This window comes from Carya illinoinensis, chromosome 11 (genome assembly GCF_018687715.1).
Source record: "Carya illinoinensis cultivar Pawnee chromosome 11, C.illinoinensisPawnee_v1, whole genome shotgun sequence".
Lineage (NCBI taxonomy): Eukaryota > Viridiplantae > Streptophyta > Magnoliopsida > Fagales > Juglandaceae > Carya > Carya illinoinensis.
In genome coordinates this window covers 36912456-37050082 of record NC_056762.1, presented here as the reverse complement: position 1 = coordinate 37050082, position 137627 = coordinate 36912456, and the positions used below count along the sequence as shown (strand labels likewise).

At 35.0% G+C, this 137627-nt stretch overlaps 15 protein-coding genes across 26 annotated transcripts; 7 read left to right on the top strand and 8 right to left on the bottom strand.

Annotated features, from left to right (window-relative positions):
* Positions 1-10736: 10736 nt before the first annotated feature.
* LOC122282456 (protein arginine N-methyltransferase 1.5-like) lies at positions 10737-11454 on the bottom strand. Its single transcript, XM_043094406.1, has 4 exons — positions 11368-11454; positions 11100-11168; positions 10941-10994; positions 10737-10820 (listed from the first exon to the last, which is right to left on the bottom strand). The coding sequence occupies exons 1-4, from the start codon at positions 11440-11442 to the stop codon at positions 10737-10739; spliced, it is 282 nt and encodes a 93-aa protein (XP_042950340.1). The 5' UTR covers positions 11443-11454.
* A 3867-nt stretch (positions 11455-15321) lies between these two features.
* On the bottom strand, positions 15322-16441 carry LOC122282455 (protein LURP-one-related 4-like). Its single transcript, XM_043094404.1, has 3 exons — positions 16205-16441; positions 15703-15939; positions 15322-15537 (listed from the first exon to the last, which is right to left on the bottom strand). Exons 1-3 carry the CDS (start codon positions 16439-16441, stop codon positions 15403-15405), a joined length of 609 nt encoding a protein of 202 aa, XP_042950338.1. The 3' UTR covers positions 15322-15402.
* Positions 16442-34454: 18013 nt separating this feature from the next.
* On the bottom strand, positions 34455-35612 carry LOC122281427 (heavy metal-associated isoprenylated plant protein 39-like). The gene is made up of 3 exons (XM_043092893.1): positions 35515-35612; positions 35297-35375; positions 34455-34813 (listed from the first exon to the last, which is right to left on the bottom strand). The coding sequence occupies exons 1-3, from the start codon at positions 35521-35523 to the stop codon at positions 34620-34622; spliced, it is 282 nt and encodes a 93-aa protein (XP_042948827.1). The 5' UTR covers positions 35524-35612; the 3' UTR covers positions 34455-34619.
* A 2410-nt stretch (positions 35613-38022) lies between these two features.
* Positions 38023-41906, top strand: LOC122281426 (O-glucosyltransferase rumi-like). 2 transcript variants are annotated; one of them, XM_043092892.1, is made up of 7 exons: positions 38023-38174; positions 38389-38585; positions 38695-39257; positions 40589-40781; positions 40876-40940; positions 41020-41230; positions 41325-41906. In XM_043092892.1, the coding sequence occupies exons 2-7, from the start codon at positions 38433-38435 to the stop codon at positions 41676-41678; spliced, it is 1539 nt and encodes a 512-aa protein (XP_042948826.1). In that variant the 5' UTR covers positions 38023-38174; positions 38389-38432; the 3' UTR covers positions 41679-41906. The 2 variants fall into 2 exon arrangements, with proteins under 2 accessions (XP_042948826.1, XP_042948825.1); XM_043092891.1 differs by lacking the exon at positions 38023-38174 and having other exon boundaries at positions 38211-38585.
* A 6246-nt stretch (positions 41907-48152) lies between these two features.
* LOC122281425 (probable LRR receptor-like serine/threonine-protein kinase At1g63430) lies at positions 48153-53346 on the top strand. Its single transcript, XM_043092890.1, has 13 exons — positions 48153-48639; positions 48980-49118; positions 49261-49332; positions 49461-49604; positions 49725-49874; positions 50729-50836; positions 50915-50979; positions 51328-51579; positions 51667-51872; positions 51998-52130; positions 52243-52400; positions 52588-52803; positions 52890-53346. The coding sequence occupies exons 1-13, from the start codon at positions 48555-48557 to the stop codon at positions 53133-53135; spliced, it is 1974 nt and encodes a 657-aa protein (XP_042948824.1). The 5' UTR covers positions 48153-48554; the 3' UTR covers positions 53136-53346.
* Positions 53347-54885: 1539 nt separating this feature from the next.
* Positions 54886-58313, bottom strand: LOC122281847 (RNA-binding NOB1-like protein). 3 transcript variants are annotated; one of them, XM_043093660.1, is made up of 5 exons: positions 57827-58312; positions 56646-57726; positions 56212-56380; positions 55368-55487; positions 54886-55246 (listed from the first exon to the last, which is right to left on the bottom strand). In XM_043093660.1, exons 1-5 carry the CDS (start codon positions 58143-58145, stop codon positions 55100-55102), a joined length of 1836 nt encoding a protein of 611 aa, XP_042949594.1. In that variant the 5' UTR covers positions 58146-58312; the 3' UTR covers positions 54886-55099. The 3 variants fall into 3 exon arrangements, 1 of the variants encoding a protein (XP_042949594.1); XR_006230332.1 differs by having other exon boundaries at positions 55203-55246; positions 56196-56380; positions 57827-58313; XR_006230333.1 differs by having other exon boundaries at positions 55203-55246; positions 56208-56380.
* A 15850-nt stretch (positions 58314-74163) lies between these two features.
* LOC122281800 (tubulin beta-9 chain) lies at positions 74164-77001 on the top strand. Its single transcript, XM_043093600.1, has 3 exons — positions 74164-74662; positions 75017-75286; positions 76124-77001. The coding sequence occupies exons 1-3, from the start codon at positions 74269-74271 to the stop codon at positions 76798-76800; spliced, it is 1341 nt and encodes a 446-aa protein (XP_042949534.1). The 5' UTR covers positions 74164-74268; the 3' UTR covers positions 76801-77001.
* A 739-nt stretch (positions 77002-77740) lies between these two features.
* LOC122280676 (serine racemase) lies at positions 77741-80962 on the bottom strand. Its single transcript, XM_043091652.1, has 7 exons — positions 80805-80962; positions 79762-79944; positions 79543-79629; positions 79239-79469; positions 78604-78677; positions 78300-78486; positions 77741-78127 (listed from the first exon to the last, which is right to left on the bottom strand). The coding sequence occupies exons 2-7, from the start codon at positions 79932-79934 to the stop codon at positions 77881-77883; spliced, it is 999 nt and encodes a 332-aa protein (XP_042947586.1). The 5' UTR covers positions 79935-79944; positions 80805-80962; the 3' UTR covers positions 77741-77880.
* Positions 80963-85362: 4400 nt separating this feature from the next.
* LOC122283003 (probable CoA ligase CCL9) lies at positions 85363-87643 on the bottom strand. The gene is made up of 3 exons (XM_043095122.1): positions 87340-87643; positions 86030-87184; positions 85363-85880 (listed from the first exon to the last, which is right to left on the bottom strand). The coding sequence occupies exons 1-3, from the start codon at positions 87538-87540 to the stop codon at positions 85662-85664; spliced, it is 1575 nt and encodes a 524-aa protein (XP_042951056.1). The 5' UTR covers positions 87541-87643; the 3' UTR covers positions 85363-85661.
* A 6814-nt stretch (positions 87644-94457) lies between these two features.
* LOC122282637 (probable copper-transporting ATPase HMA5) lies at positions 94458-100774 on the top strand. Of its 4 annotated transcripts, XM_043094580.1 has the most exons (7): positions 94465-94858; positions 94963-95394; positions 96883-98274; positions 98394-98648; positions 99276-99398; positions 99568-100047; positions 100175-100774. In XM_043094580.1, the coding sequence occupies exons 2-7, from the start codon at positions 95101-95103 to the stop codon at positions 100589-100591; spliced, it is 2961 nt and encodes a 986-aa protein (XP_042950514.1). In that variant the 5' UTR covers positions 94465-94858; positions 94963-95100; the 3' UTR covers positions 100592-100774. The 4 variants fall into 4 exon arrangements, with proteins under 4 accessions (XP_042950515.1, XP_042950514.1, XP_042950512.1 ...); XM_043094578.1 differs by having other exon boundaries at positions 94465-95394; XM_043094582.1 differs by lacking the exons at positions 94465-94858; positions 94963-95394 and adding an exon at positions 96403-96579.
* Positions 100775-104282: 3508 nt separating this feature from the next.
* Positions 104283-111431, top strand: LOC122280864 (probable copper-transporting ATPase HMA5). Of its 2 annotated transcripts, none has more exons than XM_043091932.1 (6): positions 104283-104809; positions 107972-109378; positions 109508-109762; positions 109920-110042; positions 110179-110658; positions 110777-111431. In XM_043091932.1, exons 1-6 carry the CDS (start codon positions 104534-104536, stop codon positions 111191-111193), a joined length of 2958 nt encoding a protein of 985 aa, XP_042947866.1. In that variant the 5' UTR covers positions 104283-104533; the 3' UTR covers positions 111194-111431. The 2 variants fall into 2 exon arrangements, with proteins under 2 accessions (XP_042947866.1, XP_042947865.1); XM_043091931.1 differs by having other exon boundaries at positions 104284-104836.
* A 3496-nt stretch (positions 111432-114927) lies between these two features.
* On the top strand, positions 114928-121679 carry LOC122281373 (probable copper-transporting ATPase HMA5). 3 transcript variants are annotated; one of them, XM_043092807.1, is made up of 6 exons: positions 114928-115188; positions 117761-119152; positions 119267-119521; positions 119984-120106; positions 120290-120769; positions 120998-121679. In XM_043092807.1, the coding sequence occupies exons 2-6, from the start codon at positions 117869-117871 to the stop codon at positions 121403-121405; spliced, it is 2550 nt and encodes an 849-aa protein (XP_042948741.1). In that variant the 5' UTR covers positions 114928-115188; positions 117761-117868; the 3' UTR covers positions 121406-121679. The 3 variants fall into 3 exon arrangements, with proteins under 3 accessions (XP_042948741.1, XP_042948742.1, XP_042948740.1); XM_043092806.1 differs by lacking the exon at positions 114928-115188 and adding an exon at positions 115219-115777; XM_043092808.1 differs by lacking the exons at positions 114928-115188; positions 119267-119521; positions 119984-120106 and adding an exon at positions 115217-115777.
* On the bottom strand, positions 120068-126584 carry LOC122281374 (glutathione S-transferase T1-like). Of its 3 annotated transcripts, none has more exons than XM_043092811.1 (8): positions 126423-126584; positions 126203-126276; positions 125890-125950; positions 124744-124797; positions 124114-124193; positions 123613-123818; positions 122611-122842; positions 120068-121375 (listed from the first exon to the last, which is right to left on the bottom strand). In XM_043092811.1, the coding sequence occupies exons 1-7, from the start codon at positions 126485-126487 to the stop codon at positions 122630-122632; spliced, it is 753 nt and encodes a 250-aa protein (XP_042948745.1). In that variant the 5' UTR covers positions 126488-126584; the 3' UTR covers positions 120068-121375; positions 122611-122629. The 3 variants fall into 3 exon arrangements, with proteins under 3 accessions (XP_042948745.1, XP_042948744.1, XP_042948743.1); XM_043092810.1 differs by lacking the exon at positions 120068-121375 and adding an exon at positions 122387-122495; XM_043092809.1 differs by lacking the exon at positions 120068-121375 and having other exon boundaries at positions 122387-122842.
* Positions 126585-128934: 2350 nt separating this feature from the next.
* On the top strand, positions 128935-135411 carry LOC122282965 (FT-interacting protein 7). The gene is made up of 2 exons (XM_043095063.1): positions 128935-129160; positions 132047-135411. Exon 2 carries the CDS (start codon positions 132120-132122, stop codon positions 135144-135146), a length of 3027 nt encoding a protein of 1008 aa, XP_042950997.1. The 5' UTR covers positions 128935-129160; positions 132047-132119; the 3' UTR covers positions 135147-135411.
* Positions 135412-136013: 602 nt separating this feature from the next.
* Positions 136014-136866, bottom strand: LOC122280724 (blue copper protein-like). Its single transcript, XM_043091727.1, has 2 exons — positions 136705-136866; positions 136014-136381 (listed from the first exon to the last, which is right to left on the bottom strand). Exons 1-2 carry the CDS (start codon positions 136862-136864, stop codon positions 136089-136091), a joined length of 453 nt encoding a protein of 150 aa, XP_042947661.1. The 5' UTR covers positions 136865-136866; the 3' UTR covers positions 136014-136088.
* Positions 136867-137627: the final 761 nt, after the last annotated feature.

The window sequence follows — 137627 nt, the reverse complement described above, 5'->3', positions numbered from 1 at the left end:
TTGTCACAAAATAGCAATGATGGTTGAGAGTGAATTTGATGAAAATCAGTGAGCAAAGACTTTAACCATGTTAACTCACAAACTGCATAGGCCATAGATCTATATTCAGCTTCTGCAGATGACCTTGAGACAGTGGTTTGTTTCTTTGATTTCCAAGAGATTAATGAATCACCAAGAAATACACAGTAGCCAGATATAGATCTTCTTGTATCAGGGCAGCTTGCCCAATCCGAATCAGCAAAGGCCTTTAAATGAACTTGTGATGAAGCTGGAAGGAATATACCTTGACCTGGTGCCATCTTTACATATCTGAGTATTCTGAGAGCAGCTTGCATATGAGGAACCCGAGGAGACTCCAAAAATTGACTCAAAAGGTGAACTGAATAAGTGATATCAGGCCTTGTGTGAGTAAGGTATAATAACTTGCCTATAAGTCTTCTATAGGCAGTTGTGTCTTCAATCAACTCTCCATCAGATTTTGAAAGTTTACAATGGGAATCCATAGGAAAGTTAACTGGCTTAGAAGCTAACAACCCAACATCAGAAATTAATTCCAGTGCATACTTCCTTTGGCAAATAGAAATTCCCTTTTTTGATATAGCAATTTCCATTCCTAGGAAATATTTGACAGGACCCAAATCCTTCAATTTGAAGTATAGACTCAAAGAATCTTTAATGGTCTGTACAACAGAACTGTCACTACTAGCCAAGAGTATATCATCTACATACACCAAAAGGGCCACAAAACAACCATTTGTATTTCTTGTGAATAATGAATAGTCTGATTTGGATTGTACAAATCCCAAATCAACCAAGGCTGCAGTGAACTTGGAGTTCCACTGCCTAGAAGCCTGTTTTAACCCATATAATGATTTCTGCAGCTTGCAAACTCGAGTGTCCCCCTTTCTAAGATACCCAGGTGGTGGTTTCATATAAACTGTTTCTTCCAAATCACCATAAAGAAATGCATTGTTCACATCCAAATGCACTAAATGCCAATTGTAAATTGCTGCTAAAGACAGTAAGCATCTCACTGTCACCATTTTTGCAACTGGAGAAAAAGTTTCTAAGTAATCAAGCCCTTTCCTTTGAGTATAACCTTTGGCAACTAATCTTGCCTTATGTCTCTCAATTGAACCATCAACATTAAACTTAGTCTTGTAAACCCACTTACAACCAACTGAATTTTTGTCTGGTGGAAGATCAATGAGGGTCCAGGTATTGTTTGATTCTAAGGCAGCTAACTCAGTGGACATAGCATCTCTCCAATGAGGATACTTAACAGCTTGATGATAAAAATCAGGTTCTTTATGAGATGAGATAGCAATGCTGAAGGCTTTATGAGAAGGAGACAAATGTTTATATGATAAAAATTCAGAAATGCTATATTTGTTACCTGAAGGTGTATCAATTGAGCCAAGAGATGATATGGTAGAAGTAGAATCTGCTGGAGAGACTAGATTGCAATGATAATTTTGCAAATAAACAGGGCTTTTGCGCTGTCTAGTGGACTTTCGAAGTGGAGGAAAATGATTAATATCTTGCAATGAAGGAATATTTGGAATCTGGTTTGAATGAGAAGCATTGGGAATATCTGGTATGAGATTGATAGATTCTGATGTGGAATTAGAATCACTTAACAGAGAACTGTTTGAGGGTTGTGATATAATTGATATATCTGATATGGGATTAGGTAATACAAACTCAGATGGTAAAGAAGACTGCTGTGATGAAACTTTATTTTGAAAAGGGAATATATTCTCATGAAATATAACATCTCTAGAGACAAAAAAATTATGAGAGTCTAGATCATATAACTTGTATCCTTTTGTTCCAAAAGGATAACCAACAAATACACATTTTCTAGCTCTAGGTGAAAACTTTGATCTGTTATTGCTTAAGGTGGAAGCATAGCATAAACAACCAAACACTTTAAAATGATTATAAGAAGGAATGTCACCATAAAGAATCTGTTGTGGTGATTGGTTGTTGAGAATATGAGAGGGAATGTGATTAATAATGTGAGTTGCTGTCAAAACACATTCTCCCCAAAAATTTAATGGAACATTTGATTGAAATTTTAAAGATCTTGCCACATTTAAAAGATGTTGATGCTTCCTCTCAACAATTGAATTTTGTTGAGGGGTTTCAACACAAGAGGTTTGATGGATAATTCCTTTTGAATGAAAAAATTCCCTCATTTGGAATTCTAAGCCATTATCTGTTCTTATACACTTTATTTTCTGTTGAAACTGTGTATGGACCAGATTGTAAAAAACTATAACAATATGTTTAACCTCACACTTGGATTTCATCAAGTATACCCAAGTTGATCTAGAATGATCATCCACAATTGTTAAAAAATATTTGAAACCATCATGAGTAGGTATTGAAAAAGGACCCCATATATCACAATGAATTAGATTGAAAGGAGAACTAGGCTTGTAAGAATGAATTGGAAATGATAATCGTTTCTGTTTTGCTAATGGACACACCGTACAATGATGTTCATGTACAAGCTTATTTGAAATGAAATTTGGAACTGACTTTGAAAGAACTAACAATCTTGATGAAGATGGATGGCCTAATCTATTATGCCACAGTTGTGAAGCAGAATCAGATATGGAATTTACAGAGGAAAGAACAGAATTTGTACTGGCTGAAGATTGTTGCAGGAAATATAGACCAGCAGCTTTTCTACCCTTCCCAATCATCTTCCATGGGGTAAGGCCCTGTATATAACAAATCTCAGGCAAGAAAATAAAGCAACAATTCTGATCAGATGTGACTTTAGTCACTGAAAGAAGATTATATGCAAAACTAGGTACACATAATACATCCTTCAAAACTAAGCCATCTGATAAATGGACAGTTCCAAGATGTATTACTGTAACATTTTCTCCATTTGGCAGTTTAACAAATGTATTGAGAGTTTTTGTAATTGTGGTGAAAAAGGTTATAGAATGAATGATATGGTCTGTAGCACCTGTATCTATGATCCAAGTGCTAGAATCAGATTTCGAATTATTATTTTTAATAGAAGAAAAACTTGAATGGCAAATTGTTTTACCTGAAACAGGAGGCAAATTATTTGGCTTGGATATGACATTGGCTGCCTGATGGTTGATTTTTGGTGGTTCAGTTGACTGTGGTCGAATTAATGCAAGTAGTTGTTGATACTCTTCTTGAGAGAAAGACATACAATTCTGATCAAAAGGTGTACTCAAGGGTTGAGCCATGACTTGGTTTGCTGATGAAACTTTTCCCCTTTGTTTGAAAGATGGAGGATATCCATGTAGTTTGTAGCATTTATCTACTGTGTGATTGGTCATTCCACAGTGAGTGCACAAGACCTTCTCTCTTCTGTACTGCTGTTTTCCAGGATTGATCTTTGAGCCTTCAATTCTTTTATTCATAAATGCAACATTAGGTTCAAACCCTACTCTCCCCATGGAACCAACTTCTCTTTGTTTCTCTTCTTGAATGACTAAAGAGAAAACTTTAGTAATTGATGGTAAAGGTTCTAATAATAGAATCTGACCCCTAACATGTGCAAACTCCTCATTCAATCCCATAAGAAACATGATTACATGTTGACGCTGTTGATATTCTAAAAACAAACGTGCAGCATTACAGGTACAAAGTTTAGATGCTCCACATGTACAATTAGGCATCTGGCTATAGTTCATAAGCTCATCCCACAAGCATTTGAACTTTCGATAATAAACACTCACCGAGGTCTGATCTTGAGATAAAGAAGAGAGTTCCTTTTGCAATTGGAAAATTCGTGGTCCATTGCCTTGAGAAAACTGATTCTTCAATTCATCCCACATTTCTTTAGCCGTTCTTGCATAGACAATGGTTTCCCCAATATCTCTGGATACAGAGTTGAGAATCCATGACAACACCATGCTGTTGCAACGATCCCATTTATCATACAATGAATCTGTTTCAATAGGCTGAGTAATTGCACCATTAACAAAACCGATTTTGTTCTTGGCCTTCAATGCCATTATCATTGATCTACACCAGCTATTGTAGTTATCTCCAATAAGAAGATTAGACACCAAAATCGAACCAGGCGAATCTCCATTTTGGAGATTATATGGACTGGAATCTTCTGTAGCTAATGAAACAGAAGGTGTTTCCATTCTTGCAGCGGAAAGAGGAACCCTAAGGTTTCCTCTCTGATACCATGAAACAACTTGAACCAAGAATATAAAGATCGAAGAAGAGATGAAGAATACTTCTGAGTTTTTTTATTCTATATATCCAGTACATCAAGTCACCTCTTATTTATACAAGATGTAGAAAACTAATTCTCAGTTAAAAGACTAAAAACAGAAAGGTAAAATAACTAACTATCTATTTACAGTAAGGACTGAAATGTAAATTTACAATAAACTAGCTGATCTAAGTGTTGCATTACATGCAGGATTTAGCCACTAGTGTTTGAAAGGATCAGCTAGGTAGTTTGCTGCAATTGTTTTCTCATGAAGTACTACCATAAGCAACGTCCCAGGATTCAAAAACTAAGTACGTACGATCCAAGAAACAAGCTGATAACAGACCTATTGTGTGCAGATCTAAAATATTGTAAACACACCTTCCTGATCTACTACTAGTTCATTCGGACCATATTTACTCCAAATGAACTGCCTTTTTTGCTTACAAATTTGATCAGTACTCATGATGAGTACCCTTAATTATATATACGATCTGTCGACGTCTATTCATTTTGTCTATGTTGAAGTAAACCTACCAAATCAAAGGTGTGTATTGTCTACCCTTTTTGTAAAGATATTACACTTATTGCAGCAACAAAAAGGGGCCGGCCCCTCTTTTAATATTGTTCTAACCGTATATATAGAGAGAGAGAGAAGTCCACAGATATATGCATGTATTCGAGAATTTGCCAACAACTTTGAGGAATCTTGTTTATTTTTTAAGTTTTATAAGTAAGGCTGACTAAGCTATGCTGCTGATATGTATTGCGAAAATACTAAAGGGGAGAAAATGACGCAAACATCAGGCATAACTTGTTAATAGCAATATTTATATGTACGTACGTGAACAATCGGCTGAATTCTTAAATAGCTCACCTGCATCTGATGTGTAATCCCATGTACACTAAAGTGTAGTAGTAGTAGTTTATAGTAGATGCAGGTCCACCTATTAAAAAAATTAGAAAAGTGGGAACTTTTTCTTGATGATCTGTAAAAGGAAGCTGATCCTAAAACAGCTTTTATTATTAAGAAGAAAACAAGCTGCCTTCATCCACGGAGGTGGCCGCAGCTACGTACTAAAGGAGAAAGGATATAAATTTATATGGGGTTGCTTTCGTTTCATCAATATCATGTAGCACAAAAAGTAAAAAATTGTTCCACGTTGCTAATGATCATGGGGATTCGAATAAGTGGCATTAATTACAATGCTAAATTAAAAATATTTATATCTATTGGCTAGGAATAATTAGATTAACACCTCGAAAGCCCTTTAAAAAACCCATTATTAATATAACACGTTGGGACGTACACTTCCGGCCTACTTTGAATTAAGAACTTAAACAAAATAAACTTATATATTTAGGTCAGTTCCAACGAACCAAACTTTCAGCTCATAGGAACATGATGCATGTCCTTGGAAGCCAATTGGCCAGTACTTATCATGATGCAACCAAACAAGCACTATTGTATTAAAGTGATGATCATGATCGATCTTATTATAAGCTAGTGGAAATATTGACATGCATGCCTACATTTCTTGTATTGCCAAAATGATCAGGTTCTTAATTAATTAATTAGCCTTCAGCTTGCATCTGATGTGTAATCCCACATACAAAAAAGTGAATTAATCGATCATGCATTTCCACGCTATTTATCGACCCAAAACTAGGAAAGGTACTGGTGGGAACTATTCATTTAGTCTTTTATTGTTTAAAAAAAGAAGGAGAGGAAGAAGAAGCATATATGGATTGATCCACCACGGTAGCTGCAAGATGAAGATAGGATATACATGGGGTTGCTTTCGATCGATTGTAGCACAAAGAGTACATATAAAATTGTTCCAAGTTTCTGCGGATAGGATTTGTATCGGCCGAGTGACAATTTATACAATAGTAAATTAACAATTATTTTTCTCTAGGGAAATAGATTAACATACAGATATACGCGCGAAGTCTTTCAATTATGAGATCATCATGAAATATTACATAATGAGATAAAGCTCAGCCCAAAAACTTAAAACAAATTAATTAATTAAAGAATCGATCAATGAATGGGTTTCAATCTTGCTTTTATCAATATCTCTTAATATATATTACATAATTAAAAATCACTTATTATTTTTCAATTATATATCAATTATGTAATGCATGTCATGTCAAAGAATAATAATTAAAAAGACAAATAATATTTTCGAATGACTAGAAAATTGATTAATTAGCTGCGCGCGCATCTAAATCGCTACGTACGTACTTTCTTTAATCCAAACTTTCTGATCACAGTCACAGCGTGATCATCAATCCATCATATCATAATACCTCCGCGATTGGCAGCCAATTGGCCTGGTAATGTTTTGATCATGCAGCTAGCCAAACAAAACCTCTAGCCAGCCGCTATGTGAGGATGCATGCGTACTTTATTTCTTTGTACACGTACTATTGCGACAAGCCATCTAATTAGGTTTCGATTGGATCCTTAAATGAGTTTAGCTCATTTAAGTTAGATTTAGTTTTAAATCTATCCCAACATTTAAATACACAACTCTCAGATCATTAGACAACTTAACTCAAAACTCTTTTATCCGTGAGACCCATAACTTTTTTCAACTCAATACATCTTTAAATATGAGACCAACAACTTTTTTTAACTTCCTATAAATATATCTAAACTCATCTTAACAATTAAATACATCTTATGTAGGTTCTATAAAACTTACTTTACCATCTTAATTTGTTACTATTTATAAATAACTGAACTCATCTCAATCTAACTCAACACACTACAAGAAATTGTTCCATTTCCGGCGGCAAAATTCGCCGGAAATAATACCTAAGTTAGCCGCTATTAGTTATTAGCCGCTATTTCTAATTGTCAACAGATAGCCGCTATTATAGAGCCAAGTAAAAGTTTTTCCGGCTACTTTGAAAATAGCCAGAAATATACATTATTTCCGACAATAATAATAGCCGCAAATGAATAAAATTTTGTCGCAATAATTTTTGCCAAGATCCATCATCTATGGCCAAAATTATTTCCGGCTATATTTTTTAGCCGGAAATATATATTTGCGGCTACTTTTTTAAAGCCGCAAATAAATGCTGGCTTGGTTGACCTGGCCAATTTTTTTTCCGGCTATATTTTTTTGCTGGAAATAATTATTTGCAGCTACTTTTTATAGCCGAAAATATGTTTTTTTATTCATACGTTGTTTTTTCTCTAAAACGTAAAGGTACTTGTTCTTAATAAACAAAAAAATATTATATTTAAAAAAATTCAGTTTTTGCTTGAAACATCATTTATATAACCTCAAAATACATATTTGAAATTCACCACTGTACTGCTATTGTTTGAAGTTTTACATAAAACCATCCAACATATCACAATGGAATATAAATTTACAAGTGAAATGTTTTCTATATGGGTTTAACTTTGATCCCATCAATCTTTGACAGCTTCTGAAATGTTTTTGCCCTATATTTCTTGATATCTTGGTTCAATCCTGTGAGAAATAAGAACAAAAAATAGATCATAAGATTTTAGAGATGTCATCAAACACAAGCTAGCTAGCATGCACAACCAACCAGATAGAATGCAAAATGCAATAAATCAAAGTATAAGTATTCAACAGTTCATTTTTCTCGTACATGTTTTCTATACCAACTATGCATGCAGATTTTCTAATCATATTTAAATCATAATTTGTAAAGGAAGTAGTTGGGAGTTAAACTGCTCCTTCCAAGTGTGCCAATTGCATGAATTTATATCTAAAACATTGTGCAGTCCGTTAGCTAGCTATTTCTTAGAGAAAACTGACATGAAACAAGCTGCCAGCAACTCTCATCATCACTTCAATCTTCTGCACATTTTATTATTATATTATTATAGATATCTAGGTGCAATGCTACCAAATCCTCTAATGTATAGAATGTGATTTTTCCTCTTCCAGTACTCCAAAGGCCAGCCATAGCTCTTACCAAGGAAGTCTTACCACTCCCGCTAGGTCCTGTTACCTGTTAGTTAAATTACTAACCAGTAAATACTTTTCAGCCCCAACATGCTTGCCATAATAAAAATCCACAAATAAATTAAGGAATACTTCACTAACCAGTAAGTGATCCATCTCATCGACCACCAATTTTAAGTCTCTAACCAGTGTAGCTTTACTTGGTGTCTGTACGGTTAAATTCTCTATATCCAATAATCTTTTATGCTTGTCTTTGGGCATGGATCCATTGGACTCCAGTACATGTGAACTAACACTATGGTACACAAGTTGTATCTCTTCTGCAGGTTCAGAAACTAATTTAGAGCTTCTATCTAAAATGCCATCAAATTCACCTGCATAGAGTTGGGGGAGAGGTAAAGTTGTTATCATAAGGTAAATAAGTGTTCAAACTATAACACATCTACCATCACGGACTCCCTTGGTTTCACTAGTCATGCATATTTCTAACAAAATAAAAAGAATAAAAAGGAGAACCATATGAACATACACAGAATGTCCAATAAGTATATACTACCAACAAAATACTCAAGCAACATTCTTGTTATTTCCAATCTCCTTGATACATGCGACTCGATTGATTATAAAAAGTGTAAAGGAAAAACAGATCTGCAGGTACCTCTTAAACAATGAGATACAATATTTACACCACAGCTGATATCAATGGATCCAGGAAGGCAAATGAATAAGAACAACTACAGAAGAAACATCCTTCTGCTTTCCAGGAATGATAACTCTAAAGAAAAGCAAAAAAAGCATCCAAGTTTCCTCCAATCTTGTATCTTATCCACTTTCATGGAGATTAATGCATGAAGTGTATAGGACAAAGAAGATGTTTTCAAATTTCTGTGAGTGTACAGGACAAAGATGCTAGGAAAATTACAGCAACCTCATAATAAACCTGTTGATTCATGCATGAATACCGTAAAGTCTTCCTCAGACTTGTTGATTTGCCAAGAATACCAGGAATAAGGGTGTCAACTCTTGTTAATTCCAAAGAATAAAAAGTGGTGGAAAGAGAGAATTCTTCCAAAATTATTATTCAAGCTCAAAAACAAAGTTATTTTGGAAGCAATGTGATAAAAAAAAAAAAAAAAACCCTAAAATAAATGAAATTACCAAAAAACAAATAAAGCCATAAACAATATTTTAGTACTACTTTGAATGGAGGTCATCCAAAGAGTTCCAGAGGTATTCAAAGCAAAGTTTGAATAGGGCTCAAACAGAGGCCATCCAAACAGGTCTAGAGAGTCATGTTTGAAATGCATTAGAAAGGAGACGTAAACAGAGGCCATCCATAGAACTTCACAGAGTTTTGATCAAAACTGCATTTGAATGGGAAAATGCAGATTTAATACAGATTAATTATATAAGGAGAGAAAAGGGAAAATGTACAGTACCTAGTCAATCAATGACAGCTGAAAATGCACTAATAGCCTGAAATTGGTAAACAATGAGGGAAAAGTCTCCAAGGATATGATTGAAAGCAGTTTCAAAGTGCACAAGATCTTTATGTGACTTAACCTGCCACATAACCACAAAAGTTTAATTAAATACTTGAATCAGGAAATGGTGGAAATTTTAGACCACAAGGGCAAGCGGCATACATCATTGTACAGCTTTGAAGCCATCACCGGTTGAATGAAACTTGTGTACCTGAAAAGGGCCTATTATAATTTCATAAAAGAAGCATCTGTTCATTAAAATAAAAACATTGCAACAACAAAAATTTGTCTTACCAGCTGTATGGCATAAGTTTATCTATCATCATTCGCACATCAACCATTAAGCAAAGCAAGCACATAGCCCATTCAGATTTTCCTCGGGACAATAAATTCATAAAATAACACACTCATATATTTCTTCATAAGTATGAAAATACTATACTTTAGAGAATATACTTATGAAGATGGTATTGAAATCCCGTCATCCTTTAAAAACCTCTGGGCTCCATCCAGGCACTCAGGAGAAAGCTCATTGTCACCAAAAGAACCTAGGAGTTCACTAACCTAAGAACCAACAAAAGGCAAAGAAAAATAAGCAGGCATCAAAGGAAATAAAAAATAGATTCAAGGTAATATGCCCTTACCAAAATGTCAGCTTTCTCAGAAGCATCCCAGTGACGCATATCGCTAGAAATTATGGTAACAGTGTCTTCCCAGCCCTCTAGTTTGACTAAGCTCTGTTCCACGAAATATAAGATTGCTAGTAAAAAGGGCACCAAGGCATACAGAACGATGCACTCGACCAATACACTAAAAAATGTCGAGCGAAAGCAATTTTCAAAAGATAACTTTAGAAAAAGAAACTGCAATATCCTACATAATCAATATTCATGTATGTGAATATAAGCCCACCTCGTAATTAAATGATTAAACTAACTCAAGAATAACAAAGCATTAGTCTAGATGACTTCAGCAGTTTATAAACCAATATGATAATTGTTCACACATTCCCAGCATGTTATCTACATTGCGGCAAAGTAGCAAAGCTTGCAATACAAAATATAATTAACTCACATGTAGTGTATCAATTGCATTTGGATTTTTCTCCACAGCATAAATTTTAAGCTTGCGGTCAGTTTCTTCAGCAGCCTATGTATGAAGAGGAAAAAAAATAGAATACAACATGAAAAAAGAGATCTCACCATGTAGCATGCAGTCTAAAGACGTGACATAGCCACAATTGAATAAGCGGAAGTTATATGAATGTACCTGCAATGATGCCCTGACAAGAGGTCCTCGCCCTGCTCCTACAACCATCAATACCTAGGAATACAAGGAAAAAAATGATGCAATGGATGCCAGATACCAACTGCATTATATTTGTTTATTAAAATCAATGAAATCATGAAAAGATGGTGGGTTGCTTACAATGGTTAGTGTTGATGCTTTTTCTTCAGGAACTCTATCTTGCAAAGCTTTACAAATTGCCCTTTGGTACTACAAGTAGTAAGCGCACAGCGTATTAATTCAAACAAAAATATCACTAGTTTCCACTGTCATAATCATGGCATACTGCCTTTTAATAATAACCATAATCTGTCCACTTACTACTGACATGAAATATTGCCTAACAGGACTGCCAACAATAGCAACATTTAAAGATAAACTTGTCGAAAATAGAACTCACAAAATATACCTGAATGTATTTCACTACATCTTTCTCAAATGTCTCGTAGGTTTGAGCCTCAAGGTTATCCATGAGAGGCTGCATATAAATAACAGAAAATTATTTTTATTTTTATTGTCAGATTTCAGTTGAAGAGATCATATTTCCATTAAATGAAAAACCAGAAAAATAAACTGAGAAAGAGATTTTCCCAAAATTTCAGGGGGAGGCAACTTAGAGAAAAATCCTAAATAACAATAGCGAGGGTTTGGGTTAGAAACTAGCGAGGGTTAGAAACTAATTTGTTTCAAAAACAGAGAACTATGGTTTGGGTTAGAAACTAGCGAGGGTTATAGAGAGTGAGAAAGAGATTAATGGAACCTAGAAGTTCTAAAGACAAACTCACCGGCGAGAAGACGATGAGAAGACGGCGACGCTGGCTCCTGAATGGAAACCCTCCTGTAGAACCCGAGTGCGAGAGCGAGAGAGAGACAAAGACAGGGACAGAGAGCAAGAAAGAGAGGGAAAATTTCGAGCGTGGGAAAATAATAAGAGGAGGGAGGGAATTAATTCTGCAGAAGTTATTAAGGCGACTTAAAAAGTCGCCGTAACAAGTAAAAACATGTCGCTGTAACAAATACATATAATGGCGAAAATGTTATTAAGTCGACCTTGGAATGGCTGACAGGCTTATTTGCGGCCAGATTATTTCTGGCACACTGAACTCGCCGTAAATAATGATTTTTAGCGGCTATTTTTTTAAGTTGACACAAACATTTTCTTGAAATTGAAAAAATGGCTATTTGCGACCAAAATTGTACCGCCGGAAATAAATTTAGCCGCAAATACTAATTTTTCTTGTAGTGACATCCAGACTTAACCTAGCTAATTGACTATGATTAAGATGACCACGATCGGGGAGTTGATCATGACATGAGCGCGCATTATTATATCATGTATATATATTTCCAACGGTTTGGTGGCTACAATAAAGTTGACCTCGGGCTTTTTGTTTTTCGCCTAAACAATTACTTCATAATAATTATTTGGGTAAAACCAAAACAAATAGTAGATAAAAGAATGAGAGAAAGTTAGGCTGGCTTTAAATTAATGAATCTGATGGCGCATGCTTCACTCATGGGAAATATTAGTTGGTACGTACGTACGTCTCCCAAAAACATTACATAATTTAACTTATAAGATTGAGGGGAGAAAAATTAGGAATTTTGAAAAAATAAAAAGATAGGGAAAAATTAAGAAGCTCATGACCAACCTAGCTATCTAGATTTTATTTGAATCATCAGTATCGATACACAAGATTTGGGAGACGAGATGGCCGCTGGATTAATACTCATGACAAATTTAATTTGGTAAATATTGTAAGTTTAATTTATAAATTAAAGCCGATCAATCGATGGATGTAGCCTTTCAGCTTCTTAATTTCTTTTTTATCTCTCTCTTTTTAGCCTAGCTTGTTATACATGATTAATAAGATCAGCCTAGAGGATCAAAGAATATTTGATATTGTTAATCGATCAGACAGATGTTATAAGCATGGAATATGAAGGGGCCGGATATATATTTGGTACCCACTTCCTAACAGGCCCATCAAGTGTAACGAAAGCCTAACAGCTGAGTGCAGGCCGAAGATGGGTACGCTTATGATATAAATATATATATATATATATATATATAGTGGATAGTAGAAGACACCTCCGACTAATTAGAAAAGTGATAATTCTAATTAATATAAAGAGTTTTCAAGATATAAGTTGAAAGTTTATTTTCATCATCATCACGACGTCTCTATAAATAATATTTAAAAGTAACCTATTTATTCATTCATATACTTATATTGAGATTATTTCTTTAATTTCGGCATCAGATTTCCACTGGGCACTCCGTTCGGCCCTCTTATTTCATTAAAGGCATTTGTACGGTTGACGGTATGAAACACGTCCTAAAGGTAAACTATTTATTTATTCACACACTCATATTGAGATTACTTCTTTAACTTAGGCCCGCATTGGAATTCTAGTGGGCATCCCGTGCGACCCTCTTATTTCGTTACAAGTATCCGTGTAGTTGACGGTATGAAACACATTCTTAACCATATATATATATATAGTATTTATATTTAGGCTAGGTGATATAAGCTAGCTAGCGGTTTGGTGTGGTTTTAATCTATATAGGAGTAGGTTAATTATTGGTAGCGCTTAAATATTTATATTAGTGTTTTAATAGTAGGTGAATTTTGTTTTTGAGCTCCTTAATTCTCATAATTAATTACACTAATTAATGTAAAATTTAACACAAAAAATTACAAAGTATTAATATAATTATAAAAATTGTTACTAATTATATAGTGATTAAGGCTGATCAGCTAGCTGATTGGGCGTTGAGTCTGTTAACATATTTAACATTAATGAGAAGGAATCTAGAGTTTGTTGACTCATGTCTTTGAACAAATGCATAATCAAATATCCAGCAATAATTAGATCTATGCATATTAATGAATTCGTCGATCCAGATATGAATAATCCAGCAAAAGTAATAACAGAAGTGATCGATACAGTTACAAATTTTTTTTATAAAAATAAAGTCACAAATTGACGTAATTTTATGTAATATTTAATTTAGATCTAATTTATAATAAAAATAATTTTATAATCGAACGTATCACATTAAGTCATGTTATTATGGCTGATGTATTTTTCAATAAGTATAATATCGCCAAAATAAATATTATATACATATTAAGCTTATTAAATAATAACAGGGGCTAGGAAAGAAACATGCATGATATTTAAGTAACCATGCATCACGACACAGTACTAGATCATAAGATCGATGACATGATAAAGAATAATTAATACGAGAATTGATTATCCTGCATGTGCTGTTATTGTTGCTACACACAGTTTTGTGTGCATGGTGTGTGCATGGTGTGAATATAATGAGTAGAATTTTTATTATATATAAATATATATTTATATATAGGAGTTAGGCTAGCGCTGGTATATATATAATAGCTAGCTGTAATTATCATAATAATACATTTTATACGATTAATCTCTTCATCAGATCACGGACCTTTTCAATGTGATCATTATGCTCGAGATTTTGGCTCTGGATCGAGACTAGTAGGCGTACGTACGTACGGATCAGAGTGTGACCTTGTAACCCTGCATTTTGAGGTGATCTAGTTCTAATTATTAGTGCTTTTGCTGGTGGTTGGGTTACTTATCTAGTCATTATTCATCTCAAAGATGATGTTTAATTTCCTGAGTCGCAAAAGTCGCGGTAAAAATTAGTGATTTATTTTCGCCACATAAATTCTCGTCACAATAGTCGTTTTATATATGTTGTAGTCGATCGTAATTGGTCATGAGGTTCTTTGGAGGATTGAGGCTCGAAATTAAGTGAAAAATGCATGCACAGTACTCAAGACTAGTACTACTCCACCAGGTCGAACATGGAAATGATCTTGGCGCGCGCCCGTATATATACTTATATGTAGTCTCTCTCTCTCTCTCTCTCTCTCTCTCTCTCTCTCTCTCTCTCTCTCTCTCTCTCTCTCTCTCTCTCTCTCTCTCTCTCTCTCTCTCTCTATATATATATATATGTGGGTACCCAATTAATTAAGGAAAATGTGATCATATACTTTATATGTAGTTTCGTTCATGAACGCAAAATAATGAAGCCTTGTAGTTAATAATTAGGAGCTTTTATATAAATTGCATTGCCAGTTCTGGCCGAAATTCAAAGAATTATGACATCGGTATATATAGTTTAATTTCTAGCCTTCCCTTCTATATATAACTCTACAAACCAAACATCACATTAATTAGTCAAAAATTCTATTGCAATGCAAGTCTATATAAGAAAATAATTAAGAGGAAAATGATCATTGCCAAGTCAATATATATATATATAGATATTTATATATATATATATATATATATATATATATATCTATGCGCGGCCGGCCTAGCTAGCGAGCGGACTCATACTGATCATGAAGACGTACAGCCTTTGCATTTCTGTCAAGATCAAGATTTTTAATTACAGTCTACCTCTAATTAATCCATACACTATCACAAGAGCTAGGATAAGGGAATGATCAATATAAGGCACCACCTCCAAAGTCAATACATCATCTCCCAGCACCACTCCCGAACCAGAATGCTTTGCCTTTGCCTGCATGCCCGAAACCGAATTAAGTGCATGTTAGACTTACGTACTTAATACGTACGTACGTATGCACCCTGAGATCATATAAAATTGCTCTTGTTATGATCTTTAACATAACATGTATATAATTAGTTTCATTTTAGCTAATATATAAGCCAGCTAAAAACTCACCTCAGCAACAACGCCCCCATCCACGTCTACTATCCTAAATGCTGCTTTGCCTGCATCCAATATTCTAACAATCCAATACTTATCATATTTATCATACCCCACAGTAATTTGACAAGCCACATCTCCCCTGAGCATTCCGCAATACCTTTGAACTTTAAACCACGGCTTCTCCAGCTTGTTTGTTAACGTAGAACCGCTACATCTATAACCATCCCAACATCCAAAAGCAAGGAACTTCTGCGCAAGCATTCAAAATTAAGCAGATAGAAAAACCAATTAAGGCCTTGAAAATGTCTCAAATCCCACTTAAGTTGAAGTCGCTCAATTTCCATGCATTCATCATGTAACTAATTGATCTCGCTAATAATTGAAAGCTATATATAGACCGGGAATATTCCTCGATGTTTACTTGGAAAGAAGAGAGAGATAAAGGTGCTAGCTAGCTAGCTGTAATTGAAAGTGGTGGTAATCATTTATATATAGTAAAGATCGAGAGTGTTACCTTCCGACGTCGTATAGTAAAGAGAGTGTTTCCTCGCAGATCCATGAGATGAACTTCATGGCTACACTTCTTGCTGTAGTTATCAACCCGATACACGATCTCGCCCTTGGAGTTAAAGACAGTGCAACCATATGTATGGTATAGAAGCGACTTCATCCATACAGTGAATGTTTCTCCTTCTGAAGTCGTAAAGTACTTGGGAGAAACAGTCGATATGTGAGGATGGATCTTATCCATTAATACAAGCATATTTTGTGAGGTTTGTGGAGATCATAATCTGGAGGTTAAGTTCCGCCGTTCCGGCCGGCAGATCCAGATATTTTGTGGGCGACTTTAACCTATAAAATAATGTAATGTGACAGTTATGAGGGGGCCGGGGATATTTTGCTTTCTTTCTTTAATCTCATTCGTTCATTTAAAGTACCTTTGCTAGCACTACTCCGTTGACTTCGCTAGAGTTCCAACAAAGTACCAGCCACCGCTGGAGCTCCCGCTAAGCTTAGAAATTTTTTAAACTAGTACTGCCCTTCTCAATTTCAATCATAACGGCAAAGCTGGTAGCTGGAAGTCTTTGGGCCGGCCTGTCTTTTTGGACATATATGTCATAGAGGGTACTTTTTCTCAAATCGATCGCAGCCCCTTTCTTTTTCTTTTTCTTTTTCTTTTTCTTTTTAAGCGGCTTTGAATTTTCCCTTATAAACTGTATTAATCATGAGCACACAGAAAATTCTGTTGAATTCAAGGAAGTTGAATTTATATATACATATATATATATATATATATATATATAAACATGTAATTAATGTCATAAATTACATAAACATGCATATAATATATATATATCTTGTCAACCATAAATATTAAACAGTCTCATAATCCAAAGGATGATCCTATTTTCCCATCATTTTTGGGCAAGAATTCACATCATTTTCTGTTCTTTCAAACTAATGATTTCTTGAAGGATGGGACATATTCTGTTCTGTGAAAGCGTTGTGTCAAAGATATAAAATTTAAAAATAATATTAGATATAGTGCAGGTAATTTAGGATTGTGGCGAGTAATATAGTTTTTGATTTTGTCGTAAGTAATAAGTTTTATTATTAAAAAACTACTTATTATTTGATAACTATATATCTAAACCACTTTTAGATATGTTATGTTTATTTGAAAATAATATAAAAAAAGTACTTTTTAATATAGAAATTACATAAAATATTATTTGAGGCAGTATATTAATTGCCTATGATAAGAATAAATGGTCAAGTTGTAATTATTTAAAAGTTGTATAGGAATTTTTGTCTTTTGATAGTCTTCTTCAAACCTAGATCGAACTACGTCCTCCATTATAAAAAAAAAAAAAAAAAAAAAAAGCACATTTGAGGAAAAATATAATTAAAATGATACTCTTTTTAGACATATTTTTTAAATTTTTTAAGATTAAGAAGTATTTTAATATATAATAACCAAATAATTTACTTTTACCATATTTAAAGAGATTTTGAGACTATATATTTAAACACCTTTTATGAAGCTAAACACAATCTTAAATAAGTCTATAATTTTAAGATATGTAAATCTTCTACAATTCTTAATTTTAATTAAATAGATTAATGGAACTACCATGAAAACATCCAAAATATGCTCCACTTTTTAAAATGAACTGCAAGAGATTTACAAATTCTAAAACTATACATATATTTAATTTTCAGAGATTTAAAACTAGGATCTAGAATAGCATTCGTATTTCTAAATCGTAAAAATATTTCCACGTGGATCATACGTAGATCTCGTGTGAGGTATGCGCATGTGTCAATCTGTGCAATGCTTCCAATGACACCTGAACGTATTTTGTCAATCAGTTTCTTTTCAACCCTACGATCTACAAAAGTATGTCAATTTCATACAACGAAATCAGTGAAATTTTGTTATCATTTGATGGCCGTCGAGGCCGGCCAGGGGTCATTGAGACTACGTAGTGGAATATTTTTAACAACGATGGATAAAAGACAAGTCGTACGTTGAGGTTGAGGATGAGCCGTCTCAGTTGAAGATCATTTCGGTTATCATCGATCATGATCATGTGCATGTACGTAGTTTTTGGATGAAGACACAAAAACAACTATACAATTAAACTCTTCACCCGGTTCTGGACGGGATATTCGGATATATCCGACCTAAGATTCGGATTTCACATCTGGGCTAAAACTTAAATCAGGTTGATCAGGACCATGACCAAGGCTAGAATCCGAATAACTTAGGTTTTAGAAAACTAGAACTTTGGATTCTGGATTGTATCCCTTTTTTTAACAAAAGCATTTATGTTGTTAATTTAAAAAAAAAAAAACGTTGAAAAATATAATTTTTTAATCTAAAACCCTATTTATTACAATTTTTTCAAGAAAAAAAATGTTGGAAAGCATAGTTTTATATATATATATATATATATATAAAAGCCTATATTTTATTAAAATTTTCAAGTGAGGTTGAAAACCATATTACTAATGCATTGAATATTCCTTAATAATAAAGACGTGTCAAAATGGAAAACTAAATTTGTCAAAAATAACTAAAGTTATAAACAACTAATTAACTTTTTAACTAAATGCATGTAAAATAAATAAATAAATAAAATTTAATATTCATCATCTAAAATGCATGCAACATACATGATGCAATCCACTATATATTACATTGTTTGGTATTTATATATTACATTACAAAATACAATAGATTGTTTTAATCAAACTCCAATACATAATAACAAACATGAATGTCTATGCTACAAACATTCATGGCACCACGTCTACCCCAAACGACTACAAAAATTGGCATTACTCTTTAGAAGTCTTCTCATCCCTGGTCCAATATAATCAACAAAGAAATTAGCATCCCATACCACAATAAATTATGCAAACTGGTTCACCCTAATATATATGGCTCCAATAAAGTAGCAATGACAAACAAACAGTCGGTGAGTTTGATGCAACTTCAAAATAATTCTTTGATCATATGTTCTTCCCAGGTCACTGACCACAGTATCAAATTTTAAGATCATGCATGGTTAGTGAAAAATGACCAAGGCTTGACTATTGCATTTCACCAATCATTTTCACCATCATCAGTCTTAATTGTTGAGAGAATTGAGACAAACCAGACCAATTTGAGCTCATCCTAACACGTTAAACTATCAAAAAGAAAAAGAAAAGGCATGTGGAGCTAGCGTACTCATCATGCATATTTTGTTTTACAAATAAAAGGCCCATTGAGCGCCCTGATGTAAATTGTAATTATAAAATGTAACAATTCCTTGGTATCCATCCCTTCAATAACCCAACACTAAAAGGAACAGATTGGTGCTGATGTTTAACAACAAAGAAGGGATAGGAGCTACACTTGAAAAAATAGGGGCCACCCAAAATAAGGCGCATCTGCTCTTTTATAGTTCAATTAACTTTGGGATAGAGCAACATTAAAAAGTAAAAAATAAAAGACAAAACTTGTATGTAGCAACCGTGAAGTTAGTCCAAAACCAGTTAGAATACTTTCACCTTTCACAGCCATTATCTTTTTATAATTCTTTTGATAAAACAACAATGACAAACAAATAGTGGCAACATCCTTTTATAAAGAAGTGAAAAGATCTCTACCAATTCTGGTACAAGATCAGAGTTTGAGTCCCAAGCTTTAATTGCAATTTCAATATGGACAATAGTTGGGAAAAAAATAACAAACTTTAGAACTTGAATGCTTCATTACAGAAAACAAAAAATGAAGGAGTAGAGAAATACCAGCAACTCAACGTGAAACTATTGAGAATCTTTGAGGGAAGTTGAAACTGATTCAGCTCCTGATTTGTTGATGCCTCCAACTACAACTACCGAAAGATAGCATTTTTCTTTTTAAGTTTCCATAACACAAATAATAGAAACTTTCTTTTAAAAATACCCACAAATAACAAAACACTCTCAGAAAGGAAAGACTCAAAAGATTTCAATGATCAAAACAAAAAATGAAGGAACCCTAGATCTGGGCATACAACACATAGAAATGAAAATAACACCATTTCTTCCAAATACTAACAAATCTCCCAGCATCAAAACAAAACCCTTTGTTTGAGGACCTAGAGTTTAATGAAACCATAGAGTGCCGATTCTTATCAATACACGATAAAAGCACACAGAGTGAAAACTGAAAAAAGTTATTGAGAAAATACCGATCTGCTTTGAAAACATCTAAGTACCTCAAAAAGATTTTCTTTTTCCAAAAAAGGAAAGAGCAACAGCTTACCCACTATTCACTTGCCAAGTCTTCATGGCTCAAGCCTTTTGATATAGTGTTAGAAACTCCAACAAGAGAGAAACTACCTCAGAAACTCGAAGGCTATGGCTTTGGATATATATATATATATATATAGAGAGAGAGAGAGAGAGAGAGAGAGAGAGAGAGAGAGAGAGAGAGAGAGAGGATAGCGGCAGAAACTCTAAAGGCTAGGGTTTCCGTTTGGGCAAAAGAGAGAGCAGAAGATACAATTTGGGCAAGAGAGAGAGAGCTAGGGTTTCGGTTTGGACTTTGGGCTAGAGAGAGAGAGAGAGAGAGAGCGCGGGCTATGCACATGTGCCTAGTTGATATTTTTTCTACATCTCATAACTCCAACATTCTCAAATTTAACTGTAAACAGGTAGAAATTCATCTATATTTTAAGACTTTATTCCTGATCATAAAAAAATCACATATATTATCTGCAAAATATCCATAACTATAACATAGAAATTTCCATAAACATATCTACAACTACACATAAATACTTTGTACTTATGTATTACAATGTTTGAAAGTTTTGAAGAAAAGTTTTGAAACAGTTATCATATGAATTAGTTGAAGCTGATGTGCTTGGCTTATTGAAATTGTTTCCAATTGTTTCTTATAGTAATACATTGTTTTGTGTTGCCTTGAGGATTTGAATTAATAATTAAAGTAAAACTTTAAAACAAGAGAAATTAAATGTTAGATATATATGGTAGCATATAAAAAAAAAAGCCAATATAAAATTTATATTGCATTTAAATAAGAAATGGAATCAGTTTTTTAAAATAAGATGTTTACCATGTACACAACGCAACAGCGAATGAAGAGCAGGCTCATTAGTGAGAACACTCGTTGGTCTTGATGACAAAGATAAGCCTACATTATAAACATATATGAATAAATATACAAATACAGGATGGAGAATTAATAAGAATGTTAATATTAACAGGAAGTACCATTATCAGAAGAATTGATATTCGAAAACAATCCAATTTCCCTTATAAAAATGATTTTATTCTCATTTGAACGAGAATTGAGAACATGTTGAGACTGTGTTTGCATCTGAATTTTATTATTTGAAGGTTTTTTCAACTCAACATCTCTCTCTCTCTCTCTCTCTCTCTCTCTCTCTCTCTCTCTCTCTCTCTCTCTCTCTCTCTCTCTCTCTCTCTCTCTCTCTCTCTCTCTCTCTCTCCGGCCGATCTCTTCTTTTTTCTCCTCTGATTGAGTGGCATATAAATTTCTTCTTATAGAATATTTTTCACACTCTTCAAGGTTTATTTATAGAAACAGTGAAATAAAAATGAAAAGATTTCATGTCGATGTTTAAATGTATTTAATGATGTGGTCTTACCAGTCGGCATAAAGTTATAGAAGGTTATACATTATGCATTGATTTCAAAATGTAATCTGAAAAACATTTTAGAACATACCAAAGATGTAAGTAGATATGTATATATAGGGAGACATGATACATAACAAATATTACAAGCATTTATAGCTAAAGCAAAATAAGAAAGCAATTAATTCCAAAAAATCTCATACAAATTATATCAAACAAACCAAATGAGATAGTACATCTTAGAATAGAATAAATCTATTAAAAGGAATAAATACCATGAGGAAAGGAAATATTCATAAAAAAAACATATAATGCCAACAATTTATTTTGGCTACAGGTGCATTTATATAAATATAAAAAAATTGAATAACATTTTCTTAGATGAGATAGAAGAGAACGTACCAAAAAGTAGAGGACAAGTAAAAGAACAGTGGAAATAGACGAAATTGACAACAACCGGATTGAATAACAGTAAAATAAGAACAAAAATTGTAAATCTATAAAAAAAAATAGATTAGAAAAAATAAACAAGAATATTGTATAGTTATATTTCTTAAATAAGACTATATTAATATATTAACAACAATAAAAGATTAAATAAATAAATTTGGTATTATCTCATTTGGCGCCGTGAAGATTGAATGCTACGTGGCCCAATGCTACGCCCTAATTTAGTAACAAAGCCCAGCCCACTCACCGGCCCAAAACACCATAACGACACCTTCTTAGTACTATAAAGGCCAAAACACCCTATTCTCTACCACAAAATGGAGCCGTTTTATTTAAAAAAAAAAAAACCCTAATCAAGCCGGCTACTATAAATCCCATCCTTACCATCTATGTAGTACAACAACAAATGAAAGAATTAAACTTGTAGCAAAAAAGTTAGGGATAAAGTCCAATTCCTCACTATCCAATTTTATACCCAAGCCCTAATTATAAATTGTAACAGTTTTCAAACATTGTTACTAACCTTGCTATAATTATTATAATACAAATTAAAAGAAATAAAACAGTGAAAAAAAAGTAGGATTTTATTTTCTTATTACAAATTTATGAGAAATTATCATATTAACTTTTAAAAAAATAACAAACTATACGCTAATAGTTAAGTTTAAAAATTATTTATAAGACTATTTATTTCTCACATGTCAAGCCAAAAAAAAAAAAAAAAGCCCAAAGCCTCATTTCCCAATTTTCCACAAAAGGCTCAGCCCAGCCCAATCCAATACAAATAAAATTTTACAATAATATAATTTTTTTTTTTTTTTTACATTTTAAATTTTTAATACAACCCTATTTACCATTTATATACTAAGTGGAAAAGTTTAAATAAACTATGTGCTAATAGGTAGGCCCACAAACATTTAACAATGTATTTTTTTCTCACTTGAAACCAAAGAGAAAAGAAACAACCCAACCTAATTAATCTAGGCCCGAAACCAACCAGGAGACCCAGCCCACCCACAAACCCAAAAGATCAAAATGGCGCCATTTTCAACATAGAGACGCCCAACCCATCCCATCCCAAACGCAAAATGGTGGTCATTTTTACTTAAAAAAAACCCTAACCCTACACTCAATAGTATAAAGCCGTCCTTACACCTCAGAGTCTCAAACCTCTCTCTCTCTCTCTCTCTCTCTCTCTCTCTCTCTCTCTCTCTCCTCTTCTTGTGTTTTCCCTTTCCATGCACTGAGACCTATGTCTCTCACCTTTCTTCTTCTCCATCTCTCACCTCTTGCCTCTCCGTTTGCACTCTCTTTTTTCTCATTTTGTTCTCAAGAAACAAACAACATTCACTAAGAGCACTCTCATCCAGCACAGCATCACTCCCATATCTCTATATTTTGAGAAAATTTTTAGGGTTTTATGTAAAAACAACACTCCATCTGAATCCCTAAATTGCGGATGAAATTTAGGGATGCTACAGTAAATCCCCATAAACGGGATCCATTATACATCCCATCCCTCCTTGGCTTCAACGATTGTACCCTTCGTCCCGTGTCTTCTTCTTCCTCCCCTTTCTCGCAACACAGCACCTGCACCTCTCCTCGCCTAAATCGAAGGTAATCATCTTGCATATTTCTCTCTCTCTCTCTCTCTCTCTCTCTCTCTCTCTCTCTCTCTCTCTCTCTCTCTCTCTCTGTGCATATGGATGTTTGGTATCCCATTCTTACATGTTTTTGAATTTTTTTTTTCTCTCAGGGTGGTTCCTGTGTTGATTTTGACGTTGCTGTTGATATTTTCTGGTTCTTGTGTTTTTGTCAGCATCTTCTGTGAGTGTTTCTTGGTTCTATTCGGGCATTTCGGCTTCAAAATCATATCTTCCCTTGTATAATTTTTCAAATAATGTTCTCTTTTAGTGAAATTTAAAACAGATTTAAACTGTTATAAGAGGAAATACACAACAAGATTTAATCACCAAAAATTCTAAGGATGAAAGTTATTTGTTCGAACCTAAGCCCTTTTGGTTTCTTTCTCTGCAATCCCTCACGAATCAATTCATCCTCTAAAGATTATGCCTTTATTACTCCCCTTAATCCTCCCTCCTTCATAATATACACTCAATTTTTCATTTTTCCATCTCCATCTCCATCTGTCCGTCTTTGTCTCCGCCTCCATTATTGTGTGTATAAATTTTGTTGTGAGCATTTTCAATGGCCACAAATATTGGAATGATGGATAGCGAGTACTTTGTTGGGAGGAATGAGATACTGAATTGGATTAATAACAGGCTTCAGCTTGATTTCTCTCGCATGGAAGAGGTACAACTCATTCTAATAACAGGAAAGAGATACGCCAGCATTCTAAGTGTTGCGGTTATCTTTTGCATAGAAGATAAATTGAGTCTTCCGTCATCATCTCTTCTCTGGATGAAAAATAGCTCGTAAGATTCTATCTCATTTAAAATACGGAGAAATAGGAGACGGCTCATCCGAAATCTCATTTGAAATAGATTCGAGGGATATACTGAATTTTCTGCGAAATAATCGCAAAATAGGCACTCATGCCCTTGAATATGATTACGTCGAATAAACTTACAACGTTGGTGATTGCCATGATGCCTCGATGACTGTCCATCGGCCTCGTCCTTAAGAACAACATCGCTATCATCTTCAGATGATACATATGTGAGGAATTTGTGAAAGAATGTACAAACCATTTGATGAAAGGAATGGAAGATCAGGAGAGACTATTGAATTTTGGTTCTATAGATCAAATGAGATTTAAGTTTGTGAGAATATGAATGTTAGCAATATGTGCATTTATAGAAAAAAAAATTACCGTTACATATAGGACAAAAAATATTACCGTTTGAGAGAAGACAAAAAATGTTACTGCTAGAGAAATGACAAAAAATATTACCATTACAGAAATAACAAATAATTTAATCATCAATACATGGCTAGGTATTACCATTAGAGAAACTGATAAAGAGTGCTAAATAATAAAAAAATTGGCCATCACGTTAGAAAATGTATATATTAAAAAAAATTACTATTTTTATAATAAGAATTTCGGTTTGAAAAATAATACTGTATTGAATAGTCAACATCGTATAAATATTTAGTAAAAAGTGATATTTGAAAAGAATATAATAAGATAAAAGAGTTAGTAGTTAATATTGTAAATGGAAGTGAGAAAAAAAATAATAAAAAAATAATAAAGAAATATTTTTTAGCAGAGTAGAGATAGGGATGGGGAATAAGATACAGAAGGTTTTTAGAAGATGAATAAAATTTAGAAATAAATTTGAAGGAATGTGATTTTAAATTAAATTATAGAAAATTTTATGGGGATCTGGATGAAAATGCTCTATCTGTTATTTGTTTAATGTATTTGTGTTTATTTTGTTTTCTCGCACAATTTTTTTTTTTAAATCTTACAAATCTAAGGTTCTACGACTCAGTTATGTAGAATTTTTTTTTTTTTTCTTGCGTTATATATTGGCTTCATATATTTCGTTTGCTTCATCGTTTGTCCTTTTTACTATTATTATTTTATGCTGTGTAGACAAATGAAATGTTAAGATCTTATTTATTGTTATCAGTTTTGTACATATATTAAATTCTATTGTTTTTTAGTCATATGTACATGATCTGCTCTTCTGCTTTATTTTACTCGGTATGATTGTTTTATTCTGTCTGGGATTTTTGTGTAAACTTTTATTCATCATTGAAAATTTCTTCAAATATTGGAATAAATTAGTACTGGTATTTTTCTCATTCAAATATCAGCTACTATGGACCGTTTACATATGTGGCAAAGCAAATAGAAAATGGAAGATAGAGGAGTCAGTAACAGCACTACAACCAGAAATATTGGAAAACCTGATCAGATTTAATTAGTCATCTCTTTCTCAACTAAATTTAGTTTTCTAAATTCAAATACTCATGTAACTTTTTTTTGTTGTTCTTTCCTTTTGTGTTTTTTTTTTTTCTAAATTTATTTGTAACAATTAACTATATTGGCATACAAATAAATAACTGAATAAACAGTAAGAAATGTTCAATCCAGAAGAATCAAGATTAAAAAAAATACCTGTTAAAGTTGAGAGCCCAGATGTAGAACCTAAAACCCACAAGCGAAGAAATAGATTTGGAAAAGTTAAAACAACGGGAGGAGTCGATTTTACCAAATAGGAAACAGTAGTAAATGAAGAAAGTGAAATCACTATTTTTTTTTTTTTTTATGGAAATATGCTTCATGTATTCGTTTATAAACAAAGTTATAACTGTAACTTATCAATACAAAAGAACTAGACTATAAGTCAATTAACGTAACTGCTCAGGAGCTTCCCTGTCAACAAATTTCTTTATGACGGACATTGTCTAAACTTCTACACCTTCTCTCTTGACAGCAGTCAAAAGAGAAAACGCTCTGTCAAACCAGAGCTAAAACAACATTCCTTCCGAAGAAGAGAGGTATACACACGCTCCATCCTTCCAAGGAGGAGGAATACAACCACACTCTCTCCTCCTAATGAGAAAGAATACTAACACCTACCTTCCTCTAAAAGTGAAATCACTATTATACTAAGCGCAGCAAGTGGTGGAAGATAAAATTTGAAATCTGATAAGAACACACCACACAAATTCGGGAAAGACCGTAGCTAAAAAGCAAGGGCAAAATCGTAAATACACAATTAAATCCCTAATATGAATGGCAATAGTGGCATAAAAGGAAAATAAATATAAAGTAGGGTTAAAATTGTTAGAAAAGAGACGGACAGAGAAAATAAATACAAAATGGTGGGGGCAAAATGAGCAGAAAGAGTTATACCACTCTTATTGCTGCTTAGTAATATATAGATATATAATCTGGGTACCTTAAACCCGGATCCTTTGTTTCATAACTCAATCCAGATTAAATTGATCTGAGTTTTGTAATGCGAGTTCTGGCCTTAATTTGATCAGGCTAGAACCTAAAACGGAAATTTGATTATCCGAATTCCGGACTGTGTCGAGGAAAAACCCAACCCAGATTTGATCATATAATTGTATGCACGGTTAGAATCATTGGTAAAATTAACGGGCTTTGGCACTTGCTAACACAATAGCGACGACTCCAATGTATTGATGATTGGGCTTGGAATACACATGATGTGATCGACGCTGGTCCGTCTTTAATTATTTGTCTTGTTTTCTAGAATAATATCGTTATTTATCTTGATTTTTATCATATTATCTTTAATTTTATTTGAGTAAGCTAATAATTGACCTATAAAATGATTTAAACTTTGTCACATTAGTCCGATGTAACTAATTATGATAAAATCAAGAAAGAAATTATAATTAGAACTACCCAATACATTTATAATAATCAAGCTATTTGACCAATATATATAAATATATATATATTTGTAATCACTTGCTGAAGTTATTGTTGAATTGATAAAAAAAAAATCATACTGCATATATTATATAATATATAATATATATATGATTAAAATTATTGTTAAAATTCTTATAAGGGTATAATTTCAATAAGAAATCTAAAATATTTTAATTTGATCAACTTTATTATGTTAGTTATAACATGCCGTAATAATAATATTCATTAGGACTCTTCATATGAGTTCTGGATCAGGTACCTAGGTATATCCGGCTTATGACTCGGGTTGAAATTCAGATGAATTCAGGTTCTTTAAAACCTAGAATCTGGGTTCTGCACTGAAACCAAGTTTTTTTTTTTTTTTTTAAGAAAAGCCTATATATTATTAATTTTTTGTCAAAAAATAAAAATTAATCTTGAAAAACTTTTTATTTTTTTTTATTTTAAAAGCCTATATTTCAAAAAATCATGTTAAAAAACATAATACTAATGCATTGAACATTGTCCATAATAATAATAATATATCAAAATGGAAAGCTTTATGTAAAAAATAACTGAAGTTAGAAACTAATTACCATTTTAACTAAATGCATGCAAAAGAAAATATATACAATATTCATCATGTAAAAATGTATGCAACACACAATGCAATTCACTGCATTATTTTGTATGTATATATTACATTATAAAATAAAAAATTACAATATATGAATCATTTTGATTTTGGAGACATTGTTTTGGTCATGGTTCTCTCGGGTTTGGCAGTAGACTTTGGTTTCATCATGTGGAGAGCTGGTGTAACAACCTAAGAAATCTTCAAGTTTTGAGCCCTCTTCATTTGGATTTGTTGCAGCCATGAAATTCTCAAATCTCCAATCTACAAAAAATTCATAATATCTATGCTAAAAATATATATATATATATATATACATCATGTATGTAATTGATAAAGTGACCCATAAGCAAACTTCAAAGCAGAAATTAGCCTTAAATGAGATGGGAAGATATTGCAATCGGTTCACCTAGCAACCAAACTTCGTATCATCTGAGAACTGCAAAAAATACCCTTTGTTCCCTTTGTTACTCACAGCTATTGGATAATGCAAAAAATACCCCAGGCTCATGTATCCACCTGTAGGGTCTCATTTCGATGCCTTCCTCGTCCAAATTGGAGTCTCTGGGAAATCTTTTAACCTCCTGCTCAAGAGGGATGAACCAACTATTTTACAACCCAATTCATGGAAAGCCAATGTGATGGTTTCACTTTATCAATTATAGATATATATATATATATATATATATATGTATATATTGTTTGAATTCAAGCAAGAGTTCAAACTCTGTTTCCTTTTTTTAACAAAGAATTCAAACTTTTAACTTTTCAGCATCATATTTCTGCTAAAAAACCAAACAAACCAAAAAAACCATGAGCAAAACCGACCTATATAAACTACTTAGGCAAAGGTGGAACTAAATAAGAAAATACAATCTTGGAGCTAATATTAAAGCAGATTTCAAGTTTTTTTTTTTTTTTTTTTTCCTTTTTCTTGGACAAAAATTGGTGAACCCTTGAATTTACATATAAGTATCATAAACAAAACAAAACAAAACAAAACAAAAATGAAAATGAATGAACTTTCCATATAAATAGGCTCGTATAAAACAGACTACAAATCATGATTTTTTTTACAAGTTTTTTTGATAGGTAAGGAGGCAATTGAAGTTAAAGGTTGTTTTTACAAGTAAAATTCTGTAAAGGTTGTTTAATGGTTTTACATTCCGAATCATCAGCTTGTAAAGTTGAAATGGGTTGTTTAGAGCAGGGAGATTAAGTCGTTTTGGTAAATGAATAAAAACAAATATCTTATGCACCATTCATGAATACACCCACGACTAAATCAGTATCTAAAAAGTTTAGGTAAATGAGATAAATACATGAAAAATATAAGGACATGATCTAAAACAGAACATAATGGAAACAACAAATAAAGAAAGCTCCTACCCCAATGGGATCAGCAATGAAAACAAAAAATGAACGAACCCTAGATCTGGGCATAAAACACAAAGAAATGAAAACAAAACCTTTTCTTCCAAATACTAACAAATCTCTCGGCATCAAAACAAACCCTTGGTTTGAGGGTCTAGAGCTTAACGATATGCTTTGAAAACATCTAAGTACCTCAAAAAGATTCTCTCTTTCTTAAAAAGAAAAGAGTAGCAACTTACCCACTGAGGAGACGTGGGCGAGAGAAAGAGCTAGGGTTTCAATTTGGACTTTGGACGAGAGAAAGAGACATGGAGAGCCAAGGTTTCGATCACTAAGGAGATTGCAAATTCACATTTTGCCAGGAGACTTAGGAGACGAGATCATAGACGAGAGATTCGCATTTCGTAAGGAGATGAGAGAGGAGATCACGAGAGCTAGGGTTTATATATATATAACCCAAGTACTGGGTTTTAAATCTGAAACTCAGGTTTTATAACTAGACCCTGACAGGATTGGTTCGAGTTTTGTAATGCGGGTTCCAATCCGGATGTGATCGGGGTTGAAAAAGAAATCTGGTCCGGATGAATAGTCTTAATATTCATGATCATGATTCGGCCTATTTCACTTTATTTTTATTTTTTTTTCACTTAATGCAATGTTGGATAGGACGACATATATGCACCAGCAGCAAGCTAACAGTTTATCAACTGGATCGACTTTATTTTGTACCAACCATCACTGCAAATAATAATAATAATAATAAAAATGTAGCAATTGCAGCTAAATTTATTTTCAGAGCCATACTAATATTTGGCAATTTTTACTATAGCCGCATTTTCTCTCTGATGATAGAGAAAATCGTAGCAAATATAACACTTTGCAACGATTTTTTATCGCCGAAAATAACACGGTGCGCCGAGAAAGGGATTAAATTAAATAACCAACTATATACATGTCCAGCGTATTGGGCTGACTTAATTGGAGGTACCTCTGAGAATGTGATGCTAACCCCTTTTAGATGGAAGCTAGCCAGCTAATGTATTGACAATAATAGGAGTTGCATGATCATGATCATGATCATGTGGTGCCAAAAAAATATTTAAGTTGATTCGATACAACTGATATTACGTGGAAATCATATTAATGGACAAGTTACGCGCATTCGATCGAAGTAATGCGTTTCCTAATCACATATGAACTATTGATCTATATTTTAAATTAAAGACTAATCAGTGTTATAATTTAATTAATCTGATGAAATCATTTATAAAGAATTTCTTTTTCTTATATTAAGTAACGTGACCAAATTTTCTACCATTACTTTTATATATACTCCTTCAAAATATTATTAATTAAGCAATGGTTAAGGCTGACCATATAATATTATGAGTAATATTGTTATATATAATCATTTTTATGCATTTAATTAATATGATTAGATGGATTTTTTTTAATATACAATCAATTATATCAATATAATATGTAAAAGAATACATAAAGTAGATAAAATTTTTATAATAATATATAGTTTTCAATGTTAATTTTCCCTATATATGACCATGGATGCATATATAACAGTGGTAGTACCACTACTGATGAGAACATGAATAATTTTTATATTCATCCATCATCTCAAAGCAAGAGACAAAATTCACCTTCTTTTTCCCACGAAACTTTCTTAATAATTAATTAAACAATCTAGAATCAAAGTCACGAGATCACTAGCTAGGACTCCTACCAACTTTAATCCGTAAAGCATGCAGTGCAGGACATGGCCAATGTTACATTTGGCAAAAGAATAAAGCAATTTACATCACCCGGACTAGCTAGCTATCAAATTAATTATATATTTATAGTACAAAAGGGTTTCAATTACCTGAAGATCGAATCTGATCTTTCTTTGTGCATGACAAATGGTTTCTAAGTTTGTCACCACCATCTACATCTTTTACAGTTGGCCGTCACGAAAATTCAATATATATATATATATATAATTCCTAATTGCAAAACGTACGTTATTATATATATATATAATTAATTAATTAATGTATATAGAAACTAGCTTGACGTCACCGCCAAGTATTCATGACATCATTAAACTAGCTAGTTTCTATATATATATAATGATCAGCTTCCTCGTCACGTGTAAAAAATAGTACGAATATTATAATTAGAAGCTCATTAAAGATAATGGGGATCATTTGGCATTATAATCGTCCCCAAATTAACTCCTTTCTTAAAAAATCGTCTCCAAATTCTTTTGGATACATGATTTGAACCTTCCATATATCTAATTTATTCTGTGAAATCACTATTTATTTCAAAAGTTTAAACTAATAGAAAGAAGTAGATTTTATTATTTATTTTATATCTTAATATTTCTCATCACGTGTAGCCAAACTCTCCCTTAATGGATGGTCCATTAACACATGTAATATTTAGTTATCCCTTGTAAGTTTGATTGTGATGTACGGATTTGATAAAGAAGGGAGAAACATGGTTGGTGAGTGTAGAGGTGGATGAGGAAGAGGAAGCCATTTGAGGATCGAAAGATAGACGTGGATAAATTTCTCTTTGATATCATGTGAAATTATCACTTATCTAAAAAATTTAAGCTAATAAAATAAAGTAGATTTTATTAATTATTTTATATCTTAACATACTCCAAGTACTCTTGTAACCATAATTGATAGTAGGTAAAAAAAAAAAAAACAATCACTTACATAAATGATGCAGAGATAATAATTCATTTTAGTCGAATTTTGGATTCCATATATCGGCCTTTATTTTCTCTTCATTTGATCAATATCATGTTAATTGGTCGACAAACCAAGCGTGTGATGATTAATTAATTAGCTATAAATGTTATGTTTTATCCTCACTATAATTTAGATCATGAGTGCAATAAGAGGGAGAAAAAAAAGTTGATAACTAATTAAGTACGTACATGAGTACTAGTACTAGAAAATACATGACTGCAATAATATTAGGACGATACTACTATGCCGCCCAACGTTTATGTTAGGGACCCCAGTCAAGTCCCTAGACAATAAGTCTTTCATGCCAATGGTGGTCTTGTGATGACCGGATTCTTGTTCGTCTCTTGCTTGGATCTCAATCAATGGTGGTCAAGATGATCACTTGGGTATAGTCTGGTTAGGTGTTTGGGCAAAAATGAGTGTATGGAGTGATGAAAATGGGCAAGGGATTGTGGTGGGTTCAATGGTGATGGGCGCACAGCACTAGAGTGGGTTAGGGTTGACGCCACTTGAAAGATGAGATTTAGGGTTTGGAAGATGTATGATGGACGACTAGGATGGAGGTTTAGGGTTTTGCTTTACTTGAGGAATTTTAGAAATTGAGTGATTTTAAGGATAGGGTGGTTCGAGGGATTGAGTGATTTGAGTGGATGGAGGATAGGATTTTGGGAGGATTTCTAAGTGGTAGCAATCCTTGAGAATTTGGTGGGACTAGTTTGATAAGTCAAAGTGGACCTGAGAGATTTAATAGATGAGAGATTTAAGGAATTGAAGATGATTGACAAATGTTGGAAGATTTTCTGGATTGGATAGATTGGAAGAGCAAAAAATTATGAAGAACACTCAAGAACAATGAAGAACACTCAAAAACAAAAGAACAAACTTATGAACTTGAATGAACAAAAACATAAATAATACTAATTCAATACTTGATTCACGAATTGCACAAGAATTGAATAAATCTCATATATTGAAGAACTTAACTTGGATTCACGGATTGCACCAAGTTGCAAATAACAAGATGAATGAATCACATTTATTTACGAATTGCAAAGTGTGATTCACTCTTTGGGATTCACGAATTGCACCCAAAAAGTCCAAGTGTAAGGCACCGGTTTGTGATCTCTCAAACAATAGTCTTCCCTTTAAGAGTTTGCCAAAAGATCTTAAAGCAAATGAAAGATGTCCTATTTATAAGCAAAACAAATTGGAAACTTCCAATAGGTCACTTGAAAATAAATAACTAAATAAAATAAATAACATAATAGTGGTCATGGACCAAGGCTAGCCATGGCATGTATGGCCCATGGTGGGCTAAGTGGGTGCACGGCGATCTTTGGGTTGATCCATGGTCAGGTGGTGCAGCATGACTTACTGATGGTAAGCCATGGTGGTGCACGGCATGGTCTAGGTTGGTGGCCTAGGCGCTGAGTCTGCAAGGTATGGGCTGGAGCCATGCACTGGGTGGCATGCTTGGTGGGCATGCCACTGACCTGCTCTGCAAGGTACAGGCTAGAGCCGTGCACTGGATGACATGCCTGGGGGCATGCCACTAGCCTTACTGAAGTGTGGCTGGGTGGACTGGAAGTGTCGTGCAAGACCTTGGGGTGCATGGGTGCATGTAAGGGCCACGCGGCCCACCATGATGTGCATGGGCCTGCGCATTGAGACTTGCATGGGCGTGCGGCGCCAGGCTGCGCGCGCAATCAAGCTCTCACTAGCCAAGTTAGCCCACATGCTGGGCGCTCCGTGTGTGCCACTGCGCAGGCCAAGGCATGCATGCATGCTGGGCGACCCGTGCGTGTCACCCCACGAGCCAAGGCATGCTTATGGGCTAGCCAAGGTGCCGTCCTTGCCTCCCAAGGGCAGTGTCAAGCCTTATCTCAATGTGACTTTTCTAGAAGTTATAACAGTTTACCACAAGGCGTGCCGCCCTTTGTATTTTTTTTTCTTTTTTCATTTCACATTTTTTTAATATATTTAAACATTTTTAAAAAATAAAAAAAAAATACTAATACACTTAAAATCACTAAATAAAAAAAAAAATTATGACCGGCGGTCACTCTAAGAAGCCAGGCAAATGGTAGGGGCATACAAGCATTTTCCATAATATCAATATAAATAATAATTATTGCTGAACAAGTTAATTACTAGTACTCTAATAATATTTAATTAGTTTCTTGTAATTATTTATTTCCGTCATTCTTTTGATCTTCTGTATTAATCTCTGCAGCTTTCTTCTGATCTTCTTTGGCAGGGCCAACAGATACAATGTCTATTTTTCCTATCTTCTTCAGCTTTTTCGCTATCGCAAGTGTGTCAATTTCTCCTATGACGGTCAGCTTCTGCTCCTTTAGATCAGCTGCAATTGAATCAACTCCTGCATGAAGAACATGCAGACACCCAGTTGCACAAAATAATTATATAATTAGCATGCAACTCAGCAAAAATAATATTAATAATATATATTGATCCTTAATTCATTACGGACATAAATAATATTGTATACACTCATTAGACTTTCATCACTAATATTAGAGATTTGTACGTATCAATAATATATATATATATATATATTGATCATCTACATAGTTGGAAAATTCAATGATCATGCTCACATAATTAATTTCTTAATTTAAACATGATGGATCGAGAATTTTGACGTTTAGTTACGAACTGATCATCAGTGATAAAATAATTAAATTTTATGGGAATTAAATAGGAGACGTACAATAATTAATATGATATATATATAGAAAGCATTAGTATTTATGATCTGAAACTTTCGATCGCCCGAAGCAAAAAAACTAATTAATGTTGCACATATAGATTTCCTTTGACTAGCAAGATGCTAGCTAGCTACCGTAAACATCGGCTACAGCCTCTATAGCTTTCTGTTTTGTCTTCTCTTCATCCATAGTCATGATTTTCAAAACCACCTTCTGCAAAATCTTTCACAACTTTATAAGGAAGGAGATCGAAGACATTCAAACGTTCAGTACTAAAAGATCATAAATCAAAAAGATTATATATGATGTTCGGAAGGAGATCGATCTAAAGACTTTGGTCGACAATATATACCTGAGCCATTAGAGAATCTGTGATATTTAAGAGATGTAAATGGAAAACCAGAGGACCGATCGAGTTGCAAAGCTTGGTGATCGACAGTCGACGGTAGTAGTAATGGTACACACACACACACGCATATATATATATATATATATATAGCATGCAGTCCCGGCCCGGTAGTGGCTTATCATGCAGTCAACTTTGTAGTCTGTAGGCCACTAATTGATCAAAATGGTGGCATTCTTTTTGCTTTCTTTTAGACTTAATTTGTCCTCCACTTGATGTTTAAGGAAAAAATCCCACTTTCTCTTGCCTTTTCCTTTATTCATTGCATTAAAAAAACGTCTAGGTATGAGAAAAGAAAAAAGAACCAACTTTCTCTAGCTTTCCTCCATTGTATTCAAAAAATGTGTAGGAGTGAGAATTAGCACCCTTCATTCGGAACTTTTGCATGCATCATTTCCAACTAATTAATTGATGCTTGGGTCCAAAATATATGCTTGCAATCTTAATTTTTGTCGTTTCGCTCTAATAGGATTGTTTCTTGATCTGTGCGGTACTCCTAAGTTGTGTTTGGTAAGTGAGATTACTTCATTACTATTCACAAACTGTTTACTACTATTTATTACTTTTTTACTATTAATTAATCACATATCATATGAGATTATTTCAGTGTCCAAATGTAGCCTTATCCACCAATTGCTTTCTGATTGGACACACACACACACATATATATAGTTTTGCTACATATAAGTACAATCGCGCACTAATCTGTGTATCAATACTGATTTATTTATACTTAAAATTTAAATTAATACTGTTTTCAATAAAATCTACTTTTTGAACAATCAAATCACATTGGTGTATAGATTAGTGCGCAATTATGCTTGCAACTATATTTTTCCATATATATATATAAATACTTGGATAAGTGTTTTCATTATCTAAGGAAATAGATGAAATGGGACATTATTAATAAAATTATTTTGTCCTAAACCAACTTGATTGTTATGTGAATGACATAATCTTTAAAATGCATCGTTATTCCAAATATATAAGATTAAAAAGTCCATAAAATGATTGAATGTTCTAGCAAAATTTGAGAAAGGCCGAGAAATCTAGGAGACACGCCACCTATGGTTTAGGCCTTTTTGGCGTTTACAATTCCAGTTTTTGTTGGGTTTGTGGAGTCTGATTTGTTGTTATGACAATCTGATTTGATGATTCGACCCACTAAAACTTTGTCACATGAGTTCTTTATTTTTTGGTGTAGTTTTAAATATATTTGGGCCATGGAGCGCAGGCTACTCCTAGGGAAGATTTTTGGCAATATTGTATGTGACTCAATAATCGCTAAGTAGAGAGTTCGCTTAAAGTTCGCACGACAGGTAGTTCGAGCGAAGTTTAGTAAGAAAGTTCGCTTAAGGCTTATTTGATAGCTCGCTCAAACAAATAACTCAAAAATTACAAAATTAGAATTTATGCTGTACAACCCTATAAATATATACTTAATGAACAGTATAAATGTATGAAATAATGTATTTCCACCCTAAAGTGCATTTTATCATTCCTCAACATATTAAATTTCTCTATAACTCTATTGACATAATCATGTTACCGAACTACATTAATTTTATATTATGTAATTTATTTTTTATTTTAACTTTTACCATTTTGTCATCTATTGGTTTTATAACAGTTTCCAATATTCAGGTTTTTAAGATCTGAATTTATAAGAAGTTCGATCATGAAATTAATAATATTTATACAACATCAGTCGTCAACCCTATATATAAATTCGAAATAATGAGCAAATAATAATCAAAAGTTAGTGATAGGGTTATTACCTATGTATATTTTAATTTTTTTATTTTTTTATTTTCTTTTAAAGATTTTTTTAATATTTTTAATTATTAAGAAAAAATTAAAAAAATATATAATTTTATTACTATCTACTTTTTTAATTATTAAGTAAAATAAAAAAATTATTAAAAAAATTAAATAAAAATAATAATAAATAAGCAGTAATGGATTAGTGATGGTATCATTTTTCATAATCAAAAGTCCTGGCCCATGCATGCCTAAGTGGTCCACCTCGGCTCGCTGTTGGGGGATATGCCCCGGCCCTTCCACGCGCTCAGGGACCAGGCTTCCAGCTGGGACCCTTGCTGCCGTACACGCATGCCCTTGAGTCCCCTCCAAGCCCTCTCGCATGGGGATTGAAAAATTCCCACTGTCGCGATAGAGATTAGAGGGTACCCTACACCCAGTATAGGGGAAGGTCTCCTTGGCTCCCCCATGGATCGAGGAGGCGGCCCCTCTTTTTGATCTACTTTTGCTTTGCTTTAATTGCTTTGTTTTTTTCATGTGAGGAGTTGCAGTTGTGACGAGAACGAGAATATATATTATAAAGAAGCAAATATTATCAATTTGATCAAGCGAATGACATAAAATTAGATGGCCACGATTTTTATTTATTTTTTAAAACGTGAAATTGCGGGATTAGTTTTTGAATGAGTACGTTGTCCCTTCCTTAGTCATGTCACCTGGCCAACTCAATTATATAATCAGACTTCAATTTGATCAACACGTCATTGCCCTGTTCAAATTCCATAGCGTACCGACATTATGGTAATTTTCTGGAGAGATCCTGGATCACACAAACAAACCAGGTTGGAAGCTGTTACTTTGACTTTTCTTCTAATTGATATGATTTTTAGAAATTAATGCGAGAGAGAGATCTAAAAAATATAATTGGTACTTTTTCCGAATGATAATTTCTTTTGTTCTAGGCCGCAAGTTTCATTAATAAAAACTAGTACAGTTTTTCCAAGTGGTACTTGATCATGATCAGTACTCATTAATTCTCTCTGCAATACAACACAGAAAGAAAGAAAGTCTAGGAAGAAATTGAGGCAGGCTCCCCGATCATGTTGGGCAGATCTGGATTTGCTGGAATTTTCTCAGAGACAACCACATGGAAGCCCCGGTTGAAGAAGGGACCCGCAGCCGCCGCCACCACCACCCTCTTTTGTATCATTTTCATCACCCTAACCTTTATGGCATCTGTTCGGATTGACACTGTAAGTACTGATCTTTTAGCTCATAATTAAGAGTACTTGAATTGTATATATATCATATTGTTCTTCGCTTTATCACTTTTTTGTTTCTCTGTCTCTCTCTTCCCTGCAGTCTTTATTCTCCGCTTATAATTCTAGGAACGTAACTATAAGAATCTCTGAAAAACATAAAAAACCCACCAAGAAACTTGAGATCCCACTAAACTGTTCCATAAGAAACCAACCACAAAGCTGTCCAACAAATTACCCTACAAGCTTCAGCCCCAATGATCTCGACCCATCATCAACACCCGTATGCCCGGACTATTTCCGGTGGATCCACGAGGATTTACGTCCATGGAAGGCCGATGGAATAACAAGAGACATGGTGGAAAAAGCCAACAGGACGGCACATTTCCGGCTAGTGATATTCAAAGGCAAGGCGTATATTGAGAAGTACAAGAAATCTATACAAACAAGAGACGCTTTTACTATATGGGGGATTCTCCAGCTGCTAAGAAGGTACCCTGGGCAGGTTCCGGACTTGGAGCTGATGTTTGACTGCGATGACCGGCCCGTCATCCGATCAAAGAATTACCGTCGGGCAAACACGACGGGCCCGCCGCCCTTGTTTCGATACTGCGGTGACAAGTGGACGATGGACATTGTTTTCCCTGATTGGTCCTTCTGGGGTTGGTAAGTACTTGTGACGGCTTCTCTTTAATTAATTTATCTTGTTTTATAATTAAATAAGTTTATCCATCATTCTCCGCACCCAACACTAATACATTATTAGTCATTTTAACATTTCTATTTAAATATACGTATTGATACGTAAATATATTATTTAAATAAAAAAATATAAAAAAAAAACAAATTATATGTTAATATATATATACATACAGTGTAACTCATTATAAATACAGAGTTAGTAAGTTCCATACATGTTATATTAACGAGTAATTCTACTTACCACTTTCACGTACTTAACATCACATTTATTTTATTTTATTTTTTTATTTTTCTTATATAAAATACGCAGATTTTGTGTGTGAATAAAAAATACAATATCCCCTTGCGTGGACCGATTCAGCAAAGAGATCACCGCCAAAAGTAGAATGTTAACCCAGTCCTGAAAGTCATGCATGTAGAGGAAATTCAACGAGGATATTTTATACGTACTATATATCATCATGTGATAAAACTTGGAACAATTTTTTATTGTCATTAGGCTAAAGATTATAAAATTTAAAATAAAAATGACGGTAGATATAGTTTTAAGTTGTACTCGTATACTTATTTTGAAAAAAAAAAAAAAAAGAATTTATTATTAAAAAAATATTTTTTTATATGAATCTCAATTTTTTTTTTTTTTTTTTTTTGTCAAAGATCATTTTTTTTTTATCTAAAGATATTACCGGACTATAAATATTATTTTTCTTTGCCAAAAGATTAGCTTATAGATTATGATTCTCTATTGATCAACGTACAAAACATGGTGTACCTAGGGAAGATCTAGTCGTTGTAATTTTGTATCCTCAGATAATTAATCTTCTAATCAAATGCCTTTAAAGTATAGGCCACGTGTTCTTAACAGTGACAAGTAATAAGTCCAACTCATCAATCAATTAATTAATTTTACATAATATTATATATAATTATAAAATATGTAAATATCGTATAGTTATTTTAAAATATAATAAAATATATTATTAAAAAATTAATTTTTTTCATATAAATCGTATATTTAATTTATTTATTTTTTTAATAATTACAAGGACTCAAACTATCATTTCTTTTAATTTTAAGCCATATATGAGCACCCCACCACGCACGTTATAAATTAAAACCTAGCTGTAACATGGGACCACCTTCCAGGTCGACTTCTCGAGTACTAGGACTCACTTATGCAATATTGGACTAGATTCAAACACAGAGTAGAGTATTAACATGATCAGTAGAATTATTCTCTTATATATATATATATATATATATATATGTGTGTGTGTGTGTGTGTGTTTGTGTAGGGCTGAGATAAATATAAAGCCATGGGAAAGTTTGCTGAAAGACCTAAAAGAAGGCAACGATAGAAGCAAATGGATGGAAAGGGAACCATACGCCTATTGGAAAGGAAACCCTTTTGTATCTGAAACCAGGAGAGACCTCCTCCAATGCAATCTTTCTGACACACAGGACTGGAATGCTCGCTTATATATCCAAGTAATTAGAATTAATACTTTCTACTACACTTTCCCAAGAAAATTAATTATTTTTACTGCTAGAAATAATCACATTTCTTGGGCTAATCATGCAGGACTGGATCCTTGAATCTCAGCAAGGATATAAGAAATCAGACTTAGCAAGCCAATGCACCCACAGGTATATACATACATGTTCTTGTTTATTGCATGTAATCTAATCTTAGAATATTATACATTCCCTTTATACGCATTCACAGATACAAGATTTATATCGAAGGATGGGCATGGTCTGTGAGTGAAAAATACATTCTAGCCTGTGATTCTGTCACGCTGCTTGTAAAACCACGTTACTACGATTTCTTCACAAGAAGTCTGAAACCTTTGCATCACTACTGGCCTATAAGGGACGACGACAAGTGCAGATCCATTAAATTTGCTGTAGATTGGGGAAACAAGCACAAGAAAAAAGTGAGACTTTCGAAACTTCATTTCTTCTGATCGGTCTCTTAATAATTCCCAAAATACTTACGTAAAAACCTTCATGCGCGTACGATGCGTTTAGGCACAAGCTATAGGAAAAGCAGCGAGTGGCTTCATTCAAGAAGATCTGAAGATGGAGTATGTATATGATTATATGTTCCACATGTTGAATGAATATGCTGGGCTCTTGAAATTTGAACCTCGAATTCCAGAGGGAGCTGTGGAGCTGTGCTCAGAGATTATGACCTGCAGCTCTGCAAATGGGTTGGAAAAGAAGTTCATGTTGGAGTCCTTGGTGAAGGGGCCCTCTGTGACGAGCCCATGCACCATGCCTCCTCCTTATCAACCCCGGGTTCTTGGAAAGTTTTATAGGAACAACATCAATATAATAAGGCAAGTGGAGAAGTGGGGAAATATATCAGATTCCCAGATCTAGTACATGGTAGTCTTTTGCCAGCTATATATGCAGCTAGCTAGCAGAGGATTTTTCTTTTTCTTCCACTGGGAGTTGGTGACAAAAATTAAAATCTTGACTGTTCAAATTAAATAGGATGCAATTAAATTAGGAAAGAACAATTTTTTTAATTACACGAAAAATTTGAATTTTCTTGTAATCATATTTTACAATATATATTATAAGTAACTCGATCATGAGATTTTTTCAGATTATCGGAACTAATAAATTGCGACAAAAACAGTTAAAAAGTCTTTTGAGTTTGTCATCGATCATTTGCGACTGCCTGCATAATCTCGGATGGCAGGCATGCGCCAAATGGGCCAAGCTGGAGTGATGACAACCTCATATCTGGAGAAATGCGCCAAATCTGCCTGCATAATCGATCACTGGAACCCTAAAGATCATGTGGATGGCTCGCCATATATGAGTACTTTCATGAATGGTCGACCAAGCTGGAGTAATGAGATTTCTTGAATTTTTACTGTACGAACGTGTCGATCATGTGGCCGAGAGACTAGCGCGATCACAATCTCCGTACGCTAATATCAGTAAAATTATGAATTAATAAAGTACCTACTGTCAGAAAATAAATAAATAAATTATAAGAGCTGGTGCTTGAGTGCATGGTTCGGGGCATGCATTTATGTGATTCGTAGATCAGGCCAGATGTTGATAATTTGTACGTTATATATGATTTTAGAATGCTTTTAGATTCTGTCAAAAAGAATATAAAAAATAATAAGAATAATAATAATAGAGAGAGAGAGAGAGAGAGAGAGAGAGAGAGAAGAAGAAGAAGAAGAAGAAGAAGAAGAAGAAGAAGAGAGATATTAGAACGTACTCGTCGTTGTTCTCTCGCTTAATCATGCTCTAACTACAAAATGTTGGAATCATGTTCTAACTACAAAATGTAGGGTTGCATGTGGAGACTCGTCTGTGGGGAGAAAATTGAGAAACATAGAGTTCGCTCGATTTCATGCAACTTGGCCTTCAAGCAAAGTTCAACCCGTGAGTTCGCTCAAGGTGCGAGTGACAACGGGCTTAAGCAAAGCTGAACCTGTGAGTTTACTCGAGTCTCACGCAACAGTAGACTTGAGTGAGACACAAATCTTAATATTTGCTCGAGTTGTACTCGACACACCGCTCAAGCCAATATTCATTGGTTGTTCGCTTGAAGCACGCTCGACACGCCGCTCGAGCAAAAGATATATTTTTTGTATAGTAGAGTTTCCAATGCCATTTATTATAAATATGTAATATTTGACTCATTGTATACGATTATCAGCATATTTTGAGTGAAAACAATTGTCAAGTGAACATATTGTGTGAGAAAGCAAAAAGCCCTAGAATGTGTGAGTTGAGATTAAGGGTTTGTTTGGGGTTGTGTTAAGAGTTCCAAAAAGTGTTTAAATTATCTTAAAAACTTTTTAATAGAAAAACTAGGTCATTTGCGTTTTATTGTTACATATTAAAATATTTTTTAATCTCAAATAAGCCAAAAAGTGTGGATGAGGAAAATCATTATTTTGATACTTTTTCGCAAACGCATTTTTTTAAATAATGTGAAACGTAATTCGAATTTTAAAAAGACTATCAATAGGCAAAAATACCCATATAACTTTCAAATAATCGTAATAATCGTCATTTTAAACTTTAAAAGATATAGTCATAATCTGTAATAAAATAAAATAATCGTCATTTCTATCTTAGAAAATATTTTTTTAATATGTTTCCAAATAAATATTACATGTTTAAAAGTGTTTTAAATATATGATTTCTAAATAATAAATAACTTTTTAATAATAGAACTTATTACTTAAACTATAAGTTATAAGCTCTAAAATTATAAATTATATTTCTTACCGTAATCCCAAACATGCACTAAGTAATTGTAATCTCCTTTAGTTAATAAGATTTTTGCAACTTTATAGATATAGACAATTTGCCAAACCATGTACATTGTGTGTCGTGTGCTTAATCGTGTTTGCTTTTATTTATTTACCATCATTGGTGTGTGTTTTGCACAACACAAAATGGGTCATTTGTCCATTGAGTAACATATGTCATTTATGCTCCAAATGTCACAAAAGATATTAAAAAAAAATCATCATAATTATTCAGTTACAACTATTTAACTCAAAAAACTAAATTTTAAAAATTTATTCCAGGCAGGCAATACAAAATATATTGAGAAATCAGTAAACATATATAGAATTTGACTATTCTTTTTCTAATATTTATTTATTTATTTATTTTTTTTTTGTTCAACATGATCTATTGGCATATATATATATATATATATATATGTGGGCGATCCAATTCGTTTTTTCCATTTTATGAAGCATTTATGAATTTGCTCGATCCTTGAATATATATTCATGCATGGGAGACGTTGTCATCATGTTCTTGGACTCTCTGAACAAAATGGGGGTAATTGTAAATGAACTGACTGATGATCAAGTCTTACACCAGTGACATAATACTCATTACCATAATTCTAACATTAATGATGAAGAAGTACTCATGCTCACAGGCGTGCGTACGTCCCCACAAGGGATAATGTCGTAACGCCATGGCGGATGGGAGCGAACAATTCAAATTCTCAGGACAATTTGTCATTTACAATTTGCTTAACCCATAGGTCCGTTTTCAGAATACAATGGAAGTCTGTCTCAAGTTAGTAACCTATTTAAACCCAGGTTTTTTTTTTTTAGAAGCAATCTTAATGCAAATTGGATTCAATGAAATTGCAGTAAATTATGGCGTATACATGTTCCGACAGGTACTGGGTTCTCTGTGTGTGTGCATAGGAAAGACTGCAAGGAGTAATGTATACGTGGTGGGTAAGATTATTCCTTTGTGGACACTCATAGTTGGTTGAAAAATTGCCATTTGTCGATAGTCAGCATCATCAACAACAGATGCTGATATGTGTATTTTCTTCTGGTCTGTGAGTAGATATTAATTAATTGATGAGTTTAGCCACTCCAGTAAGCTAAGGTTTGCCTCTTCTTTAAGACTTCCAACAGTAGAAATTCGATCTACCCATCAGCCTCTTTTTGGGCCATGAATAGTGAGACTTTGGATGCCACATGATATGGATAGGGATACATGACATATGCTTTTATAATTATGTTTAACCAAAAATTGAAAACATATAGAGGTTTCTTGAGGAGCTCTTTGATGCAGTTGATGGTGAAGGGGACAGACTATCTAACCTTCCCGTATTAAGACAGGCACAACATAATCATGGATAATCGGAAGCAATCTTAATGTCTCCCCAACGCTTTCTTGCCGACGTTTGGCACACCTTCCGTATGGCCATGGCATTATATGACAGAGGGGAAAAGTCTCATGACATTAGTCTCTTTTGTTATGTTGATCTGCACAAAGTGTACTTATAGTTTCAACTTTCAATTATTTATAATTAGGTAGATTTTTTTTAACCTATTGTTCGTTAGGTCATTGCTTGAGTCGTCTACCGGCTCCTCGGTGCAATGATGTTTCATTCAATATTAATATGAAATAATGCCCAATATTAGTAGTGAACTACTTTTCATGTACAGGATTTCTTTATTCTATAGATCACTTGAGAATATCAATAAAATAACTTACTTATTCCAGAGAATAAAAATGATTGAATTCGAGACTCTTTTCGAGTGAAAAGGATCATTTTCTATACCTAAAGTACAGTCAGTTTATTGGAACGAAAATAGAAGAAAAATGAAAGAAAGTGAGATAAGATCATGAGGGAGGCTATGTGGATAAACCCAATTTAATGCACAAAAAGCCAGCAAAACCTTGCACAAATTAAGGAAGAAGGCATCTCTGATATATGTTTAGTAACAAAAATAATGCAGCATTAACCAGAAAGAACACTAGGAGTGGTCCTCATCAAGAAAAAGCATACATGTGATGTGGAGCGTGTCCATGAGGACCCCAGCTAATAATTAACTGATAGAAAAGCGACAGCAACCAAAGAGTATGGCTTCCCGGATGATCAAGAATCCTGGCCACAAAAGGACCCCAGCTAATTAATTGTCTTTGTGCTGTGCGCTATTTGGCCGATCAGATAGATAGATAGCTCCAGCCATGTGAATCCAAGGGACTGTCAAAATCATTTATATATATATATATATATATATATATTAATTAACTAAGCACTTCAATATCCACTCTTGACATGTCCTCAATTCGAATAGGTTGAGCCCTATCTCATGATCTTTTATTTATTTATTTTATTTAGTCTTGATTGAAAATCATGAGGCTCCCTCTTCCTTTCAATATAATCCTCTTGCTTGGAAGCACTGTCAGTGAGGACCCCACTTTATGCTTAAACAACCTCCATTTATATTTTATATATATATATATATATATATGTTCATGCCATAACAGAAAAGGCAAACCCAGGAAAATATCAAACGATTACTTATTTTATATATTTTTTAAGAACTATTTTGTCCAAATATTTAATTGCTTAATTCATCTTTCATATCTACCTAACCCATAATTAAGATACTGCTTAATTATATTCATTATAGTAATATATACAAAGATCCTTGCCATTTTTTTAGGTACGAGTACTCTTTTTTTAATACCAAAGCACGCACTAGCTAGAAAAGCAAGACAACTGTAAAACATGCAAGAACTTGAGAAGAAAGGAAGTGATCTAGCGATGTACGTAGCCAGTTTTTTCAAAGAGAGGTTTTGCTAATTGAGTACTGATCAAGAGGGATGCTCTTTGTTTAATGATATCTCCTGCTCTCTTGTTTTTCCCTGTCTGTATGTCGAGTATTCAAAGGAATGGTTTTTTAACGTGCGAGGAGAAAGCACCACACGTGTAGTGTACTAACAGCCTTTTCGTAGCAAGAAATATTTTAGTCGTAAAAAGATTTTATAAAAATATATTTATAAATTTATGTGATTTTATACTGTGATATATATATATTTTATATTATAAAATTATTTTTATTATAAAATATATCTAACATATCATACAAAATTATGTCAGTTTATATATTTAATTTTATAGAATCTATTTATGACGATAGCACTTGATCTCTTTCCCCGTCTTCTGGTGCGCCTGATAATTCAAACTAAAACAACGAGGTCCAGATATTAGAAATTACAAATTACTTCTTAGTAAATATTTTAAATAAAATAAATGCATGAGAAAACTTAGGCTTGTTAGAATATATTTTATAATAATTCGAAACAACTTGAATTGAAGAACATGAAGAGATAATGCATGAAGTACTAGGCATTTTTGTCACAAATATTTCTTTAAAAGGAAAAAGAAAGGAGTACGTAGCAGCATGTTTAGATATTTAAAGAAGAAAACGATTAATTTTTTGGGAATTACTTATTAATAATAATTATTTCCCGAATCATAAAATTAAATAAAGCATAGACATGAGATTTGAAAATGCACAGCCGGCGTGCAATATACATAGAGAGTGTCAGGTATTTAATTTGGAGCGTTGCTCCACATGGAACATTATCCACTTGGAACGTTATGGTAGCAAATATATACTTAGCTCTTTTCTATGGGATGAGTGGTATTGCCAATTGGTCATACATCAATTTGCATCAATCTCTCTCTCTCTCTCTCTCTCTCTCCCTCTCTCTCTCTCTCTCTCTCTCTCTCTCTCTCTCACATTTAAAGGTGATGAATTATATTAATTGATTATTAAGTAGTTTTGATTATGTTTCATTGAATTTTTTTTTTAAAAAATAGACTTCATTCATTCATAAAAGCGAAGTTACATGCATATGTGACATGATATAATTATAAGCCAACTATTTACGATTGGAACTCTCCAATACACAAATTCATTTGTGACTGGTACGGTCTTAACTTCTATAACTCTCTACAGACAACCATTTGAGAGAAAATATTCAACCTAAAACAGAGATTTCATCCCTCACCCTCTAGAGGAGGATAAGGCTTCCAAACCTCACCCTCTATAGGAGTAAAAGATTCACTCTATAGACAAAATTTTTAAGAGACTATTTCTTTTTTTATTTTTATCTAAATAAAATAAATAATACAAATAAAAAGATAGACATGAAAATGAAGAATTACAATTTGAAAAACTACAGATCCGCATTTTTAGCCTCGCAGGAAAAAAATACAAAAGTAAATAGACTTCATTGAATTATATTAAATCAATCTTAATGACAGTTTTCAAACAAAGATATTTGGAATGTATATTTAATTTTCTAGACTAGATGCATTTTAATGTTAATACTTATTTTCTCGAATAATTACTTCAGTTCAGAAAAAAATTAAATAAATAAAAGAGAATTGTTTAGGCTTTATGTAAGCCTACAACATCCTACGCACAGCTTACTTGATTAGAGAGCAGCCGAGATGTAAGTTTCTGTTTCTCATCTCACGAGTCACAATTTAATGGCTTTCAAAAAGTTAAAAACGAAGGTCCAAAAACAAAGACCTCTCTACCTTTTATGCAATTCTTCTACTTTACATGATCTGCCTCCTTTCTTGTTAAGCTATTTTACATCTAGTAAACCTCTCTTTGAATCCAAGTTTCATCCGCATTTTTTCTTTGGGTTCTTTCATTTTCCATTTTCGTACATTTCTCTCTCACTCGTCCACTACTTTGCTTTCACTGTTAGTTGTCAAATCTTTCAGTTCCTTTTTGTTTTCTGCTGCGTCTACCTAAACCTACATATTCCATTACTAAATTACAGTATTAAAGTCTTGAACTTTCGGGTAGTGTCTTTCATAAAACCCCCACATCTCTATGGCTTCTTGTCCCTTCTCGTTTCTTGTTTTGGTGTCCGGTTAATGAGTTCTTCTGGGCTCTTTTTTCTCGAAGATACTAGAAAGAAATGTCGTCGTATACTTCACTTCTGCTTCTCTGCCTGATATCTGGAATTCTTTTTGCGGAATATGGTTCCTCTACATCATATGAAGGTATGTACTCTCAGATCTTGATTATTTTGTTAAGATGCCTTTGGTTGCCGAGAATATGTGGAAAATGAGAGACTGAGAGTTGTGAATATCTGTTCTGAACTTAAATTTCGTCAAGAACTCAGCCTGATGAACATGACTCTTGGGCAAGTTTTTAGTTTCGGAGTTGTTTTTTTCCTTTTCTTCATTTGCTTACCAAAAGAAAGTTTTAAGTATTCTTGAAGTAGTGTGATCTTAATTGTGGAATTCAAATTAATGTTTTGGAGAACAAACGTGCTGCATTGACATTTATGGTTTCTACTTCAAATAAAGTCTCTTACTTGATGCTCTGGATTTTGCACAGTTGCGGTCCTTACAACCTTCAAGGAAGCTATATTTGAAGACCCACTTCTGGTTTTGTCCAACTGGAATGCCCTCGATCCAGATCCTTGTGACTGGTATGGCATTTCGTGTACCAAGGCCCGAGAACACGTTATAGAGCTGTAAGATTTCATCTGCCTATCTTGGTGCGCAATCGCATATTATTCTTCTCACAGTTAGATCCCATCCGATGGTAGCTATGAACTATGCATCTTTATGCTAATTACTTCTATTTATTTCGTGATGGAAATTTATGGTCTGCAGAAACATTTCTGGGTCATCCTTAAGAGGATTTCTTGCACCCGAACTGGGGCAACTCAACTTCTTGCGAGAATTGTATGCTTTCGCTTTTACCCTCTACCCCCGCCGCCTGCGGACGCGGCAGGGAACTGAAATTCCTTTTTTTTTTTCTTTTTTGGAGAACGTATGGCTGAAGTTGAGTATCATAAATCGATGTTTTGTAGGATACTGCATGGGAACAATCTGATTGGCATAATACCAAAAGAACTTGGCATGTTGAAATTTCTCCAGGTTTTGGATTTGGGGATGAATCAATTGTCGGGTCATATTCCTCCAGAGATTGGAAGATCGACTAGTCTTGTGAAAATGTAAAAGGAATTCAGTATTGACTCTTTTTTTATTTTTTTTGGTGGGGGGGGGTGACCGCTTTAAATTTAGGCTCTATTTGACTTTTTTACTTCATTAACGGTTTTTTTTTATTGTTGCAGAAACCTTCAGTCGAATGAGTTGACTGGTGGCATACGTCCTGAGCTTGGAAATTTGAGATATCTCCAGGAGCTTTGGCTGGATAGGAATAAACTTCAAGGAAATATTCCTGCCGCTGGCAGTCCAGATTTTTCATCCGAAGCATACAGAAAGTAAGTAAAGGAGTCATACTGTTAAAATATTGATTTAAGTTCTCAAGATGGTACTCCTTTTAATATGCAGTTTTGGATGCGGATGTGTGGATTTGTGCAAACTTTTGAAAGGTGTGTTAAGATGGCTAGGTACAATCTTAATATCCCAGTGAGACGAATTGATAAATTGATCCTACAAAGTATGCATTGCATAACCTGCCTTAACTTGAAAAATGATTACAAATGTAATGTAGATATAGCTTATAGTTAGGGAAGAAAGCGCCATTCAATGCCTATGCAATCTTTTCAGTGTGTAACAAATTTCACTTGTTTGACATGATTAAGGTTAAAACGGGTGACACAATGATGGTAGAAGTACTTGATGCATAGTCACCAGTAGCATAGAAAGGGTTTTGCTATTCAAAACGTTTCCCTCCTCGTTTTTATAAATGGTGATTAAACCTTCACATTGGATGAAGAGCTAATAATAATGTCAAGGATGTGGAAAAATGTTACAGAGTATATAAGTTTGTTCCCATTATCAACACACAAATGATTAAGCTATTCAAAAAAGATTGTATCTTCTTATCATTTGTATGTGCACTCCATTTTTTCCCCTCTCATCTTTGGCATTGGATGTTGCAAAATCTTATTGTGGTGTATCACTGTGAATTTGGAAATATATGTACTATTATTGTGGTCTAATATGGAGGCAAGTCAATTGGGGCAAATGGTCCGAGACTTTATTTTAATTTGGTATTTGATTATCTGATTTGAATATCTTGAGTAGCTCACTAGGATACTAGATGTCGTGTTTAACATGTTGAAGGTTTTGGCTTTATTCAGCATATCTCTTGTACTCGATTTCTGCTCAGGTATGGCGCAATTACAAACTTCACCAGCTTCTGTCACTTAAAAGTTGCAAATTTCTCACACAACCTCTTTGTTGGGAGCATACCTAAGTGCTTGGAGTACCTTCCAAGGTTTCTTTCATAGGGCCTGTCTCATACTTCCTTCTTTTTTATTGGTAAATCTTCTCTTAATCTATATCTTTCATGCAGCACAAGCTTTCAAGGGAACTGCCTCCAAAACAAAGATTCCAAGCAGCGTCCAGCCACACAGTGCAGTATGTATATATGACAAGATTTTCCTTTATGGTGTAGTGGTACAAGTATGCATGCATGCCCAAAATTTTCAACTGCCAGTAATTGCAAACTGAAGAAAAACAATTGGAAGTTTGGAATTGTTGACTGGTATATGCCCAGTTCTAATTTCTGGACTTCCAGAACATGGTAGCAGGCACTAGAGTTCAAAGCAGGGATGCAAACGGGCTTATTTACCAAACTTACAGTTTACATATAAGATTTGACTGCATATAGCCCATTTGATCATTCTAATACTAGGTGTATCCCATGGCCTTTTAAAAATTCATTTCTAACTACTGTAGTTGATAGTGACAGTAATTCTTTTGTAGGTGGTCCTTCACCTGCCAAAAGCCATACTAGAGCCAATACAACGCGCCTACCAGTGGGAGATGTATCTAAGCATCAGGGGCCATCAAAACCTGCCTGGCTTTTAGCTCTTGAAGTAGCAACAGCAACCATGGTGGGTTTTATCTTGCTGGTTGCGATTCTTACTGCACTTCAGAAGTGCAATAGCAAATCTTCTATTATAATCCCCTGGAGGAAATCAACAAGTGGAAAGGACCATATGACTGTATGCATAGGTTGGGTTTGCCATCTTATACTACCTCTGCTCAATGCTTTGAAGTTTGAAAGTAATAAATTGTTTAATTTGGTGGATTTTCTTACAGAATCAGAATTGTTGAAAGACGTAGTACAATACAGCAGACAGGACCTTGAAATAGCCTGCGAAGACTTCAGCAACATTATTGGCTCCTCACCAGACAGTGTTGTCTACAAAGGTACGATGAAAGGTGGACCTGAGATTGCAGTGATATCCCTCTGCATCAAAGAAGAGCATTGGACAGGCTATCTTGAGCTCTACTTCCAGAGAGAGGTACTATTTGTTGCTGCAAAAAACTTTAGCCTAAAGCATCTAGAACATACTAATTACAGCATGTCAGGGTTGGCAAATTGAAAGCAACCAAGTTCAAGAATCTTTTTTCTTGTAATACTATTCAGGTGGCCGATTTGGCAAGATTAAACCACGAGAACACAGGAAAACTCCTTGGTTATTGTAGAGAGAGCACTCCATTTACAAGGATGCTGGTTTTCGAGTATGCATCAAATGGAACACTGTATGAACACCTGCATCGTAAGTCAAGTTTCTTTATTATAATATTTGTCCACTTTAACCTGCTTCACTGGAAAATTAATATAATGCGTACTTCACCAGATCAAATCTGACCATTTTTCTTTTATTGCAGATGGAGAAGGATGCCACTTTTCTTGGAGTAGGCGTATGAAAATTGCTATTGGCATTGCACGCGGACTAGAGTATCTTCATACAGCACTTGAGCCACCATTTACCATATCAGAGTTGAATTCTAGTGCCATATATCTTACAGAAGATTTTTCCCCCAAGGTTAGCCCAAAACCTCTCCCCACTCTCTTCTAGGCCAAAGACTGCATCAATGACCTATCCTTATCATCTGAATACTAATACTCTAATGGCTGTTTCCCTTATTTCTATGGTGTGTTTTTTAGTGAAACTGCAGTGATAAAGCTCCAAAACCTCAATTGAAAATTCTAACAATTTTGTTCAACTGCAGCTAGTTGATTTTGAATGTTGGAAAACAATTCTTTCAAGGTCAGAAAGGAATTCGGGTGCTATTGGAAGCCAAGGTGCTATCTGCATCCTTCCAAATTCTCTAGAGGCACGGCATCTCGACATCCAAGGCAATGTGTATGCTTTTGGTGTACTTCTGCTGGAAATCATAAGTGGGAGACCTCCGTATTGCAAGGAGAAAGGGTGCTTAGTAGAATGGGTAAGAAGTTTTCTGAAATATGAATATTAAAATGTGATCTTTAGGTAGTTAATGCTCCAAAACTTAAAAGTCTCTCTCTGCTACAGGCTAAGGACTATCTAGAACTACCAGAAGTTATGTCTTATGTGGTGGATCCAGAGTTGAAACATTTCAGATATGATGAGCTCAAAGTTATATGTGAGGTAGTAAATCTCTGCATCCATCCAGACTCCAGCAAGCGGCTGTCCATGAAGGAAGTGTGTAACATGTTAGAGAGCAAAATTGACTTATCAATATCCGTTGATTTTAAGACGTCTTCTCTGGCCTGGGCCGAGCTTGCACTTTCATCGTGAACGAGTGGAAGCAAACACACTGTAAATCAGTAGAATACAATTGTAATACGCTCTTTCTTCCTTTTTACCCCACCTTTGGATTTTCGTGTTCCATGTAAATGCTTGCATGCATGCAAGAGGAAAAGTAGAGCTTCATAACTGACGAAGTCTTATTGTATACGATTGGATGACTAGTAATGTCCTGAGATCAACTGAATATCAATATTGTTAACCCCTGTTCCCTGCATTGTTTTACCCTTAGAATAAAGAGAAATACTTTTTGCATTCGGGAAATGCAGTCGGCGTGCAGTTGTGGAGAAAAAAGTGAATTAATACGGGACCTACATGAAAAAAAAAATTATTTTTATAACTTTTTTTTATTCATGTAGGTCCCCCTGAATATAAAATAATTTTTTTATAATTTTTGTTTATTCATTCCGTACAGCCGACTGCACGCCGACTGTATTTGCCGACTGTATCTAGCAAAGCTCTAGAATAAAGCCCTTATGCCGCTGGGCAGCACCGCTTAAGTGTACTGTTCAGGAAAAACTTTTTTTTAATTTAGTTATTGAGGAAGTGATTTTAAGTATATTGGTGTATTTTTTTATTTTTTAAAAGGAAAAATCTAATTGCAAGCACAACTGCATACTAATATGGGTACTAATCTAATGTGATTGGTCAAAAAATAAATTTTATTGAAAATAATGTTAATTTAAATTTTGAATATGAAGAAATCAATATTAGTACGCAAATTAGTACGCGATTTTACTTGTATATAGCAAAATTTTTTTAAAAAATATTTAAATCTATTAAAAATGTGGAAGGAAGAATGAAAGAAAAAAATTGCCTAGCGGCACGCCCAGTTGTAAACTCTAGGCAGCACAATAGCCCAACTTTTAGAACAGATTTAGTAAGTAAGATGAGAATTTTGAATTGAGGTGAAAGTTTAAAATATTATTTTTGAGTATTATTATTGTTTTAAAATTTAAAAAAGTTGAATTGGAATTTGAAAAAGTTATACTTCTTCTTATATTTTGTATAAAAATTTGAAAAAATTATAATAACGAAATAAAAATTTTGAGTTAAAATGAGAATTGTGTTGAGATATTTTTACTGAACTTGCCCTTACCCTTAATGTGTTTGTACATGCGTACGTATATACATACATAGTCAACACGGTCCAAGGCATAGGCTACAAAACCTAAAATATAATCTTAAATGCAAGTGTTATACAATCATTTTGAAAAAATAAAATTTATTATTAAAAAATTATATATATATTTTATGTATTAATTTATTTTTTTTAAAGAAATTATATAGTACTTACACACTCCACGATAGCAGGGCGTTCCAAGATAATATTTCGTCATGACCTAAGAGAGTGGCTGCTGTATATGCTACTCAATGAATTGAACTCACTTCTAAAATTTGGCAACAATTTATTTGGCTGGAATTCACTTAGGACCCTCCCACAACTTCTGCTGCCTTTTGGGGCTTGTTATGAAATTGGGGCTTGTTATGAACTTGGGACAACACTCCCACAATTTTCAGCAAAAGGTGCCCAAGGGTCAGCATATAACATTCCAGCCAATTAAGAAACTATCCAATCCAGCACGAGTTCAACGTCGCCAGTATTTTCAACAGCGTACCTGTACTTCTAACCGAAGCCTCTGAGAAGAATACGGCAATCGGCATGCAAATCATTTCTGTATAGAATGTTGGGAGAAAAATGGTAGAATGGGAGATGGAGGGGGAAGAAAACAAGAATGAATAAAAGAAGGAAAAAACCCGACCAAAATTGTGATCGCATTCAAGTAAAATATTAACAGAAGAGTTGGTCAATGGTGACGGATCATTAGGAATCACTCCAGTCAAAAAGGCCTTCACCACTTGTTGGCAACATGCCAACAAGACTCTTAAAATACCAAAACCAGTTCCAACACAATTTCCAAAACAGCATAAATAACAAACTTTCAGCTAACTCTCTACTTGTGCTTAGAACGAGAATAGTGATTATCATTGGGATTCCTCTTTCCACTGAAAACTGCTAATGCCTTCCTTACAGGAGGCTGCAGTTGGGCTCTTTTATCAGAATGGTCGCAAAAGTCATCCATGGTGAAGAAGTCATCTCCCTGAAAATCAAATATAAAGTAGCTTCAGTTAGGCTTTAAATGGTGTCCAAAAAAATTTGGAAAACGATGGCTGGTGTCAGGTATGGAAACAGAAACAATCACCATAAAGTGGGAAAATAACCTGTTTATTTATTTTCTTCTTTGTCTTAGGATAAAGTAACTTTTGTGGGAGTTGATCTTCACGTAACACGAGGTTTTTGGCAATGGCATCCCTTCCACCTTGGGGTAAAGGCAGTGAAAACTGCACAAGAAAAAATGTCAAGATATATACATGCAAGCATGCTAAGCCTCACCTCCTATTTAAAGTCAAACATATGTTAAAAAAGTACCAATCTAGATTTCTAAAAGGAAAATGATAAAATAACTAACTCTTTACAATTTTTCTACAACCTTATAATAAAGTAATATTTCTTTTAAATATTTATTTTACTTTTGATTTTGATTTGATGGATTTGAAATTAAAAAAATATATATTATTTTATGATAAGTGGTAACTAAATTGTAGTTAGATTGTAAGGTTATATCTCCCTTTCTAAAAGGCATTGACAAAAGGATACCTACAACTTTACAACTATTTTACAACTCATTTGCAATCAACAATGCCATCTTGCCACTTCATTAAAAATAAATTTTACTTTTACAAAACTAACCTCCAATTCATATTGAGTTGTAAAAAAGTTGTTAGATTATCATTTTCCTTGAGAACAAAACACATAGACTATATATAGACCTGAAAGATACTTATGCTCAATACTATGGTATTTCCAACCCAGTAGACATAAACAACATGGCAAAGTACACTGTAACCAAATAGTAGGAAGAGACTACCAAAAAAAGGGTAGAGTATGATAACAATAACAAGAGCCGAGCACACAAAAGCATTTAAGACACGCTTCATTGAACAGCAACAAATTCAGCTACAACTAAAAACACGATAATTCACACACACATAGATATATACTTACTTTTGTGCCCCGCAATGTAATCCGTGGCCGACGAGCTGCCAAAACGACTCCATTCTCACCAACTGTAACAGCTACCTTCCGTAAAGTTCCACCATTTCCACATTTTGGGCAGAAAATCCTCCCTACCTCAGTTGTCACGGTATAGCAGGCATGGCATTTCAGAACCCACCTGAAGTACATAATTCTCAAAGATAAGCCATATATTACATATATGTAATTGTTTCTTTGCGAAAAGAACTGATTCCCCAGTCAAGAAGAAAAATACCGCTCAGAACAATCCAGTCAAAGCATATAAAACATTTTCCATCACTTCATATGAAGCATTGTCAAGGCATTTATGATTTCCATATTTTCTATAGCAAATAAAAAAAATTTTAACATGAAAAAGACAACTGAAATCAGTATTAAAACCATTGATGTATAGATCGAAATACCTGTGCAGCTGGTGTATCTGCATTCCACCAGGTGCCAGCAAGCGTAGACCCATCTGCAGAAGAACATTTTGCATTGCAAAGTCGCTAGTTACACAGGCCACACTTGACTCCGATAACGATCTCAGCATCCAGCTCTGCTCACTACTATCATCATCAATATATGATGCATCAACACTTTCATTATCCTGGCTTGGCATCTCCTCAGGACCCAATCCTTCATCACCCATGTCAATCTCATCTCCATCAACTACAAGAGCTTCGTTGCTCACGGCCAATTCAGGATTATTAGACCAAAGCCCCTTGGATTCAGAATGTTCAAGCTCCTTTCCTTCTTGAAGACCTTTCATAGAATCTTCTTCCAACCTCATTCGCTCTAAAACCATCGAAATATTTTCATCACCAACGTTTTCCCCCTCCTTTATCTCACTCCCTTCGGAAACCCCCTTTTCTAATCCTCTAGTGTCCTCAACAACAACATTTTCGGCCTCATCCTTCTCAGCATCCTTTTCAGCTAATGAGGAATAATATTCAAGCCTAGATTTCCTTCTAAGATACCTTCTACGAGTACTCCGACTAACAGCTGGCCTCCAATCATCGGCATTATCATCAAACTCTCCTTGAGACGCATCAATTCCATCTGCCACCATCTTCTTCCCTTCAATGTTTACCTCCTTTTTTTTTGGCAAATATCTCCTCCTCCCACCTTCTACAACTCCCTCTTGATTCACGGAATTAGATTTCGAACCATCCTCCGACTTGTGATCATCATCATCAACAGCATCCACGATGTTCAGATTCAAGTCCTGCAACGGTAGGATTCTGGAATTGGAAGGATTTGATCCATCTCCAACTTCGTGTTCCAACGCTTCCCACTCTTTCAAATTGGGGACATTGGAGCCCCAACCCGGCATGTCTTTCTCGTGTAAGGTTTTCACATTGACCAGATGAATAGGGGGAGGACAATCCCTGATATTTTTGTTTCCATGAATCTGAGCCTCCAATGTATATGTCAATGCAATTAGTTTTAGATCAACATCTGATAGTGTCTGTAAATCCCCCGTCGCCTTCGCAAACTTTATCACTGTCCAATTATCAAAAACAGAAACCAAAACAATATACTAGGAGACTTGTTTGTTTATAGAGAATAATTTCTGGGAAAATTAATTTAAAGAACAAACTACCTTTGTTGAGGGAATCGGGAGTGGGATCCATGGAGTGGAGAGAGAAGGGGAGGAAGGATAATCGGTGTCGAGAGGAGGGGTCGCGGACCTCAGCCATGACCTCAGGTACAGTGATGAACTTGTCAGCGCAATGGGTGAGCTTATCGCCACCGCTGATCATGGCGTTGGCGTCGACCACGGCAACGGCTATGCCTCTTGCCGACTTGCAGCTTTCCACGAAAACTCCATTAGCTGGGATTGGATCTTGGTTGACGGGCTTTGGGGGCGGTGGTCTCTTTAGTATGTTGCTCCAGCATGGAGCTGGAGCTGTGTCCTCCATAGTTCTGATGCAGGGTCAGAGAAGACAGAGGATGACAATAGCGTGCGAAAGAGATGGAGCACAAGAGAAGGCAGAGGGTTTTCGGCCTTCAAGACTGGCAGCGGCGGATTATAAGCAGAGGCGCAGCAGGGTTTAGGGATTTAGGGGATTGCGTTGCTAAAAGAGCCGTGAAGCACTCTGGAGGCTTTTAGGCCTTTTGACTTTACTGTTTACCCTTTCGAGAACGGCACCGTTTAAAACCCTTTTTTTTTTTTTTTTAAGGAAGTAATTTTTAAGATTTATGCTTATATGAGAAATTATATATAAGAAATAGTGACGCAATCAATTATATTAGTTTAATGAGTAAAGAATACGTAAAAATGATTATAAATAGAGTTTTTATTTTTTTTTAAGATGTATTATGATAACCTACCAACTATCAACTCTTGTATAAACTGAAAAAGAGTGTGTGTAACTCTTGTAAGTGTGATAGGAGTTCCACACGAGAATAGCTGAGTCACTACTCATAAAATGTTTGTAAATGTAGAAGGTGTTCTACAATAATTCTTTGAAATAATATTGTTTAAATGTGTAATAGGTTTATATTTTCACTTAAAACAGATTGAATAATGAATTTGAGAATTCTCAAGAAATAGCTTGAGGTAAGAATATAGGCAATAGGGCTGAATCTCGTTAAAATATTGAATTTGCATCTCTTTTATCTTTAATCTTTATATTTAATGATACTCAATATTTTATTTATATTTTATATTGTGTATTTGATTTATAATTGTTAATTTTAATAAAACAACCCAATTCATTCCCCTTTTAAATTAGTTACATGGGCAACAATAGTAACGAAGTTTATAAATTATATCAAAGTGTAAGCTTCTATTTCTCTAAAAATAAAATAAAAATATTTTAGTTACAAAAAAACCTCACGAAACTAAATTTATAAACTGACGTGGTTTAATATAATATATTAAATTATAAAATTATTTTAATTATAAAATAAATATAATATATCAGATAAAATCATCTCAACTTATGGATTAACTTTTCTAGTAGTTGTAATAATCCCAATTGACAAGACATAGCGTGCACATAAACCAATTGTATTGTGTAAGTGTAGTAGCTTCTCATTATCCCAGTTTGCATGTGGAAGTCTAGTCTCATTGCGACATCTTCTTAGAGCTTTCCTATATGGTTCTAAACTTTTAAAATTTCAAAATTATTATGAAATTAAAAAAGAAATGATATTGTAAGAAATAGAAGATATTGTAAGAGAAAGAGCTATTATTCAAATGTAAAACTTGATCATATACAAGTGAATAATATCCATATATATAGGAGTACAAATGAGTAAGTATAGCTTAAGTCTTAATTAATGGCCAAAGATAGGTCTTAATTGATGACTCAATTGTCTTAATTAATGGCTAAAGATTGATCTTAATCGATGGCTAAATGGTCTTAATTGATGACTAATGATGGTCATACAAATAAGTTTATAATACTCCCCCTTTAGATGACCATGCATAAAGAATATGTTTTATTAAAACTTTGTCAAGAAAAAACCTAGTGGGAAAAAATCAATGGCGAAAGAAAAAAAGTACAACATTCTGTGTACTGTCAAGTGCTTTAAGATTGCCTCATTAAAACTTTACAAAGGAAAATCCAGTGGGATAAAACCTTAGCGAAGGAAAAAGAGTACAACCAGCACAAGTTTTCAAAATATTTACTCTCCCTAAAAAGGGCATGATAATAGGTCTTCAAGTTTTCACATTCCAATGTTCTCCACAATTTTCTTAAATGTTGCAGTTGGTAATATTTTAGTGAATAAATTTGCCAGATTATCACTTGACCATATCTGCTTGACATTAATTTCACATTTCTCCTGAAGTTCATGGGTATAAAAGAATTTAGATTAAATATGTTTGGTTCTATCAATACAAAATTTGGTACCATTAGGCAATACAATATAAACTCTTCTAGAACCTTCAATTAGATTCGATGAACCAGATATGGTACGAACGTAGGCTTTACTCAATGTTAGATTTTGAAAATATTTTTTTATCTTTAAGAATTGTATGAGTTGTAGCACTATCAGCCAGACATACATCTCTATTATTCATATCGGAGATAAAAAGTTTATCAATAAGACTCATGATTATACAAAATATATAAAACTTTCATTACTACAAAACATTGCAAAATATAAAAAAAAAAAAAAATTTACGGTAAGATAAAGAAAATACATTAATTAAAAAGGAACACTTCCATCACTAATCAAATGATCAACTCTACCACTAGAATCCTCAAAAAAATTAGAAACATCAAGACTTGTAATATCTTCTCCATCTATAGAAACTAAAACATCTAATGGTTCAATAAAATTTAGTTCAAACCTTTTTGTTTTTTCTTTTATAGAATGTTAGTATAAGTCAACTAAGTGCTTAGTTGTACGACAGGTACGAGACCAATGTCCAGTCATACCATATCTATGGCATCCATCTTTATCTTTCTTAAAAAATTTATTTGGAGGATCTTTACCTTTCTCTGAATTGAACCACTTCTAGTAGTACGGTGTATATATATTATTATTCCTTTTAGTGTGGTCGCTTCTAGAATCTTCACTTCTATAATTTTTCCTACCATATCTACACCCTCGGTTTCTTTGAAAAGATGCACTATTCGCTTCTAGAAATTATATAAATCTAGTACCATTCATTTCAGGGAATGATATAGAACCAGTAGAACGTGACTGATGATTTCTTAACAAAAGCTCATTATTTTGCTCAATTACTAGAAGACAAGATATAAGTTCAGAATATTTTTTGAATTTTCGCTTTCGATACTGCTGCTGCAGGAGCACATTCGATGCATGAAAAGTAGTATATGTATTCTCTAACAAGTCATCATCAGTGACTTTTTTACCACATAATTTTAATAGTGAGCTAATTTTAAAAAGTGTAGAGTTATATTCACTAACACTCTTGAAGTCTTGCAACCTCAGGTGTATCCAATCATGACGAGCTTTTGGGAGGATTACAGTTTTCTAGTACTCATATATCTCTCTTAAATCATTCCACAAAATAAGGAAATATTTTACTGTGAGATACTCAGTTTTTAATTCTTCATGAAGATGGTGCTGAAGGAAAATCATTGCCTTAGCGCAGTCCTGCTGGGACCCTTGATTTCCTTCTTTAATTGTATCTCTTAAGTTCATCGCATTCAGATGAATCCCAGCATCAAGAATCCAAGATAAATAATTTTTTTTTAAAATGTCAAGAGCAACGAATTCTAATTTTGTAAAATTTGACATTTTCTACATATATAAATCAGGAATATAAGTATGTTTATATTATAAATAAGAAATACATTCACAAGATCAAGAGAATAAATATAGAGTTTCATCAAGTAATAATAAGTAATGTAACATTTCATATTCATTTTGGGAACTACAAAAATATATTAAAAAATTTACTTGAAGTAGAAGACTACTAGCTTCAAAATCGTCAGAACCTTCTTGCTGATAATATATTATGAAACTAAAAGAGAAATAATATTGCAAGAGAGATGATATTGCAAGAGAAAGAGTTGTTATTCAAATGCAAAACTTGATCATATACAAGTGAGTGAAACCCATATATATAGGAGTACAAAAGAATATGAATAGCTTAAGTCTTAATTGATGGTTAAAAATAGGTCTTAATTGATGGCTCAATAGTCTTAATTAATTGCTAAATATTGGTCTTAATTGATGGTTAATGATAGTCATACAAATAGGTTTATAACAAAAATAAACTTAACTTTTTTACAAAATTGCTTCTCCATCCGGTTCATATTTTAAGGAAAAATTTTAGGATGTGAACAGTATCTCCCTATATTTGAAAGCTATTGTTCATCCACTAAATTACTTTTTATATATATTTTATAGGGAGTAGTTAACGATGTAGAAATAAAGTAGTAGATATAATAATAAAGAAAGAATATAAGAATATTATTTTAATAGAATAGATAAATAATAAGGAATCAAATGTAAGAGGTTTTTTAAATATGAGTAAAATTAAAAAAAAAAATTATAGGAAGTATAATTTCTAACTAAAATTTAGGAAAAATTATAGGGATTTGGATGAGAATGTTCTTAAATCATTGGTAGTGATGTGGCTAAACTTTGCCCAAATTTTGACTAGAGAATCTACTTTTTCACTTTAGCTACCCACTTTTTATTGACATCAAATAATAAACTCTTTAAATCTATCTATATTCTATTAAAATATCTATGTTTAATTTTCATTTGTACTTTTTAATTCTAATGGTAATTATAATATTTATCCTTTATTAAAAAAGCACACATTAAAACACAACTATTTTTGTGAATATATTTTTCTAATGTTTATATTATTTAAACCGAGATAATTTTTCAATGGTCATACTTTTTCGAGAGTCTTATTCTTCTAACGACTATATTTCTCCAACGGCTATATTATTTCATTACAAAACACAAAAATGTTCTCAACAATTTTATTCACTTCAATATAAGTTCCTTTGTAGAATCATTCTCTTTTTTAGAAAATGACATTTCCCGATTCAAATTCTGACAAAAAATTCAAGATAACGAGATGACTTGTTATGGAAATAATCAAGCTCACGTGTTTGTTCTTAAAAAATCACGCAGATACATCGGGCGTGATCGATTGCAAACTCACCAAAATCTTTTTCATAATTATTTTATTAATCCGCCAATTTATCTTACAAATAACTTCAAAAAAGGTTTCGAATGAGTCATTTTTTTTTCTTCATATCCAATCTACAGTAGAAGCTCATTAACCTTATTTTATCCAAAGAAGAGATGGTTCAGGATAACTTGATTTTTCTTCTATTCAAAAGATTATAGCTGCTCCTATAAAGCTTGCATATGGTGTCACAACTAATTTTATTGATGAATACTTGAAGGTTGGGGAGATTATCACATTAAAAAGTCTAAAATTGTTTGTTAAAGCAATAATTTCATTTTTTCTAAAGAGTACTTAAGGAAACCCAATAATGACGATATTCCAAAATTGTTCAGGATTGGCAAGAAACACGAATTTTCAAGTATGTTAGGGAGCACCAATTGTATACACTAGGAGTTAAAACTGCCGAACTTCATGGAATGAAGTGTATTTTGGTTATATCCACGAACTAACAATTGTTTTAGAAGTAAAGGTTTCTTACGATTTATAGATTTGACATTTTTTTTTATAACATAGGTTGCATAATGATATAAATGTACTTGATAGATCATTTATATTTTATGCTCTTGCTTGAGGGTGTACTCTGACTGTTGACTGTACAATTAATGGTCATAACTATGGAATTGGGGCACTACCTCGCTAATGGCATATATATGTAATGAGATACATTTATTCAAACCATATGGGCTTCCCAAGCAAAGAAGAAAAACACCTTGCTGTCGCTTAAGAGTTAGCGAGGAAGAATGTGGAGTGTGCTTTTGGTATGCTTCAAGCATGATGTACCATAATTAGTGGACCTATGCGATTTTTTTTCACATTGAAACGATCGACAATATTATAATGGCATGCATAATTTTACATAATATGACCATTTAAGATAACGGGTTGATAATTGATCTGAAAACTTTGAATAAGAACAGTTGCCCAGCCGTACAACTAACTTTAGTGACTTCTTTCAACACCATCATGATATTAACAATAAGAAAGCGGATTGTCAACTCCAAGCAAATCTCATCAACCATTTGGCAAATATATAGCAAAATATGGGATTTGGTCATATAAGATTGTATTAATATATATATATATAAAAGAATGTGTAACTATTTCTCTAATGAAAAGAATGTACTTGGCTTTTTTTATTACTTAAATTGTGCAATTACCGATTTAATAAACGTTCAAAGTTGTCATAATTCTTGTTTGTATTTTCCTTTGTTCTATCATATAAACCATTCAGATGTCCAAGATAAATGGATCTCAAAGCAACAAATAAAATCTTCTTACTTAGAATTGTCAAATCTTCAAAGAAAAGTTCAAATTACTTAACCAGAAAAACAAGTCATACAAACAATATGTATGGTTCAAGATACATCTTAAAAACTAATCTAAAATACATTCCAGAATATGTTAGTTTCTCCTACTAAGACTTTCAAGGATTTTCATTTGTCGTTGATGATGGTATTCTTGTAGAATTTGAGACATGATGCTTGTATTAATCATCGTAATTCTTTCTTCTTCTTTCTTTTCTTCATTTTGTTCTTTTTTCTATTTAACAATCACATTTTCTTGTTTAAGGCATAATCCCTCTTTCCAAGACAAAACATCTTATTGTCATGGTCACATGCAAATCCTCATCTTCTTCCAAATTTACTGAATTTGGAGTTGAGGTAATTGAACTTGATTGTCATTTTTTCTTTGACTTTACTATTTCTATATGTTCCACCCATTTTAGATGGAATCTCAACACACACCAACAATAACCTTCCCATGCCAATCTTAAAAGCTCCAAATCCTAAACATAATTAAAACCTTATTTGGCATTGGAGAAAATGGTACGACCAAAAAATTGATGAAAAGATATGATGAGAACATGCCTAATCTTGCTCATAAAAACCAATTTGATGCATTCCTTCAACTTGTACCAAATAACTACAAAGTATTTATGAATTTGATTTCTTATTTTTCTCACAGTATTCATGAATAATTTTCTATAACATCATGTGCTTTTGATCTTTTCCTTGCATTGCATATAAAGAAACTTCAAGCCATCCCTCCATAAGCATCAAATCTTCCTCCAAACTAAAGTTCAAATCTCGTTATGATTTTCGTCCACTTGGTTCAACCACAATAATCTCAACTTGGGGTGGATATACTTAGTGTTCATTTATCTCACTTGTAGATTCTATGAAAAAATCATTATCATTTAGAAGACTTGTGAAATAGGCATATGTGTGAGTTCTTGAATCCATTCCTATCTAGAAATGAAAAATTTATTTCTAACACTAAACTAATTGTTATCTAGAAAAAACAAATGCAACTTCCACACATTCAATAAGAAATTACACACGTATGGTTATAGTTTATGACTTATAGGAACTACATTTTTTGATTTTATAATATATAAAGGAATGATATTTTTGCTGTCCAAACCGATATTTTGTTGAATAATTGGGTGTTATTGGTAACTACGTATCTAAGACTTGTTTGGCTAATATGCACAAACAATGGGGAACCCACTATGAAATGCTTCATAAAATTTCTCCTTCATCTCCTATGTGAACAAGGATAAAACCAATGGAGAAAGATCCTTTTTATTTTGAGGGCTTTCACTAAAAACATAATTGTAACCATGAGACAATATGGAAAAAGAAACAATTTTTTTTTTTAAGAAAGCACATTCCTTGCATCGCCTTTTGTGGGGAGAGGAAGGGTAAAGGGAAGGTCACACATGAAAGGAAAACTTCAGGACTAGTTTGCACATGTACAAATTACAAACTAGATTAAGATCAAAAGAAACTTGTTAAACAAATGCAAAGATTAGCAAACCAAATGTTTCGTTCCAAAAAAAAAATGAAAATTCTAGAGACTGCATCGAACAGAGACTCTACAAGTAGATAGAAAACCAAATAAATGACAATTACAGAGCATGGAAAGATAAAGGAAAACTGTAGAGATGAGATTAAAAAATGATGATTACGTGAAGAGAGCGGAGAGAACAGACCCAACTATTTGAAGCTTCCAATGTTTTTTTGTTTATCCTTTCATGCATGCACCCATCAGTTCCTTTCTAGTAGTCTTTTGCTATTTGGGAATCGTTTAGAAATGGTCAGTATTGCTTTTTATAGATGCTAGTATGCTGGTAGTCTAGAAGACTTTTGAGTGCTTAGTCTTGCCATGTTCTCGATAGACTTTCTGAACCTTGAGTTCACTCCATTGTGTCTATGGTTTGATTTTCACAGGTCATCTTATTCCTTAGAAGCCAAATCATATCAATAACCTTATAATATACAAGACCTGACACACGAGCCAACAACCCCTTTATTTTGGAGTCAAAAAGTGTCAAAATCTATCAAAACCTTCAAAGGATAAAGCCACATCCCTCCCTCAACCATGCACAGTATTGACAACCTATTCCCTTACTTAGTATATCATTTCCTTACATGCACAGTTCCATAAATAGTCTAGCATAGTGTAGCTATATATATGTAACGATCTTCAGTGTAAAAGTCAGATTTCTGAAATCAAAAGTTTGAATATTTTCTAAATTTGACATGGTATCAGCCTAACCGATCATCTCTCCATTACTTCCATGGCTTCCTCCTCCAATCCTCCTCCCTCTCCTTACCTTCTTCACCCTTTAGATTCCCCTAGCCTTATTCTAGTCTCAAGTCTCCTTACAGGAGATAACTTTCCCAAATGGCAAAAAGCAATGACCCGAGCTCTAAATGCCAAAAACAAACTCAGCTTTGTTGATGGCTCTCTTTCTCCACCCGACCCCACCTCAACCGATTATACCCAATGGAATCAAACCAAGGACATGGTCCTTACCTGGCTTCTAAATTCCATTAGCCCAGCTATAGCCAATTCCCTTGAATTTCACACCGACCCTCGAGAGGTATGGCTCGACCTTCAATCCCATTTATGTCATGGGAACAATGCCTGTATATACTATCTCAAACGTGAACTTTACTCCCTACACCAACACACCCATTCCATTTATGAGTATTACAACCAAATTAAACAAATTTGGGATGAATTGAACCATCTACAAAAGAGCATTGACCTCAAAGATTTACAACAACAAGCTGAGGATGAACGAGTCTACCAGTTCTTACTTGATCTCAATGACTCCTTCTCCCAACTGAGAACACAAATTTTGGCCATGGAGCCTATTCCTCCTATCACAAAATTTTTTTCTATTTTGTTTTAGGAAGAGCAGCAACGCCTACTGCATATTCGGCCACCACCAGAACTTCCAACTTTCGCCGCTCACTCCACCAAACCTTCCCTTCGTTGCTCAGAGTGCGGCAAACTCGGCCACTCGCGTGACCGCTGCTGGCGGATTGTGGGATACCCACTAGGCCGTGATGCACGAAATCAACCCAGGCCCTTTCTCCTTGGTAAAGCTCCCTCTTCTTCCTTGCCGATGGTCAATCAAGCGTCCCTCTCCTACTCCTCGTCATCGGTGCCTAGCTTGTCCCCAGATATGTACCAGAAACTTCTTGATTTGCTCAATCCGAAACCCTTCTCAGCCAACTTCGTGGGTAACGTTTCTACCTCTCCCTCCTTTGATCACCATCCACGTGGGTTGTGGACAATGTTGCCAGTGACCACATGTGCCACGACCGAAGCTTCTTTACCGAGTTGGTGCCTCCTTCTCATGAGCAACTCGTGAGATTACCCACCGGCCACATTTTCCCCATTGAAGGTGTCGGGTCCTATTATTTGACCGAGTCCCTCATCTTGCAAAAAGTCTATTTTGGTCCCTCAATTCCAATTTAATCTGCCCTCTGTCCCTCAGCTTACTACTAATAATTCTTGTATTATCTCTTTTTCTTCAACCAATTATTTTTTTCAGGAGCCACACTCGAAGAGGTTGATTGGAGCGGGTGAGCTTTGCAATGGGGTTTATGTGTATCGGCCTCAACTCATCATGACACTCTCCACACACGCTGTTGCTAATAAAGTCTTATGGCACCAAAGCCTAGGTCATTCTTCCCGCTTAAATATTCTTAATCTTTTCAATAATCCTTGTATTCTTTCTGATTATGATGTTTGTGTTCATTCTAAGCACACTAGACTCCCTTTTTTTCTCCAGTTAATAAAAGTACTTTTGCCTTTAATCGTATTTTTTGCGATATATGGGGTGGATATCATACTTTTTCACTTTGTGGTGCTCATTATTTTCTTACAATAGTTGATGATTTTTCACACACTACTTGGATCTATCTCATGCGATATAAATCTGAAACTTATATTCATCTCATGTATTTTTTTGCACTTATTCAAAATCAGTTCAATTCTATGATTAAAATAATTAGAACTGATAATGGTCAAGAATTTCTTTCCCACAAATTTCAAAATTACCTTCATGATCACGGCATCATTCATGAATGTACTTGTGTTAAAACTCCACAATAAAATGGAGTTACGGAACGTAAACACCGATATCTTCTGAATGTTGCTTGTAGTCTCCGTTTTCAAGCTCACTTACCTTTGACTTTTTGGGGTCAATGTGTCCTCACCGCTGCCAATCTTATCAATCGTACCCCATGTTGTATTCTTGATATTAAATCCCCCTTTGAAATTCTCTTCAACATTTCACCCACCTATGATCATCTTCGCATTTTTTGTTGTCTCTGTTATGCTCAAATTCTCCATGCTTCCCGCGACAAATTTTCTTCTCACGCCTCTAAATGTGTTTTTCTTGGCTACCCTAGCAATTACAAAGCATATAAACTTTATAACTCGACACTCAAGTCACCTTCTATTCCCGAGATGTTACTTTCCATGAACATCAATTTCCTTTTCAAGACATTCCTGATCTTACTCATACCTCTCCACCTGTCGTACCTCTTCCTGTCTCTGAGCCTATCTTACCATCCACTCTTCACACTCCTATTATTTCTAACCTATCTCCCTCTCCCCATTTTCTTCGTCCTCGTCGCACCATTACTTGACTCGCCTACCTTCAAGATTATGTCTGTCCGACTATACACACAGAGCCCACGACATCCTCACCTGCTTTATAGACCACAGGTACTGCTCACCCCTTATATGCTTTTCTTTCTTGTTCTCGTTTCTCATCTTCTCATCTTAATTTTTTAACTGCTCTCACTACTTCTATTGAACATTCCTGTTATTCCGCTACACTCGCCATTCCCACTGGCGTGACGCTATGTCTGCTGAACTTAATGCCCTTGAGGCTAATTCCACCTGGACCCATTGAGCCACTACCTCCTGGTAAGAAACTCATTGGCTGCAAATGGGTATTTAAAATCAAGCTTAAGGCTGATGGTTCCATTAAAAGATACAAAACCCGACTAGTCGCAAAAGACTATACTCAAGTTGAAGGACTTGACTATCATGAGATCTTTGCTCCCGTTGCCAAGATGACTACTGTGCGGTGCTTATTGGCTGTTGTTGCTACTCAACAATGGATCATCTATCAACTTGACGTCCACAATGCATTCTTGCATGATGATCTTGATAAGGAAGTTTACATGACATCACCTCCCGGTTATTGCCCCAAAGAGAAGACCCGTGTCTGTCGTCTCCGCAAATCCCTTTACGGCCTCAAACAAGCCTCTCGCAATTGGTTTTTTAAACTAACCGCTGTGCTTCTTGATGCAGGTTTTTCTCAATCTCAGGCCGATCATTCTTTATTCACCTTGGTCACTTCCACCAATATTATTATTGTTCTCGTCTATGTTGATGATATTTTGGTTGCTGGAAATGATCTTTCTCGTATTCAGCTCTTCAAAGATATTCTCTCTACACATTTCAAAACTAAAGATCTCGGTCATCTCAAATATTTTATTGGTCTTGAAGTTGCTCGATTACCTAAAGGCATCTTTCTCAATCAACGAAAATATGCCCTTGATATTCTCTCTGATAATGGACAACTTAGTGCTCGGAGCGCTCCCTTTCCCATGGAACAAAATTTGAAGCTGACCAATCACGATGGAACTCTTCTTTCTGATCCTTGTGTCTATCGATGATTTGTTGGTCGTCTCATCTACTTGACTATAACCCGCCCTGATATTGTTTTTGCAGTGAATATTCTCAGTCAATTTATGCGTGCTCCTCGTGCTCCTCACATGCAAGCCGCCACTCGTGTTCTTTGTTATATTAAAAGCAGTCCAGGCCAAGACATTTTTTTCTCTTCCTCCAACGATTTGCATATTACCGCTTACACTGATTTAGATTGGGCCAGCTGTCCCACCACTCGCAGCTCCACCACAGGCTACTTCATCCAGCTAGGATCAAGCCCTATTTCCTGGGGTACAAGGAAACAGACAACAGTGGCCTGTTCTTTTGCTGAAGCTGAATATTACGCCATGGTCGTCACCACTTGCGAACTCACTTGGCTGAAACAGCTCTTCACTGATCTCAGTATTCCTCATCCTGAGCGTTTCAGCTTACATTGTGACAATTAATCGGCTCTACACATCGCTCACAATCATGTGTTTCATTAACGTACCAAACATATTGAGATTGATTGTCACATCGTTCATGACAAAATCCGATCCGGTCTCCTCACCGCCGTTCATACTTCCTCTCATGAGCAAGTTACCGACATCTTCACCAAAGCCTTAGGCCGTGACCTCTTCCATCATTTTCTCCGTAAGTTGGGCATTACGGATCTCCATGCGCCAACTTAAGGAGGCGTATTGACAGCCTATTCCCATACTTAGAGCACAAAATAAGCAATTACTTGATTCTTGTAATTATCCCATAATTTTTGTAATTAGTATATCATTTCCTTACATCCACAGTTTCCATAAATAGTCTAGCACAGTGTAGCTATATATATGTAACGATCCTCAGTGTAAAAGTCAGATTCCTGAAATCAAAAGTTTGAATATTTTCTAAATTTGACACAGAGGATGATGGGTACTTTGCTTTGCTTTGCTTTGCTTAGCACACAAGGCCAAATAACCTTTTTCTGTCATGATGATCACTCACAACCATGCAAGCAGGCCAAGGGCCACATGCAGGCAAAGACAGACTATCGCTTAATTTGTCTGAAGATTTGCGCAAAAATTGTGCATATAAAACAAACAATAAAATAGCCTTAACTCTAACCAGATAAGTCCCCATATGTTTCGCTACCCCCGTGGCATTAATAGGGGTGGGTGTGCTTTGTTAGCAACATATGTTGGTCTATTTAAATATAATAAAAATGATTTATTTTAGAAATGATAATTATAGTCTTAAAATGTACGATCGTTGTTCACTCATTTTTAAAAAATAAGTAAATATGAGATCCACATGAAAAAAATTAATTTTTTACTAGTATACTCAACTTTTTTTCGAAAGGAATGCTTGTCGCTTGCACAACTCATAATTATATGTAGTATTATTCTTTTTTCTTAAGAAAAAATTTGCGAGTCTTGGATATTTTAGAGATAATTATATGTCTCATCATCTATTTTTTTCATCCTCTCATCATCATGATGAGATATTAAATGATTGGAGACTATTTATTATATTTAACTTGTAAACCTATCATCTAATGCCATATCATAGAATGATGAGAATATAATAAGAAAAAAATGATGAATAGATTTTTTCTAATATAAATTTGAACCAAACGTGTTTAATCTTTAAAATAGAAAAATGATTAAATTATAATTCTCTTACCTCTCTTTTACAATTTTATATTAAATGGATGGTAGTTTTGTAAAATTAAAATTCATTTTTAATATAGTGTTGTGCTTGATTGCACTGGTCTATACTGTGAATAAGGATATCTACAATTTTATAGCACTTTAATTGGAATAGCTAAATTCAAACCCAAGTTTGTTAACATGAATTTGTCTTTGCCTATTTCATTCACATCTAATCTTCGTATTGGCTTATTTATATATTCTTTGTATAATAATAAAATAATATTAATTAATTTTTTTAAAAATTTAAAAATATTTAATTTTATTATATTTTACATTATATATTAATTAGTAATAATATTCTAGCAAATGATGGTAGGAAGTAAGGAAGAAAATAAATTTTTTATTCATTTTGGGCATGCTACAATAAAAATCAAATTTGACCTACAACACTAACTTACTATAACAAAAAGCCATTCTTTTTTATATTTGCATAATCCAATACAACACATTTTTAGATTCTATTAACCAAACACTCTATTGGATTTGCATTTGCATAATCCAATGAGAGTGCTCAGATTATTGGATTGATCAAATTTATCTTTAAATTTTAGTTAATATCACATGAATTTATATTTTCCTATTCCGTTTAAATTCAATCCTCATATTAGATTATCCATTTACTACATATATAATAAAATATTATTAATTTAAGAATTTTTTATTTAATTTATTTTTATCATATTTTGTAATTCTACTAATTAAATGTTAATGATAATTATATTTGTTGAATTGAGAACATATTATTTTAATGTTTGTTGAAGTTATTGTAATCTTTCATATATAGTGAATGACTTTAGCTAATATTCAAATCCTTTTAACAATACCCAATTCAATGTGGGGTTTTTTTGGGCACATATTAACCAAATTTTAGCCATTTTAAAACTTTGGCCAAGTTAATGAGAATGCTTCAAGGTTGCTGCAACTCAACCCCCTCTTTTTTTTTGATGGAAATATGCTTCATAGCATTCATTCATAAACGAAGTTACAACTGTGACTTATCAATACAGGAGAACCAGACTATAAGTCAACTAACGCAACTGCTCAGGAGCTTCCCCGCCAACAAATTCCTTTGTGACGGACATTGTCTAAACTTCTATACCTTCTCTCTTGACAGCAGTCAGAAAAGAAAGCGCCCTGTAAACCAGAGCTAAAACAACCTTTCTTCCGAAGAAGAGGGGTACACCCACGCTCCATCCTCACAAGGAGGAGGAGTACATCCACACTCTCTCCTCCCAAAGAGGAAGAGTACTAACACCTACCTTCCTCCAAAAGAGGAGTAGGACAATCACCCACATTCCTCTAAAAGAGGAGTGGGACACTAGTCTATTTATTTTATATTTAAAACTAAAAACAAACTAAAAAAACAGTAAACAAATAGGCCCAGCCCGTTTAGGGTTTCATCAGTCTAGATGGGCTGTAAAACAAAAGCTCGTAAAACAAAAGCTCAGCCCGTAAGTACATGGAGCCCAACCCGTTAGGGTTTCATCTCATAACTCTGCCGCCGCCCCTTCCATCCTTGCCGCCCCTTCCTTCATTCTCTGATACTGTGCAGCACAAATTGCTGCATCGATCATCACCACAAAACACGGGAAGACGAGGCCCAGATTTATGCTCATCAATCCGACGGCCAAAACCAGAGAGAGAGAAGGCCAACGCGCCTCTTGCCGACAACCATTAGAACTCCGCTGCTCGTACCAACACTCTGTTATGAAACAGAGCAACAGAGCCCATTGCTCTTACCAACCCTCTTGCTGACGAGCCGCCCGGCCGCACCTTAGCCCATTGCCGCCAGCCTTGCGTCAACAAAACAGGGTAGCCAGCCACTCACCCCTCTAGATCCACCAACCTCGGCTAGACCAGCGTCTGTGCGCGTCTCCTCTGCAATGAGCCACCTCAAGGTTGCTCTCGGAACCTTTACTGAAGATCCTCGCTATGAGATGGCGCTGTAAAGGGACAAGGGCTAAACCACCATAACCGCAAGAGCCGACTGAAATTAAACCAAACCTGAACCAAAAGAGCAAACGAAACTGGAAGAAAAGAAGAGGAAATAAACTAAATGCAAGAAAAACTAAAAGGAGGAGAGAGGGAGGTGGGAGCCTGCCACCTCCCTCTAGGGCTGTTTCAGATAGCTTTTTCTCTAGAGAGAGGGGAAAGCTTCTCTCTCTCAGTGTCTTTTTGGTGTGGGGAGGCTGGTGCATGCAGCGCCTTGATCTCGCAACTCAACCCCCTCAAATGTACTATTAGTGTATTTATTTTTAAAACTATTAAAAAGAGTACACAAATGCATTAATGGTAACTTTAAGACTCAATTTAAATTTTAAGAATATCTCATATCATTTATAAAATAATATTAAAATAATAATAAATAATTTATAAATAAAAGTGAATTATTTGTAAATAATAATCGAGAATATTTGAGAATAATTATATTTTCAAATACAATAGTCTGAGTCAACACGGGGACAAAATATAGACCAATGATTTGGCTCCACGCATGCAATCTCTGTGATTTTAATCCCTCGTTGGAACACAAAAACAAAACCCAATTTCAAAAATTCAATTCCCCCCAAAAACAGAACGCCCGTTAACGCCCAACGGAAACCGTTTCCTCCCCTATTAAAATATAAATCCCCAACCTCGCTCCTCGCATTCCCTCTGCGACTTTCTCTCCCGACTTGCAGTCACTTGACTCATTTCTCCCGCGAAAACCACAGGAAGGTGAAAACAAGAAGCAAAATGCGTGAGATTCTTCACATACAGGGCGGCCAGTGTGGGAACCAGATTGGGGCGAAGTTCTGGGAGGTAGTGTGCGCCGAGCACGGGATCGATTCGACTGGTCACTACAATGGGGACATGGATCTCCAGCTAGAGCGGGTCAACGTGTACTACAACGAAGCGAGCTGTGGGAGGTTCGTGCCTCGGGCGGTTCTCATGGATCTGGAGCCGGGTACCATGGACAGTGTCAGATCCGGGCCTTACGGGCAAATTTTTCGCCCCGATAACTTCGTTTTCGGGCAATCGGGTGCGGGTAACAACTGGGCCAAAGGGCATTACACCGAGGGAGCGGAGCTTATCGACTCCGTCCTAGACGTTGTGAGGAAGGAGGCCGAGAACTGTGACTGTTTGCAAGGTATTATTCCTAGAGTTTTCTCTCCATTCAGTCGTCTTTGGTTCTCGGGAAAATGTGTTTCTTTCTTTCTTCCTGCAGATTTCCCATTGATTTCTTGTTTTTATTTCTTATATGAACTCTTGCCTTTGTCTCACATTTTCTATGGACTATTCTGTTTGCAATCTGTTTGGTCCTCAAGAAAATCAGTGAAAGGTACAGAACATGCGCTACGGTTATCGTTCTTACTAATTTCCCACCAATTAATTTTCCATTTTCTTAACTATTTAATTTTTGGAACTCCTTGATTGTTACCCGAGAAACCAAACAATCTCTCTGTATTTTCTATCTGAGAAGTCACTAGGGTTTGATTTACAGGGTTTCAGGTATGCCATTCACTTGGGGGTGGGACCGGGTCCGGAATGGGGACCCTATTGATATCGAAGATACGGGAGGAATACCCGGATCGAATGATGCTCACTTTCTCGGTGTTCCCGTCCCCGAAGGTGTCCGACACCGTGGTGGAGCCTTACAACGCCACCCTCTCCGTCCACCAGCTTGTCGAAAACGCCGACGAGTGCATGGTCCTCGACAACGAGGCTCTCTACGATATATGCTTCCGCACTCTCAAGCTCACCACCCCCAGCTGTTAGTCTCTCTGACCTGATTCTTTTCATTTGTCAATCAACATTTTTATTTTGATTCCCAAAATGTTAATTGGTTCAACATTTTCTTGGTTGGTCTTGTTTATGACCAAACTATAGATAAACAATTATTTGGTGTTAACAGGATTTTGGGCTCGGTAGAATTAGATATAATTTGGTGTGATTCACTAGACTTTATGATTTTCATAAACACCCAAATCCCGTGATAGTTTATAGAGTACAAAACTCTCTATTTCTGGATTAGGGGACATTCCCAGCTGCTAGACGAGAATATTTTCTTCGTTAAAAAGAGCACTGCTATATAACAGCCTTCATTTATATATTACTAATGCAACATATTTATTGTTGGATGTTTAGTTGGTTTTGGCTGAACGGTGAGTCACTTGATCGGGGTTCTTTTTTCTTTATACCCGTGCACAAAGTAAGAGGGTTTTTTTTTTTTTTTAATTCCATGGAGTCTTGCTTCCTAGAACTTTCCGGTGTAAGTTTCTGTGTTCATTGCACTTGTTTTATCCTTATTTTAGCATTCATGGGATGGTAAACTTTGAGTTTCCAGCACAGGGTTTATATCTGCTTGCATCCTTTTCTGTGTAGTTTAATATTGTTTGTGGAATAGTAGTTGGACTGTCACGTGTTCGCCCTGCCCATGCATGGACATGCACATAAAAACCTGTTCAAACTTATGTGAATGCAAAATAGGATCTTATATTATGAGTTTTCCATTTTGATGCAAGAAATGCAGGATGACCCAGCTAATTTCTTGCTTTTGTTTTTCATAGGATCTAACCACCAACTTTTTCTTTTGTTTTTTGGTGATTAGTTGGGGATTTGAACCACCTCATTTCTGCTACCATGAGTGGTGTCACATGCTGCCTTCGTTTTCCCGGTCAGCTGAACTCTGACCTTCGCAAGTTAGCAGTAAACTTAATTCCTTTCCCACGGCTTCACTTCTTTATGGTTGGCTTTGCACCCCTCACGTCTCGAGGTTCCCAGCAATACCGGGCTCTCACTGTCCCTGAACTTACTCAGCAAATGTGGGATGCTAAGAATATGATGTGTGCTGCTGACCCTCGACATGGCCGGTACCTAACAGCATCAGCCATGTTTCGTGGCAAGATGAGCACAAAGGAGGTTGACGAGCAGATGATAAATGTACAGAACAAGAATTCGTCCTACTTTGTAGAGTGGATTCCTAATAATGTGAAGTCCACTGTTTGCGACATTCCTCCCACTGGCCTGAAGATGGCTTCCACATTTATTGGGAACTCCACATCAATTCAAGAGATGTTTAGAAGGGTTAGTGAGCAGTTCACAGCTATGTTCCGCAGGAAGGCCTTCTTGCACTGGTACACTGGGGAGGGTATGGATGAGATGGAGTTCACAGAGGCCGAGAGCAATATGAATGACCTTGTTGCTGAGTATCAGCAGTATCAGGATGCAACTGCAGATGAGGAAGATGAGTACGAGGAGGAGGAAGGATATGAGGAAGAGGCTTAAAATTAGTCTGTTGCTTTCCTGCGTAGGATAGTAGATGAATTTACTATGGTTATAGTTTCTGTCTGTGTTTGTGTTGTTGTGCCATGGAGTATTTCTAAAACTTGGGAGTTTACTAATGCAATGCCGCATTGCCTGTGTCTGGGTGTGCGTCCTTTATTTTTTGGTGTTCTCTCCATAATTGACAGAGCAAACTTTGGATCACTGGCTTCATATATTAGTTATCTGCTTTTCAGAATGTGTCACAAAAATTGCACAATTCTCTCACTTATTGTTTCAGGTGCCGTGCATTAACCAGGGTTATAAGGCTCCCTTTTGATAGGTAACCTCTTTACCATCTGGGATTGTAAACCACAATCGTATACTCATTGGGCCCCAACTGTAGATCGCTTGCTATTTGTTTGGGCAAGTTGACTTGTCACTTAATTTTAAATGATTGAGTTGTATCAAATGATCAATTTGAATGATGCATGTATTCGGTAAGGAAATAGCCGGTTCGAACTCTGATGAAAATCAAATTTCAATCCGCCAGTGCCAAAAAGAGTTTACATTCCACGCAGGTGAGAAATTAATGGAAAACTTCCTTTCCCGGTTAGGCCAACGCAATCATTCCTTTCCGGATTCTTACTAACAGGGATTAGCTTCGGTTGATTCCAATGCTCAGACATCACACTGGGTACAATTATAAACCCTAATGGGGCTTTTAGGGGAATGTCAAGGTCAAGTGCCTTCTTTTAGTCGAGCACCATTATTCTTTCCTTTTAGTAGTGAAAGAATCCTCTACTGGAATGCGTTTACGATTTCACTCATTTGCTGACTCGATTAAAGAGAGATCGTCTATTGTATCACTTGCATCATCTGAGAATGTAAACGCTAAAACACTTGAGCTCATTCAAGCCGTGTCGGAATGAAAAATGAGAAAGTAAAGTATGCTTATAAGTTATAACAGAAAAGGATGAGGTTATTCTTTGCCAAAAAAGTAAATAATACTCAAAATAATCTCATTACATCATCAACTAGAGGAAGTATAAGTTCATTGGGCACAGGATAGCTGGCGCTCAAACAAGAGCTGGTTGATGACTTTCATTGTTTAAATGAATCCCATAACTTGCCTAGATCAACATTACCTCCTGAAAGTACAATTCCTATGTTATTGCAATTCTTCCAAGCAGGATTTTTCTTGAAATTATCAGATAAAACAGCAGCAAGGCCGATTGCTCCACTAGGTTCTACTGCAACCTTCAAAATCTCGTAACAGAGTTTCATGGCTTCGATTATCTCCTTGTCCTCCACAGTTATGACGTCATCAACAAGATCTCGCACTATAGGCCTGAACAATAGAATTTAGAGTCTCAGTTATCCAAGGTAAATTAGTTGCAAAAACTGAAACTATATGATGCCTGAAAGCAAGTTTCACATCAGAGAAGGTGAGGGTTATATTAACAGCGATCTGAAAGTGTCTTTTTAACGCATCATTTTGGTAACATGAGATTTCTTTTTACCAGGTAAGATCTCCAAGAAAAGCTCGAAGGCCATCAGCTATGGTGTTGGTCTCAGGCAACGTGATTATTCTACCAGCTTCTTTAGATTGAGCTGCATCATTAGCTCCACTAGGTTCAGCAGCAAAAACTCGAATGGCGGGGTTGATAGATTTGGCAGCCAATGCCACCCCTGATATCAGACCACCTCCTACATATTTTTATGCAACCTAGAAAAATCAGCAAAAAAAGAACTCAACCAAAGAGATTATGCGAGAACAGAAATTATGAACATGGCAATTTTGGCACCAAAACTATAAATACAAACCACTTATTGGAACGATGAGAGTGTCAATTTCAGGGGCTTGCTCCAGAAGCTCTAATGATATGGTACCCTGCCCGCTGCAAGAACAATTAAATGTCACACTGCATTTAGAAGTTCCATTTCCTTCAGGCACACGAATCGTCTATTTTCTTTAGACACTGGAGATTTTAGCAAAGAAAATAAACAAAGAAATAGAAAAAGAATACAGATGTTGAAGTCAGTAATGATCACAGTTTCTTCTCATAAAACTAAATGCAATGGCTATTTTTGTTGGGAAAAAAAAAAAAAAGTATCTAAGGACTCCATTTCTAAAATTTTTCAGTATACGGTTAGTGCTGCATGATGATCAGAGGGAAAAAGCTAGGCAAGAGTATCATTGGCCAGAAAAATCTTGTGCGATTTTCAGTGTGGCCATTCTTGACTACCGCACTCTCTCTCACTGAGAGTAGCCTATTCATGCTCCATGCTGTAAACAGTAAACAACTAGGGTTTGCATAAACAATGGAAAACATGCTGAGTTCTGCAGCACCACTTGTGCAGAGCAAACATATTGCTCTTCAAAAGAGCTTTTACCCTTTCCTCAACTAAGACAAAATTTCGAACCTCTCTTGTTAGAAAGTTAAGAGTCAGCCATGTACCTTATAATGCGCCAATCATTATATGGATGGACAAGAACTGCACCAGTTTCTTGCAAGACCTTGCTTGCCACACTCTCCCTTGACTGCATTGTGGCCTCACTCCAGATAACCTGACCGCCATAACGAATGACATTCTCAACTTTGCATTTTGGAGCACTTTTCGGAATAACAATATAAGCAGGAATTCCCCGTAGTTTTGCAGCTAAGGACAATGCTGCAGCATGGTTACCACTAGATTTGGAGGGCACGATCAGGGGATATTCAGACAAGCAAGTCAAAGAAATTAACTGAGGTTAAATAGAACCTGCTGTGTGTTACAACGCCTTTAGCAGCTTGATCATTATCTAGAGAAAGAACAGCATTGCAAGCACCTCTGAATTTGAAAGCTCCACTAAATAGCCACAAGAAAAAAGGGAACGGCTCTTAGTATTAGAGTGATAAATAGCATGAGAACAATAAGAGACCAAATATTAAAGAGATTAAGTATAATACTTTTAACCATTCACAACTTTCAGTATCTCACCCCTTTTGGAAAAATTCACATTTAAAGAACAACCTCCTCCCTGCAAGAGCATTCAGAGTTTCGGATGAGAGGACTGGAGTTTTATGTATGAAAGACTTGATGCGTTCTTGGGCTTCTCTTATGGAGGAAATATCAGCCACATATTTTCCCCTCGTTTCGCTCCCCTCTTCCATCTTTATACCACTAATAAGAAAAATGGCTCTTAAAAATTAGGTGTAAAACATATTTAATTTCAGTAACTGAAGTAAAACTATGCTATGATTACACTTTTTTTTTTTTTAATAAGTAAAAATATATTAATAATAATAGGCAAAACCAAGTACACTGGGTGTATACACTGTTACCCATCTTTATTCAAAAAACAGAATAACACCATGGGAGTCCCTATCTCCATGTAAGGAACTATGTCTTATCGTGCCAAATTGAAGTTAACAAGATTGAATGGTTTTGGTTTGTGTGAACTTGGAGAGTCTTGAGTACGTGAACTGAGTATTTGAATGGTGTTAGTATCTGAAACAACGACCTTTAGATAAAGTACAAGGGCATGAGACGATGTATTCAGCTAGCAATGTTTAGGCAACATTGAAGTTCGATTGGCCATATCTGAACTCCCACGTAAAAGGGCACACCACGGAATCTATCCCTAAACGACATCACCTAAATTCGATATGAATTTCACGAACATATCAGGACTCAGAATATATATATATATATATATTTATATAAAGAACCAGCAGTATCGATTCCAAAATTCGACTAAATTCAACCATGCCAATATATAAATTGAAGCTGATATGGTTCAACGAAAGAGTGACAGAATTAGATGTGTAGAGTGGTCAAAATCAGTAAATTTTGGTTCTTGGACCAAGTGGGTGCCAAATATTATGCCCCAGAACAACCTGATAAAGCTTAATCTTGACAGTTCTCTTTCCTAGTTCTTCAATGGGTTTTACAAATGAAAGACTCCCTTCTCATATCTGAAATGTAAATTACATAGAGAAATCATCTTAGAACTAAAAGACAGCCGGCTTCAGAGGACTTACAGTGGTGAGCAGAAAGTGCAGGCCCTTCTTGCAGTTCTGATTGGTTTGCAACCAGAACGAAGTTCCCCAGCTCATGACATTCCCTACAATGGCCTACATACTTTTCACATCGGTTTTCGTTTGGGCTTTTGGCCTTCTAATTGTTTTGGCAAAGATAACGAAACGGCAGTGTTCAACTTAAAAACGACACCATTTTTTTTTTTTAAAATCATTTTTTGCTCGGCGTTTGATTGGCGGTGCTCTCCGAGCGACTCCTTCACATCAAGTTTTTTTTGGGACAATTAAAAAATGATTTATTATTTCTTATTTATAGGTCAATAATTTTTCAAAATAATTAAGGAAATAATATGGGTTCTTGTGATTGATATAATTTCGTGTACGCAAAAATCCATGTGGAAATGAGTCAATTCCCAACCTGCAAGGCAGTTGCTAAGGTCATGTGATGAGAGCAGTGAATAAGAATCCAGTTTAATGCATGAATGAATGCGTGCTGGAATTGTACCTTTCCATTTAATGCTTAATGTGTACGTTCCCTTTATGCTTCAGTAGGAATGATACCTTTCGCAATAACACAGGAGCATAACATAAAAGAAGGACAGGAAACTATTGAGAGCAGGGAGAGCATTAGTGTGCGGAATTAAGAAAAGTAATTGGGACTTCCTGGTATGGTGAAGAAATCAAAATACAATAAATTTAGAGATATACAAGAGAGAGTTTGGCAAAAGATTGACAACTGACTTTCTTTCTCAAGTAGGGAAGGAAATTTCGATAAAAGTAGTATTACAAGCTATTCCCACTTATACCATAAGTGTATTCAAACTCTTAAAAAGTTTTTGCAAAGATCTTAATGCGATATTCTCTAAATTCTAGTGGGGAACCAACAAAAAGAGAGTAGAGTGCAATGGAAAAGTTGAGAGAATATGGAGATACGAAAAGGTAAAGGAGGCTTGAGTCTCAGGGACTTGAAGAATTTCAACTCAGCAATACTAGCAAAACAAGGGTGAAGGCTCATTCAAAACTCAAACTCAATATAGATTGTTGCTGTGTTTAGTCAAAAACACTACATAACATCTACTTTGTTGGAGGCAAAACTAGATTATAATCCTTCTTTAATATGGAGAAGTAGCTAGATAGTTTTAGATTTGCTAAAGGAGGGCCTGAGATGGAGGGTAGGGAATGAGAATAACATTCAGATTTGGGGCCATAAATGGTTATTTACACCATCTTCTTACTGTGTAGAATTACCAATTTTGATTCTAAGAGGAGACTAAGGGTAAAGGAGCTGATAAATCAATAGAGAGGAGAGTGTAATGAAGACCTAGTAAGATCTATTTTTGAAAAAGAGGAAGCAAATCAAATCTGTGGTATCCCTTTTAGCAAAGTGAGTACTGAGGATAAGTTCATTTAGAGCCCTTCAAAAAAGAAAATATTCACAATAAAGAATGCTTATTTTGTGGAGATAGAAAGGAAGAAAGCAGTTTAAGGAGGAATATCTATGGAGAATGAAATGGATAGCATATGGAGAAACATTTAGATTTGAATGTACTTAGGGCGGTAAAGTTATTCTTATGGAAAGTTGGCAATGATTTGTTAGCAACAAAGAAGAATCTGTTTTGCAAAAAAATTATAGAAGATCCTTCTCGTCCCATCTGTTTCAAAGGAGAGGAGTCAGTGATGCATATATTGTGGCAATGTCCAGCAGCCAACAATATACGGGCAGAAGGCTGAAGCTTTAAGTATTGTCCAGAAATGGGACAATGCATTAGATGATTTCTTCAAACTTTGGAAAAAGCCGATATATATGGAAGTTGAATAAGGCACAGTTGGAGGAGATAGCTGTAGAGATGTGCATCTCTAGATCTCAAAAACAGGAAGATGGTAATAGAGATCATTATTAGAGATGAGGAAGGGAAGGTATTGACTGCAATCTATGATAAAAAAAGACATGTCCAACAACCTAAATTGACGGAATGTTTTGCTCTCTTAAGGCTACGGAGATATGCAGGATCTAAATTTTAGAAAGGTGATTCTAGAAGGGATGCTTAAGCCATAATCAATGCAGTAAAGGGTGCAGATGAAGATTTGTCTTATTATGGTCACATAGTTGAAGATATAAAGAAGTTTTCATCCCATAGAGTTGAATGGAAGATACAGTTTGTATATAGAGGACGTAATATAGTGGCTCACGAGTTAGCAAAGGCAGCTTTATGCTTAGATAATGAGAAAGCTGTGTGGATAAAGGAAATTCCAGACTTCATTTTCGGTAGTTTGGAGAAGTATAACCTTTGTAACATTTGATTTTATTATATTCCGAAATCTTGCTTCAAAAGGTAAAAAAGGAATTATTCTTTTATGCAATTTTAAAGAGATTTGGCAAAGCTGTAAGTCCCATAAAAGTAACGAGGGCATACAACCATGCATGTACCACCTTTTTACATGTACAATTATTTAAAGGTTCTGGCTACTATGCAGCTCCAAATGTACCGCTGGGTGTACCGCCCAGCATTAATTTTTTTTTTCACATTTTTTTAATCACTTTCTTAATCATTAAGTAAAAAAAAATACATCAATACATTTAAAATCACTTTCTTAATCATTAAGTAAAAAAAAAAAAAAACTTTTTGCCCAGCGGTCAACCCGGGCGATCAACCTCAGGCGGCATACAAGCTTTATCCTTATTTAAAATATAACTATATAAAAAGTTATAAAAAATGTCGTATGTCTATCATTTTATTTGATCATCACTACAAGAAAAATGAGTTTTTGTGACTAATTTATTGCAACGAAAAGACTATTCGTTGCGAATAGTTTTTGTAATCTTTTTATTGCAATAAATTGATCACAAAAATTTATTTTTCTTATAATGTATTTAGTTAGGGATGTGCAAACAATCCTCCAACCAAAAATCAAATTTTTTTTTATTTTTTTTTGGAATGGAAGAATTGGAATTAATATCAATAGACTAAGGCGACAAATCTGATCCCATGCTGCATGCATGGTCTAAAGTTTAGAATAGTTTTGAAGTTTAGGTGTCGTTTCGATAATGAGTTAAGATTAGATGAAAGTTGAATAAAATATTATTAGAATATTATTTTTTAATATTATTATTATTTTAAAAATTAAAAAAATTGAATTGTACGTTTATTATATTTTGTATAAGAATTTGAGAAATTTATAATAATGAGATAATATGAAATTAGATTAAACATTTTTACTGTCTAAACGGAACCTTTAATTTGGATAATAGAGTATTATGAGAATACTCTATTACTATTTATTATTTTTAATTATTTTTTACCTACTTTTTATTATTTTTAATTACTATTTAATATTTTATCATTACTTTTTCACTATTATTAATAAAATATCTAAAATTACCTCATTACCCCATGCATCCTTCCAAATCCCAATCCCATGAGAGACTGAACTAGTGCATATATGTTGAAATTAAACTCCTCCAGTATATAGGAGACCTAATTTATTTATTATTAGTATTACTTTTCTTTTCCATATAACGTACTACTGACCAATATTTCGATCGGTCCGCCGCCAAAAAAGAAATATTCATATATATAAGTTCATTTTCTCTACGTCCCGATCGACCACCATATTTGAAAATCAAAACTTCCAAGAAACCTTTCGTTTTGACTACATTGATTGAGGGTCTTAATGTCAAATTAGTGTTCTTTTCTTCCTTTTAACGGAAACTTTTGCATTATATATATACATATATAGTTCTTCAGAAAAGTCAGTTCACCCGGCCCAATGAAAATATTGATTGAGCGTGAATAGAAAGTCTCTCTTCTTACCAATGAAAATATTTTTACTGATGGAAGTTAGTAGTTTTGATTTGGTTGTGAGTGGACATGCATTATATGCATATGAAAATGCTTGACGTACAAAATAATTTTATAAATTGACATGATTTGATATAATAAATTAAGTTATTATAAAAAATGTAATTCAGTCATGATCGCTGTCCAATTAAACCAACCATATGGTTGTACTAATTAATATATTATGCAAAATGATAGGGATTCCGTCGGAGCATCCCGTTCCAATTTTTATTTTTTAGTTTTTTTACATAATAATTAAGAAAATGTTGTTTAATAATATTGTGATTTTTTTATTTTTTAAAATATTTAAAAATGTTAAAAAATTATGTGAAAAAAAATATTTTATTTTAAAAGAAGAAAAAAATTCACAATATTATTAAACACTATTTTCTTAATCACTATGTGAAAAAAAAAAAAAAAAAATTGGAGCGGGATGCATGCTCCAACGGGATCCTAATACATTATACACCTAACAAAAAGTACTCCTTCAACGTAGTTGACATTAATGGCCTTTGTTGACCAAAATAACATCATGTAAACAACGAAGAAAATTAATCTTTGGACTAAAACCTTTTACTTCATGAGACTCTCAAAGTCCTAAACATGACTTTTTACGATTCGAAAAGAAATAGACACAGCATGCAAATCATATTCTAAAAAATTGTTTATTTGGTCAGCAAATTATCAAAACTGATCATCTCGATGCTAAATTGATGCAAGAATTTAGAACATCTGGATCTCAAATTTATGGAAAGAACTAAGATCAAGATCACCTTGATCCCACTGGTAAATCTTACCATACATGCATGCGTTGAAATTTGCACAAAACTAATACCGAACGAACTTCGTACAGCTAGCTCCTCCTCCACTTCACCAACCATATATTTTGAGAGGAGCTCAATTAAAACAAATGGACCCAAATTAACTATCCCGCTAGCATTTAATTAATTGCACATATTGACATACGTGTCACAAATGGGTACCACAAACGACGTACGTGCATGCTATTGACAAATAGGGCTCAAGCCCCAAACTTGGAAACTTTGGCGGTGGAGATTTGAGCAAGGAAATGCTCTGCTACAAGCCGGCGTTGAATCTTTCCGGTTGCAGTTTTTGGAAGAGAATCGGTGATGAAAACCTTCTTTGGGGCCTTGAAAGCTGCCACGTTCTTCTGGCAATATTCCAGCACCTCCGCTTCCTCTATGTTTGACCCTTCTCTAGGTATTACGGCACAATTTATCTGCACAATTCAAAGAATTACTTTAAATAGAATCCATTATTAAATAAAGATGACTTTTAAAAACAAAAAGTGAAAATTACTTGAATATTATTTCTCTATTTTTTAATAACAAATTATTGGTAAAAATATAATAATAATAATTTGCTCACCTCTTCACCGTACTTATCATCAGGAACTCCAAAGGCGACAGCCTGAGCAATCTCAGGATGGGACAAAAGCACTGAATCAATTTCGATTGGAGATATCTTTTCTCCTCCACGGTTGATGAGCTCCTTGATCCGACCCACAAGATGTAAATATCCGTCCGAGTCGAAAAACCCGATGTCTCCTGTATGGAACCACCCGAATGAAAAGGCGGTTTTATTGGCTTCAGGATTGTTCTTGTAACCTTTGGTCACGTTTGGTCCCCTAATACACACCTCGCCGTGTACACCCTCCGGCTGCCGGACTCCGTTCTCGTTCAAGATCGCCATTTCCTGACCCACTGGCTTGCCCACAGACCCTGGCTTGTGCCCGCCGTCCTCCGGTAACGGGTTGGTTGCCATGAGATGAGCCGCCTCCGTCATTGCGTAGGCTTCCAGCACAGGCGCGCCGAATGCCTCCTCAAGCCGAGACAGTACTGACGGAGCAAGCGACGCGCTGCAGCTACGGATGAAGCGGAGCTTCGGGTAAGCAGGTTCGGGCTTGCTGAAGTGGCGGTCTATAATGATTTGGTGGATGGTCGGTACGGCGGTGTACCACGTGGCCCCGTACGAGAGCATGTCGGACCAGAACGTCGAGGCCGAGAATCTGCCAGCGGATGGGAGTGTCACCGCGGCTCCTGCAGAAAGCGAACTCAACAATCCAGCAATCAATCCGTGGACGTGGAATAACGGGAGAACGAGCACGGTCGAGTCGGATTCACGGAGTTTGTACACCGACTGGATATTGCGAACGGAGGATGCTAGGTTGAGCTGAGTCAGAGGCACTCCTTTGGGTCGGCTCGTGGTGCCGGACGTGTGAAGGAAGAGCGCCACGTCGGACGGATCATTGGCGACTTCCAAGATAGAGCAGTCGGAGCTGAACTCCGATTCCGACGTGGAGATAGAGAGTTTCGATTCGGCATCGTGCAGCGTGGCGGTCGCGTGAGGGATTTTGAGCTTGGAAGCTGCGGCTTGAGCTGATTGAATTCCTTCTTTCGGTGTAATGAGAAGCTTTGATTCTGAGTCAGAGAGGTAGAACTCGAACTCTTCTGCGGTGTAAGCCGTGTTCAATGGTGCAGCAGTGGCTCGGCATCTGATTACAGCCAAGAACACAACCACAAACTGCCAAAAAGAAAAAGCCAGTGTTCAATATCTTACAGAAAACAATTTTTACGGAGGAATATCCGTAAAGACCAAAACAAACAAATTCTGAGTTTTCCTGATTGGTTGACGAGAAACGCAAGGAAACTAAACGAGAGAGATCAACAAAAATATACCTCTACGGTGTTGGGGAAGGTGAGGGCTACGACGTCGCCTGGATTGATCCCGGAGGCAACTATAAGAGAGGCGGCATGATCAACGAGCTGTTGTAACCGGTCGTGCGTGAAATCCAATTTCCCGGATACGGAAAGAGCTCGCCGGGTTGGGAATTCGGACGTAGCACCCTTCAACAAGCCAGTAAGCGTCAGATTTTCCATTTTTTATTTGTAGCAACGAATGCTTGTCTTTTATCTCCCTGAGAAATAGCGATGAATTCAATAAAGAATGAAACAATGGCTGTGAGAGATGGAATGCGGCCATGTAGGGATGGTCTCTGTTTATATAGGAGGCTGGAGATGGGATTGGGAGGGGGAAGGAAGGAGGGCCACGCGGCGATTTCATAAGTTTTTTGGACGGTCAATTAGATTGTGCGTGTCGTGTTGTGAGTGCGTGCAGTTTCAGAGCTCTACTAGGTGTCTTTTTGTCTGGCAGGTGGATTAGCCAGTGCCTGTGATTGGCCTACGCGATCGAGGACTACGTCCAGCACCGACAGGCAGTTACGGTGGATCCCACCTGACCCGATATCGAGTCAAGATGGTATTCGTGCTCCGGCGCTGAGAAGAATCTTTTAGTTCTACCTGCATATTTTTTTTTTTCAAAATTAAAGAAAATTAGCGTCCGTTGAAACTCAAAAGCTTGAGTGGAAAATAAGATGTTTATATTTTTGTTGGGGTTTGCTCATTTGTTTTTGTCCCATATAGGTTAGAAGTGAAGGAAGAGAAAGGTCCAAAACCTATAAAAAAAAAAGCTAATCCTCTTTAGTAAAGTGCATCAATCAGAAAGTTAGCTTAAAAATTTTGATTATAGTAAAATTTATCTGTTATCTATTTTTGTAAAATGGAAAGAGATATAAGTTAAAATTTTACTAGTGAAAAAAGTTTTATAAATGTGTTTAGGGTGATGAGAGATTGTGTGATTGGAATAATTTTTTATATAGTAAATTTTCTTGTTTGGGTCTGGTAGTTCTTTACCAGTTTAGGGATTTGCACGTAAAATCTTATATTGTTATTATTTCTTTATTTTTCTTGTTATTCATGTAAAAGGTAGATTGTAGGAGGTGAATTTGGTACATCTAAATTCTCAACAAGTGGTATCAGAGTCTAGGTCTTTTTGGTGAGGTTGAGTTTTGGTGTGGTAGTGTGGTTACATACTGTCTAAGGAGGTTTTATCTAAAAGATTGAAAATTTAAGCTTATCCATTGATCCTCCAATCTTTTTTAAGAACATACTTAGTGAGGTACTATTCATTTCTATTGTAAAAATTTATCTAGGCAATGTTAGGAATAAGGTAGAGAAATTTGATTACACAAAACGTTGAAGGGCAGATTAACCCCTAAAGTCAACAATTATACTAACAACTGGTAAAACGGCTAGTAGTAGAAACAGATTCTGCAAATGGCTCCAAGTCAGTAAATGGAGATATTTTATTAATGTTAACGTTGTGTCTCTCTTCATAAAAAAAAAAGATATGTATATCCTAATGGCATACTGCTAATTTTTAAAGTTGTCATGATAGAGGATGTGCTAATATTAGCGGGTTCACAAGTTTATACACATGCATTGATGCAAGGTGTATGGTGGAAATTCATATCGATGGTTGATGAACTTCCAAGAAAGCTAAGCGTGGAAGTTACACCATGATTTTCAGCATGATTACTTTCAACATGGGTCAAAGTGAAATGTTTAGAATTATTTTATTCTGAGTTGGTATGCTTTTATGGTGGAGCATGATAGTGAAAGTTATGAAGATCTTCATTGTGGTGGAGCGTGGATGTGAGATCAGCCAAAGTTGCAAGATGGAGATTGTTAGGTTTTGCTCCTTTGTTTTTGTCCCACGTGTGTTGAGAGTGAAGGAAGGGCAAGACCCAAGGCCTATAATAGGAGGTTAATTCTCCTTGGTAAAGTAAGTTTAGTTAAAACTTTTGACTCTAATAAAATTTCTCTCTTGTCTATTTTTGTAAAATGGGAAGAAGTATGAGTTAAAATTTTGCAAATAGTGAAAGCTTTGTGGGTCTGTTTGGGATGATAAGAGAAATTGTATAATTGTAACAATTTTTCATATAGTGAATTTTTTTTTTCTGAATCTAATGGTTTTTTTCAAGTTTAGGAATTTTCACGTAAAATCTTATATTGTTATTATTTTTCTATTTTTCTTGTTATTTCTATAAATGGTAGATCTTAAGAGGGTGCATTTTGGAGATCCAAATTTTCAACAATTTTTAATTCTTGAAAGACGGTGTCTTGTAATTTCATCTTTATATATATTTATGTAGAGAAATTTAGTTATAAATAATTTTTATAAAAATAAATCTATAAATTAATTATGTGGTTTAATGTAATAAATTAAATAATAAAATTATTTTATTATAAAATAGATTACACGGAATCCGTTTTAGGCCATTTTTCTCAAACAAAAGAAAGAATAATTTAGATTTATAAGGTATTAATTAAAGAGGTTGGGTCGCTGTCTCAAAGACGGTTCAAGAAACTTCAGGGGGACACGTACATCAATCAATCTAAATAAATTCCTAATTGCTTAATTTGCAGGATATTGTTATATGGTGCTGGCTACATGATTTACGCAATTCAATTTATTGCCTTATAAAAAGAAAATGATGCACCTGAACCGGAAGTATTCAGGCATCATGTGTAATATATATAACAACTGATCCCTCAACTTCCAGAAAATCTGATTGGAATGCATGCTATTCGGTCGCATCTGCCTAACTTTAGGCATCAAATCAAGGCAAATGGTTTAAATATACATTTATAGGGTGAGCATTCTTTTTAAAAAAAATTAAAAAAATCATATTTTTCATAATGAATCATATTTTCTTTTAAAAAAAATACATGAAATTTGCATATCTCTTTATATCTAATATAAATTACCCTCCAAACGTATAAGGTTATAACTAGCATCCTTTTCAAAAGGCTCGTCCTGTAAATTGTATTTCACGTAAAATCTAGTGAGAGAAGCTCCTCCTTCTCTCTAGAAAACAAGGCAGTGCTTCCGTCCGAGGGAGGTGGGAGCCTAGGCTTCCCCTCCCTCCATCTCTCTGGTTTTGTTTTTTAAGTTCCTATTTCTGTTTCTTTTTCTCTGGTTTTTGTTGTAGTTTTTCAGCTTATAATAAAGCATCGGTCTGGAGGTGGTTTGGTGGTCAAAAGCTCCAACCCCGGTCAAGGAGGCCGAAGTCATCCTCCGGTTTTATATCTCGCGATCGGCGAAGTGAAGCTTGCACGGTGGAAGAGGAGGGCCTGGCATCGTTTTTTTTTTGGCTGTGGCATGGTGTGGTCAAAGCCAACCACTAGGGGATGCATGTAATAAAAGGCGCCTTCTGGCATCTGTTTGGCTGAGTTTTGTTCCATTGAAAGCCCATCACAAGCCTGCTACCGAGTCCATTTCCGTATCATTTCACCCAGCTGGGCGGAGAGTCATTCCTCGCTGGAAATGGAGTTGTTTTTGGCTTGTTTGGCCGGCTTTCCTGACCGTTTGTGGTGGTCTTTTGAGGGGATAGCGGAGAGGATTTACGGTGTGGCTCGGTTAGGGAATCTAGCTTTTGGAGTTGGATTTTAACTTGCTGTTTTGGGGTGCTCCTCTATGGGGTATATGCACCCTGTTTTATCTATGGAAAACAGGGGTTTTTTGGGGTTGCATGCTGAGCGGCATGGAGGGGATAAAGAACTTCTGGGGGTGGATTCCGGCCGTTGTTTCATGGTGGATGTTCTTGGGGACGATGGTCGGAGATTCAATAAAAATAGGGTCAGACGGTGCTCCTCTTCTTATTTGTTTTGTTAAATCTGTTTAGTTATGTTAGTGTTTGTTGGTGGTTTGGAAATAAGCTCCCCGGTGCTGAACGAAGAAGATGAGGTTTTCGTCTCTGGGTTTTGTCAATGCCAGCCCAAACCGGAAGTTGTCCCGATCGGGGGTTGACGGTTATGAGAAAGGTGATGGCGACGGGGCTGGTTTCCTGGGCATGGGCAGCAACGGGCATGGGCAGGGAGACGAGCATGGGCAGCAGCTGTTTGGGCAGTCAGTGGAGAGCATGGTGCAAGTAGTGGTTTGAGTAGCAATGCATGCAGTGTAGTTAGTGGGGTTGAGCAGTAGCGTACTTTTTTTTTGTTTTATTTTCAGCTACGGTTGTTAGTGCTTTTGAGTAGTAGGGCATGCGGTGCAGGTAGTGGGGTTAGTTGAGTACAACTTTATTTTGGTATTTTTCAGTTATGTTGTTAGGATAATGAAAATAATTGAAATAGGCAATTCCCTTTCCTCTTTTGAGGAGTAGGGTAGTGAGTCCCTTTCCTTTTTTGGAGGAGTATGGTAGTGAGTCCCTATCCTCATTTGGAGGATGAGGGTGGAAATTTCCCTCCTCTTTTGAAGGGTGGGAGTGATATGGGTTGATGTCTCACAGACAAGCCGAGATGGACACCTCTGTTTATACAGAGTCTCGCATCTCAAAAGGGCTGTGTCATTGGAGAATTTTTTAAAGTTTTTAGACAGTGTCTGACACAATGAAAGTTGTGTGTAGGGGAGCTTATAACAGATGAGTAGTTGGCTTGTAATCAGGGTTGGTACCCGGACTTATTGGTCACAGCTGTAACTTTCTTCATTCATGAATTTGAATTGAAGTCTATTTCAAAAAAAAAAAAAACTAGCATCCTTTTCACTCAAAACATGCAAGGTTATATCGTACGTACACACCTGATCATGAGGTCCAGCCGAGTTGCGCATGCACGTCGAAAAGCTCCAGCGCCGAGACCTTGATCTAGATCGAGTTCTGAATATATTAATGGTCACTCATGATCAATTGCTCATGAGTCCTGACCTCAACGCAAGCGCTTGCGTAGGAAAATCAAAGTTGGATAGCTAGCTGGCATGCACGGGGGCCCCTCGATCCATCGATCCGCACGCCACGCTGAGTCGTGGAGGGTGCGACACTACTACTAGAGAGTAGTTCAGTGCTGTGCCGCAACTCAAACTCAATTCGGCCACTAACTTTGGAGGCATTTGGCACGCCGGCCAGTTGAAGCCTTTCCCAGTTGCCTTAAAAAAGAAAGGAAAAAACCAAATCACTTTTGCCATGCAGTAGCGTCCGACAGACCCAATGAATGGTCATGGGACGTCCCTACTCCTAGAATATTCAGAAGCTCATTTTGAATTGGTTTCCAATTCCCATGCATGTTGCTCATCATGTCTTCCATCATTTTGTCATTCTTTTTTTGTTTTTTGTTTTTTCTAATTTTTTAAGTTTAACAAAGCGTGCAGTAGATGAGATGTAGATGTAAGAGTTTGCGTCTCGTCACATTTGGAATAATGAGATTGCTACGTACTCATCATGTCAAACTTGCGGAAATACAAAATCATGATCTCTCTCATGTGCAGAGGAATATGGAGGTGCTAATTGCCATTACCGTTCTAATAGATCTTTTTAACTTTTGTTCGATTTCTTCCTCTAATCGTCACATAATCTTTATTAAAACATAAAAATCAATATAATTTTTACAAATTTTAAAACAAAAATAATATTAAAAAATAGGACTTTGCTAGATACAGTCGACAAATACAGTCGGCGTACAGTCGGCTGTACGGAATGAATAAAAAAAATTATAAAAAAATTATTTTATATTCAGGAGAACCTACATAAATAAAAAAAAGTTATAAAAATAATTTTTTTTTTCATGTAGGTCCCGTATTAATTCACTTTTTTCTCCACGACTGCACGCCAACTGCATTTGCCGACTGCAAAAAGTATTTTTCTAAAAAATTACATTCAAACAATTTCTTAACTTTATCTATTCACTTTCACAAACTCCAACATAATATTTATTTTAAAACATATTTTTATTCAAATTTTTCTCTTTTCTGTTTCAAAATCTAATAAAACATATTCACTCAAGTCATTCACTACTAGTCACAAGATTTTGAAATACTTTTAAGTATCCAAACATGTCCTAAATGTTAAAGTATTTTTGTATTTTTTTTTATGAGGAGTGCTGCTACCACAAAAAATTATATAAAAGTAATTTCACAAACATACTTGACTTTATGTAATCTATAAAATCTACTTTACAATATGACGAATAGTATAAAATCATGTCAATTTATTATATTACTTTTATATAATCCTTTTATAACTAGAGTATTCCTATTTTCTTATTAGATTGATAAATCCCTCTATTGACAATAAAAGTTAACTTTGAATTTTTTGAATTTTTAATATTCTTCGAAAAACAATATTTTTACACAAATTAGTGATGCATAGAATGTGGAGACCTGCATTATCAATTAATAATTACTATTTTCCCTTCTCTATAATTACAATAATTAGTCCCACAACAAGTAGTGTGTTATACACCATCAAGCTTGTATATATTAGCACAAACAGAGCATTCATCACCGGTCTTTCATTTCTCTCACAAGATTATCCACATGATTTTACTATGCCAATCAATTACATATTTTTTGTTATTATTATATTCTTTAAATTCCACTTGATCTTTAGGCTTAAGCAACCATTAAAAAATAAAAGAAGAAGAGGGATTGCATTGCATTCGCCAGTATGGAAAGGTTACCCATGTATTCCAAAAGGTTTCAGCTTTCAAGGCCTAGGATCAAAGAAATTAAAACCCAGAATTGTTAAAAAAAAAAAAAAAAAAAAAAAAAAAAAAGAAAAAGAAAAAAACTCTTTCAAGTTGGGGGAAAAGGGGGTTGTGAACTCGTGCATTTTTAAAACGAAAAGCCCGTGGGCTTGCTTATGATGCTTTTTTTTTTTTTTTTCCAATAAAGATTAAATGGGCCTCGTTTGTATTTACAACTCCATTTGAAATTTATCAAATAGTGGGCCTTCTTGCAAGGCTCAATGTCCCGAAGCAGCAGTCCAAGTGCTGTGTTGGTGTGTATAATTATAAGTTGTGTCATAGGCTGACTCAGAAAGGATACGTATAAAACCAGTCCATGAATGGAAATGCGAAACAAAGTTTGTCTCAAATCTCAACCGGCCATGCCAATTAAGGTAACTTCACGCATTCATTGCAAAACGACAATCCAATGCACCGTTGCCGTGCAAATCCCGGCCGCCGGGGTACCAACGTCCACCAAAACACCACACCTGCCGCTACCAAACCCCAACTAATAAAACTTCAAAGCTTATAGCTGGCCATGGAGCCATCGCAGATTTAACACCAATAAACTGGGAACTGGGAACTTAATTCAAGCATCGAAACCAACAAACAGCTTTAGAGATTCTGCTCAAATCATGCCGTGAAATACAAGTCATTGGAGGACCCACGATCCCACTCCATTGCCTTTTTCCTTTTTATTTTATACGAGTTTTTTATGGTCAAGTGCATCCTTCACCGCTCGTCGCCAATAGATCCTGAATTATAGCTCCGTCCATCTTTACCAATCAGCACAATACCTCTGTCTCTCTTTGGGAACTGACCTGAGCTGCGTTTCTTTGACGCTACGCTCCCTCTCCTCGTATTTATTAAATTTTAAATTCCTTGTTTCGTAATACTACTATTCATATCATATATTTCCCTTTTATAGCTTTTCAACGTAGGAATGTTTTTTTTTTTTATAAGGTATATGGTTTGGGGTGTGAATGAGGAATGGTAGCCGATGAGAGAATTACTCTTTCGTAATTTGCACAAGCAAAGAGTTTCAACAGAGAGAGAGAGATAGACGCTCACGCATATTTTCATATTAACATCAATACGTCCATGGCGACCAAGTTGTTGGCGTTAGCTTGCATTGGGAGTGAGAGTCATGGGAACCTGTCACCGCGGCCTCACTATCCGTCGATGCCCAAGTACCCCAAGGGGGTGTCGGTGCAAGAGAGCAACCTGGAGCTGGGGTCGGAGGCCAAGGCCGTATTCTCTGTGATGGGAATGACATGCTCCGCATGCGCTGGATCGGTCGAGAAGGCGATCAAGCGGCTTCCTGGGATACGCGAGGCCGTTATCGATGTCTTGAACAACAAGGCACAGGTCCTGTTTTATCCTAGCTTCGTAAACGTACGTAAGCTGGACCGCGCACAATCCTGGGTTTTGTTTGATTTCTTGTTTGGATTCACTTTTAGCAGTTTGTTTCTGAAGAAATTTCTTTTTTCCGAAAATTGGTATTGGGAAAATTTTTAATTTTGACCTTTTCTAAATGGGTTTAGTGAAATTTTTTGTTCTTTTTTTTCACCTAAGCAGAAACTTTGTTGTTCTTGAGTCCAAGAAGTTAAGGTGAAAAGATATGGTCAATTTTCGGTCAAGGAACCCTAGAGATTATTCCCAGAAAGTAATGGATAGTTAATGGCGGCTCTTCAGACTTCAAAATGAGGAAACAAATTAACATTTGAAAATGGTTTGCCGAATTCATTTTCTGTGTCCCATGCAATCGTAAATTATTATTATTATTATTATTTAAATCTTCCCATTGAAGGCAATGGAATGAGTGAAAGATAAGTTATTTTCCCTAATACCATGACATATACAAAATGTATGGTCTTCTACCCAAAAATGATTTAGGTTTATGGTTTAGATTATGCTAAGGAGGCCTGAGGCTGAAGGTTACAACTCCAGTACAAGCTTGGGTTGAGCCCTATCCAGTTTTAATGGATGCTGATGATAATTATTAGAAGGCATGGTTTGGTTACCAAATACCAAACTATCTCATCTCATCTCATCTAATCATTATAATTTTCCTAAATTTCCATACAAAATATAATAAACAATTCAACTTTTATATATTCCAAAACAAAATTAATATTAAAAAATTATATTATAATAATATTTTATTTAATTTTCAACAAAACATCTCATCTCATCTCATTTGAACTGTGTAACCAAACGAGAATCATAATCAGTTGCATGCTGATTTTATGGTCCAGCTTTTAAAGTATACCTTATGCCATGATTTTGAATTCTAGCTCTGCACACTTGGGAAATTTCCCAAAAAGCTAATCATAGGTTCTTATCTACACTGGAACAATAGTGCCCGTTATGCTCATGACTAAAATTCTTGCTAGCCTGCTCAAGTATTGGGCTGAACAGGTCAGTTTGTAGCCAGTGCCATTCAATTTGTGCCGAGTAAAAATTAGCCTGGATAAATTTCTCATTTTTCCTTGTAATCCACTATGCATTTTCCCACAGAAGTTCTGCACGCCATGGTGATCAGCTGATAGGCTTGGATCACTACTTCCTCTGGCCTTTGTAAGCCTTCTGCGTTCTCAAGAATATTTTGAATAGAGAACTTTTAGGTGATTTCAGTGCCATTCATAATGTATTGTCTAGCTCAAAGAGAGTGCTGGTGTTTAATTTTCTCACAACTTAGTTGGAAAGGTTGGATTCGGGATGATTATGCTAAGTATTAATGGTTAGCTAGCGTATGTTCTGTTTCTTGTCTAATAATGATTTTCCTTTTTCATTCGTCCTCAACATTTAACGGTACTGTTTGTCTAAGATGTGTTTCTTTTCAAATTAATAAGCTTTTTATTGGAATATAACTTCATATAGGCAGAGACCATTCGTGAGACAATTGAGGATGTTGGATTTGAAGCCAAATTAATTGAAGATGAGATATATGATAGATCCACTCAAGTATGCCGAATACGCATAAATGGAATGACTTGCACATCCTGCACCTCCACTATTGAATCAGCTTTGCAAGCAATTCGTGGTGTACAGATGGTTCAGGTGGCCTTAGCAACTGAAGAAGCAGAGATTCATTATGATCCAAAGATTGTGAGCTACAACCAGTTAGTGAAAACCATAGAAGATACTGGATATGAAGCCATGCTTATTAGTTCAGGCGAAGATATAAGCAAGATAGATCTCAAAATTGATGGTGTACGTACTGATCATTCCATGAGAGCTATCAAAGAGTCTCTACAAGCACTTCCAGGAGTTCAAGATGTAAATATGTCTTTGAAACACAACAAAATATCCGTTTCTTACAAACCAGAAATGACAGGACCCAGAACTTTCATTAATGAGATTGAGTCAACTGGGTCAAGAAGTTTCAAGGCTAGCATATATCCCAAAGTAGGAGGAAGAGAAACTCATAGAAAAGAGGAAATTAAGCAGTATTACAGATCCTTTCTGTGGAGTTTGGTTTTTACAGTTCCTATATTCCTAACCTCCATGGTCTTCTTGTATATCCCGGGAATTAAGCATGCATTTGATACTGAAATTGTCAATATGATGAGTGTTGGTATGCTTTTGAGGTGGGTGCTTTCGACTCCAGTGCAGTTCATCATAGGCCGGCGATTCTACAGTGGATCCTACAAGGCTTTGCGCCATGGATCTGCAAATATGGATGTTTTAATTGCCTTGGGAACAAATGGAGCCTACTTCTATTCAGTCTACTCTGTGTTGAGAGCTGCTACCTCTAAAGATTTTAAAGGTACAGATTTCTTTGAGACCAGTGCAATGCTTATCTCATTTATTCTACTTGGGAAGTATTTAGAGGTTTTGGCTAAGGGAAAGACCTCAGAGGCCATTGCTAAACTCATGGATTTGGCACCTGGGACAGCAACATTGTTAACCTTAGATGATGAAGGAAATGTCATGAGTGAAGAAGAGATCGACAGTCAGTTGATACAAAAGAATGATGTGATTAAAGTTATTCCTGGAGCAAAAGTGGCTTCAGACGGTTTTGTGATATGGGGTCAAAGCCATGTAAATGAGAGTATGATAACAGGAGAAGCACGGCCAGTGGCAAAGAGAAAGGGAGATACAGTGATTGGAGGCACTCTGAATGTGAATGGGGTGTTGCGCATAAAAGCAACATGGGTAGGATCAGAGAGTGCTCTTTCTCAGATTGTTCGACTTGTTGAGTCAGCCCAGTTGGCTAAAGCTCCTGTTCAGAAGTTTGCTGATCGCATTTCTAAATACTTCGTGCCCCTGGTAAGTCTATAGTGATTTTACATCATATCTAGAATAATGTTGTTTAGTGTTCAAAGTTGTGTATAATGTCCTCAGAACTTACGTCAGGAAATGATTTTATTTTATTTTTTTGGTTGCAGGTCATCATATTTTCTTTTTCAACTTGGCTTGCCTGGTTTTTAGCTGGGAAGTTCCATTGGTACCCTGACTCTTGGATTCCATTTTCCATGGATGACTTTGAGCTTGCACTCCAATTTGGCATATCTGTCATGGTCATAGCCTGCCCTTGTGCTCTAGGACTGGCAACACCCACTGCTGTTATGGTTGGCACTGGAGTTGGTGCAACTCAAGGTGTACTTATCAAAGGGGGACAAGCATTAGAAAGTGCACATAAGGTTTGCATTTTCACCCATCTAGTGTTTGCTTTTTTATTTTAGTAATGCAAGCTCTATTCACTTTGGTTGGTCAAGAAGATTTTTATACACTGCTCAGGTTACTTTTTCTTCCATTTGCTTTGAGAATGACTGAATCAGAAAATGAAAATTGCCCTGAAAGTACTGTTTTTTACGCCACTACGAAAAAGGATCACAATCACAGCTCTTGCCCTCAGTGTTCTTACTATGTCTCAACCATTATTCTCACTCCCCCTTCCCAACTAAAAATAAATCATTTTGAAATTTGACCATAGTTGTTTCTAATGGATTTTATCAGAGTGGTTAAGCCATTATTCATTTATACTCAGTTGCCCATTTATAGGGAAATTTTGGGCTATGCCAAGTATCATGTGGTTGGCTAATTGTTCTCGGTTTTCATATTTTCTCTTTTTAATTTTGAATTCGTTTTTGGAATATACTAGGGATAATGTTATTTCTAACTCGCTTGGCCAATGTCTTTTGCTTTTTCTGGCTATAGTAGTTGTTGCTAGGAGAATTCTTAAAATAATCTATTCTAGGTCAAGTCAGATGGGTAACCCTCTCAGCATTCGAGATTTGTTCTCCTTGTACTGATTAACAATATTTCAGGTAAACTGCATTGTATTTGACAAGACTGGAACTCTCACAGTTGGAAAGCCTGTTGTCATTGACAAAAGACTGTTAACAAGCATAGCAGTTCAAGATTTCAATGAACTTATTGCTGCAACTGAAGTAGGCCTCCTTCAATGAAGAACTGAGTGAAGTCAAGAAAATATTGGACTTATCATATTGCTGTTTTTTCAATTTATCATGCTCTGATTATTTGAAAAAGATGGACTGGACTAAAGTATTTTGTACGTTACACATTGATAATATTGTTGGTTTGACATAACTGCATCAGGTGAACAGTGAGCACCCACTAGCGAAGGCCATTGTTGAGCATGCCAAGAAATTCAGAGAAGATGGAGAGAACCTTGCCTGGCCAGAAGCACAAGACTTCATTTCCATTACTGGGCATGGGGTGAAGGCCATTGTTCGGAACAAGGAAATCATCATAGGCAACAAGAGCTTAATGTTGGACCACAACATCGCCATTCCATTGGATGCTGAAGATATACTAGCAGAAGCTGAAGGGAAAGCCCAAACTGGCATTCTAGTATCCATTGATCGTGAAGTAGCAGGAGTTTTAGCCATATCTGATCCACTGAAACCAGGTGCAAAAGAAGCCATTTCAGTTCTGGGTACTATGAAAATCAGGAGCATCATGGTGACAGGTGACAATTTCAGAACTGCCAATTCTATTGCCAACGAAGTTGGAATTAAAACTGTTGTTGCAGAAGCCAAACCTGAGCAGAAAGCAGAGAAAGTTAAGGACTTGCAGGTACCTTTAATAACATTGTGTCAAAAAGTACTTAAAAAAAAAAAAAAATATTGTGTCAAAAAGTATTTCCCTTCATTCTCCGAGGCTTGTTAGTAATAGGAAACATTATTTCTTTTTCCATCCACAGGCTTCAGGCTACACAGTCGCAATGGTGGGGGATGGCATCAATGACTCACCAGCACTCGTGGCAGCAGATGTTGGAATGGCGATTGGTGCTGGCACAGACATTGCTATTGAGGCAGCAGACATTGTTCTCATGAAGAGCAACTTGGAAGATGTGATAACAGCCATAGACCTTTCCAGGAGAACCTTCTTCCATATTCGATTGAATTACTTCTGGGCTTTGGGATATAACGTTATTGGCATCCCAATTGCAGCCGGCATCCTTTTCCCATCCACTAGATTCCGATTACCACCATGGATTGCTGGAGCTGCAATGGCTGCCTCTTCCGTCAGTGTTGTCTGCTGTTCTCTGCTGTTGAAATATTACAGGAGACCCAAGAAGCTTGACAAACTTGAGATGCACGGAATAAAGATTGAGTGATTCATGTTAATGACGTATATGCTTCTATAAGTAATCATGTTCTCTCAGAAATAAGTCTAGGAAGTTTGTTGGTTGAAGAAAACACAATATCAGCCGACCAAGGTAGGTTGGACCAACATTCCATGTAATGGTTTGACTGGTGATGAAGTAATCTAGAAGTGAGTGTTTCTTTAATGCAGTAAATTATTAGAGTTATAAAAGAAATGAAGAGCAGCATGTCTAGATAAAAGAGAAATAGGTGCTTGTTCAGCACCTTAATCATGAGAAGTGTTCGGGTCATAAAGAGATCTTGATAGTGAACTTACAACCATGTATATAGCTTGATATTAAATGTTAATTTTACATCCGTACAATAAAAGAGAAATTTTCATTCACAATGAGATTTTATAAAAATAAATTTACATATTGATATAGTTTGTTATGTTACGTCAGATTATAAAATAATTTTTACTTAAATTAGATCTAACGTACTATATTTATGTGAGATATTCTTTTTATAAGGGTAGCACCTTTTAATAAAATTTTACGATCTATCGTCATCTCACGTCATTTTGTAGGCTTACTGATGTTTGCGTGTACAAAACATTTCTCTTAAATATTAAACATACTTGAAAGCAGATTGTAAAACGAAGAGTACCGGCAGACCGGCCTATTGCACTACTACCTCCCCGAGCACGTAGCAATCTTCCAAACGCAAGCCATGACGACGAACAGCGAAGATGATCACTTTGCGTGTAATTCCATAGACCCACAGCATAATTATTATTATTTTTTCAATAAGAGAGGGACCCAAAAAAATAAAAAAAATGAAAGACATAGGAAGATTTAGCTCTGAATTTTGAACGACGGGTAATAAAATAAGAGATGATTGAGACAAGTACATTAAATTAAATCATTACATGCTAACCGTATATATGACTCGTGACAAGGCATGCAACTTATAGGGCGGCTAGTTTGTTAATTTTAAATTTAAATTCAAATGATTTTATATGATATGTAATTTATATTTATTTTATAATAAAAATAATTTTATAATTCAACGTATCATATCAAATCATATTAATTTATAAGTTTATTTTTATAAAATCTTTTTATGATTAAATTATTTCTCTAAATAAAAAATAAATCCTTATGACTAATTACGACGTTAAATTTAAATTAGTCCTTTATATGATCTCGCATTGAAGTTTCTATTCCTTATAATGTTTAATAATTATAAGATTTATGACAAAGTCCCCTAGTCTTATAATATTCAAATTTGATCATTTTCATACTTTGATCACTAGATGAATTCATTTATAGATGCCAAATATATATATATATATATATATATACCAGTACCTCAAATGAGCCACATGGATTATTAATGTCCATGCATGTCATCGATCGTGTAAATGTTAAAAAATATAAAAGTAAACAAAAAATAAAATCTTATCACATAGTAATACAAAAATAAACATGTCATCATATATATATATATATAAATAAATTAACTTAATATGTAATACACACGTTAGAGTTATCTTAAAATAATAAATATTATTTATAATTTAATAGATCACATTAAATCATGTTAATTTGTAAATTTATTTTTAAAAAATCTCTATTATAAAGACTATTATTATTTTTGGTAATATCATGACTTAGCAAGAGTACTCATATATATGTCGTTTTTCAACATATATAATACAGAGCTGGTTAATAAGTAATTAAAAAGGAACTTAATTAACAAATTACAAAGTTAGATAGAGGGTGATCGATCTTTCCAGCGATTTCATAAGCTGCATGATATTAATATATATATATATATATGTATGGGTTAGTCTTAGAATATGTATTAATAATGGAAGATGAATATGGAGGCATTGTGATATCCTGGAATGAATTTGGCCGCTTTTGTGGTGTCTTTTCAATTGTCATATATATACGTACAGATCTGATCTCGATGATCTGCCGGCACAACAAATATATATATATTAAGGTCAAGTTCTGTTTGGATACGTTTGTTACGTGGTTAAGATGAATGATATATTTTAAATAATAATAAATAAAATATTATTATAATATAAAATTTTAATATTAATTTTATATTAAAATTTAAAAAAATTAAATTATTTATAATATTTTATATAAAAATTAAAAAAATTATAATAATTAAATTAAATGAGATTATTTAAATTTTGATAATCAATCCGGACTTAGTTATTGAATATTACTGCACTCCAAAATTATGCCTGTAGCCACCTTATAAATTAGATCATATTCTATAATTCTATATATAAATAAGAACTTCGATCTGATATTAACATATATATATATATATATATTAAGAGTAGAAATTAATTAACTCTAGTTTTTAGATATTATTATTATTATATCATTGTACGTCACTAGAAAAGTGAACAAGATTTTTAAATAAGTTTTATTACGTACAAGTAAAATTACGCACTAATCTGTATACTAATATTAATTCTTTCATATTTAAAATTTAAATTAACACTATTTTCGATAAAATTTATTTTTTAACCAATCACATTATATTAATACACATATTAATACACAACTATACTTACAACTAGATTTTTACTTCTCAAATACATATGCATGAAGCCATGTTCATGATCAGTAGTAGGCTAGTACCTAGTCTAGCTATCTAGCGCGCATAAACTAATAGAAATGACGGGAATGGCATGTTTTTTCAACTTCCATTAATGAATTAAAATCATGCGCATATACATTATATATCTATGCATGATTAATAGTAACATGCACTATATTATATACTGATCAACCCAAATGCATCCCCCAATTAAAGATAGAACAAAGAAAACAGCAGACCTATTTAATTTAATTATTAAGGGAAATCCAGAGTCAAAAGATCGATACAGGCCACATGAGTGCTAGCTAGCTGTATGCATTTGTGTATATATATATATATATATATATATAGGACCAATTACTTCTACGTTATGTGGTGAGACACAGAATATATATCTCTCAAATTATCTATCATGTGTTCTAAAATGCCAACATCCTCCATTTTTATTTGTGAACCCCCCTTTTTTTTCTCATCTTACGTACGTAGTAGCTTAAAGTCAAAAGATCAGGTACAATTACTTTTAATATATATGTTTTTTAATTTAATATTACTAATATATATATATATATATATATATAATAGATAAATTATAGAATCAGTGCATATATATATATATATCTCATGATATCTTGATCCAGGTACCTTATATCTCCATGGCCCCTGCACATGACGTTCTTGATCTGAAATCATGTGTAGGCCGGGCAACGGAGATTACGTAGTATAATTAATATTCTTAACAAACACATACAATTAATTAACAATTTAACAATACAATTACCGAGTGAATTGCATCGAAATGGTTATCCCTGACGTCCTCCTCCTGCTTGCTTTGACCAAAAAATTACATGGGGTACTTAATCTGACTGAATTTAATAATTAGTATCATTATTTTTGTTTTTATAATCGTCGATCGTTGTCTTTACGTATAATGTTTTTGTTGAAATGAGGTTTTTATTTGTCTCCATAACTAGCCTACCAGCTTCTTCATGCTGATCAATGCAATAGGTTTTTTTAAGTGGGAATTAAATAACTTCAACTCCAATTCATTATAAATTATTTTTGCCCAAGTTCACTGAACAAGGCACGCAACTCAACTTCCTACGTTTCTTTGACCTGCCTAGCCTACCTCCCTCTAGATCGCACTCAAAACTTTGGGTATATATGTTGTTTTTAAAATAAATAGTTTCAGAGTTTCAACCACATGAAGATCATCAGCTTCTCCACCAGCTAGCCACCAGCCTTTTGAAACAATTAACTTATAAGCCAGAGAGACAGAGACTATCCGGCCAGTACCATTCGGTTCATGCATACATGCAAATTGGCATAAGATCTAGATCACGATCATGGCAACCAAGTTGTTAGCTTTGGCTTGCATTAAGCGGGAGAGTCATGATGGGCTGCTATCGCCGAGGTCGCACTATCCGTCGATGCCCAAGTACCCCAAGGGCGTATCGGTGCAAGAAAGCAGCGTGGAGCTGGCCGATTCGGAGGCCAAGCCGGCCGTGTTCTCGGTCATGGGTATGACATGCTCCGCATGCGCTGGATCGGTCGAGAAGGCGATCAAGCGGCTTCCTGGGATACGCGAGGCCGTTGTCGATGTCCTGAACAATAAGGCTCAGGTCCTGTTTTATCCTAGCTTCGTAAACGTACGTAAGCTGTACTTTTAACTTTTAACAATGGCTCAATTTCCACCAAATTAAACTTGTAGATTGATATGATTTTTATTAAAATAAAAATAATTCTATAATTTAATAAATATATCATTTCATATAATCTCAGTTTATAAAATTATTTAGTGTTATTTGTTTTTTAGCTAAATTCTTAATTTTGTTTGATTTCTCCATTTGCGGTTTGTTTACAGAAAAAAAATAATTTTCTCTTTCCCTTGTAAACAAACTTTTGCATTTTTCTTGTATTTCTTTCTTTTCTTCATTCGTTGATTATTGCTTTAGGACGATTGAGAGATATATGATCGAATCTCCAATAGCTAAAATATGCCATGTATTGCCTTTTAAGCTAAAATCATTTAGGTTTTTAATTTGGATCGATTAAGCTAAATCATTTTGGTTTGTAATTTGGATCGATTAAGCTTAAAAGGAGGCCGAAGGCCGAAGGTGAAAAATCAGTGTTAGACCCCAAACATACCTAGAGTCTAGAGATCGAGGGTGAATAGGTATTTTCCAAATTTTATTGCAAAATTTAAATTAACAATAAATCAATCAGATCACAAGAAGTAATCAATACAAATCAATTTTGGTAACAAAGTAGAAACTTATGTAAATAACATCTTCAAAATTTAAAAATACTCCCATGTGTAATAATTAGTCACAACCTAAAATTCACTATAAAATTTTAGTTCGTCACAATCAATTTAGAAAAACTTTACAAGACTCTTGAAATAACTTGACTTACAACACTGTAATTGTTCCACTCGATTTCTGTACCCTAGCAACTTCGAACTATCAGCCTTTCTATAATTTCACCATGAGAACCAACACGATTGCTGCACACACCCAAGCAGTTCTGAAAATCTTTCTGGCGAAAAAACATATCCATATCAATGGACTCAACGACACTCAAACACAAGTGTCTGCTTATTAAGAGAGAATCAATCTTGAATACTTAATGGATCTCCTTAGGATTTTTTTTTTTCAAGAATATAGTAAATCTGCTAGCTCTAGCCTCTCTCCACACTTTAGAAGTCGTATATATTATTTTATAGTTAGTTAGGATTTTTGTGGGCCACTTAGGTTTTGCTTGGTTACTAAGATTTTTCATATGAGAATTTTGAGTTTTAAAATTAAATATTTTTGTATTAGGATTTGAAAAAGTTGAATTGTTTATTATATTTTGTATGAAAATTTGAAAAAGTTGTAATGATGAGATGAGAATTTCAGGTGGCCAAACAGTACCTTAGCCTCTTAGGAAGTCCAAATCCTAGTAAAAACACGGTTTTGTGCGGGATTTTCACTCGAACCAAGGTCAAGCTAATTGTCAAGCAAACTTTTGGTTCAATTTTTTGATAGTGACGTTGCCAAACTATTTTGACCCAATAAAAGTTGAAACTTGAAAGATCCTTGTGATAATGAATTTGTGAATAATTGAGTTATTTTTCTAACCCAATTGAAATCAGCTCATTCCGATGTAGGTATCAACCGTTACAAAGGATTTACTCTGAATAGGTCAATCTTAGCAAGTCTTGTGAATTTGCAATCTCTGCACTTTCTATTCCAATTATATCAACCTAGACTCTCATTTCCAACATATTTACAACTCAATTAAACTAAGTTTTGCGATATAAATATGTCAACATTTTCTATTTATTTAAAGGAGAACGGCACCTCCAGAACTTTATTATCTTCACTTGAGGTGGAGAAAAGCCATCAAAATAATAATGAAACCCAGCCTGCAGAAAAGATCAATCTTGCCCAACCAACCTAACCGTTCTATATACACTAGCTTTGTCGAATAGAAGCCAAACCTACCTTATCCAATCTATACAAACCTCTTACCTTTACCTCACATGGAAGTCGACCAACATCTCTAAACAGATTATTCTCTAGCAACGCACCCCTTCGTGCTAGTGAATCAGCCACTTTATTACCCTCTCTAAAACAATGACCAATAGAGAACTCAAAGCTATCTAGAAGAAGCAACAATTTGTCCCAAAAATCCTAAAGATACTAAACTGTACAATCTCTAGCCAAAACCCAAGACACCACCACCAAGGAATTGCACTCAATATCTAAGCACAAGAAACCCAATTGCTTGCACCCTAACACTCCCTCTAAAACTGCTCTTAACTCAACTTCATTGGTGGTACAGTGGCCAAATGTTTTTGAGAAATTAGCAAATACTAGCTTTTCCGCACCATCACGAAGCACGCCGGCCACCCCCCTCCACTAGGTCCCAGATTTTCCAAGCTGCTTCTATCCAAGTTTACATGAACAGAAGGAAACAACGTCATTAATTAATTACTTGCTTGGTTTGAATCCATACTAAAAATATTTATATTTTACTTACGAAAAAATCTAGTTGCAAGCACAATTGTACATTAATATGTGCATTAATCTATTATGATTGGTTAAAAAGTAAATTTTATTGAAAACAATGCTAATTTAAATTTTAAGTATGAAGGAATCAGTATTGATACACAGATTAGTACGAAACTTTATTTGTATGTAATAAAACTCTTTACTTACATATGCACAATGCGTAGGATGCACTATGTAGTATGCCTAGCCTCTGCCTTCTAATCCTCTTTCTTCCCTGGGTAAACCCTGGGTGCCGAGGCCCTCTAACTTTCTTCTGTGTGTTAAAAGTACCTTGGTACCATTTTGTTATGACTTGTTAAATGCAACACATTTCAGGTAGCAAATGATGGTTCTAAGAGAAGCTTTATTTATTTATTTTATTTTATTGGGGATCGAGGGGTTGTCAGTGAAAATCCTAGATTAGACAATACAAATTAATCTTTTTATAAAATTTTTAAAAGAATAGGTTGCACTGAAAAGAAAATTATTTTTTCAAAATATTTTTTACGGTAAGATCCCCCCCTTTTTTTTAATAAAAAAATATCTCTACGAGAGTACTTGTGCTAATTTGAAGTTTCACGAACATATTATTACTCAGTTTTAAAATTGATGATTGGAGTTATAAGTTCATATCTTTTCGGAACTTTTCGGGGATCATTTCTCATCAATAAACAAAATCATAAGTTCATAAGTACGTACTAAAACAATTTCTATTGTAATTTGTACTTAACATGATGACATGTACAGGAGGCGACCATTCGTGAGACTATTGAAGATGCCGGATTTGAAGCCACGTTAATTGAAGATGAGACGAATGATAGATCTATTCAAGAATGCCGAATACGCATAAATGGAATGACTTGCACATCTTGCTCCTCCACTATTGAATCAGCCTTGCAGGCAATTCATGGTGTACAAAAGGTTCAGGTGGCCTTAGCAACTGAAGAAGCACAGATTCATTATGATCCAAAGATTGTAATCAGCTACAACCAGTTATTGGAAACAATACAGGACACTGGATATGGGGCCATACTTATCAGTTCTGGGGAAGAATATCACATTAGCAAGATAGAGCTCAAAGTTGAAGGTGTACGCACTGATCACTCAATGAGAATTCTCGAAGAGTCTCTTCAAGCACTTCCAGGAATTCAACACATAAACATATCCCCAGAACTCAAGAAAATATCCCTATCTTACAAACCAGATATAACAGGACCCAGAACCTTTATTAACGTGATTGAGTCAACCGGGTCAAGACGTTTCAAGGGTAGCATATATCCGGAAGGAGGCGCAGGAGGAAGGGAAACTCATAGGCAGGGGGAAATTAAGCAGTATTACAGATCCTTCCTGTGGAGTTTGGTTTTTACAGTTCCTATATTTCTAACCTCCATGGTCTTCATGTATATCCCGGGAATTAAGCATGCATTTGATACCAAAGTTGTCAATATGATGAGTGTTGGTATGCTTTTGAGGTGGGTGCTTTCGACTCCAGTGCAGTTCATCATAGGCCGGCGATTCTACACTGGATCCTACAAGGCTTTGCGCCATGGATCTGCAAATATGGATGTTCTGATTGCCTTGGGAACAAATGGAGCCTACTTCTATTCAGTCTACTCTGTGTTGAGGGCTGCTACCTCTAAAGATTTCAAGGGTACAGATTTCTTTGAGACTAGTGCAATGCTTATCTCCTTCATTCTACTTGGAAAGTATTTAGAGGTTTTGGCTAAGGGAAAGACATCGGAAGCCATTGCTAAACTTATGGACTTGGCACCTGAGACAGCAATCTTGTTGAACTTGGATGATGAAGGAAATGTCGTTAGTGAAGAAGAAATTGACAGTCGGTTGATACAAAAGAATGATATCATTAAGATTATTCCCGGAGCAAAGGTAGCTTCTGATGGTTTTGTGATACGGGGTCAAAGCCACGTAAATGAGAGTATGATAACAGGAGAAGCCCGGCCAGTGGCTAAAAGGAAGGGCGATACGGTGATTGGAGGCACTCTGAATGAGAATGGGGTGTTGCACATAAAAGCAACTCGAGTAGGATCAGAGAGTGCTCTTTCTCAGATTGTCCGACTTGTTGAGTCAGCCCAGTTGGCTAAAGCTCCTGTTCAGAAGTTTGCTGATCGCATTTCCAAATACTTTGTGCCCCTTGTAAGTAAATACCTCGGATTCACATAATTTCTGCTGTCATGTTATAGATTGTCCAACTAAAGTTATCAATATGATTATTGTGGAGACCTTTGTCAGAAAAAATAGATTTTGTTTTTTTTTTATTTTCAGGTCATTATGTTTTCATTTTCAACTTGGCTTGCCTGGTTTTTAGCTGGAAAGTTCCACGGGTACCCAAAATCTTGGATTCCATCTTCTATGGATAGCTTTGAGCTTGCACTCCAGTTTGGGATATCTGTCATGGTCATAGCCTGCCCTTGTGCTCTAGGCCTAGCAACACCCACTGCTGTTATGGTTGGCACCGGTGTTGGTGCATCTCAAGGTGTACTGATCAAAGGAGGTCAAGCATTAGAAAGTGCACATAAGGTTTGCATTTACACACAAATTTCTGTTTGCTATTTTTTTTTTTTTTCCAGGTATGAGATATGCCATGCAGCTTCATCCACGTTAGTTGTTCCAGAAGATTTTTAATTCAGATCTATTTTTCTACCATTTTGCTTAAAATTGACAAACAACATTTCAGGTTGACTGCATTGTATTTGATAAGACTGGAACTCTCACAGTTGGGAAGCCCGTTGTTGTTAACACAAAACTCTTGAAAAATATGGTTCTTCGAGAATTCTATGAACTTATTGCTGCAACTGAGGTAAGTGTTTCATATCGTTGTTTCCAAAATAAAGGGCTTCGAATTAGAATTTGGCATAGTTGAGCCTGGACTATACCACTGTTTATATTACAGAATGACAATTAAAAGCGGCAGTTTGATACATGATCTGCATCAGGTCAACAGCGAGCACCCTTTAGCGAAGGCCATTGTCGAGTATGCCAAGAAATTCAGAGAAGATGATGAGAACCCAGCCTGGCCTGAAGCACGAGATTTTGATTCCATTACTGGCCATGGGGTGAAGGCCATTGTCCGGGACAAGGAAATAATCGTCGGAAACAAGAGCTTGATTTTGGACCACAACATTACCATTCCAGTGGATGCTCAAGACATGCTAGCAGAAGCTGAAGGGATGGCCCAAACTGGGATTCTAGTATCAATCGACAGTGAAGTGGCTGGAGTTTTAGCCATATCTGATCCATTGAAACCAGGTGCAGAAGAAGCCATTTCAATTCTGAAGTCAATGAAAATTAAGAGCATCATGGTGACAGGTGACAATTGGGGAACGGCCAATTCCATTGGCAAGGAAGTTGGGATTGAAACCATTGTTGCCGAAGCCAAACCAGAGCAGAAAGCAGAAAAAGTTAAGGAGTTGCAGGTAAAAAATAAGAACATATATCGTTTCAAGAATATTGCGGTTCCCACATGCATGCAGCTTCATTCTCAATGGCTTAACACACGTATGTATCCATTTTTTTTTTTAACTCCATTCACAGGCTTCAGGCTATACTGTGGCAATGGTGGGAGATGGCATAAACGACTCTCCAGCACTAGTGGCAGCAGATGTTGGAATGGCAATTGGTGCTGGCACAGACATTGCAATTGAGGCAGCAGACATTGTTCTCATGAAGAGCAACTTGGAGGATGTGATAACTGCCATTGACCTTTCAAGGAGAACATTCTTCCATATTAGACTTAACTACATATGGGCTTTGGGATATAATTTACTTGGTATCCCAATTGCCGCCGGGGTCCTTTTCCCCTCGACCAGATTCCGTTTACCACCATGGATTGCTGGAGCTGCAATGGCAGCCTCTTCTGTCAGTGTTGTTTGCTGTTCTTTGCTGTTGAAATACTACAAGAGACCCAAGAAGCTTGACAACCTTGAGATACGTGGAATAAGGATCGAGTAGTGATTGTCATTACTAGTACTGGTGGTTTTGATCTTGTTGGGTGCTTAACTTTTCTCCTAGGATTAAGTACTTTAGCTAGCTAGCTTGGTTTGGTTGTTTGGGTACATATGGGTGGCAATATTCCATGTACATGATTAGACTAGTAGTGTTGATAGTAATCTGTAAATGAATGGATGTTTTTGTGCATTGATAATGATTTAAAGGCTTATTTGGTTATTAAAAAATATAAATTATTTAATCTCATCTCATATAATTAATTATTATAAGTTTATTAAATATTTATATAATAATAATAATATTTTATTCAAATTTTAATAAAATATTTCATATCATGTCATCTAATTAAACTGTGTAATCAAGTGAAACAATTCATTTAAATAAATTTAAATATATATATATATATATAGAGGTCATGAGACTCATGATCATCAAGTAGTACCCCTCGTTATTTTTGCTATGAGGTTCACAAAATTACCGATATTTAAACTTCGATCGGCAAAGCTAGCTCATGTATGTATTAAGTATTGTGGTTATTTATTATTTCTAATTTTTTTCTTTTGATTTATTTATTTTTAATAAAAGCGATTATTTTGAATTCAATTTTTTATTTAGACAATTGGACTATATGTCAGGAATTTTTTTTTTTAATTTTTTAATCTTTTGGTTTACTAATTATAAGAAGTAGACAAATAGTACAAACATAGAGAGCTAGCTAGCTGGTTTGATGGTGATCGGTGATCTGTGCCATTAATTCTCCATGGATATAGTTTTCTTTTCTTTTTTTTTTTTTCATCTTTCATTAAAATAAAAGATAATACAAGTTAGAGAATATAGGGTTTTCCAACAAATTTTTCAAAGCAAACAATCACAATACAAACGAGGTGGAAAAAAATAGAAAAAATGGGTTTTGAAACCAAATTCTAGTCTCTACGACCCAAATCCTACAAAGAGGATATCGTCTTAAAGGACGTTTTGAAGAAAAGTCACCGTCGAAGACGGTGCAAGCGAAAGTACTAAAGTTGAAAATCTTAAAGTATTTGTTAGTGAGATCCTTAATCTCTTTCACAAGATCACCTGTTAGGAAAAGCGATAATCGATCCGGATAAATTAGCATCAGAAGTACAGATATGCAGTGGCTGAAATGCCAAATCGTGCCTAAATATCTCATCTCTCAATTTTCTATATATATATAGATAAATGAAAAAATTTATTCATCGTCTCTTTTTATATTATATTTTTATCATTTTATAATATGACATTATATAATAAATTTATAAACAAAATATTAATATCACGTTATAAAATAACGAGAATTTAAATAATAAGTAACAATTACTATTGATAAGCTAATCATTCGATCAAATTGAAGCAAGCATGTACTCGCTGCGTCAGATTTGCAATATCTTCGTCATCATCATTCGATGATCTTCTTGGATTGCATTTCCTAGAAAGCTAGGGAATTCATTTTTAATTACAATTAATTAGCCACCATCTCGAGGCTGTTTAATTTATGAGGAATGTTACTCTTACAAAAAAATGGGGATCCATTGGGCGACATTTTTATTTATTTATTTAATGATTAAAGAAGTGTATTTTTAATAATATTGTAAATTTTTTTTTTATTTTTAAAAAATCTTCTATATATATAAAAAGTGTGTATGAAACGGAAAATCTTGTTTTAACGGTTTTTCTTGTTTTTCCGTTAAAGTTAACACCGTTTGTTTTAACGGTTTGATACATAAAATGAAAACATAAATATTGAGAAAGATAGCATTCAATGTTGTTATATGATTTATTAATCTCAATAATTATAATACTTAATAGTTTATATAATAATAAGTAATTAAATATTAGTTATTATATTTTTCTCTTTCTCCTTAACATATACACGTGTATTAGGTGCATAAGACGTGAATCCCTAAGTATAATATACGTATATTATACGTTTCATTAATTCAGATTATTGAGTATTCCAAATTTAAAAATCTCATATAATATATAATACAAGTGTGTTTAATCAAAATATTTTTTTTTTTCCATGGTAGTAGGACGTAGCTTCCGCTAAGTTATATTCCATACGTGGGCTTGCTATGATAGGCACGTGACAAAGGTCGTGATCCTTGAGCTAATCAAGAAAGAGTAAATTCGGCCAACAATTTTAAAATATATTTTATGATTTATATATACGCTATATATAGAAAATATTATACCACAAATTTTATAAAAAGATTATGTTTTAACTTTATATTATCCCTGATCGACTCAACCAACAGCAAAATAAGAATTTCAATGTTGTATCTATTGATTGTCTACAGGATGACATAAATTGATGAATTATAATACAAACATCAAACGACACATATTTTGAACTACCGTTTGTGTTAGACTTTTATTAGATTTTTCGTATACATCTTTGCTAAAATTATAGATGTTATAAACATGTATTGGATTATATGATATTTTGAACTAATTTTTTTATTTTTTTCAATATGCCTTAAATTATTAAGTGACATTAATAATTTTTATAAAATATATATTATTTTTTACAAATAATCATTTCATAAAATTAGACAAACGTGCTTTGCACGTTACTCCCACCTAGTTATTAAAAAATGCATAAAAAAATTTAAAAAAAGAAAAAGAAAAAAAAAAAAGATTAAAAGCACTGTTAGGATCCCATGTACCGTGGGTATAGATCCACTCTTAATTTATTAATGATCATGAGGCTGTGATAATTGTGTTTGTGACCACATGCATGACGGTGAATCTGATATGATGGATCATGGCCGCGCAACCTTGTGGCCGTTGTGGTATTAATTAATAATTAATGGCCATGAAAGTGATGCTACGGGCAGCATAAATTCTAACAATACTTATATAAATATATATATATATATATAATATTTTAGTACTGAGAAATTAAATAATGTTTGTTCCTCATCGAGAATTTATCGGATCATTTTTTTTTTAATTTAAAGTTCAGATAATTAGGAATTTGATCAATACTTTGAGTAGAAGAAAGATAAATACATGAAGTCGACCCTCGAGTATTAAAAAAAAAAAACTTGAAAGTATCTTTTCTTGATTTTTCATGTTTAGATGAGATGTCTCATATAACTTATTTTAAATGATTTCTTTATTAAAATGTTGATATAATAATCAATTTAAATTACTTCACATTAGTCGATCGGTTTTACTAAAAATGACAAATAATTAGCATTACGCTAGTTGTTATTTTCCAATATAACTGGTACTTATCATGCATGAAAACTCAAAAACTTTGAATCTATTCAACCGCGATATATCAAGTATATATATAACGAGTAATGCTATATGTAGCTGTGAAGTGTGTAAGCGTCATATAATCGTTTTGAAAAATAGTAGGGTCCATTATTAAAAATTAATTTTCTTTTCATGTAGGCCGATTCTATATTTATTTCATTTTTTTTAAAATAATTATACGACGCGGTTTGTATACTCACGACTGTAAGTATCATTTCTTATATATAACTTATTGTCAATAGGAAATTAGAAGTATACATGAATAGCTTATGGGAGGAAACGATCTAGCTGTCCTAAACCTAAAACTATAATTATAGACAATTAATATAAGACTAGTTAGTTAAGCAAAGCTTTTTGTATTCAAAAGGATATGTGAGCTTCCGTCTAAAACACCATCAAATTCGACCTTTGTGATCATTTTGAGTAAGATCATGAAAGAGAGACGCAAAAGCCAAACAAGAATTAAAGGGCCAAAGAAGAAGAAGAAGAAGTGGTGCGCCTAGAACTTCTTCAATATAGAAGACATAAGTCTCTACCATATATGCGTACGTACACCTTTCCACGTACGTACCTGCGACGTACGTCTTTGATAATGGCAAGAGGCAAGAAATCAATAATCTCCGTCGTCGCATGCAATTCCTAGTTGGAAAACCAAATATATGACTCGATGGATCCGCCCCGGCCTGGATGCATCGATCAAATATATGGGTTAGGTAGGCATTTTTATTATAACCTTCTTTTGCCTGTGGGGTTTAGTGGGAACTTACACACATCCTACTAAACATTATCGATCATGGCTTTTATCCCCGGTAATGGTAGGACCCAGATCAAATCCATGATTCCATACATCCTTTTCTTAACTGTAAATGCTTGTTGAAATCCTCGCTATCATGATCGGATTAAGTGTTTCTAATAAAGTTATATATATGCCAAGAATTAGCACGCACAAAACCTCTTAGATCCTCACCGTTAAAATCATACCCAGAGAAGCCTATATAATAAATGTAGTTTAGGAAGATCGAAGAGACGTACGTACACAATATATGTGCTAGGTTGTGCTGGTGGCCACCCAGGGTAGGTGGGTTCGAGAAAGCTGTCGCTGGACAGGGCCACATGCAGCGTCCGGGTTCCAGGCCACCGCCTGATCAGGCAAAGGCCATCTTCGCAGTCTTTGGCACTACGTGCTCGGCGGGGGCTGGATCGGTAGAGAATGCCGTCAAGCGGCTGCCGGGAATACGTGAGGCCGTGGTTGATGTTCTTAATAATAGGGCCCAAGTCCTCTACAACCCATGTTCTGTCAATGTATGTTTATCTACTTCCCTATATATATGACAATATATTCTTTGCCTGGTTTTCAAGTACTTTTCATTATTGGTATCATAATTTTTTATAATTAACTTCTCATTATTTTTGTTTGCTTTTTATTTTTTTTAATCTTTCTAGAATCTAAATTATGGTCCTGAGATAGTTTAGGGAAAGGAAGATTAATACTGATATTCCCTCTAAAATAAATGGGATATCGATGCTGCATGCTGTTCTTCTTCTTGGGTTTTCCTAAAATGAATGAGCTTTTAAAAAAAATGGAATTAATTATTGTTGAATTAGTAACTTAATTTCCATTTTATTCTTTTCAGTTGAATTAGTTACATTTAAAAAAATAAATAAATAAATTAACTACCATCCATCCCCTATGTCATTCAAATGCTTGTCATTTATGACTTTGTATAAATATTTTTATCATACTCTTTATATATATATATATATATATATTAAGATTTGAAGATTAATTTATATATTTTTCAGTTGATATCAATTGAGAAGCCATGAGATCAGCTTTCGTGGGTAGCTTTCTTTTCTTTTTCAATTATGAATTTCTTAGTTTTAATTGCGAATTTCTTATTTTAATTAATTGCGAATTTCTAGGAACTACCATTGTGGATCATGAATTTATGAATAAGGATTCAAAGATTTTGGAGTGAAAATATTTTTCATCATTCTTTTTATATCATTCTTTCACCATCTCATTAAATAATAAATTTATAAATAAAATATAATAAATAGTCTCTAATTATCTAATCACACATCATAAAATAATGAAAAAAAAGAGATGATGAGTAGCATTATATAAAACTTTTTATGTATATATATTATGACTTTCCATTATTATTTAACAATAATAACTAATCAACCATTGAAAATTTTAAAAAACTAAAAAGACAGCAAAAATTACAGTGATCACCTTTGAATTTCTATATTTTGAGGGCTCTTGAATCGTTCTCAGCCAGAGATAATAACTCATTTTTGTGAGACTCATTGTGTTTACTCTTTTAATAATAATAATAATAATAATTCAAGAAGGGCGCTAGCTTCTTGTGTTGTCTGCTAGCTAAATATTGGTCCTTTTGTCTTTTTCAAGCGCACCAACTTTTGCTTTCTCTCTTATTGCTTGAAGATGATTTGAGAGATTTCTCATCATGTCCTCCTTTACTACGAAATATACACATAATACTTTGGCAAAAGTAGGTAAAGATCATGTGTGATTTAGGCCAATATATGTACACATTAATATTGGACCCCAATCTTCGCTAGCAGAGCAGCTTGACCCTTCCTTTTGGTTGATTCAGAAACTATTTTATTTTATTATTATAATTTTTTAAAATTTTTATATAAAATATAATAAATAATTTAATTTTTTCAAATTTTAAAATAATAATAATATTAAAAAATAATATTTTATTTAATTTTTATATAAAACTATCTCATCTCCTCTAAATATTCGAACAAGTTTCAACTTACTTTTTTTTTTTTTTTTCATATATGTGACATATGTCATAATAATTTTGGTGGCTTATAAATTCTTTTTACTTTTTCAAAGTATCACCACAAAATAAAATTTTGTATGTGATTACCAATCCTTCTTGCGGCTTGGTTATTTTACTATTCTGTTTTCGGCTGAGTGACCAAATTTAAGTTCATCCATGAGCATGGCTTTGACTCTGAACTCCCCCCCAGCTAGAACTTCTTTAAACCTGGGCTGAACAGGCCTGCTATCTTCCATCGGAAGGAGCGCAGCTGAGAATACTTAAGATTCTATAACTTAAGCTCTTGCTGTACTAATACTAATTCATCAAAACAATTTGCCAATGCCCATGTTATTTATTCTTCAATAACACTTCTAGCTGGAAAATTTGGGTTCCAAACAATTGCCCAAGGTAGTCAAATTACACTCTTAAAGTTCCATCAATTGTTTCTTAGCCTTTATCATTGTCTTCAATCATTTTACAGGAGGATAGAATACGTGAGACAATTGAAAGTTCTGGTTTTCAAGCTAAATTGATCAATGATGACACAAATGAGAGATCCACTCAAATATGCAAAATACACATAAATGGAATGACTTGCACCTCTTGCTCCTCCACTATTGAATCAGCTCTGAAAGCAATTCCAGGAGTACAAAAGGCCCAAGTGGCCTTGGCAACTGAAGAAGCAGAAGTTCATTATAGTCCCAAGTCTGTGAGATATCATAAACTGTTGGAAGCCATAGAAAACACTGGATTTGAAGCCATTCTTATTCGTACTGGGGAAGACATAAGCAAGATTGAGCTTAAAGTTGATGGTGTAGACAATGATCATGAAACAAGAATGATTGAAAAGTCTCTCCAAGAACTCCCAGGGGTTCAAGAGATAGTCACATACCGTGAACTCAACAAAATTTCCATATCCTACAAACCAGATATGACTGGTCCCAGAACTTTCATCAGTGTCATTGAGTCTACTGGGAGTGGACGTGTTAAAGCAAGGATATACCCGAAAGGAGGGGGAAGAGAAGCCCGTAGAAAGAAGGAAATTAAGCAGTATTATAGATTATTTTTATGGAGTTTGGTTTTTACGATTCCAGTATTTCTAACATCCATGGTTTTCATGTACATCCCTGGAATTAGGCATGTATTAGATGCCAAAGTAGTCAACATGTTGACTGTTGGAATGGTTGTGAGGTTGGAGCTATCTACTCCAGTACAGTTTATAATAGGCCGGAGATTCTACATTGGATCCTATAAAGCTTTGCGCCATGGTTCTGCTAATATGGATGTTCTGATCGTCTTGGGAACAAATGCAGCCTACTTCTATTCTGTCTACTCCTTGTTAAGGTCTGCTTATTCTAAAGATTTCAAGGGTACAGATTTCTTTGAGACTAGCTCGATGCTTATCTCATTCATTCTGCTCGGGAAGTACCTGGAGATTTTGGCTAAAGGAAAGACATCAGAGGCCATTGCCAAGCTTATGGACTTGACTCCTGCGACAGTAATATCGTTAACTCTGGACAGTGAAGGAAATGTGGTGAGCGAACAAGAAATTGATGGTCGGTTAGTACAGAAGAATGACGTGATTAAAGTTATCCCAGGTGCCAAAGTAGCTTCGGATGGTTATGTTCTGCGGGGAGAAAGTCACGTAAATGAGAGCATGATAACCGGAGAAGCACGGCCAGTGGCAAAGAGGAAGGGAGACACGGTGATTGGAGGAACTGTGAATGAAAATGGAGTGTTGTACATTAGAGCAACACGAGTAGGATCAGAGAGTGTTCTTTCACAGATTGTTCGACTTGTTGAGTCAGCTCAGATGGCTAAAGCTCCAGTCCAGAAATTTGCTGACCGTGTTTCCAAATACTTTGTGCCCATGGTAAGAAAGTTTATACAATTGCCATATCCTCTTTCTGACTTTATCTTTCTGGAGTTTTTCCTTGTAAGTATTGTTTGTGGATGCCTTTTGTTACCAAATAGGTTTCTTTTGCAGGTCATTATACTTTCATTTTCAACTTGGTTATCCTGGTTTTTTGCTGGAAAGTTCCATGCCTACCCAAAATCTTGGATAACATCTTCCATGAGTGGCTTTGAGCTTGCACTTCAGTTTGGGATCTCTGTCATGGTCATAGCCTGCCCTTGTGCCCTAGGCCTAGCAACTCCAACTGCTGTTATGGTTGGTACTGGAGTTGGCGCTTCACAAGGTGTACTAATTAAAGGAGGCCAAGCTTTAGAAAATGCACATAAGGTAGCATGTGAGATTCATCTTGGAATTTTCTACTTCATATGGAAATTTTGAATTAGGTTCTCTCCACATTACTCAGTACCAAACACCATTTTTGAAAATCACCTGAATCTGAATTTCTTTGAAGTTTAGGCTTGTGGCAAAGATAGTGCTGTGAAGATTATGTTTAGGCAATAAGACTGCTTTCTATACTGAAACTACTTGAGTTGGGTGTACTTGCATAAGAACGTAAAGAAGTTGAAACCCAAAATCATTTAGATCTTTCTTTTACTTTTCTTGAGTTTTTGGCCCTAGTCTGGACCAATAATCTAGTTTATGCTTGTCTTTAGTAACCCATGGTGTCATCAAGTCATAAGCTCCGAGTCCAGATAACTCGAGGAAAGTTTTTTTTAGCTATATCCTTAGATATTGTCGGTGTGCGCCACTCAGCATTCTTGGACTAGTTTCCTGTGTCTTATCTTGCAGGTGAACTGCATTGTGTTTGATAAGACAGGCACTCTCACGGTTGGGAAACCAATGGTCGTTAACACACGACTGCTGACAAACATGTTGCTTCAAGATTTCTACATTCTCATTGCTGCAACAGAGGTACACTGTCACATAAATACATATACATCATCATACATGATATATTATGTATATATAGACGGACAGATATAATATATATATTAATATGTTTTCCTGTGTGAAACTCACTCCTTAAGAGAAGTAGCAAGAGCAATATGATGTATCTCCAGCATTGACAAGATCGACTTGGGCTATCTCTATTAGGTGAACAGTGAGCACCCATTAGCCAAGGCCATAGTGGAGTATGCCAAGAACTTTGTAGAAGATAAAGAGAATCCTGCCTGGCCAGAAGCAAGAGACTTTATCTCCATTACCGGCCATGGAGTGAAAGCTGTTGTTCAAAACAGGGAAATAATTGTGGGAAACAAGAGCTTGATTTTGGACCAGAACATTGCAATTCCATCGGATGCTGAAGATATACTTGCAAAAGCTGAAGCGTTGGCCCATACTGGGATTCTCGTATCTATAGATAGGGAAGTGGCTGGAGTTCTAGCCATATCTGATCCACTTAAACCAGGTGCTCGAGAAGTCATTACCATTCTCAGGTCTATGAACATTAGGAGCATAGTGATGACAGGTGACAATTGGGGTACTGCCAATTCCATTGCCAAGGAAGTTGGAATTGAAACTGTTATTGCAGAAGCCAAACCAGAGGATAAAGCAGAGAAAGTGAGAGATTTTCAGGTACAAAAAGAACATGTTCAGGAAGTCTTTTTCACAGCATTCAAAATTGTGTGGAAGCATAGACACATTCCATAGTCGGAATCTAGCCAATATATCCACTCAATGAACATCATTTTGTTGTTTAAATCTAAGATAACTTCTAACATCATGACTAGCACTTTGACAGAGTTTTTGTGTTGTGTGATTAAAGACTTCATTAGACGTGAAATTTTTTGTCCTCATATACAGGGTTCAGGCTACACTGTGGCAATGGTGGGAGATGGCATAAACGACTCACCAGCACTTGTGGCCGCAGATGTTGGAATGGCAATTGGAGCTGGCACAGACATTGCAATTGAGGCAGCTGACATTGTTCTCATGAAGAACAACTTGGAGGATGTGATAACTGCCATTGATCTTTCCAGGAAAACTTTCTCACGCATTCGTCTAAACTATGTCTGGGCTTTGGGATATAATCTGCTTGGCATCCCAATTGCTGCTGGGGCCCTTTATCCATTCATTGGACTTCGTTTGCCACCATGGATTGCTGGAGCTGCAATGGCTGCCTCTTCTGTCAGCGTTGTATGCAGCTCCCTCTTGTTGAAGTATTACACGGTACCTCGGAAGCTGGAGATGCATGGAATAAAGATCGAGTAATCTTTGTCTATACGCATCTAGGAGGGAAGAATCTCCATTATAAATAAATGAAAAATACTTTAGTCATAAATGAATTACACAACAATAATTTAACAAATTGGTGTGACTTGATATAGTTCGTCAATGTTTTCATTGATGAAAAATTGTAAATAATTTATAGGTTTGATAGATATATTTTTCCCAGTGTTAACTATTCGCTTTAATTTCAATGCATAATGTAACAAATGATGTGGTAATTTGAATGAGAAAAGCTGCGGCTAATCATTCTCCATAACCCAAATATCGATCCCACAATTCATCATCTCTCAACTTGAGCACCCATTACCATTAAATTTTGAACGAAATTTCTTGCAATTCAATGGTATTTATGAATGACAAGCATGTGGTAGCTCATGTGAAATGGTTACAGTGCAGCCCCACCTTTTAAACGACTTATTCCTTGGTGAATTATAATTGCAAAAGAAGTTTTGACAAGTCATGCAACATTGCTCCGTCAGGCTTTCATCCATTGTAAAAAAATGTCCACTGCTGCCTAATGCCTCCCGTAAGAGTCTGGACCGTATCTCAATCCTAGTGTGGCTGATCATCCTCCCGGACGAGCTACTGATCATCGTCTTGGCAAACTATTGCTGTACCAACTAGCTAATCACTCTCATAAGTGTTTTTCTTTATACAAAAATAAAATGAATGATCTTTTGTTTTGGCAACTTTTGGATCTGTTTGGCTTCTGTATTTAAATTTATAGAATAAAAATATAAATCATGACCAAACCCGTATTGCCAAACATTTTTCTAGATATTGTTTCCATATAACTACTTTTGAAAATAATTTGTTTTCAGCGAACATTGAAATGATATTCCTTAGAAAATAAATTGATAGTACGACTTTCACATATGCACTAAACCCGGACTCCTCGTGAAATGGATTTACGAACATACCAGGGAAAAAGAAGAAGCCTAAACATAATTAAGTTCGAACACATTTGGGTGCTAAGATAAACTTCTACATTTATTTCACATGAACTCCCAGTAATTTGGTAGATAAGCCGATGAGTTGGGCATTCTTCGCCTACCAAGCAAAACTAGGGTTCCTGGGTCACATTTTAAATGCCAACCTAAGCCTTCACGTGACAAATCCAAAAAGATGTGGTACATAATCCCGCAACAATGTTCAACATTCTAAACTGAGACATCTACAATGCTTACCGTAACAGCAACATGGTTTTCACATCTTTGAAGGCAACGCCCTTTTAATGCTAAATTCCATCTCACTGTTTGCTCGCACTGACAGCTGCACCGCGAGTTTTGTTTTGACTTTGTGGAGGATGTTATGCGCTTCATCAAAGTGAGGTCTTGTTGCATTTCTTGTATCCTGGATCCACTGCTGCACTTTCTTGTGTGGACCTAGTATACGACTGCGATCCTCCTCGGACAAAAGCTACATTCACCAATAAGTAACAGAATGAGATCCATAATGCCTCCCAGATATTAATTTGTAACAAACTTCTAGCTACAAAAGGACTAAGCAAGAACTTCAACTGACAAAACATAAAGCTGTAGGGGTTTTTTTCCCCTTAAAATTGAAACTAACTAATCTCACTTAATGATCTCAGTAAACACCATTACCCCTTGTCCTGGTTTGGGTTCTCTTGGGAGAACTGAAGTGTGCAATCCCCAAATAATGGCCTTGTCTTGTTTAACACCTATATTTTCCCACCCAGTGATCTCAACAAATGCCAATTATCATTCAACTCTATAGAAGTCAATTAAAGCAAAGAATAAACTTCCCTTTAGCTCAAATTCAAAAAATTCCCGAAATGAAATAAATGTGATCTTAGAACTTTGGCATTCATATCTAATCAGAATAAAGTATAAGGAGGATTACTTCTTATCATCCTTCATGTCACTTTACCCAAAACTGCATAAAACAATTCAATAAAAAGAATGCATGTGCAATATTGCTCCTATTCAAATTGTTATTGCCCTCATTAGCAAATGCAATGATCTGGCCAAAATAAGAGCTTTGACTCAAGAGGACAACTACAAACACATTGTGCCATCGTTGCTATATTTTGTTACTCCGATGGTACTCTTTTCTATTCCCTACTTTTTTGGGTCTCCCTTTCTCCCATAGTATCTTCTCACAGTAATTATAGCCCATTAAAAAATTGTAAAGCAACAACAAAGCAGTGAGTCGCATCTATTTACCTCTAGTTGCATAATCTCACAGACCAGACTAAGATCTGCTATGGATGGTTGAAAGCCACCAAGTAAGAAGCGTCCATTCCCCTTGAGCCAAATGGACTCTATTTTTGACAGAGACTTGGATAAAAGTTTCTCAGCTTCAGCAGCTGCTTGTGGATTCAAGGAAAGTCCAAGTGCAGGTGCTAGTAAGGTGTTGAGAACAAATGAGGCTGAGACAATAAGAGTAAAAAAGCTATAGCCCATCAGAAAAGAGAAAACTCGGTAACATGCTACCACCAAAGTTACATTGTAGTCACTTCAGATACATTTGACAAGAAAACACGGGGACACCAGTACACATGTTATTATAAATTTTAAACATATCAATCTCAATTCATCTGTGACTTGACATATTCTATACAACAATGAAAGCTTCAATTGTTCCTAGCACCCATGACCAAATAGAAGTAGGTTTATATTTGATACTATTTAAAACTATGAGCATCTATTGGAGTTATGGAAAACCTGCACCCTGGCGTAAATTTGAGTGATGCCAATCCAATACCGAGTGGATTTTAGCTCTCCTGGAAACATCAGCCGGATACCTGGTAGTATGAACAGAAAAAGAAGTTAAACCAGGCCACAGAATTAAAATTGGGAGTAAATATGGAATACAGCAAACCACTGAGAAATGGTAGCATCTCTTCTACTGAAAGCTCTATTAACAAATATTTTAACCTAATTTGCATACAAGTTGGAGTGATTATGCGTCGAGTATACTCATCAAAAAAGATTGTGTCAGATATATTATCCTCAAAATTTAAGATAAATTCAAGTCTGGCTATTACTAATTGATTTTTCAGTTTTCTTCTTATATTCACGAAGGTAAGTGTGAGTTTAAACTCTGAATATAGATTAAGGAAGAAAACAGAGTATGAAAATGGTCAAGGAACTCCTAGCAAACAATGATTCTTGTTCCTTGGTTTTGTAGGACAAGAACGTGACCTGAATGAGATGAACACATAACCCCTATCTATATAGTATAAACACACCAAAAACCAGCACCATCCTTTGTCTTTTCAAATATATCACGTATTTTAATTGCCAATAAATATTATCAGGAAATTAACTGCAACAAGGAACAACTCTACTTACCAATGATCTGCGACTCCAGGAAATGCACAAGCCAGATAGATAAGAATTGCATGACTAAAAAAACAAAACAGGTTCATTAGGCAGATCAATGAATAAAATGAGAAATTAAACAGAGCAGATCTTAACAGGGCCAATACAGTTTTTTAAGTTGGCATACAATTAACTTGCAGGAAAAGTTGCAAGCAGAAGCTTTTCTGGTCTATAATTGGTAAGATTAGATATGTAAAACATCATGAAAGTTGGTAAGCATCACAATCCAAAAGCATAATGACAAGTAGAAATCAATAAATCAACTATACATACATAAAGTGAATTTTACTTAAGGAACACAACAAAGATGAGTCGACTGAAGACTAAAAATCCAATATTGAAGTACATATGCTCTAACAAATTTAGTCTAGAAAATGGCCGTTAAAAATCCATGCTGTGCATACTTCAGACCACACTAAAAATTAAGAGTGAGAACAATAAAGATGATTGACATTAGTGATAATAGCAATCACGAGTATTTGAGATACCAATCATCATATATATAAATATTTTAAAAAAAAATATAGGAGAACCTACAGCAATTATATAAGAGAATCCAACAAAAATACCATAAGTCCATAGCTTATATGAGATAGACGGCCAAAGAAGCCCATCCAGCTATGAAATTAATCTCCTAGAGAAGAACTTGGACCAGGGAAAAACATGAGAACATAGTCACTGTTCTCGGCAAAAATAAACAATTTTTGGATAACAAGGCCAATGTTTCAAAAGATATGAAGACCATCTGTCCTGCCGAGGACAGAAGATTTGCATACTTTTGGAATCAAAAGTCCTCCTATAATAGTTCAATTGCATTTTTTATTTTTTTATATCCGTGCGTGTCCGAGCCAGGTTGCGTGCACCTCAACTAATCCTATGGAGCCCTAAAGGTAACAACCAAGTAAACCTCCAGTGGCCATGAGGGGGCTCGAACTAGTGACCATTGGAAAGCAAACTCAATGCCTGACCAACTAACTACCCCTCAGGGTTCAATTGCATATTTATTAAAACTACTTAAAAGCATTTCCTCCCCATTCTCAAGGACAATATAACTTCTATCGGCAAAAGACACTGCTAAATTATGATGAAGCGCAGGGAATTAAAACCTTCGATTACCTTTCAAACAAGTTCAGTCTTCCATCAACAATAGCTGGAACTTTCCCCATAGGGTTTATTTCTGAAAATAGATAAAAGGGAAAAGGGAAAAGGTTAGTTCAGTTCTAAGAATCGAACCCAACATCTCCTTCTACTCTGGTCCACAGATGCATTTTCGTCCTTAACTCCATGCTAAAACCTCTTGGCTAAGCTTTCTTCATCTATTGTATCACAACTGTGCTGTGGATGTTTTTACTTAATAGCACATACGTATGACATATAGCGCACACACACGCATACATATATATGTATGTATGTATGTATGAGGCCGTACCTTTGAACTCAGCAGACAATTGCTGGCGTTTGAACAGCTCCACTTTGATTTCCTCGAAGTCTATACCATTGACCCTGATAACACCCAAAGAATGGGAACCCAGATTCCAATCACAGTAGAAAAAGATAGAACCACATCTCAAAATTGAAGAGAATACAACAAAAATAAGAATCGAATACAAAAAAGTATAAACGGATGATGAGGGAATATATAGAATTACTTGCAGAAGATAATAACGGCACGAGATGGCTGGGACAGCCGATCGGCATATACTTTCAGCTTCATTTTTTTCCTTCGTTTCCCTTGCTCCTCTCGCTCTCACGCAGCAAGCTTTCACCCGAACTTTTGTCAGCGTTTTAGCATTTCGGAGCTTATATACAGCTTCGAACTTTACGGTCTGGTTCGGGGAAAAAAATTGCTAATTTCTTATTGCGTCCTACTTGCGAAGGCGAGTATTTAAGCTGTTAAGGCGATAAGGTTGCTTTAACAGGTGATTTTGGTTAAGAGGTAAACGGAACCCTTTATTAGAAAAAGATACTTCCTGAGGCGAACCTTATAGTTACAGACGCAACAACTACTTCAACGTATGAAACTCCAAATTAATTTTTGTAATCCCCAACTCTAAAAATGTTTTCAAAGATCCATTTGTGTGGATTTCATGTTCTAATTTTTAAGAAAATAAATAAATTAAATATAGATTTAAAATAAGAGAAAAATATTGGTGGAGATATTAAAAAAATTAGGATAAGTTTGAATTTTTATTTTTTATGACATTTTTTTTTAATTTCATGTAAATGCGTTGCTTTGTAAAATAAGACTAAGTAATGGAATATGAAATGAGATAAAAATTTGTTGTTTCTCTATTCATATTTGTGTGCATTTAGTTAAAATTTATGCATTGGTTATAAGACATAAAAATAGATAAGGTTATTTATAATACATCTATTTCTCTTACTTTTTGTGCCCATTAGGAACTTGGAAGATATTAAGATCAATTCGATTCAATCTAATTTTAAAATAAATATAATATCCAACTACTCAACTCTCAAATCGATAAACATTACTCAATTCAAAATCTATTTACACGTGGGACTCACAACATTTTTTAACTCAACAGCTCTTTACATGCGGGACTCACAACATTTTTCAATTTTTTATAAATACATTTAAACTCATCTTAACATCTAAACATATCTAAACTTATATTAGGTAGACTCCACAAAATTCACTATATCATCTCAACTCACTACTATTCATAAAGAGCTCAATTCAAGTCAACATCCAAACAGAAACTTATTTAACATGACATATCAATTAAAAATAGTATTATATATAATTAAGTGTATTACATGTACTATTGAAAATTTATTAGAATATCTAAATAATGTTAAGTATAAGCTCTAAACGTATAAGTTTTTTGTAAGTAATTTTGTAAAAAATTAGATATTATAAAAAAGAAAAACAAAAAAAAAGAAGTGAATTCTTCACGCATTTTTACGGCGAGATTATTATGTCATTATATTTCAATATTATAAAAGTTGTTAACAATTTTCGGTTAATTAATAGTCTGTACCGAATATTTGGTCCATTTATTTGTTATTTCGTGCCCACGTAACGCAGAAAAGAAGAGAACTTCCAAGAAATTAATATTTACACATTATTGAGAGAGGAAAGGGGCTTTAAAATTAAACGTGTCTGTGTACTTCTGAGGCGCATTTATTAGGACGTAGGTTACAACATTTTTTTTTTCCCCTTTCCTCCCTCATTTACCTTAAAATAAATATTTTAACTATAAATTTTTTTATAATAATAAATTATAAATTGATTTAATATAATATGATATATTAAATTATAAAATTATTTTTATTAAAATAAATTTAACATATCATACGAAATTATGTTAATTTATTAATTTATTTTTATAAAATTTCTTTATACTTGTAGTACTTCTCTAAAATAATTATTGACACTTTGTAATTAAGAAGTGTCAAATGTAAATAAATCAAATTTATTAAAATTATATTTGAGTCGGGAAAGATTTTTGGAGATATTAAAAAGTGGTGTTCCGAAAATTGAAATAAAATTTTAAAAAGTAAGATTTTTTTATAGAAAAAATTATTTACAATTTCGATTATTAATATATCAATGCATCATTTATGAAGAAGCTCGCCACATTAATTAACATAGTAATTATTTCTATGGTAATATTTATAACTGCAATAGGTTATATAAAAAAAGGAAAATGCTTAAGGCATCAAGAAACATGACTGATTCTTTTTTTCTTTATTTAATTATTAAGAAATTAAGAAAGTAATTATTAATGAATTAGTATTTTATTTTAAATATATAAAAATTACTTAATAATAATAATAATAATAATAAAAGGTTTACACCTATAGGTGGGGACACCATTCTCGGTCTTCTAGCATTGTCTTATAAAAGAAAGTTGAGAAATGATAATTGAAATTTTAGAACGCGTAAATTTTACGTATTCTTTTAATAAAAATGAATAAATATAAAATTTATATAAAAAATTATTTTTTAAGTTATAAACTCTATTTTTAAAATATATATATATATATATATAGAGCTTGCATACCTATATCTGTAATTAGCATTATTGAAAAAAAAAATTACATCTTTACGCACCACTTTATGATATAAACATAAATTTATGATATATCTTTGGAGATTAACGGTCACGATTAACGTCATAACAAGTCTTGAGCCTGTCTGCTGAAAAAAACATAGATCTGTTTCTCTGACTCATTGCTTGCTGCTCCGCTGTACTGTATTTCTTTCTTCTCTCCTGAGTTTTCTCTACTGCATTTGACTCCTCGTTCTGCGTGCTCTGCCTCTCGGCCATAACTCTCTCTCTGAGCTTGATGTTGCAGTTTTACTAGGCTGGTATCTTCTAAAGGCTTGAAAATGGCGGAAAAATATTGACGCCAAAAGAAGGTAACTCTTTTTTGTTTTACCGTTGAATTCCTGCGCTCGCTGCTAAGTATCACCTTTTATGCGGACCTCCAAAAGATTAGATTCTGCCTGTTTAATGTCTTTTTGTTCTCTAAATTATTTCTAAACTACTTGACTTCACTTTTCCATTTCTTTCTGTTAATTATTTATGAAATAAAAAGGCTAGCTTCAGATTTTGTTTTTTGTTCTTTTTTCTGAGCAAGGAATTATGACATTTCTCTATACATGACGTGTTTATTTACTCCTAATTTACTTGGTGTGTTATATTTATTAATGTTCGTAAATCTTTGAACGATCTGTAACGTTAGAGCTTTTGCCTTTCAGTTTTGTTTAACCTCCGTTACTCGGTGCATCTTTATCTTTATTTGTAATTTTTTCTTGTTCCCCTGCATTTTCTCGGCAACCAAACGGATTAAGAGATTTCATTTTTGTGTTTTTGTCTTTTTTTTCTTCATATATTCAGTGGAATCTCCCGTGTAAACCTCGCATGTGGAGCGGGCTTTAAGGATCTTTAGCTATGAAGTGTAGCGTCGCACTAATATAATAATCAGCTTAATACTTTTAAGATCCTTCTACCACGGCATGTTGCAAATGTTTATATATATGAGAAATATTTTTTGTAGTCGGCAGATGCAGTCGGCTATAAAAAAAGTAAATTAATACAAGATCTATATGAAAAAAAAATTATTTTTTTAACTTTTTTTTATTCATGTAGGTCTCCCTGAATTAATACTTTTTTTTATTCATTCCGTACAGTCGACTGCACGCCGACTATATTTATCGATTGTATGTAGCAAAGCCCTATATATATATAAATAAAAAGCATTCGTCTTGTTTGCATTCTAAGTTTAATTTCGCTTTAAGTGTTCTAAAAGTTAGTAGATTGGCTATCGTTTTCCGTGTAATTTTCGACTACTTGTAATTTATAAAACCCAATAAAAAAAAAAAAATTAGAACCAGATCGAAAGATAAAGAAGTTTTAGAGTGCTTTAGAGCTTGTCCTTTTCATGCTTGTCTTTTTCCTCATGTTCTGCTCTTTTCAAGGAGGTGAGATATATTGTGGTTTATGTGGTTTGTTTTTTGAAAATGTTGTTTCTGTTTTGCCTCTATTAGATATAACTCCAAGAGTTGGTTGGTAGTGGTTATTTTTTTAGCTACTTGTGTCCGTTCTAACCAATTATTCAATAGGCAATGTCTGCAAAAAGAAAGAAAAAGGAACTGGGTTTGGCTTTTTCTCTGTGGCACTATCTCTCTCTCTCTCTTGTAAAATGTGTTTGGTTCATAAAAGTGTAGGAAATCCTGATCCATCCAAAAAGTGTGCATGTGTGTACATTAGTAATTTACAACTTTTGAGAAATGTTACAGCCACAAAAAAATATTACAAAAATAAATTTATAAATTAATATAATTTCGTATTATATGTTAGATTTATTTTACAATAAAAATAGTTTTACAATCTAACATAAAATCAAGTCAAGTTAATTTTTAGATTTATTTTTGTAGAATCTTTTTATGTCTAAATCATTTCTTATAACTGTCAGCATATAGCCGTATACTTTCTTCATGTAACTATTCTATTTTATTTATTTATATGTATTTGGAGACCAGATATTTGACCTAGGGATGACCTTTTTCTGTGATTTGATGTTGAGTAGAACTTGATAATCCTCAAGTTTGGCAATGTAGCTTGGACTAAATTTATAAAAAAGAATCATTTTCCTTCAACTTCCAACACAATCGTGTTTATACCAAAAAAACTTCAAGTGATTATTATTGGACCCCACTATTCTCATAAAACTCCAAAAATTAATAATGGCATTTACAAAAACCCAAAAAATACTTACAAAACTTTTATACTTAAAAGTGGACCCCTTCATTTTTTGCAAACACTTAAAACACTAATCTTTATCATTTTCCTTTCCAAAACACCTCAAAAATTTGGCGAATTTCTCAAAATCTTTTTATATGCAAACATGCTCTTGATTTTTTTATTAGGGAATGTGAAATTTGTGTTTGCAAGCTCTGGTGTATGTCTGAAGTTGCATACATTGGTATTTCTTCCAGCTCTTTTATTAGCTTAAGAATCATTTTTATTGAACATTTTTATTGAACTATTTATGAGAACCCCGCTTAATAACCAACATTTTCAAAGATTAAGGCATCCATTGTTTTCTTTTTGCCACATCATTTTTGGCCTAACTTAAGGAACTAAAGGGTGAAAGAGAGGCCAAATGTGACAAGCGGAACTTATAAGAAAAGATGTGGTTTATAGGCTGTAATTGACCATGGTAAGTTGAATTCAGGACTTAGTTAAATTGACTTGAGTTAAGTTTTGTACAATCCTTTTCAGATTGTCTTTTTCAGGGTCAATTTGATGGCAGACAATGATATATCATGTTTATTGTATATTTGCATGATTTCTTTTAAGTATTTGCCTCTCATTTTGCTGCATGTTTCTTTATTTAAAGCCTCTTGCCGGTTAGTTGTTGTAGCCAAACAATCTAACTTCAATTCATTGCAATAAACGTTATTCAATTCATTCTGCTGACTTCTGATTTAGTTTTCCGAAATATGATTCTTGGGTGTGGCCATCTCTGTTTAATGAACTTTATGAGAGATTTCCATTGGATGTAAGATGCATGAATTTTGAGGACGTTCGGAAGGTCCTATGTAGAAAGGTTGTCCACATCTTTAATTGCAATTTTGAAGTGCTTCATCACTTTCTGTTTTATTATTCAGTTTGCGAGTACATCTATTGCTCTTAGAGTTGGATGTTTTATTTCATATGTGTATTGATTATACCACTTTAAATTAGATGTGTTGTTTCACTGGTACTTTCACGCATAATTATAGTTATCTCCTTTGCAGGTACCAGTAACTATCAACCGTCTTGCCAGTAGTTCTGTCTCTCTCTCCAACAACCCCCACCCGACTATTCGTCATGATGAGCAATCTTAAGTTAGGGGTGGATGTGGTAAGTGCCCACAATCTCTTGCCTAAAGATGGGCTTGGTTCATCTAATGCATTTGTGGAGCTCTACTTTGATGGCCAAAAGTTCCGTACCACCATCAAAGAGAAGGACCTCAACCCAGTTTGGAATGAAAGCTATTACTTCAACATATCCGATCCTTCCAACTTGCACTATCTCACTCTTGATGCCTATATCTACAATAATGTAAAGGCTACCAGCTCCAGGTCCTTCCTTGGGAAGATTAGTCTCACTGGGACTTCTTTTGTTCCCTACTCTGATGCTGTTGTCTTGCACTACCCTTTGGAAAAGCGTGGCATCTTCTCACATGTTAGGGGAGAGCTCGGCTTAAAAGTTTATATTACTGATGACCCATCCATAAATTCCTCAATTCCGATCCCTGCTGTTGAATCCTTGTCAAATAAGGATCCAAACTTAATACATGCGCATGCCCAAACCGTGCCAAGTGCAGTCACAGGCACTCACTCTAACAACAAAGCTGAGTCAAGACAGACCTTCCATCATCTCCCTAACCCAAATGATCACCATCATCATCAATCTTTTGCTCCAGAAGATCCCCATCATCCACCCAAGTATGGAGCTGAGGCAATGAAAATGGAACCACAGCCTCCAAAGCTAGTACGCATGCACTCTGCATCATCGTCGCAACCCGTTGAGTATGCACTGAAAGAGACAAGCCCTTTCCTTGGTGGTGGAAGAGTTGTCGGTGGCCATGTCATTCACAGAGACAAGACTGCTAGCACTTATGATCTTGTTGAACTAATGCATTTTCTCTATGTACGAGTTGTTAAGGCTCGTGATCTTCCTGCTATGGATGTTACAGGGAGTCTTGATCCATTTGTTGAAGTGAAAATTGGAAATTATAAGGGGATTACAAAACACTTTGAGAAGCAGCAAAATCCAGTGTGGAATCAGGTGTTTGCATTTTCAAAGGATCGGATGCAAGCATCTATACTAGAAGTTGTGATTAAGGACAAGGATCTCGTCAAAGATGACTTTGTAGGCCTCATTAGGTTTGATATCAATGAGATTCCATTGCGAGTTCCACCAGATAGCCCTCTTGCTCCAGAGTGGTACCGTCTTGAGGATAAGAAAGGAGAGAAGATTAAGGGTGAGCTGATGCTTGCAGTCTGGATAGGCACCCAAGCAGATGAGGCTTTTTCTGATGCATGGCATTCTGATGCAGCTACACCTATTGATAGCACTCCAGCTGCCTCTGCTGCGATACGTTCAAAAGTCTATCATGCACCACGGTTGTGGTATGTCCGTGTCAACATTATTGAGGCACAAGACTTGGTTGCAACGGAGAAGAATCGCTTCCCAGATGTGTATGCTAAAGCACAGATAGGTAACCAGGTTTTGAAAACCAAAACTGTTCAAGCTCGGACTTCAAGTTCTCTTTGGAATGAGGACCTTTTGTTTGTTGCTGCTGAACCCTTTGAAGATCATCTGGTCCTATCAGTTGAGGATCGTGTAGGTCCTGGCAAAGATGAAATCATTGGAAGGGTCATCATACCATTGAGCTCTGTTGACAGGCGCGTTGATGATCGTATGATCCCTTCACGTTGGTTCAACCTAGAAAAGCCAGTTGCTGTGGACGTAGATCAGTTGAAAAAAGAGAAGTTCTCCAGCCGTATCCATCTAAGAATATGTCTAGATGGAGGATACCATGTTCTTGACGAGTCAACTCATTACAGCAGTGATCTCCGCCCTACAGCAAAGCAGCTTTGGAAGCCACCAATTGGAGTTTTAGAACTTGGAATATTGAACGCTGCCGGACTTCACCCGATGAAAACAAGAGATGGAAGGGGCACATCAGATACATATTGTGTGGCAAAGTATGCTCACAAATGGGTCAGGACACGCACCATTGTTGACAACCTTAGTCCAAAATATAATGAGCAGTACACTTGGGAGGTGTTTGATCCAGCTACAGTTCTCACTATAGGTGTATTTGACAACAGCCAGCTTGCTGAAAAGGGTTCAAATGGTAACAAGGACCTCAAAATTGGGAAGGTTCGCATACGTATCTCAACTCTCGAAGCAGGCCGTATTTATACGCACTCTTATCCTTTACTGGTTCTTCATCCAGCTGGTGTTAAGAAGATGGGGGAATTGCATCTGGCATTACGGTTTTCATGCACTTCATTTGTGAACATGCTTTACCTATACTCTCGACCACTTCTACCAAAAATGCATTATGTAAGGCCTTTTGGCCTAATGCAGCTTGACATGCTACGTCACCAAGCTGTCAACATAGTGGCAGCAAGGCTAGGTCGAGCAGAGCCTCCACTTCGAAAGGAAGTGGTGGAATACATGTCAGATGTGGACTCACACCTTTGGAGCATGCGAAGAAGCAAGGCAAATTTCTTAAGGCTAATGTCAGTTTTCTCAGGATTATTTGCTGTTGGGAAATGGTTTGGTGATATCTGCATGTGGAGGAATCCTATCACGACAGTGCTAGTTCATGTCCTCTTTCTTATGCTTGTTTGTTTCCCAGAACTAATTTTACCCACAGCTTTCCTGTACATGTTTCTGATTGGGGTGTGGAACTTCCGTTACCGGCCAAGATATCCTCCCCACATGAACACAAAGCTCTCACAAGCTGAGGTGGCACATCCTGATGAGTTAGATGAGGAATTCGACACATTCCCTACGAGCAGGAGCCCAGAGCTGGTGAGAATGAGGTACGATCGACTGAGGAGCGTGGCTGGTCGAATGCAGACCGTAGTTGGTGATGTGGCAACTCAGGGGGAGCGAATTCTAAATCTATTAAGCTGGCGAGATCCGCGTGCTACGGCCATATTTGTTACATTCTGCCTTATAGCTGCACTAGTGTTATATGTGACACCATTCCAGGCGGTGGCAGCTTTGGCCGGGTTCTACATAATGAGGCATCCGAGATTTCGCCACAAGTCACCTTCAGTGCCTATCAACTTCTTCCGTCGACTGCCTGCTAGGACGGATAGTATGCTGTAAATTGGAGATTGGTATGTGTTGTGTGCCTGGGGTCTTATAATAATGTTACTACTTCCCCCATGTTGCAAATCGCTGGCTATTGTCCTGCATGCAGTTTCTTTTTTTGTCCTAGCCTTGCATGTTGTCATTCTCGAGATACCGAGGGACAACGAATAATTTGTATCTTTCCTTTCTAGCTTCAATATAAAATAAGGCGACGTTCGGAATCAAGACTTTCTTGAGGAGTTTAAAATCATAAAGATGTGTTGTTTTGGATTTTGTGAAATAGACGAGGCTCAGAGAACGTTAAGTTTGGGTTGAAAATTTTTATTGGGGTATGTAAAAAAAAAAAAATGTTTGAGAATTTATATATATATATACATATATATTGGATTTTCTTTTTTATTTTTTTTCATTTTTATTGATTGGTTCCGGTGTTCGGAACAAAGTCTCCCATTAATTTCAAGGCTGCATAGAGGTTATGGTAAGGAGTTTTTCGCAAATATACGTTGGATAATTCAATGAAAAACCCTCCTAATCTGACGGGCTTTATAAATTGTCATTACCCAATGTTTTAAACATTAGAATTGGAGGGAGTGTACCCCTAAAATCAATGCTTTTACCATTTGGGTCAACCAACCCATAAGGATTGCGATCAAATTTACGAAATTTGATTATTGTTTCTAATATAGAATTTCTTAGTTTAATCGTGCATAATAACACAGTTAAGTGTAATAAATTGATATGGAATTGAGATATGAATTCAAAAAACGAATGGCTTGAAATTTAAAATGCAGAATTACAAAACGGTAGTCCCAAATCAAAAGACAATAATCTCAAAATTTTGTATTCAAAACACTATCATACTACCACGAAAACTAAATAAAATGACTAGACCAGACCGAACTACAAGAAATTATCCCATACTTTGGAAGAACAGAGTATTGCAACAAATAAATTTGATTAAATCATCATCATCATAATGATGCTTAGAATAGCCAGCAACGTAACGCTTCCCATTACTGCTAATGGAGGAGAAGAAGAAGACTCGGCCGCCACTGTTATGGCAAGTTTTTGATTTCCACTCTCACAATGCTTGGAAACACCACAGATGTACCATTTATTTCTTGTGCTTGTTAAGTTGATCACATCGTTTTCGGTGGTCAGGGTCTCAGTGTTAGCCGATGCCACATATTGTTGAAAGCCAGAGCCATCCACTTTAATGACATTGTGGTCTCCCTGTGGGTAGATGAAAACTGCACCCAAAAAGTTGATTTATACCATGAGCAATCAGATTGTGGTGGGAAACATATACAAATGTTTCTTTTTAACTCTAGGTTAGAATGCCACTTTGTCTTCTAAGATCCAAATCGATTAGAATTGATAACTTAAATGATTGGTAGTATATTGTATATCAAAGATAATTCTAAAATAAATAAATACTTAATTCATAAAGAAAGTTATAAAAAAAGACTTTACAAACTGGTGTAACTTGAGTGACACAAATCTTAATCTATACCATCCCAACATAATAGCAAGTAAAAGACACAAACAACAAGAGTTTATAGAACTAATTTACCAAGTTTTTCACCAACAACGAACTCCTTTCCCTTTGCCCAAGCTTGATAATCAAAGTTAATAGTCCAACCCTTGTCATCACCAACTTTAATCTCTTTGGCCAAAATTGAAGGGGCAAGAATGGCTAGAATGGCAAAAAAGAAGAATTGGGTAGAGGCCATTATGATCAGAGAAGCTTTGTTTGAATAAATTGATTCTCTTCTGTGTGTAGGCCTTATGGTGGTACTAGTAGTGCTTGTCTCTAAGACTTCCTTCTGTACCTATTTATAAGTTTCAAAATCCTACATATTGACCATCTGTCTTTGGACGGCAAGGCCGAATGCAAACAGTAAAATCCTAGGACTCCGGAAAAATGTAAGTGACAAAACTTCACACGGCCAAAAATTTTAAAGTTGGAGCTATTCACGAGGCTCTCTCTTTGTATATCCACCTCTACCGCAGGCCCTTTTTATATTTAAATAATTTATTGGTTTAAATAATTTGTTGTTATTTGGACAACAGAAATACTTTTTGCAGTCGAGAAATACAGTCGGCGTACAGTCGTGGAGAAAAAAGTGAATTAATACGGGACCTACATGAAAAAAAATTATTTTTATAACTTTTTTTTATTCATGTAGGTCCCCCTGAATATAAAATAATTTTTTTATAATTTTTTTTATTCATTCCGTACAGCCGACTGCATGCCGACTGTATTTACCGACTGTATCTAGCAAAGCCTGACAAATGTTATTCAACATTTTGAGTCCACTTTTTGCCTTTCCACTACTTCTACTTTATTCAATGTTTAAAGTTTGTATATATTAGTGTTTATATATATTCTATATATTAGTGTTTATTCAATGCTTCACACTTATATAAGTTTCTATATATACTAGTAGTAGAGCAAACGTCCTTGTTGTGAGAAAATAACCTAATAATAAAATA

What these genes read in the sequence shown, in the direction of transcription:
- LOC122282456 (XM_043094406.1), bottom strand. Translation starts at nt 11,442, where the DNA reads ATGCAGCCTCTCATGGATAACCTTGAGGCTCAAACCTACGAGACATTT. An exon ending in ATGTAGTGAAATACATTCAG is followed by an intron (nt 11,169 to 11,367) that starts GTATATTTTGTG and finishes TACTACTTGTAG; the next exon opens with TACCAAAGGGCAATTTGTAA. An exon ending in AAGCATCAACACTAACCATT is followed by an intron (nt 10,995 to 11,099) that starts GTAAGCAACCCA and finishes TTGTATTCCTAG; the next exon opens with GTATTGATGGTTGTAGGAGC.
- LOC122282455 (XM_043094404.1), bottom strand. Translation starts at nt 16,441, where the DNA reads ATGGATAAGATCCATCCTCACATATCGACTGTTTCTCCCAAGTACTTT. An exon ending in TTACTATACGACGTCGGAAG is followed by an intron (nt 15,940 to 16,204) that starts GTAACACTCTCG and finishes ATGCTTGCGCAG; the next exon opens with AAGTTCCTTGCTTTTGGATG. An exon ending in ATGGGGGCGTTGTTGCTGAG is followed by an intron (nt 15,538 to 15,702) that starts GTGAGTTTTTAG and finishes TCGGGCATGCAG; the next exon opens with GCAAAGGCAAAGCATTCTGG.
- LOC122281427 (XM_043092893.1), bottom strand. An exon ending in GGCTGTAGCCGATGTTTACG is followed by an intron (nt 34,814 to 35,296) that starts GTAGCTAGCTAG and finishes TTCTTCATGCAG; the next exon opens with GAGTTGATTCAATTGCAGCT.
- LOC122281426 (XM_043092892.1), top strand. Translation starts at nt 38,433, where the DNA reads ATGTTGGGCAGATCTGGATTTGCTGGAATTTTCTCAGAGACAACCACA. An exon ending in GATTGGTCCTTCTGGGGTTG is followed by an intron (nt 39,258 to 40,588) that starts GTAAGTACTTGT and finishes GTGTTTGTGTAG; the next exon opens with GGCTGAGATAAATATAAAGC. An exon ending in ATGCTCGCTTATATATCCAA is followed by an intron (nt 40,782 to 40,875) that starts GTAATTAGAATT and finishes CTAATCATGCAG; the next exon opens with GACTGGATCCTTGAATCTCA.
- LOC122281425 (XM_043092890.1), top strand. Translation starts at nt 48,555, where the DNA reads ATGTCGTCGTATACTTCACTTCTGCTTCTCTGCCTGATATCTGGAATT. An exon ending in TCGACTAGTCTTGTGAAAAT is followed by an intron (nt 49,605 to 49,724) that starts GTAAAAGGAATT and finishes TTATTGTTGCAG; the next exon opens with AAACCTTCAGTCGAATGAGT. An exon ending in TGCTTGGAGTACCTTCCAAG is followed by an intron (nt 50,837 to 50,914) that starts GTTTCTTTCATA and finishes TCTTTCATGCAG; the next exon opens with CACAAGCTTTCAAGGGAACT.
- LOC122281847 (XM_043093660.1), bottom strand. Translation starts at nt 58,145, where the DNA reads ATGGAGGACACAGCTCCAGCTCCATGCTGGAGCAACATACTAAAGAGA. An exon ending in TCCCGATTCCCTCAACAAAG is followed by an intron (nt 57,727 to 57,826) that starts GTAGTTTGTTCT and finishes ATAATTGGACAG; the next exon opens with TGATAAAGTTTGCGAAGGCG. An exon ending in TTACATTGCGGGGCACAAAA is followed by an intron (nt 55,488 to 56,211) that starts GTAAGTATATAT and finishes TTTCTTGTGCAG; the next exon opens with TTTTCACTGCCTTTACCCCA.
- LOC122281800 (XM_043093600.1), top strand. Translation starts at nt 74,269, where the DNA reads ATGCGTGAGATTCTTCACATACAGGGCGGCCAGTGTGGGAACCAGATT. An exon ending in GAACTGTGACTGTTTGCAAG is followed by an intron (nt 74,663 to 75,016) that starts GTATTATTCCTA and finishes TTTGATTTACAG; the next exon opens with GGTTTCAGGTATGCCATTCA. An exon ending in CAAGCTCACCACCCCCAGCT is followed by an intron (nt 75,287 to 76,123) that starts GTTAGTCTCTCT and finishes TTTGGTGATTAG; the next exon opens with TTGGGGATTTGAACCACCTC.
- LOC122280676 (XM_043091652.1), bottom strand. Translation starts at nt 79,934, where the DNA reads ATGGAAGAGGGGAGCGAAACGAGGGGAAAATATGTGGCTGATATTTCC. An exon ending in GGCGTTGTAACACACAGCAG is followed by an intron (nt 79,470 to 79,542) that starts GTTCTATTTAAC and finishes CTCCAAATCTAG; the next exon opens with TGGTAACCATGCTGCAGCAT. An exon ending in TCTCATCGTTCCAATAAGTG is followed by an intron (nt 78,487 to 78,603) that starts GTTTGTATTTAT and finishes AAAAATATGTAG; the next exon opens with GAGGTGGTCTGATATCAGGG.
- LOC122283003 (XM_043095122.1), bottom strand. Translation starts at nt 87,540, where the DNA reads ATGGAAAATCTGACGCTTACTGGCTTGTTGAAGGGTGCTACGTCCGAA. An exon ending in CCTTCCCCAACACCGTAGAG is followed by an intron (nt 87,185 to 87,339) that starts GTATATTTTTGT and finishes TCTTTTTGGCAG; the next exon opens with TTTGTGGTTGTGTTCTTGGC. An exon ending in ATGATAAGTACGGTGAAGAG is followed by an intron (nt 85,881 to 86,029) that starts GTGAGCAAATTA and finishes TGAATTGTGCAG; the next exon opens with ATAAATTGTGCCGTAATACC.
- LOC122282637 (XM_043094580.1), top strand. Translation starts at nt 95,101, where the DNA reads ATGGCGACCAAGTTGTTGGCGTTAGCTTGCATTGGGAGTGAGAGTCAT. An exon ending in TTTATCCTAGCTTCGTAAAC is followed by an intron (nt 95,395 to 96,882) that starts GTACGTAAGCTG and finishes AACTTCATATAG; the next exon opens with GCAGAGACCATTCGTGAGAC. An exon ending in AGAAAGTTAAGGACTTGCAG is followed by an intron (nt 100,048 to 100,174) that starts GTACCTTTAATA and finishes TTCCATCCACAG; the next exon opens with GCTTCAGGCTACACAGTCGC.
- LOC122280864 (XM_043091931.1), top strand. Translation starts at nt 104,534, where the DNA reads ATGGCAACCAAGTTGTTAGCTTTGGCTTGCATTAAGCGGGAGAGTCAT. An exon ending in TTTATCCTAGCTTCGTAAAC is followed by an intron (nt 104,837 to 107,971) that starts GTACGTAAGCTG and finishes TGACATGTACAG; the next exon opens with GAGGCGACCATTCGTGAGAC. An exon ending in AACTTATTGCTGCAACTGAG is followed by an intron (nt 110,043 to 110,178) that starts GTAAGTGTTTCA and finishes GATCTGCATCAG; the next exon opens with GTCAACAGCGAGCACCCTTT.
- LOC122281373 (XM_043092806.1), top strand. Translation starts at nt 115,589, where the DNA reads ATGCAGCGTCCGGGTTCCAGGCCACCGCCTGATCAGGCAAAGGCCATC. An exon ending in ACAACCCATGTTCTGTCAAT is followed by an intron (nt 115,778 to 117,760) that starts GTATGTTTATCT and finishes ATCATTTTACAG; the next exon opens with GAGGATAGAATACGTGAGAC. An exon ending in AGAAAGTGAGAGATTTTCAG is followed by an intron (nt 120,770 to 120,997) that starts GTACAAAAAGAA and finishes CCTCATATACAG; the next exon opens with GGTTCAGGCTACACTGTGGC.
- LOC122281374 (XM_043092811.1), bottom strand. Translation starts at nt 126,487, where the DNA reads ATGAAGCTGAAAGTATATGCCGATCGGCTGTCCCAGCCATCTCGTGCC. An exon ending in ATTGTCTGCTGAGTTCAAAG is followed by an intron (nt 125,951 to 126,202) that starts GTACGGCCTCAT and finishes ATCTATTTTCAG; the next exon opens with AAATAAACCCTATGGGGAAA. An exon ending in AAATTTACGCCAGGGTGCAG is followed by an intron (nt 123,819 to 124,113) that starts GTTTTCCATAAC and finishes TTATTGTCTCAG; the next exon opens with CCTCATTTGTTCTCAACACC.
- LOC122282965 (XM_043095063.1), top strand. Translation starts at nt 132,120, where the DNA reads ATGATGAGCAATCTTAAGTTAGGGGTGGATGTGGTAAGTGCCCACAAT.
- LOC122280724 (XM_043091727.1), bottom strand. Translation starts at nt 136,864, where the DNA reads ATGGCCTCTACCCAATTCTTCTTTTTTGCCATTCTAGCCATTCTTGCC. An exon ending in CGTTGTTGGTGAAAAACTTG is followed by an intron (nt 136,382 to 136,704) that starts GTAAATTAGTTC and finishes TTTTGGGTGCAG; the next exon opens with TTTTCATCTACCCACAGGGA.